The sequence below is a fragment of the Phoenix dactylifera genome, chromosome 2, assembly GCF_051530095.1.
Source record: "Phoenix dactylifera cultivar Ajwa chromosome 2, Ajwa_hap1_PhDact_Kaust_v1.1, whole genome shotgun sequence".
In the NCBI taxonomy this organism is placed as follows: Eukaryota; Viridiplantae; Streptophyta; class Magnoliopsida; order Arecales; family Arecaceae; genus Phoenix; species Phoenix dactylifera.
Window position 1 is genome coordinate 50,115,129 of NC_143191.1, and position 144,179 is coordinate 50,259,307.

Genomic DNA, 144,179 nt, shown 5'->3' on the forward strand with positions numbered 1-144,179 from the left:
ATGCCTGTGAAGAGAAAGGCGGACGGGGGAGGGCCCCCGGTTAAATAGGCGGAAAGGCGGGTGACGCCTCGGTGACGCCAGAGGACGCCTGGCTGCCGAAAGTTTGTTCGCGCCCCAAAGGCGAATCGACGCCATTAAGAAAGGATGTCCGCCGAAATCCGCAGACCGCCAGATCAGCGACAACTGCCATACGCCATAAAGAAGGCGGGAAGCTCGGAGCGCGCGCGCCTTTCCGAGGGATGGCGGCAATCTCGAAGCATCACTCCCTTCACCCGTTCCCCTCCTGGTTCCAGGCTCGGGAGTGGGGGGCTACTGTTACGGGGGAACTTAGCCACTATGCCCCACGTGACCGGCACGCGCGCCCAGGAAGACTACGGCTGCCCCTTGATCCAGCAATCTGACCTCGGGTCGGATATCTTCGGCTCCGCAGCCCGACCCCGAGTCGGCTGCCCCTTGATCCAGCAATCCGACCTCGGGTCGGATATCTTCGGCTCCGCAGCCCGACCCCGAGTCGGCTGCCCCTTGATCCAGCAATCCGACCCCGGGTCGGATATCTTCGGCTCCGCAGCCTGACCCCGAGTCGGCAATCTCTCGACAACAACAGACTGTTCCTCTGAGGCACGCCGCGGCCCCCTGCTCCACTACTCCCTGCAACGGCCGTATCCGGCGCTGCCCCACGATCCCCTGTAACAGCCGTACAAAGCGGAGCTCCACTATGCCCTGCCATGGCTGTACCCAGCGCTGCCCCACGACGCCCTGTAACGGCCATGTCAGTGGCAGCCCCATCGTGCCACACGATGACGAATCCCCGGAAAAACCCCCCAGCCTGATATATATGAGGCTGGGGGGGAAGGGGGAGGGTAAGATATATCTTCCAGAGTATCATCTCACCTGCTACCTTCTCGTTCTCCTTCTCCTTCGATCTCCTCTGACTTGATCGTCGGAGGGCCCCCACTACCCCGGTGGTGGTGCGAGGCTTGCTTGCAAGTTTCACGGCGGAGGGCGGAGCGCAACCAAAGCAACTCAAAGGGAACCCCGTTCACACCGCTGTGCCAATCGTTCTCGGTTTGGACCCCCAGCAACACTTGGCACTTATGTATTTAAAATTAGATTTTATAAAACAATAAACTCTTTGGGTAGAGATAGCAGTTTGTGGGTATCTGAGCCGGAAACCCTCACGAGACAAAACTCGTCCACTAGGGCCACCTAGGGGTTTAAAGCCTTATTGCATACGGTAAATGCAATCGCGATTCCTGCGAAAGTGAGTTAGTTTTTTATTTTGCTCGAGGACTAGCAAAATGTAGGTTGGGGGGTGTGATAAGTGCTAAATAATGCATAAACTAATATCTTATTCATATCACTTATCATTATTTTAATTCAAATATTTTGTAAATTCAACTAAGAAATTGTGTTACCTTCACCATTGCATTTTAATAAATTATTAAAGGTAATTCAAGTTTTACTTATTTACTGATTGAGTCTAATGTATGCAGGTTGAGTCAAGTTCATTAGGGATTATTCTTGGACCTAAACCACATGCACCCCGCAAATCAAGACCCTCTGATTCAGTCACCTAATTTTCTTTCCACATAATCCAATTCTCCTATTTTAATCTCAAAAACAATAAAATCCCTTCAATTATTTGTCTCTCAGATCTCAAAGCATATCATCATATTTGCACGAATCCCAAAGCTCCATCCACTCCTCCACTTTTCTCTACCAAGCAACCCGCTCTCATCCTAGCTTCGAACTTCATCCTCCCGAATCCCAAACTTCATCATCTCCCAACCGTATCACTCTTATCTTCTCAACATCCCATACGCCCAAATTCTCTTCTTCGCACATCCCGTTCGAAACAGCATCAACACCTAAAATCCCACCTTTCACGTGATTCTTCCCGAGCTTCCCAGCCACATGAACCTCTTCCCAGCCAAAGAAAATCACACGCTCATCCCCGGATCCCAGCATTCGGATTGATCCCAGCTCACGGTTCAAAGCAACCGTATCATTCTTCCTCTCAAACGCCAGCATCCGAGTATCTCAACAACCAACTCATCTTCATCTCCCCTTCATTCCGTTCAGCATCTATCAAATCCTAGCATTCGGATGAATCCCCTGCATCCCGGAACCAAGTTTTCTTTGCATTCAGCCGAGATCCCAACATCCCAGCTCCACATCACAACCATATCCCTCCTGCGAATCAAGCAAGTTTCTTCCGCTAGATCCCACGTTCATCCCGTTCGGATTGGAGATAAACTCAAATCACATCTTCTGGCTTGATTCCATGGAATCATCCTCATCCTGTAAACAACCAAACTATCCTCCCCTGCTTCGAAAACAGAACACAGATCTTCTCTCAGCCGTGCACATCCATTCTGGGTTCAACTCCATCCACGGATGAGTTCTCTCCCCTGTTTCAACTTCCACGTCCTCAACCGAACCCAACAATCTCCCAGCCATCTTCTAGATTAATCCCAGCCAACTGCAAATCAAAGTCATCCTTATCCCCTGCTTCTGAACAGAACCAAAATCGTTTCAATGTTCGTGATGAAGCTTTCCATGGATCACTTTCTTCCGCTAATCACGTCCACGTTTCAGCATCCAAGATATTCAGCCGCGTCGCCTCTACGTTGAATCCACATCACCACCATTTCGGATCACATCCATCCTCAACCGTGAGCACTGTTCCAGCAATCATCCAACGCCCGGATCAGCTCCCGTCTTCATCCTCATCGGAACAACTAGAGAGGAAGAGAGAGAGGGGATGCTGAGCCTATAAAAGGGAAGCAATGCATGAAGATGAGGGCATTCGGAAGGAGGGAGCCGGCTGGTCCCAAGCTCTCACAGGCCAAATCCCACGGGAAGAAAGAAACAAAGAAGGGAGAGAAGATTTTTGGTTATTTTGGGAATGACTTCCTATAAGAGTTAAAAAGGAGCCGTTCTCAAGGAAATCGCAAGAGGGAGAGATGGGAGCCCGCTGCTGTGCTGCTGCTGCCGTCTCCAACTCCATACAGGGCTGATCTTCTCACTAGGGCCGGATGCAACCCTAATAAAGGGCCAAGGGTTTTATATTTTGATTTCTATTCTTAGAGTTGTATAAACCTTATTTTGTTTCTAATGAATATTTTATTTCATCTCATATTTAATTTCTGTGATTTTAAATATGACGTTTATACAATTGTTCTTCATGATCACTAGGTAAATATAAGATAGTCCATGCTTAAGGAAGATGCGATGTGCTGCCACCTTAGATTAGGGTAGACATTTCATGCTAACTAAAGATGGATTATGCCTAAATTACTTTTGTGAATTTCTATTTAAATGCTTATTAGGCTTGTAGCCAATTTGCATGTTTATCCAAGAATAAATTAAAATATAATTAATCCTTGTTGCGATGTTAGTGGTGAATTCCTTGCCCTAGGTACTCCCAAACTGATATCATTTTAATTGCATTTCTTATTAAATTGCTTAGTTTAATAGTCTTCACAAATTCTCTTTCAAATATTTTTTATTTTTAAAGAAAAACAACTGTACCCCAATCCCTGTGGATCGATACCCGTAATCACTATCCTACCAGATACGTGCTATTGCGTGGTCTTTAAAGTTGACTATCAGCTGCTCCACGACATTCGTAGATAACTGGGGGAGTATGGCTCACACTAAGCCACGCACGTCTACAGCAAGGCAAACGATGTCGCGAACTGGGTTGCTTCCTTTGCGGCTCACCACTCTGAAAGGTTCATCTGGGTAGACTGCGGGTCAGTGTCAGAGCCCTTATGCAGTCTTTTATTTTTTGATTTTGCTGGCTGCATCCACATCCGTCGTATGTGAATTGTCGTTAAAAACAAAAAAAAAAAAAAAAAAAAAAAAAAAAAGAACAAAGAGAAATTATACCCATGGAGGGGGCCGAACGGCGTTGAAGGGCAGGAGAGAGCTGCGAGGAGTAAAATAAGGATGCTTTTGTCTACCAAGTATTGCACCCAATCGTATATGAGCGGTTCTCTCACTTGGTAAAAAGTATGTCCTGTTGAGAGGAAGATCTGCCCTTGAGAGTGGTATTAAAGTCATTGGGTCTCTTCAAAAGTAGCGACAGCTGAAAGCATAATTATTTTTGTTTGTGGTTTGACAATTTACATTGCTGCACTAGATGGCTTCTAAGGGTCGTACGCGGGCAGTATAAACAATTATATTTTAATACATTAATGGAAAGTAATTATATTTTTATTAAAATAATAATATTCGTAAAATTAATAATACTGATAAAATAATATATTTTGGTAATAATAATATTTTTTGTTAGTAATATTTTAGAATATTAATATTTTAATAATATAATAATATGTTAATAAAATTATATTTTGCAAAAAAATAAAAACTATTAATAAAATAAATGTTTTGTATATTAATAAAATATATATTATTTTTTAAAGAACCATGTGATTAATAAAGAATAATATTTTAGAGGCAACATAATATATTTTCTAAATAAAAAAAAAATCTTGTGCATCAAGTTATATGCTAGTTTATATAGTAAAATGGAGACTCAGCTTGTGCAGGGCTCTCGATTCACCATGTGGTTGTCTATATTAATGCTATCATTAATATAATCTTTATTTTGGATAATAAAAAACCTCTTAAATTCATTCTAATTAGTTATATAATTTATTATCTATTATCTGTTATATACATCTAATATATACTTACATAAAAGGTCCACTTTTTTAGATCTTATTATGTGGATGCCTTTGTCATTAATAGAGTTTTTATTTTGGGTAATAAATGAAGCTCTTGTATCAATTCTATTTGATTATATAATTTATTATGTATTGTATACATCTAAAGTATTAGCGTGTGTACATATATGTATATATGTATATATGTACACACATACTAAAATAGAGGCACTGCTTGTGCAGAGATCTCCATACTCTATTGGGACATCTACATTAATGATATCAGTAATATTATATTTATTTTGAATGATAAAAAAAACGTCTTATAACTATTCTATTCGATTATATAATTTATTATATATACACACACACTAAAATGGAGATTCTACTTGTACAGATGTCTCCATTAACCATGTGCATGCCCATATTATTGATATCATTAATATGGTCTTTATTTTGGATAATATATAATGCTCTTATGTCTATTCTAATTGATTATATAATTTATTATCTGTGGTATTATTATTAATTATATATAATTAAAATGGAGGCTTAATTTATGCTAAGCTCTTCGTTCAACATATAGACCTTAGTATTAACAATATTATTAATGCAATCCTTATTTTAAAAATATAATTAGACTCTTATATCTGTTATATTTATGTTATCTATTTTATTATATCTATTCTATATTATATTTTAAAAAATAATTTAGAAAAAAATAAGGAAAAAAAACTGTATCTGCGCAACGTGCAGATGTAGGTTATATAGGCTAGTTAGGATAAAAGTAAAACAGAACTCGGCAAAGTTACTGAGAATACCCAAGTTGAAAACTGCAAGTGCTGGACCCAAATCCAAATCCAAGATGATATCCTTGCTGCATTGGGCAATAAATATATCAGGTCTGGCCGGATTTGAACCAACCTGGATCTAATATCAATAAAATTTCGGACTTCGCAGGAGTGCAGGGAGAGGACAGGGACAAGACATGGATGGAGAGGGGAGAGAGGAGAAGTGGCAGCGTCCAACTGAGGTGGTAGTGTGGGGTGAGAGAGAGAGAGAGAGGAAGAGAGAGGAGGAGGTCAGGGTGGAGTCAATGGGTAGCAAGTGGCATCCATACCTAAGAGGAGGGGACGAGGGAGAGATAATATAGGATTAGGGCTCCAAATTCTCCCTCCTTTTCTATTCCAGGTTCCAAAATTCAAAAACAAATTTAAAAAATATAATAATAAATATTTTATAATATATAATAAATAAAATATATAATATAGTATCGAGATAAGGTTAAAAAAAAAATATCAAGCTCAAGCTCAATCTAAATTATGGTGGGTTTGAGAAATCGAACGATCCTATGAGCTGAAAATCAAAGCTTGAGTCTAATAAAAAAATACGTCAGAATGTTCTGATTTTGTATAGGTTTAATCCATATCCAAATGCATACTCCGAAATTATCAACCAAATCAAATAATGATTGGTAATCGAATATTTTTTAAAAAGTACCACTATATCGTATAAAAGTATCCAAGGCATAGGGAATTTAAGATCGACAGTTTTACTTCTCAAATTTTTTTCTCAGCTAATAGAGGAATACATATGTATGTATCTACGTGCATACATGCATATGAGCTTCAGATTGACATTATGGATCAATTTGCATTCAAATCTGATCAAACAGGTGAGTGGGCCCTTTTATAGATTCAATCTGAAAGTTTGAAGTCAAGTAAGGGTTAAATTAGTGGTTCAAAACTCCTATTCAGATTTTTCATGCTAACCCCTTGTTTAACAAGTTAATTGCCCCAGAAATCTTTGTTATAACAGAAATAGTTCATGTTATTTGCCCAATTTAGTACCAACACTAATTGTGTTAAAAACAAAATAACCGAATCCTGATTCTTTTGAGTCCTATGGTTGCAAACGAATAAGACACCGACCGCCATCACTATAAAAAAATTATGGATAATAATTGCAAAAAGACAAAGCTAATTGACTATCTGTCGCTATATCAAGAATATATGTCATTCTCTAAAGTGACTTGAAGGTTTAAATCTGAAAAAATACTCTTATTCAGATAATGGATTTAATTCTGCCAATATCTTTCAATATTATAATTGAATAACAGGACGTATGACAAAATGGAAATGTAATTTTTGACATACTTTATGTTTATATTATAATCTGGCATGAAACCATGCGATTAGGAAAGCTTTTAATACCGGTTCGCTTTTTACACACTTTACAACACTTGAAAAATCTTTGAAACGAAGTGTTATGCAAATCCTATCCTTTCTTACAAATAATGCGACAGTAAATACGCCGAGTGTTGCTTCAAATTGGTATGAAGTCGAAAGAGAATATTTGCTCAAATCATACCAAAACAAAATATGTTAGAACTAAAAGAAAAGTTGTTATTAGCTGTCATTAGCAGTAAAATAGGAAATGATTGGATAATAACAGCTAAACGGTAATGTGTTCGTTTCATTATTTATAGAATGTAATTATAGTTTCCGAACCAACTTGAAAATGTAAATTTTAGAATGATTTTTTTATTCAAATAATGACTGCTCCTGGCGTTATACCACAGTGATTATAGCAAAATAATACCTAAATAATTATTCAAATAGTGATTTTAGAACTGAAAACCATGACCAAAAAGTGGAAACAAACAACTGAAACATCAACATAAAAAAAAAAAAAAAAATTATTTGAGAACCCTAAAAAAACTATTTATTGATTGCCAAAATTGTTGGGTCCCTAAAATTCTATCATTCTTATTTCTTGTAGAGAGAGGGAAACAAAAATATTCAGTGCCCAGCTATCAATCCGACTTACGACCTCCAGCCTGGCAAAAAGGAGGTGACCACACCGCGAGCCTCGGACTTCACGCCGTCGTCATGAACCGGTGATTCCACCACGGCGGCACCACCTCGTAATCGCTCACCGACTCTTGGCACCGCCGCACCCCCTCTATTTCCCCCCTCCTCCACTCCCACCTCTCCACCCTCTCTCCCTCCTCCTCCTCCTCCTCCGCCGATGGCGCCGCCTCCGCCTCCGCCTCCACTTCCTCTTCCTTCTCCTCCTCCGTCCCGGGTTCGATCAGGTGCAATAAGAGCCGCCCGTTCTCGCGCGTCGCGGAGAAGATCTCCGGCCGATCGACGGTCTTCAACTTGATCACCAGCCGTCCGTCTTTCCTCTCCGGCACCAGATATTTGCTCCGCCGACCCCCATTCCCCGCCAGCCACCTCAGCGGCGGCGGGAACACCCTCTCCTCCCTCCGCCCCCCGGATGTCCCCCTCCTCGATCTCCGGCCCGCCTCCGCCTCACCGGCGCTCGAAGAGCTCTCCTCTAGCTCCACCGCCACCTCCACTTCCCCCGCCACCACGCTGCCGTCGCAGCAGCTCTCGGACCCGAGACTCTCGGTGCAGAGCGCGAGGCCGTCGTCGTAGCAGCACTCGTGGAGGCCCCGGGCGCCGGGATCGGGCTTCTCCGGCTGTCTTCCTGGGCCCGTCTTCTCCACCACGTTCGCCGGCTTCGACGTCTCCCCGGCGAGGATCCTCAGTCCCTCGCCGTCGCGCGATGAAATACTCCGGCACCGCGACAATGGCGGCGGCGGCGGAGCCACCGGCGTCTTCCGGCCTTCCTCAGGATCCGGAATCCCTAGCAAGGTATGTACGCTCTTACACAAACCTATCATCATCTCACCCTTTTCTTGGCAAAAAATAAAATAAATAAATAAAACGAAAGCAACTTCTAGCTCCGAATGTTGAAGCATTGGAATTTCTACGGGAAACAGGCACGGGGAGTAGGAATATATATAGTTCTCAGGGGTCATAATTAATTAATTTAATTGAGTATAAAAAGTTGGAGAGCGGTGGAATTTTACTAAACCGGGGGGAATAGGGAATAGGGACCGGGATAGGAATTTGGGGGGAGCGCATGAGTTGAAGATTGGAATACAGAGGTGTCCCAGCTGGCACTGGAATGGCGTGAGGGATGGTACGCGTGGATAGGACCACTGGTTTTATCTGGGTCCCATGGGAATAACCGATGGGCCCCCGTGGATGACACCTCACAGGAGATGGCACCGACCGTGTGTCGGGGGAATGTTTGGCGAGGGTATCGTAATCCGAGATCGGCTAATTACGGATAGTTAATGATATTTTGGGATTTGAATCGGTTTGGATTGTTTTGGCCACCTGTAATTTGGATTTAGAGAGGTAATATATGCAATGCTCTGTTGTTAAGGTGGATGGGAATGCCCGTAAATAAGGGGCCGATGAATGGATTCCTCCTGTTTTTGGCATTTATTATGAATCAAATGATTCTTAGTATTAAACTATTAATACAAAATTCTATACTTGTGATGGACATGAACAACCCATGGTTCATCACAAATAAGTCTTTAAGTACGATACAGCACAGGGCTCGTGCCATTTGTTAATTGGGAAGGGTTGGGATATCCTTGCCCTACTTGAGCACATAAATATATAAGTACAATATTATTAAATGGTTTCGCCGTTTGAGAACACCGGAGGTTCGAAGGATGGAGCCCCCTGACGTATTGGTTAAAATAAATATCCTAATCCTCTCCGAGGAGGGCTTTGTGGGGGTAACGTTCCATAATCAAAGAAAGAGAAGAGGGTTCGGAATTTCTACATTGTATAATTAGCCCTGAAACCCATGGAAAGGATGGTTTTGCATTTAAAACAAGATCAATGACACATCAGAAACCTTTTACTTGATCATCTTGGCACTCTGTAAGGCTCTCACGGTCCTTGCACTCCTTACTTGATCCTTCTCATCGCTTAACTCATCTCTCACGTGTCGTGTTGTATTACATCACATGTGCTATGCTATCGTTATTAGGATGGTCTTCTGCAACAATAATGACAAAATTATCTGGCATCAGCTTAAAAAATTTGTAAAAAAAAACAAGAATTCAATAATATGGGCTCAAAGGACGCGCAAACGATAAGCAGCGGGGCTCCCTGGTTTCATGTAACCCCGCAAGTGATGTACCAACTGACCCCTTTCCGTGGCTTTGAATTGACTAGGATTGCGGCTTTTCTTCAAATTCTGAATAAAAATAGAAAACTTTTTTTACTCGACAAAACAAAGCCTCCATTATGGAGTTGGCATTCATAGTTTTTAAAACGTAGCAGCTGTTATGATATTATAAGAACCATATGATGTTTTAAGAAAAATAATTCTAGGGGATGATCAATTTGTATCCACCACGATTCTCCAACCAGCTAGTGTAAGAAACCTGCTTAGATTGTCAAGTTTCACTAAAACAATTTCATAAAATCTAAAATAAATTAGTTTTAAGAATTTATTATTTTTTGTTAGATTCGACAAAAAACTGAAAAATAGTTTTTTATGAAAATAAACAGATTTTGTTCGCATCCATCCACAGATGGATTGACCACTGCTCGATTTGACATCCACGCAGGCGGATGAATGACGGTGTACGCAGCGCTTTGAGAGCTGTGCAATAGGTGATCCAACGGTGGTCAGCATGAATGAAAAAGAGATGGTGGCTACTGGTCCAGATTCGAAATACGTGGATGTCGATTAAATTTGGGGACCGAATGTCCCACGCTTGGATGTTTTCGGTGAAAGCGCTACTGATCCGCTGAAACTGAGGTGGCGCTGGGGGACGTACTCACACGTGGGTGAAGGACTCAATGGAGAGAATCTACGGATCGGAAAGGGTACGCGAAAACTTGCGGCCTGCATCGAACATTTTCTGGTGGAAGGAGGGCCCCGTGAAAACTGCTATGCGGATGATATTTTTTGTTAAATTCGACAAAAAAACTGAAAAATAGTTTTTTATGAAAATAAACAGATTTTGTTCGCGTCCATCCACAGATGGATCGACCACTGCTCGATTTGACATCCATGCAGGCAGATGAATGATGGTGTACACAGCGCTTTGAGAGCTATGCAATAGGTGATCCAACGGTGGTCAGCGCGAATGAAAAAGAGATGGTGGCTGCTGGTCCAGATTCGAAATGCGCGGATGTCGATTAAATTTGGGGACCGGATGTTCCACGCTTGGATGTTTTCGGTGAAAGCGCTGCTGATTCATTGAAACTGAGGTGGCGCTGGGGGACGTACTCACACGTGGGTGAAGAACTCAATGGAGAGAATCTACGGATCGGAAAAGGTATGCGGAAACTTACGGCCTATATCGAATATTCTCTGGTCGAAGGAGGGTTCCGTGAAAACTGCTATGCGGATGATATTGTTCTTCTTTCTCAAAAAAGAAAAAAAAAAAAAAGAGATGGCGGCTCGGATGGTGGGATCTAGTCCACTTTCAGATATTTTGAGATAATTTTGTAGGGGAGCCCCGCAGCGTGTTTCTTACCGTATCGATTCGTTGGCAAGGCGACAAACGTCTCCCTCAACTTTTCATGGACAGTGACGCTTCTCGTTTGGTCATCGTACAATTGGTCGATTAATTCAAATTTGGCCGGAAGTGATTTTGTCTTCTTAAGTGATTAGCTTTATTTCACGTGCTCTTTTTGGTAGGTTATGTCATGTGCTTTGCATTTCAATGACGCAAGGAAAAAATAATAATAATTTAAACTCTAAAAATTGCGAGAAATATAATAAAATATGTATAACCAAATAAACAAAATCGTATAAAAGTACCTCGGGTTGGATGGGTTTTACGCGTAGAAAGAGAAGCCGCCAGGAAAAGGGAAGGCAATATCGTCGAAGAAGTTGATGTAAGACTCATGGGTCAAGAAGACTTCTAGCTAGAGTTTTAGCGAAAAAAAGAAGACTTCTAGATGATAGAGGGGGTGTTGAAGATCAAATACAATCAGCAACGGGGTCATCTAGGAGAATAGTGGTGCTTGTGAAGGGAACGGTGGGAGTGGGGAAAATGGGGCAGCCCAATGCATTTAGAGGTAAAAGGGAACTCACTAAAGGAGTTTTTTTTTTGAAAAATGATGAAAAACTTTTAATAAGAGTAAAATACTTTAAAAATTTATTTAAAAATAATTTGTCTAGCCTTTTGAGATTCAAAATTACTAATCAAACTTTTGTACTCAAGAATCAATAAAATACTGTTTTCAATCAATAATATAGCTAATTAATTTAATTTTTTTCTAACATAGTTGACCGCAAATAAAATTTTATCAATTTTAATTTTGAAAAACTTATTTCAGCAGAAGCAACTATTACAGGTATTGTCAATAATATACTGTAAGCAATGCATGCATTTGGAAAAGAATCTATTTTTTTTATAAAACTTAAAGTATCAATAGGGGTACTAGTTTCTATTTGTAAAATTTCTTTTAAAACTTTTAACTCTGAAAATAGATCAAGATCATCAATATCAGAATATTCACCATACTTTAAAAAGTTTTCAAAATTAAAACAATATCTTTTTAAATCCTCTTTATTCAAAGATTTTAACTTTTTAAAATTAAACAAAAAACAAAAATATTTTCATATATGGTGAATTGTTCAAATCTATTTTGAATTAAAGAATAGTTTGATCTACTATATAAAAAAATAATCAATTCTAAAAAATTCTTCAGCCGATCCTGCTGCCTCATCATCACTATTTATAGATAAATTATTTTTTTTCGGATTATACGTTTTTCACGAAATGTAGGCTTTATTTTTATTTATTTACAATTTCTTTAGATAAAATCAAAGCAGTCATGAATCCATTTCTATAACATTTCAAATAAGAAAGAAGATTTTTTAATTGATTTATAGTAACATCAATATGCATGTCTTCAGATTGTAAGTTCTTACTAACTAAGTTAACAGCAAATAATATATCATACTAAATATTCATGCTCAATAAGAATTCAAAATTTTCAATCTCATATGTAGCTAAGCATGTGGCTTCACTCTTTATTTTAAAATCTTTACTAGTTTTCGCTAATTGAACTAAGGCATCTCTTATTTTAGGAGTTTGGTATTTAATTGCTTTGACACTTTCAATACGACTTTTTCAACGTGTCTGTAACAAGAATTTAAGAGTCAATGTGGATACATTATTTTGTAAATTTTTTCATCGTTTTGTAGAAAAAGAAAATAAGGTATAAATTCGTTGTATCACTCCAAAAAAAGATATATTCTTAGGATATGAGTTAGCAGTATTACATAATATTAAATTCAAGTTGACATCCACATGGTGTGTAAAACACTCTAAGATTTATATCCAATAATCTTCTTTGTACACCTTGATGTTTTTCTTTCATATTAGACCCGTTGTTATACCATTGTCCTCTTATATCATTAACCTCAAGTTTATATTTTTCTATTATATTTATAAGTTCTTCTATGTTGTTTTTCTATTAACCTTTCTCGGTAGTATCATCTTCTTCTAAAAATTTTAAAAAATATTCTTCTACTTTTACTGGACTTGTTGAAGTATCTACATATCTTAAAACTAAGATTATTTATTCTTGATGGCTTGCATCAAGAGTGCAATCAAGTATTACAGAGAAGTATTTTACTTTTTTAATATTTTTAATTATTATAGTTTTAATTTCATATGCTAACATTTGAATCAATTCATTTTAAATCTTATGACCTAAATAATGATTGTGAATTTTATAATGTTGAATGCGTAGAACATGTTCTTACATTATTGGATCAAATTCTGCAATCATTTTAATAAAATTTAGAAAATTTCCATTATAGTTTTGGTAAATCTTTTCATTCTTTTTTCGAAATGCTAAATTATTTTTTGCAAAATTTTTTACGACAGCAATAATTCTCAATAATACTTTTTTCCAATGATTCTTCTCTTGGTTTATTTATTCTTGAAGAATTTTGCCAATTGATTTGTTTTTCAACAATCTCACTTCTAAATCAATCCACTTATTAATGCTAATGTTTATTAGTTGTTTCATGACTCTTGAGCTTAATACCTAGATTTTTCCAATTCGTAGTTACTTCATTAACTAAGTGACTCGTGCTAAGCGTTGAATCAAATAATTTACAATAAAAATAATATACCATATCCAAATTCTTCAAATATACTAACCATCTTCTATCATGTTTTTCACTATTAGATAACTTATGAATGTAATGTATCGTAAAAAATGTCTATTATTTTCATCCCTAAAAAAATAAAAATCATAATCTCTAATTGGACCTCTTTCTACTAATAGATCTCTTAACTTTGTATCAATTTTTTTTCTTTGACCATGATTATAAGCTTTAGTTTCACTAAGCTCTACAATATCCTTGTTTTTCCTATCTCTATCTAATTTCTCATTGTATTCTTCACTAAAGATTATTTCAGTAGATGTTTGAATACTACTATGAATTTGGTTGTCTATCTCATTTTGTTTCGTTCTTTTCATGTCATCTTCTAACCCTATATCGGGTGCTTGTTCTGTTGCTAATTATTGAGTTGAACTTAATGTGGTGTTTTATTTGTTTATGATAACAAATCTATCTAAAGTTTCTTTTTGAGATTGAATGAGTTTTTCGATTTTCTTTTTCTTTTTAAGTTTTTCATACCTACATTCATATTTTCTATTAGACATTTAAATCTAAAAATAATATTATTAAATAAAGCAATTAAGACAATCGCCACAAACAAATCAAAATATAAAAGAGTTGAAAAGTAATAAAACTTGATCATGTCAAGAAAAATGAATTCAAGTTCCGACAAGTGGTGCTGAACTCGATGACGAGAAGCGGTGCCAGAGACTAACGGATGGAGTTGGAGAAGAGGCCGAAGTCGCAACAGTCGATATTCGAGAATTATAAAATTACTCAAACTATTCCTGAAAATTAAATTAATCAAGAGATAAGCTCACCTCAATCCAGGTTTTGTATAATATTGCTTTATAAAAGAATTCTTATTAAGGATGTCATAACTTAAAATACTTGTTTATCTGACCTATCAGGGCAAGCCTAACACATGATTTCCTAATTCTATGCCAACTCCAAGTAAAGTTAGGACTTTTTGTATCCGATTTTAAACTAAAGAGTCTCAAAGAATCACAAAAAAAAAAAATCTTCTACCTTAGCAACTTCATTTAAGACTTTGTGGTACAGTGATAGTGCATGCCTGTATTCAGAGAGAACATGGAAATTGACCTATGGTGCAAACTAATATTTGCAATGCTTTTCCAACTTGCAATGAAATACCGGAAGGCACCTATCTTAGATAATCTAAATCATCCTCCATGAAACAGAACAGAAGCTGGCAGAACTGCATCAACTTATCAGCTCTCTCTTTTATGATAAGTAAAAAATATTTTAACAATATATACAATGGAAAACAAAATAAATGTCACCTGAAAAAAAAAGAAAGCATTGCATCACAGAGCTGAAAAATATATCAAAACCAACCCATATTTCAATTGAAGAGTGAAGAGAAAGAAATCATATTCTAGATGGATAGAAATTACATCAATAAACACATGCTGTTTTCACAATGATTTTGCAAATCATATATTTTCTGCATAAACAGATACACAATCGCAATCAACAAGTTTAACTCACACGAATGACAGAAAAATTACTTGAATTCTAGAGTTATGCATCAAACAGATTCACAAACAGATACATCGAACTCCACAGTTATGCTTCTCCATACAACATAACTATTAAACAGATTGGCAAATATTAAATATAAACCCTGTTCTTTCCTTTGAAAAAAGGAACTGATAACCTAAGAAAGAACATGATATACATTTTTAAAGTATGGGATGCCTCTAGTAATGCATATTGAATTTTAGCATCTGGTTCCAACCGAAAGAACTAATGAAAGAACAGGGTTTTCTGCCAACCGAAAGAACTAGCCAAACCCACCTTCAAGAAGATTGAATTTTGATTTTTGGAATAGGGCTTTGCTTCCCAAGAGAGATAACAGCCAGATGATGCAATCAAAGTATCAAACCTCTAGTCTCCAGAATACGCAGAATCACAAAGAAATCAGCTCAAACAACGACAAAAAATCCGAAGGCAGAACGGGGTTACGGGGGGACTCGCCGCCTCGCGCCCTCGCCGAGGAGATTGTCGCCGAGAAGAGAAGCAATGCGGAACAGGGGAAGACGGGGTTTGGGACCGGCTTTGGGAAGTGGGAACGGCTGCGGGCTGCTGCGTGGGAACTCAATGCGAAGGAAGGAAGAAGAAGAAGAACAGGGTGCTGATAAGTTGATGAAGTAAAAAAGTGATAAGACAACACTTTATCAGCTAATAGCCATACGTGATAGATTAGGTTATTAGGTTATACCAGGCTTACGGCTCACTAGCTTTACAACGATGGATTTCTTTCCCAATTCCCACGTCTCGTCGTCTTGAAGCCTGAAGGACAAGGAGCTAGCTTTCAACCTTCCACATTTTGTAGGTGTAGTCCTCCCAGCCATGAGAATACATTTTTTCCGTCTCTCTTCTTTGAAAACTTCAACTAAATAAGAGGTATCTCATTACTTTTCCGTTGATCACACTTTTTTTTCTTCTTTTCCCGCGAACCGAACGAACCCTGAGTTCTTTCCCATAGCAATTTTCCTTCCAGGTCCAGTAGCCCGTAGCGACCGGGGGCCTTCCTTTGGGCTGTAGCCTTTGGTGACCGCCTCAGTTACCTAAGAATTGGGTCGGCCTGCAGGTGAGAATAGGGAATAGAAGCAGGGCATTGGTAAACTTGAAGAAGGTGGAGCAAATATTAAGACTGATGAAGGAGGACAGTGATGCCAACAAAAGGACTTATGTTAGCATAGTTAGGGTAGGAGAAGGAGAAGCATGAAGGTGATGGTGATTTTTCATGGATAAATTATTTGCGTGATACATGCATGAAAGATATATCATTTACATGATACATATATGCATAGGCTGAAATGTATATATTATAGAAAAAAAAGACCATTTCCGATGCTTTTTAATGAATATACCGATGCTTATAAGCGTCGGTATTTTTATTGCTGACGCTTTCTAAAGCGTCACAAAAACGTCGAGAATGTTAGAGTGGAAATTTTATTTGCCGATGCTTTTTAGACACTTTGTCTAAAAAGCATCGGCAAAATTAGACACTTTGTCGAAGCTTATTAGCATCGGCCTATCTCGGGCCTTTGCCGACGCTTATTAGCATCGGTCCTTCTCAGGCCTCTGCCGACGCTTAAAAGCGTCGGCCTTTGCCAATCCCTGCCATGCCATGTGTCGTGCTATTTGGGTATTGCCGAGGTGTGTAATGTATAGATTTCTCAACATATATAGAATCAGTAATTGTATGCTCATCATCTATTGCAACTGCTTCTTATCCTCCACTAAAATCTGTTAAATTTCTAATACTATGTCCAAAAGCATCTCTGAGTAAGCCTGTTATATCATCTTCTTCTACAGAATTTTTTTCGGTGTTACTGGATCCAAAATAAGAGATGTGTTCTATATACGAGGGTTGGTTACATAGAGACGACAATATGGACTCTCCATGAAATACCCATTCAGTATAACCCTTCAGAAAACCATTCTACACCAAATGGTCTTCAATAATTTTTAGAGCGAGAGAAGAATAATTTACACATTTTTGATATGGATATAAAATTTTTCTATTCATATTTGATTTCTTAAAAGCAAATTTAATAAAATCTTGAACTCAATTCAAATATTCTTTGCTGGATCTCGACTTATTGAACCAACTTTTGTCCATTATATTAGAATGATGATTGAATCGCAACTTATCTACAAAAAATAAATAAAATTAGATACTAACTGAACAATTGTGTAAAGCAATCTAGCATAATCAACATATAGTTTAGAGCTTTTTATGATCATTTTTTATTTTTTTAAACAGTAGCTAGGCCTTTATTTTGGCACTTCACTTGGAGTGTGTTGATGCATATGTAGGAACAATCATGCTGGAGAACTAAAAGGCCTTAGCTAAGCAATAAATTGAGATCAGTTGAGATCATCAATAAATTGGAAATATGAAAAAAATCACCTGGAGCAGGATTCCATTCCATTTAAATCTAAATCCAGATTTACATTCGAACCAACTCATTTACAAATCGAATTAGGTTGGGTTATATTGACAATTAAATGTTTTAGATACAGTAAGAATGGGTGTGGGGTGGTTTAGGCCCAAATATAATACTAAATTTTCAGATTTGTACCTGCTGATAAATTTTGCAGCAAAATGAGATAAAAATTCAGTAAAGCTTGATCATAGAGAATGGAGTCCGACGACTTCTATAAACATTGTCGGATTTTGGTTTCAGCCAACACTTATAAGTATCGGTAATTAACTATTCTGACGCTTATAAGTATAGGTAATTAACTATTCTGACGCTTATAAGTATCGGTAATGGGCAGCTTCTAGCAACGCTAAAGTTAGCGTCGGCGGAGCTCATTATTCGCCGATGCTTCTAAAAAGTGTCGGCATGGTTTGTTGCTGGAAAAAAATTGCCGACGCTTCCATCGAGCGTCGGCAATACAAAGTCGGAAATAAACTTATATATATATATATATATATATATATATATATATATATATATATATATATATATATATATATTGCAAGTAATACACGCATAACATTGATGCACATCTTTGCAAGCAATATGCATAACATTTAGTGATATAAATGTATTTTTTTGGGTTGTACCATTTCGTTTTACCCATCCTCCACCTACCAAAAGACTGATACGAATACCCTTGTTCATGCGCGATGCATGCATCACCAAATTTGATACATTAATAATATTTATTACTAGATATTTTATTTGTCAAGACTAGGTACAATACTTTAATGCACATTTACTCGATATCTGATATACATATATAATATGCTATTTAGTATTTTTGGGTCACTTTTTCTCTTGGCCTTGATTGCACACTTACTATTGCTTCGTACATGCATACTGTTTCTTGATATATAATTATATTTGATGTCTAGCCATCTATTGCACGCTTAACCAGTATGGAATACACGCACAGTACGTAGATCCACAGCTCCTGTACGTGAATAGTAGTCATTTCCATTGATATTAAGGTGCCATCTTAGATTTGCCAATTGCTACCAGGAAGAAGAGGTCTTCTACCAAAGTCCACTACTAGTCTCAATGAATCCAAAAAAGCTTCAGTCATGCAGTCCTCCGCATCTTCTTCTTTCCTGACTTCGACTGCAGCCACATGCACCATGCATGTAGACATATATATATAGCCACTCTCTTTGCCAGCCACGACATCCATTCTCCTCCCTGTCCTTGTTTGCTCACATTGTCTTCCTCCTCCTCCTTTCCTCTCCTAGACTGGGAGGCAGACAGGGTGAAGGACAATGTATATCGCCCAAAAATAAGGCCATAGATGCTAGTATCGATCTCTTGATGTGTGTGTGTAACGTTGGTGGGGAAGAGCAGAGCATATATATATGTGTGTGTGTGTGTAGCTATATATCATGCGTGTAACGTCTATTAAAAGGTATATATAAATACAGATGGTGTATGTATATAAGGTGTACCAATGCAAATTGTATGTCCTCCATCACCACTACCTCCACATCTTCTTCCCCCGCCATCCCATCCACCTCTTCCCTCCACCAAGGTTGGCCATCCACCAAGTTGAAAGAACACCACCTCTCTCTCCCCTACCCTCACTAGCTCCCACCACTTCAGCAACTCATGAATATTGCCACCCTTCTTTGCAACTCCTTTTCTTGGCAGCACTTCATCTTCAATCCATCTTCCTTTTCTCTACCATGATCTAGGATGCCATCCTTACCATGAGCTCTGCCTCAACTTCACTGATGATATTGCAGCTCCTTTCCTCAATGGCCTTCATTTCTCCAACAACCTTCCACACCTTATTCAGTTGATCCTAATTTTTGTCTCTCCTATATCTTTTAAGTATTACGCCAGGGGGTTCCACCCCCCGAACCCCCCGGTGTTCTCAAACGGCGAAGTCTTACCTACCCGGTATTGAATCCCATCCCTTACCCCAGAGATGGCATCCAATACCTGACCTCCATAACCAAACCAAACACCTGACGGAATAAACAGCCCTGACTCTTAGACCAATTCAGGATATAGAGGAAATATATTATTAGATATATGGAATTGGATATTTTGGCCTGAAAAAAAGTTAAATATAAACAAAAGGGCAAAATGAAATAAAGAATATTTTTATTGTAAAATTGATATTTAGGAGATTTTTTTTACATATGACGTTCACTTTCATGAAGAATTCCCCCATCTAAGAGAATCCAAAGTTTTCTCATTCGGTTTTCGCTCCTTCACATGCAATAGCTTATTTAATTGGAAACTTTTGAGGGTTAATTATGTTGCAAAAATGCAATCAAGAAATAATAATGCCATAAACTTTTTTATGTGCAATTAAATGGAATATCAGTCATCAAGTAACAATAAACTCTACAATCTACTCAAGCAATTACTAAGCAAAATAATCAAACAATCCACAGACAAGAGGCAATACAATTTTTTTATCGTAAAAAATCATTCGATGTAAAGAAAAAAAACTACAGGACCTAGTCTAGCCAAAAACTTCTACTATTTAGAATAAAAAGATTACAATAGATTCTTTGTAGTTCAACTAAAGGCTGCACAAACATCAACAAAATTTAATCTTAGCTTCCACAACAATGACATTCATCGTCAAATTTCAACAATAAAAAGCAAAATAGGGGATAGATTTCTTCGAGTATTGATGCTTGACATAATCAATATAAAAAGCTTTTTAAAATCTAAACTGTCCAATCTGTAGTCCTCAATGTTGGAAATAACATATTAAAATTTTAGTCAAATATGGATAAAATCAACCATCCGATTATCGTTCCGACAAAGCTGCATCTTTTCTTTTTTTTTCTTCTTCTTAATTTTTTTTCCTCTTTCGGTTTTCCGTAGAGCCCGTATATCATGGTTCCTTTGCAATTAACTCACGCTAGCCAGCGGTTTTCTTCTTATCCATTTTTTTTAATTTTAAATTTCAAATGAGGTGGTCCCACATGAGGAGAGACCATACCAACAAATTGGAAACTTGAGTCCAAAATTTAGGCTCCAAACAAATAGTTGAAATTGCTTGTTTTTGAGTTGACTCGAGATCAAGCCTGTCTTTTTCTTTTTCTTTTTTTGTGATGCATGACTGACCAATCTTGCTAAGTAAGAAAAAAAATTCACGTCAAGAAGCTATTGGATATTATACCCATTTAAAGCACAAATACTTGTTGATACAGTCCTCCTAGAAGAAATATATAGGATATCTTAATGTTAATCCTTTACGTTTCACATCTATTAGAAGAAGAATCCGAACATGATAACCAAAACAGCTTACTCTGAATGAGGCGCCATATCCGAATATCCAATTCCCTTCCGAGGGGTTGGAAAGATCAAAAACACCATGCTCGACAAGAACCCGGCCCCAAGCGGCAAATTCTCGAGGATCTGCTTCGAGTTTGGCCCAGAATCCGGAAAGAAGCAGTTCTGTATATTGGTATTACTAAAGGTTAGAGCCAAGAGCACCAGCACCGAGAAGAAGGTATGGACGTAGTCCAACCACCGTATCCGAAACCTCGACAAGTCCTCCAACACCTTGCTTCGATCCCCATCAGAATGCTCGTAATTGAAAACAATGAAGCTTTTGAACGTGGCCATGCCATAGTACAACTTTCCGTTGGTCCCTTTGAAACTATCGGTGAAGGAGAAGAAGATACAAGAGATGGTGCAAAGGAGAACTAACGACAAGGTGATGCACTTGTTGGAAGTGTAGCAGATGCCATGGTTGGAGAAGGAAGGGGAGAGAGCATGAAAGGCGAAGACGGTGCTGGTCGGCAGGAGCTGCGCGAGGTTCGCCGCAGTCGACAGGGTCTTATCGATCACCAATGGCCTCTGGCTGGGAGTAGTGCCCCTTAATGGGGTCAACCTATCCAATTTTCTCAGTTCTGAATCCTGGCCATTTGCAATTTGGATCACAGATGATGGCTCTGCCATTGAGGATAAGAAGAGAGAGAGAGAGAGAGAGAGAGTTTGTGGTTTTCTTGAGCTGAAGTATATTATTCAACAGAAGCTTGGCAGTGGCTTTCTTTGGCCTTCTTCACGTGTGTTCAGAAGGCTAGAGACTTCGGTGATTTTATGTGGTGCCTATAGGAGTAGTGGGATATTTATAAACCAAATGTCATCTGACGGAGAAATTGCTGACCGTTAAATTATATGGTTGATTAGGATCATATTTGATTGTGCCGAACTTAGTCGGCCTTACCAAATTTCATCTTGATTGATTTATGATTGATTGTGTCAAACTTAATCGGCCTTACTAAATTTCATCTTAATTGATTTATGATTGATTGTGCTAAACTTAGCCGACCTTACTAAATTTCATCTTTATTGATTTATAATTGATTGCGCCAAACTTAGTCAGCCTCCTAGTATATATAAAGGCTGCTCTTGTACATTGCAACGGACAGACGGAAATACAGCTCTCTTCTATCATTCTTCTTTTTGAACATGGTATTAAAGCCACCGATCACATAATCTGCTGCCGTCTTCTCTTCTACTTTTTTTGTGGTCGTTGCTTGTAGATTCTCTGTTTCTTCTGTCTCGTTTGAAAGGTGGCCGGATCTTCAGCCTCGGCACTTTTTTTGTAATCTTTTTTTTTAATTATTTGTTAAAAAATAAAAAACAAAAAAAAAAAATCCGTGGGAGGTTGTTTGCTTCACGTGGAGGGCTCAGGCTTTTGGGTTGTGTATCCTCTCTTCCAAGGCACTCTTCCCAAGCGGAAAACAAAAGAAGAAAGGCTTCACGTGGGGCTCATGTGGGTGTCTCTCTTCCCAACCGAGAACAAAACTCTCTTTTTCTTCCCGCGGCCCTCCTGTTCCTGTGTGGGTTTTCTCTGTTTCCGGCGGCTCCCGAGACGAAGGAAGGGGAAAGCCCGGTCTCGCGACCCGCTCGGCTCCGCTTGCGTACTCACCGCCGATCGTGCCCCGAGCAAGGAGGAGAGGAGGACGCGCTCGGCTCCCCATTGCCGGCCGCCGCGCCTGCCGGTTACGGAGGAGAAGAATCCTCCTGTCGCGAGCCACCGCTCGGTCCCGAGCGCCCCGTCGCCGCTCCGCCGTCCTGCGCCGCCGCGTGCTCCCACTTCGTCGAGGACGTTGTCTTCTCCTCCGACGGCCGCTCGCCCTCTCCGAATCCTGGGACGGCGAGCTCCACCTCTGGGACCTCTCCACCAGCGCCACCACCCGCCGCTTCTTCGGCCACAGCAAGGACGTCCTCTCGGCCGCTTCCCCCAGGGTTTCCGTCGGCGCCCCTCTCTCCTCGCCCAGTTCCACGGCTCCAACCGGGACAACCACCAGCACCTTCAGCCAGGGGCGGCCCGATGCATTTAGGGCCTAAAGTGAACTCACTAATTAAGGTTTTTTATTAAATAAAAAATAATAATAGAAATAAAATATTTTAAAAACTCATGAGTTGGGCTTTATATGTAGAACATCAGATCTAATATTTGTCTTGACAGCTTTACATCATCAAGCAGAATCTGGAAGATCAAATGTTAGAAGCTAGGCATCTTTCTTTTTTTCTTTTGTTTTTTTTGGTAAAAGCGGCTATTTATTTCGTATAACTCTAATATGAGTACAACCTGTCAGATCACGAAAAAGTAAAAAATACAAAAGAGGAGGAACGTCTGATGCGGACGTCCAAAAAAAATTTTCGGAGTGCCGGACGACAAAGGAGGCAACCCAGTCTACTGCCCTGTTTGCTTCCCTGAATGCGTGTACTGTCTAAAAGTCGTCCATCAACTGAGCCATCCTGCGAGTTTCCGGATAAGGGGATGACCATCACCATACCGATCCGCCCTCTGGATCCAATCGATCACCACAGATGAATCTCCCTTGAGGTACACTCGCTCGGCATCAAGTATTTGCATTGCATAGGATATACCGTCCTGCTGCTATCATCCTACCAAAGTGGACCTCAGGAATACCACTGGGATGATGGCGTTGGAGAGTAGGTAGATAGGAACCGAGGTAAGAACTGATCGAACCAGAGTGATCCTACCCATCATAGAAAGTGTATGCATCTGCCAGCCCTCTAATCTACGCCTGATGCTGAGCTCAAGGGAAGTACAGTCCCTACTCCGTAGCCACCGACCGAAGAGTGGGATCCCCTGATAAGTGCTAAATAATGCATAAAATAACCCCTTTCTCATAGCACTTATCATTATTATTATGCACATATTTCGTAAAGTTAACTATAAAAAAAATATATTTCCCTTCAACATTGCATTCTAACAATTTATCAAAAGTAATTCAGGTTTGTTTAATTTTGGGTCGAATTCAACGTATGCAGGTCGGGTCGAACCCATCATTTATCTGGCTCATAACCATGAAGACTGATCATACTAGAGCACACATGGCAGCTATCCCGAGTGACACATGCCTATATACCAAAGTACATGGGATTTCAAAAGGAGGATCATGAACACTTGGATGGCAGGATTACTTTGCAAATAAATTATCCATCTAATCCTTCCGCGTATTAGAGTTCCCTCAAGTTCCTTTCTCAGGCGGGATAAGACTCTCACACACCCACATCCAAGTTCCAGGCGTCCATTCTCTTCGTCACAGACATAACCCCAACATCCCGACATCTCCCAGCTCAGCTGAGATTTCCAAACATCCATCCGAGATCTCCCCAACTTGCATCTTTATCACCTTTCAGCCGCGAATCGGATCAAGCAGCATCTCCGTGAGCATCCCGAGCTTCACGATGAGTTCCCTTTCTTCTAGATAATCTCCCAGCCATCCAGCAACCGTATGCTCTCTTCCCAGCAAATCTAAGCATCCCAGTTTCATGGCTTTCGATCTTCTTCCCAAACTTCATGGAAACAAAACACAGCAGCTAATGGATTAGAACCTCCCACCTGCGTTCATCTTCCACGTCATCTGCATCATCCGAACCTTCTCTGGATCCCATGTTGTTCTTCACGATTCGACTTCATTCCTTCCAAAGCTTCCACGGATCAACCCCATTCAACTATGTCCGAATATCCCATGAGCATCACATCTTCTCAGATTTTCTCCCATTCGGTACATCCTTATCCCCTGCTTTGGATAAGTCCCAAACTCCCTCCCATTCTTAATTCTCCAGCAAATCCTTGCCATCCGAGCCCCAAGGATCATCATCCAAGCCTTATCCGAATCCTCTGTTCCCTGCTAATTCTAGAACTCATCCTTCTTCTCTCAGATCTCCCACGAACAGAACCAAGCCATTCCGCGATTCAGCCTCATCCTCTTCTCCGAATCACATCCAACATCTTCCCCTGCTTCAGCCGTGGATTAGATTAAGCAGCATTTTCATGTGCATCCCAAGTTTCACGGCATTCCTGCCGTCCGGATAGATTTCATCGCCCATGAAATCCAACCCGTCCCAGCTCCCCTGTTCCGACTTCACCCTTATCCTGTGATCCTCTTCTTTCGACTTCTTCTCAGCTCATGAATCCAGCCTTGATCCTGAAAACACCTCCCAGATCTCCTCTTCCAAATGAAGCCAGCCTCCCACTCGATCGCGTCCAGCTACCCATCCTCCACGTTGAAGAAATCCCAGCTCATCTTCCCAATGGCGGATCAGCTCAATCAACTTTATCCTCCCACCCAGGTGAAGGCTATAAAAGGAGGGGGCTTCACCGGGAGAGATCAAGCTGGGGTTTGGTTCCACATCTCCTCACAGGCAAGTTCCCACGGGAAGAAGAAGAAATAAAAGGAGGGAGGGAAGTTTGGGTGTTTTGGGAATATTTTCCAAAGGAAGAAATAATGAAGGAAGGAATGGGAGCCCGCTGCTGTGCTGCTGCTGCCGTCCACCATTGTATGGAAAGCTAATTTTCTCTCCAGGGCTGGATGCAGCCCTAGCAAAAGGATAAGGATTTTGTATTTTTTTATTTCTATTCTTGGGGTTGTATGAACTTATTGTTTTTAATGAATATCTTCTTTTATTTCATGTTTAATTTCTGTGATTTTAAATGTGGAGTTTATACAACTGTTCTTCATGATCACTAAGTAATATAAGATAGTCCATGCTTAAGGAAGATACGATGTGCTGCCACCTTAGATTAGGGTAGACATTTCATGCTAACTGAAGATGGATTATTCCCAAATTGCTTTTGTGAAATTTTATTCGAATGCTTATTAGGCTTGTAGCCAATTTGCATGTTAATCCAAGAATAAATTAAAAATACAATTAGTCCTTGTTCTGATGTTAGTGGTGAATTTCTTGCCCTAGGTTCTCCCAACTGATATCATTTTAATTGCATTTCTTTTAAAATTTGTTTGTTTAATTTTCTTCACAAACTCTTCCTTTTAAATATTTTTATTTTTAAGAAAACAACTGTATCCCAATCCATGTGGATCGATAACCGTAATCACTATTCTACCAGATACGTGCTATTGCGTGGTCTTTAAAGTTGACTATCATCCCCAAGTATGTCATCGTACCCTCCTGCTCTCCCACCCCAAAAATCTCCAGTATAAAGTACTTCATCGCCAATCTAATCTTCGGGCTGAAACTAATAGCTGACTTGGTGAAATTGACCCGTTGTCCCGACGTTGCACAATAATTCCGAAGAATCTGACCTATAACCCGAGCCGCCTGTTGCAACGATCTGGCTAGAAGCAAACAATCATCAACGAAAAGCAAGTGAGAGATCGGAGAAGCCCCTGCCACCGGTCTGTAGACCTCCAACTCCTGAGTGGCCACTATCTGTCGTAGGGATCTAGACAGTGCATCTGCACAAATAATGAACAATAGTGGAGAAAGGGGGTATCCCTAGCGCAATCCTCTAACGACACAAAGAACTGGGATGGCGTGCCATTCACCAAAATAGCAAAGAAAGGAGCACGAATGCAGCCTATGACCCATCTGATCCACATCTCATGACAGCCGAACCCCCGCAAAGACTGCTGCAAAAAATCCCATCTCACCCTGTCGTAGGCCCTCTCCATATCATGCTTGATCCTAGGCCTGTTAACGAGCCGAGCCGAGCCCGAGCCTGGGAAGTTCGGGCTCGGCTCGTTGCACAGAATTTTGGGCTCGGGCTTGGGCTTGGGCTCTGTACCGAGCTTTGTATTGGGCTCGAGCTTGGGCTCGCCCGGCAAAACAAAGGCTCGGCCCGGGCTCGTAAAGCTCTTTTTTTTTTTTTGCTTAGGTGAAGCTCGTTTCAATCACGAGCTAAAGGAAGAGGGCGACAGCCGGCAAGCATGTTGAAGACGACGTAAACGGAGAGGGCGGCGATGGTGACCCAGCCGAGGATGATGCCGAAGTAGAACTTGCCGGCGAGGAGCGGGAAGAGGCAGAAGGCCATGAGGAAGAGGAAGGGGTCGGAAATGTCGGCATCCTCGTGGAGGTCAGGGTTAACACAGAAGGGGTTGAGGATGGAGGTGGTCATGCGCCAGATCTGGTGGGTGTTGATGTCGAGCTCCTCGAGGAGAGGGGTCTCGTCGTCGAAGGAGACAGCGCCGGCGGAGAGGGGGCCGCCGACAGTAGAGGCGAAGATGGGGGCGGAAAGGGTGAACTGGAGGGGGCGGAGCCGATGTCGAAGGACAAGAAGGGGAGGCTGGGGTTGGAGGGGCTGCCGGTGAAGGAGGCAGCGGTCGGGCAGGAGGGCGGCAAGGGCGGCACTGCCGGGGCTCGGCACTGGCGGGGCTCGGCACTGGTGGGGGACGTTGGGGTCGCCGGCAGAGGAGGGGAAGACCACCGAGTGTTGATACCACTGTACCAGCCGATGAACCTTTTAATTTCTTAAAGCCTAGGCTGGGAACAATGGACCAATGGTTAGGGTTTTGGAGTATGGGTGCGGGTCGCGGGCTGCGGGCTCTGTTAAGTCACGAGCTTGTTTGGGCTAGTGAGCTGCTCAGGCTCAGGCTCGGATTTAAACGAGCCTCACTTTAGGCTCGGGCTCGAGCTCATTTGACTAACGAGCCGAGCTCGAGCCGAGCTTTGAGTAGCTCGGCTCGTTAACAGGCCTACTTGATCCCCATCAAGCTTCTCCTCATCGGAGCCCTACCGAGATCAAACATAAACTTCTGGCAATAAGCACATTGTTAGATATACTCCGCCCCTCCAAAAAAGCCCCCTGCGCTGGACTAATAAGCCTAGGAAGAACATCCCTCAACCTGATGGCAAGGATCCTCGTTGTAGCCTTGTACAAAGTCGTACATAGGCTAATCGGACGATAATGACTCAGCTCTGTGGCGTCCTGCCGCTTTGGTATCAAAGTGATGAAAGTCCTCTGCCAATCTGTCGCCATCACTGCCGTACTGAAAAACTAATGTATGGCCACCGTCACATCTCATCCAACTATCATCCAATATCTCTAGAAGAACAAAGGTAGGAAGCCATCCGGCCCTGGAGCCTTGTCCCCCTCTAGGGGCCACACCGCCTCTCTAATCTCTTTCTCCGATACTGGCCTGATCAATGCTGCAGTCTCCTTCTCTAAGACCCAAGCCAAAGGCGATGGTTTATCTGCTAGGCTCCCATCCGTAGTCTGCTCTGTCCACCTGGCCTTGAAGAAACTCTCCATAGTCCTCTGAATCATATCCGGATCCTCTGATAACTGCCCATCCTCACCCCTGATAACTCTGATCCTGTTCTGGTGCCTCCTGATCACTATTGCCTAGTGGAAAAATCTGGTGTTTCTATCCTCCTCCACAATCTACTGTACCCTTGATTTCTATCTCTAGAATATCTCTTGCTGCCTAAAGAGGCGGTCATGCAGTGCCAATAGTGATCTAAGCTCCCCCACCTCCTCATCCCCTAGATCTCCCCTCTGAGCCTCTGGAACCTGTAACCTGGCAATAGCCTCCTCTGACTCCTCAATCCTCCTGAAAATGTCCTCACCTTCTCACGATTCCACTTTCTCAGCCGTCTCCTCATCAACTCCAATCTGCGGGATACCCGGTACATAGCATCTCCCCTGACTGGTGCACTCCATGCCTCTCTCACCATCTCCCATAATCGTGGATAATACGGCCACACCTTCTCAAATCCAAAGGGGGGGCGAACTGGGATATATGCATCTGTACTCACCAATAAAGGGCTGTGATCGGATGCAATCATGGGCAGGTGTCTCACACGATGATTCGAAAAACACTGGACCCACCCAGCAGTCACACAAACTCGGTCAAGTCTCTCCCAAACTCTAGCCCAACCCTGTTGATTGTTGCACCATATAAACCTAGGGCCCGAGAACCCCAGGTCTATCAGTCCATTCGATATCAAAAAGTCCTAAAACTTTTTAATCTTTCTCTCATAAGAGAAGAGCCTCCCCCCATCTTCTCTTGAGGATCAACAATGCAATTAAGATCACCAGCCAGCATCATAGGATAGCCCTGACTAATCAACTGAGAAGCCTCCTCCCACAATATCCGTCTCTCTCTGAAGTCAATACTAGCATACACCGCAGCAAGGACCCAAGAATCTCTACTGCCCTCTGAGATCACTATAATCACCTCTTGGTTACAAACATGGAAGATGTCTAGTCTACATGATCCCTGCACCCAAGTAACAATAATGCCTCCAGACAGCCCTTGAGACTCCACTGCATAGAATCCCCACGACCTAGGTACCACTCTCCTAGCCTTCTGTTGGCTCCTCCTCAATAACTGGGTCTCAAACAGCACACAAATATCCGGATTGTGCTATTGCATAATTCTACGAAAAGCCGGGGCAAAAGAGGACTTCCCCGTGCCATGGCAGTTCCATAAAAGAACCTTCATTGATCACCCATGGAAGCGTCACAACCCACTACCCCAGGGTTGCAATCATGAAACACCGCCTCTTTCAAAGCCCCTCTGCTCGCCAAGTCTGCTGGATTTGAAGGGAATTCGAGCATCGTATGCGCCGAGGATTCACCGATTAAGGTGAAAGTATGCAATTTGAAAACAATTTTCAGCGGAATAAAACAGGGCTGTTCAAAACAGCCCATTGCAAGCTTTAGATCTGATCCAATCCTACTAAATTCCCAGATGAATCCGCAGGATATGTGATAGAAATATTCATGCATGGATCACATCATATGTGATCTTGAATTGAGATCAAATCTCAACTCCAAAAACTGAAAACAGAACACTAACCTTTCAGCAGGTTGGTTCTAGCTTGCTGCTCCACAACCGCACAAGCGTCCAGCCTCTACAAGTAATCCACGCGAGGCCTTTGGATCAACCGGCGTTCCGGAGAGTGCTAGCTCGCAGGGATGTAGCATGTGGCCGAGAGAGAGGGAGAGAACTAGGAGGAAGAGGACTAGCTACCCTTTCCTTCAATCTTTTCTTTTCTCTTTCTTTTTCTTACAACATGAACTCTCAAAGCTCACTTCACTCTTTCCCAACTGGTGTCAAAACACCAAATACTCTAAGCCAGATCTTTTTTTTTCTCTACAAAGATGGCAGCCATCTGCCCTATTTATAGAGGAAGAGGAAGTCCAACAAAGAAGCTCACTTGCCACATGTCAAACATGCATGATGCCACGTGTCCTGGTGCTCATGATGGCCTATAAAGCTCTCATGAAGTGTGATTGGATGGCTATGAGAAAGAATTTCAGTCTAGGGAGTGAGGTGCCCTGGAGGGTGGAGGTGGCACACATGCATTATGCCACATGTCCAGGACGCAGGCCCCGCAAGCTGGATGGATAAGCCAATCCAAGGTGTGAGGTGTCCTGTATGGTGGAGGTGGCACACATGCACTGTGCCACAAGTCCAGGACGCGGGCCCTGCAGGCTGGATGGATAAGCTCAAAGCCAATCCAAGGTGTGAGGTGTCCTGTAGGGTGGAGGTGGCACACATGCACTGTGCCACATGTCCAGGATGCGGGCCTCGCAGGCTGGATGGATAAGCTCAAAACCAATCCAAAGTGTGAGGTGTCCTGTAAAGAGTATAAATCTAATTTGAACTCTACCACAGGGCTAGGATGCATCCAGTATGCAGTCCTCACACGAATCACGAGGTGTGGGTCCCACTCAAGCAAGATGTGGGGCCCACAAGGACATAAGGTGGGTCCTACGCAAAGGGCAAAAAGGAAAAAGAAGATGGTCCCAACCCTATATAAAGGAAAAGGGTTCTAATCAACCTTTTAGCTAGTCAAATCTGATTTGACTCGAACCCAAGAAAATTGAACACCGAATCACATTCAATGTCAATTGTGGTTTGACCTAACTTCCTCCACTCAATCTAATTGAGTCTAATTGGTGATCCAATCACCAATTGGTCTCTCCAATATGAGCAACAATTTGCCCAGGGTATAACGGTTAATCACATTGATCATTTTACCTTTTCATGATTCTTAGCCAGAAATAATCGATCCAGAAAAAGCCTCAAAGTCTGTGACCTCACACGTTCGAACTTAAGCTGGTAGCATAGGAATACTTTCTGTACCAATCGATGTAAGCATCTAGCAATAGGATCCGACGTCCAGATAAGCCAAAATAGATGCAGAGCAACATTCTAGAATCTATGGACTATGGTTAGCGCATAATTCATCATCTTGACCAGAAAATGCCCAGGATGGGTTCAAAGTCTGTCTACCCTGAAACAATCAATCCAAAAATATATTTCAATTCAATAAGTCAAGTGATAGAGATTTGACTTTTTCTGGCCAGGGTACTACTTAATTGAAAACCCAAGGCATTCATCCTTATTTCTAAGGGAGGTCAATCCCATCTTGATCTCCAACTGACTATCACAAGTACTTGACTGGATCCAGAAACCTTCCGTCGCTGGATTAGAAATTCAGGTAGTCCGGCACCAAAGTACAGTGAGTTGCTTGCAAGCCACCGGTTGCAATCTCAGGTCTAAAGGATACATATATCCATATCCACTCGGAACAACTCTTGACAAGAGAGAGTCCGTCAATTGGTCACGTTCAGTGAACGTACACTACCATTCACCTGTATAGCATACTAATATCTCTATACTCTTTGGTTTGGAAGACAACCAACAAATATGATACACAATGACCTACACCCGATAATACTATCGTCCTATTAATAGTATATCATACGGTCATGAACATTTAAGGACCTGTGTGACAAAATCATATTTCATTACACAAAGCAGTCCTAAGGACTTCATCACATCGGAGTTTGTGAAGATGTTCTGGTGATGAATAAATACCATATTATTTATAATTGATTCAAATACATTTACAATCAACAATTGATTGGATTTAGGACACAATTCCCAACAGGATTCACCCCCTTCGCTGCTGCCATCATTTGAACCAGGATACGGTGATGATCCCCTCCACAATCAGTCTGTGCCATATGGCATGTAGAATCCTCTAGATCTTCAGCTGCTGCCACAGGACCCCCCATCCCACCATTTGGCTCCATCTTGATGCCACCAGCTCTTCCACAGTTGCTTGATTCCCCAACGAAATGGTTCTCCGAACCCAGCTCTATCACAAGGCCGGTGCCACTATTCTCCTGTGCCATATGGCACGGTAATTCCTATGAAGAAGTCTTCAGTGTGCCAGACGGAACAACCTGCACGTTTCTGGTACCGGATGGAGCCACCCCAGACCCGTCGAGCCGTTCCATCCTCCCCTCCATGCCGGACACCCTGACCGGAGCCGCCACCCCCAATTTCGAGAGGTTCGCCACCGCTGAGATGGCCCTTGTCAGCTTCCTCCCTGGAGCCTCCGCCGCTCCACACCGTGAGGTATCGCCAGCGCCCCTAATCTCTCACGCTGCTCGAGGAGGTCGATTGCGCATTGCCGTGAGGGGGAGGGGAACTCCTGCTCCTCTGATGGGCGCCTACCTCCGACCGCCCCTTCACCACTGGCTGAGGAAGTGTCACCCTAGGAAGAGGAGTCGGACCCTTCTCAGCCCAGCCCCTGGTCCAAAATGCCCTCCAAGGGCTTCTGGATCGCTTCCTCGGGCTCGGGCCCAATCCACCAGGGAGCTGCACTTCTATGGGCTCGGGCCTATCACCAGCCCAACCCGGTCCACCGTCTGGCCCACGCTCACCCAGGCCCGCATCCTGGCCCAAAACCAGGTTGAGCCACCCTGAGCCCGGCCCGTGGCTTGACTCAGCTTCTGCTCCGGCTCCCTGGATGGGTTGACTCTGTCCAGCCTTGTCCATGCCCACATCGGCTTCTGAGACATCTTTCTCCAGACTCTTACACTGGCCAACCTTGGAAGGCTTCTGCCACACTTCAAGGTCGATCGGAGAGGCATCAGTTCCCGACCTATCCCTAGTTGAGTCCTTGCCAGACCGAGGAGGTGTGGGCACCGAGTTCGACCTTGTCCCGGACTCGATCGTCTCCTTCCTCTATGTCGTCTTTTTGGCCGCCCGTTGATGCCAAATATGGCTCGTAACCATCCACGGACCAAACGCCGACAGCTCCTCCAATGCAACGCCTTCCCCATTCATTTGCACCCCATCCTCCAAGAGATCCATCCCTGTCGTTGCCTTCCCTTTCCCCCAGGTCTTTGCCGTCTCCGCTACACCAGTCATCGAAGAGGAGCAGACACATTCCGACGCCGAGTGCCCTATCTGACCACACTTGGAGCATGGAGCAGGCAGGTTTTCGTAGATGAAACCCTGCCAGAAAGTCTCCTCGACACCCCCCGATCTCCCCCTCACAAGAGTACCCGGCTTGAGAGGGCCTGAGCAATCCAACTCTATCTTCACCCTGGAGAAGCCATACCGCCGCCCTTGCTTCGTAAATCCATCCAAGGCCAAGGGATTATCAGCTCTTGCAGCTATTTTGAGAATGGTCTCCTTCTTCCAGTAGTCCAAGGGCAACTGTGGCAAGCGAAGCCAAACAACCACCCTGCCAAAACCCCCTACACCAGGAACAAAATTAGGCCATCACTGATCTATTGCAAGAAGCTGTCCGGCCACCATCCATGCGCCGTTCATCAGTACGGCCTCGCGATCTTCCTCCTTGGCAAACCGGACAGCAATGAAGCCATCCATCAACAAGAAACACTCCACATTATAATCCAAACGTCCCACCCACTTGATTTTCTTTGCCACCCAGTCTATCGGAACAATCCTCCCCAAGCTCCTCACGATGACCGTGGTGCTCCGCCATTCCGCTCGAGTCTCCTCCAACTCTTTCTCTGGGACGTCCACCACCTCGGAGAACCTACTCTGCAGCATCTTCAGCTCCCGAGGGGACATCCGATGGCACGTCCAAGCCAGCTGCCGAGTTACTCCCTTCGCTACCTCCGCCTAAGAGCGGCCCTTCGCTGCACCTCTAGGATCAGGGGCAGCAGGTCCATCAGCCTTCCCCACCTCCGGCAGTGTTGGACCCCCTTCACGGACGGCCATGTATCACACCACTCTACTTTTCGACGAAACTCCCCAGTGACTCCCCAGGGTGCACGAAATTTGATGCACCCCCTCACCCGCTCAACCGCTCATTTTCCGCATCATTATTTTTCAAAAAATTTTATTCAAGCATATCAAAATAAATTAAAGGAAATTAACACAATAACACCTACACAAGTTGATTGCAAAGCATTTAGTAGCCACACTCACCAGGTGCAGGAACCCACTAGATTGCTGTAGAATATCCTAATATTGTTAAAGTAAAAAAAAAAAGCTTCTAATCTTGACCTGTATTTACTGATAAACATGGAGGTTATGCAGCAGCTATAAAAACTTAAGTTCTAGTGAGATATCTCAGTCAAATAATTAATGGGCACTACTATGGCCCACCACTTGCAGAATCAAACGAAAATGCCTGAGAGCTGACGAGACCTTCTATTCAACTAATATTAATGGAAAGCATTTTAGAAGTGGGGAGGTGGTCGAAGGGGAAGACCTGAAGAGGGGGGTCGTAGAGGACGGTGAGGGTGGCGGGGCCTTCGCCGTCCTCGCGGCGGGGCATGTGGTGCCAGGCATGGTCGATGATGGAGACGACGAAGGTGTCGGAGGAGTAGAAGATGAGGTGGGGGACTGCGAGGTCGGCGGCGAGGCGCACTACCAGAAAACACGCGTATAGTGACGGAGATTCCCATCGCTATACCGCGTTTCCGGTTACTAATATGAGATTTGGGACCAGAGCTTCCATCACTGAATTGGTTACAAAAACACGCGTCACTACTGAACATGCTCCGATAACTCTCCACCCCCTCGGGTGGGCTCAAAGATGTTGGTTGTGCGTTCGGGCCATGTTTGGGCCAGGCCTGGAATCTTCGTAATAAATTTGAGCCGGGCAAAAACTGGCCCAAAATATTACCATCGCTCACGCGTTTCTTATTCGTTTCCGAGCTCCCTCCAGCCACAAAACCCCTCGGAGGAGCTTCTTGAAACTCCCGTCGGTCCCGCCCGTGCTTCGATCTGTCCGTTGGCGCTCCGATTTCGAACCCGGTCGGTGCGAAACCGCGATTTTTAGGGTTTAAGCCTCGTCGTCGCGCTGTGTTCCCAATGCTCCTCCCAAGATTTCAAATCTTTTTGTTTCCATCGGAATTTTAGGGTTTAAGGATCGAGATGGAAGCGGATGAGATGGATGATTCGCCGAGCTACTTCAATCCGGAAGATCTCAGCAGCAGGGAGCAATTTCGCCGCTATAGGTAGTCCCTTCCCTTCTCTTTTTTCCTCATTAGTTGGGTTTCAGATCGGACTCTTCGCTTGGATTTCACTTGGATCTTTAGGGTTTCAGGAATCACTTCTTGGCCGGGAGAACCCTCTCTCACCGAATCGCTTAACTTATAGAACGATAGATGACCGTATCTTTTGCCTTTAGGGTTTTAGGAAGCACTTCTAGACATGGAGAATCCTCTCTCAACGAATCGCTTGGCTTATAAAACGATAGATGACCGTGTCATTTGCCTTTAGGGTTTTAGGAATCACTTCTTGACAGGGAGAACCTTCTCCCAACGAATCGCTTAACTTATAGAACGATAGATGACCATGTCTTTTGCCTTTAGGGTTTTAGGAACCACTTCTTGTCAGGGAGAACCCTCTCTCAACGAATCGCTTAACTTATAGAACGATAGATGGCCATATCTTTTGCTTTTGGCAGATGAAATTTTTCCCTTTTGTGGTCAAAACCCAGCCAATGGTAGCATTGCTAGGCCATTAACAACTACTTCCTGGAGTGAAAATCCCGAGTATCGCCAATTATACATAGAAATCACAGTTTTTCTCGTCTTTTCCATGTTATTCTTTCCTTTTATATTTTTTCTTGACCATGTAGTTTCTCTTCATCTGTTTCTAACTTCAGCATTTCTAGATTATTGATTTTCCAATGCCAAAAAAATTATTTTCTTTTTCGTTTGCATTCCCTTCTAGAAATTCCAATTAAATACGATTATATGCAGACAACGTGTTTTTTCCGTATTCTTGGCATTATATCAATTTACTTAATCTATTTTCATCTTTATGAGATCTGGCAGGATGATCATCCTTTTTTTTTTTGTTTTTTTTTTGATACACTTGTGAATAACACACATGAATAATTGATTAGACTTGGAAATCTGATGCATAAGTTAAATAAGTTTCTATCATAGACTAGGTATGCTACTTTGGTCCAAATATATGGGCTGCATTTTTAGGAATAATCAACTTGAAGAAGAGGAGAGAATTTAAAGGAAAACTAAGGAATTGGAAGACCACATGATAGAAGAAGAGGAAGACATTACATCCAATGGCGAGGATCCCCAAGTTATATGATTTTTTGATAGTTTAGAGATGTAGGCCACATCCAACGACTCAAATTATCGGTGTTGCCCCGCGCCCTGTTCATCTGGTAAGAGTCGACCTTATTTGGGCTGTTGCATGGGCACCCACATTATTAGCTCTACTCATATAGATATTTGATCAACGTTGTATATATATCCACTGACATAATTCACTTGGTTATTTATTCCATTTTAGTTCCACTTTTATATAATTCATCTAGTTCTTTATACCATCTGAGTTCTTTGAAAGTTCTATTCAGCTATTTATCTTAGTGAGACAACTTTCCTTCTGCGATGTCCACTTATTTCTTATGTTCCACCATACAGGAAGAGGCAGTCGACCTCAAATATTTCACCACTCCTAGGAAATTCGGTGTCGAAATTTTCTGATGCAAGACTCTTGTTAGATGGTAATAACATTCAAAGGCGACCCAATACTGCACTCTTGCTTGAAGAAATTAAACGGGAAGCGGATAGTATTGACACTGATGGCTTGGATAAAGTATTAAATTCATCGAAAAGACGGGCATCCATTGATAGTCATGCAGTCTCTGAGCTGAATGCTGGTTTCGATTCAATTCGACAAGTGGCAAGCCAATCACTAAAATCTTGCAAGAATGAAGATGAGGTCTTGGCAGATGGAGAGACGACTTTTACATTATTTGCTTCTCTTCTTGATTCTGCACTTCAAGGTTATTAGCATGATATATCACAATTTTTAGTCTCATAATTACAATGATATGCATGCTACACTCTGCAAGGATAAAGCAACAATATTGCTTTTTGTAATGTATTAGCATTCAGACAGAGGTAGCTCCTTGTTCTAGAGAAAGTTGACAACAGCAATGTTTAATCGACATGAGTGTTCAAACTTGATGAGAACCAAATCTTGAACTCTTAGCTTGTAATATACCATATTCTAAAAATTTGTTGCATCACTGATAATTTGGCTTGGCCATCACTTTCACCTACAAAACACTTGCTTCATAATATTTTTGTCTTCTCTTACATGCACCTGCTTCAAAGTGCTTCCTTACCTTGATAATTTTATCTCTCCCGTCTTGCTCTTGCAACCTAAGTTGCTTAGATACCCACCCTGAATCTAGTTTGCTAAGGGCTCAGTGCAAGAGAGTGCTGTTGGTATTTATTATTTCTCAGTGTGGCTAACTAAGGGCTCAGTGCAAGGGAGTGCTGTTGGTACTTATTGTTTCTCAGAGTGTAGCATATTCTGCTGCAATACAGAATGGCACAAACAGATATTTTGTTGCTTAGGCTGTCTTCATATAAAACATAGGTTGTTCTTGACAATGTCATTTTTAGTTTGCTATGGGTTGTGATAGCATTTTTATGATTTATAATAACTTTGGTTTTCTTGTTTTTGAAGGTCTGGTTTACTTTTGCAGGTGATAATGGTTTGAATTTGACAACTTGTTTTGGAAAATAAATTTGAGCAGATCCAATAGTGACAAAGTTCTTATTCTCTTTATTTTAAAAATTAAAATAATTTTCTTGAGCCTCATGCATATATTTTTGTAGTAGATCACATATTTCTACGAAAGTTCGAAGTGTTTTTGCATTGATTGCTCCAATTTTAGAAGAACTTGAAACTAATGCAATGATATTTCATTCTTTTTTTTTTCCTTTTAAATGCTTGCAGTTGGGCTGATGTATACTCCATTTTTCACTCGTGTCTTCATCCAATTTGTGTTGGTTATTATTATGTGTATGATATACCTTGTGTATGTGCTCGATACCTCTAATATGTATCTCATTGCTTGAAAGTCTAAAAGGCCTAGATACTTATATAATATGTTGATACTTTCTGGATGCTCTTGAGATAGGTGTTTATTTTCTTCCTCAATGAATTTTAATCATAGAATTTATGATTTTGAATGTCATTATATGAAGCATAGACTATATTGTGATAATTAGTTATGCTTTTTGGATGTTTTTTACATGTATGTTACGAAAACATACGTATGCATGTCGTGTCCTTGCCTTATCATATCACCTTTTTTTATTAATATTTGCTGTGTCAACTTTTCGTATCGTGTCATATCCATATCCGATATGGTTGTATCCCTATCTGTGTTTCATATCTATTTGCCTGTCCCTCAAAAAAAAAAAAAAAACCTTGGCTTTACATTAATCCTAGCATTGTTGTGAATAGAAAAAAAAGAAAAAAAAGTTTTGTAAAATGATTTCTTGCACTAGTTATAATTTTCATTATTAGGCAAATTAAAGATTTTATTGATATTTTTTTACATTTATATTTTCAAATTCCATTATTTGGTGTGTAATTGTTGAGTAAGAAACATTTAGGTCCATTTGGCTTGCAACACACGTTAGACAATTAATGTTCTCTTTGCTCGTATATGACATTATTTATACCCATATGATAGTTATGCTAACCATTAATGTACTCTTCAGCAACCTGGTTCAAGACCAGTATGCCAGGTTGGGGTTAATAATTGGACTTATCTTGAAAACTTGGTTGGGTCTAGGTTTTGTAATTTGGGACATGACCTAACTCAGGCCATAATTTATTTGGATCTAATTGAGTTAATATAAAGTATACCTGACTTGACTTGAACGAGATGTCACCTAATTCGAAAACCTAAATCATGTAAAACAAGCCTCAACCTAGACCCAAATATTTTGGGTTGGGTTCGGATTATGCTTGGGCTCGACTCAATCCGGATGGCCCATTGGTCTATTTTTTTTCATGAATTCGATCTAATATGTCCTGATTAGCGAATGGATTGGGTTTGAGTCCAAAATCAACACCTGAAATGTAGCCCAGGTCAGGTGAAACATGCCCTGGTTTGATCCTACTTGTTTGCAGCCCTGAAGATCTCCACCAATTTGCTATTTGAAAACATTCCCCTCGCCAACCCACCTGCTCACTTACCAACCCACATACACACATACAGAGAGGGAGAGATTTATGGTTTAATTATAATATGAAGAATTTTGCTTGATGAGAACTTTAGCTTTATCCATTGCTGAAGGTGCTGCCAAAAATTCCTCATAGTAAATGGGAATACTATGAATTAAAAAGAACAGACATCTACAAAACCGTGAGGAAGTGTCTTTTGATGCTAAAGTCAATCTAAATGGTAGGAGCTTCAAACATTCTAGTGTCCCTAAAACTTATAGTTGTATCCCATCTCAGAAAATAGTTCATGTTATTTTGTCTATACTTGGCATGATCCACAACTCTTATACCATGTTTGCTAAAACTGCCCTTAGCCAAATAAAGAGAAAGAAAGCACCTATTTAAGCTCGATGCTGAGATGGGGTATAAGCTACATTACTAACCCTTCTACAAATTGTGGTAGTGGCTACGAATCATTCATATTTTTTATTATGTCATTTATGTTTGCCTTTATTAATGTGAGAAATCAAATTTAAAAATGCTTGGTTTTTACATATTGCAGGGTTGATGCCTTTCTCTGATCTTATTTTGCGGTTTGAAAAGTCATGCCGGAATGTCTCCGAGGCAATAAGGTTTGCTTTCTATAGGAGCTTGTACTTTAGAGTTTTGCACCACTTGTATGATCCCTCATTGGAGGATGTAAATAGAAAATACTGCAAAATGTTCGGTGAGATGATTTCGTTGTCCCTGAAATATAATGAAAAGAGAGCAGATAAAAATAGCAATTTCTCCTTTCCACGACTTGGGGCAATAATGAAGGTGATATTATTAGAGAAGTAGAATTCCAATACAGGAAAAAAAAGCAATTTCTTGTTTGATTTGGGCCAATAATGAAGGTGATATTATTAGAGAAGTAGAATTCTTTGATGGCAAACTCCACCTTTTTTGTGACATTTTTTTAAATAGTCTTGTATGCTCAGATTCTGAACTCATGTTTGATAGGAACAGCCTTGATAAGGTAATGAAAACTTGCTAAGAAGTAGTAACAGAAATACAGTTTTGGGCTGCATGAAGAAATAGTCAATCTGCAAGCTATCTGTTGGAGATTCCCAAACCTTCAATTAGGTACTGGAAGGAAAATATTCTGACTGTTCAAATTACTTAAATCATTTGAATCATTTTATAGAGAAATATAACTACTTTTGACATATGATGGGAAATGTCGATTTGGGTACTCCTTCAAGTGGCATGAAATGAACATAAAAACCTGATCTTTGAAACTTCTCAATTACTGGTTTTCAGGCTTAAATTTACTTGGCGAAACTAAAGATCTGGGATGTAATTTGAGTCAAGTTAAATCGTAGACTTTTCTCCCCTCATGGATTTTCTACTTTTTCAATGCCCTAATTTACGTCTATCAGATTTTAACTAAAGTCAAAGCATATAACTTAAGTGGTGTGGATGGGTTAAGCAATATACACAATTGAAAATAGAAAGGTAAGGTGTTACTTGGCATCACCTTTATTTTTCTATGTTTAAAAACAGAAAAATAGATCTTTTTTTTTAAAATTTTTAAAAAATATAAACATGTTTGGCACAATCAATTATATTTAAAAATATGAACCTGGCGATGGTGGTGGAGATGGTAGTGGCGACATAGGTAATAGAGGTGTCGATGGTGTTGGTGGTTGGGGTGGCGAAAGTGGTAAGGAGTGTGGTGGTTGGTTGGGGGGGGGGCATTAGCGATTTTGCAAAGGTTACCATGATGTTGATGGCAGTGAGATGGAGGCGGTGGTGCGCGATTGCAGTAGTGAGGGTGTTAGTTATATGATGAATGCAGCAATGATGTTGGCGGTGGTGTGGTGACTGCTGCAATGATGATGGTGTGGGTGCTAATGATATGGTGGAAGTGATGATGATGGTGGCCGTGGTGTGGTGAAGGCCGTGATAGTGGTGGCGGCGGCAATTGCAGCAGCGGAGGCGACGACTGTAGTGGTGGAGACAATGGTAGCGGTAGAAGTGGTGTTGGTGGTAGTGTTAAAAACATGTGTTTCTTGTTTTTGAAAATATTGAAGTTAAGAATATTTTACTTTTATTTTTTAAGAAATAATGAAAGTGACTTTTGAAAAATATAAAAAAAAACAATAACACTAAATATGCCTTTTTTTTTGATTTTTGTGATTTTATTTTAAAAATAAAAAATTATAAATTAAAGTAATGTCAAATAGGCCCTTTGTTAACATGCAGGGTAACTTACAAATTCATCACAACCAAAGGAATGCTCCAAGAGATGGGAGAATCTGTGGTAGCTGATTATACTTCATTACCGTGTAATGGTATTTCAAATAGGCTGCCAATAATGTAATATGTTCAGAGGACAGAAATGTCACGCAACCAGAAATGTCCTTAGGTATAGTGCTGCCATAAATTAACCAGCTAACGCTCTTTTAGTAAGTTTCAACTACTTACATGTGGATGGATATATGCAGATAGTTTATGTCCATAGTCATCATTAGCAAAACATGACCAGTTATTTGATCAGACAATCTTTGCTGGGAAATGATAAAGTGGATACAACATAGAAGATTATTTTTGCATTCACGTGCTAGCTGTTGCGGAAGCAGAGGATGCAGAACGTGAAGTTAATATGGCATGTGTATTGGACTACTGCCCAGAGTACCCATACAAATAATTTATAAGTTGCTTAAATCTCGGTATTGAGGCTTGTCCTGGTATCAGGCTGGTTAGATACAGTATTGAGATGGACCATAACAACCATAATCAGAAGAGTGAAGAAAAATAATAAATATAAAAAATTAAAAAGTTGGTGTCCTTTATTGCTGGTTCATCCCAATCCATCCCAAGTGTTGAGATGTGCAACTGTCCCATTTTATCCTGGTTGAGACGGACTGGGATGAACTTGCTTGGAGAGACCTGGGTCCCTGGATTCATCCCAGGACCCAATCTCTCTGTGGTCTGGTATGTTACTGCCAGGATGGACTGGGTCTTTAAACTTTTGTTGTAAGGGAGGGATTTTGGATCTGATAGAAAGCCATCATTAGGCATCCTTCCGTTGGGCTACTGCTCCGTATGAAATATGATTGTTTAACTAAGAGATTTGGCATGCCTAGTATTAGTTGCATTGTAAGTGATTTTCAAGGGAATCTAGCGCTAACCAGATGAAAATCACCGAGGCAAGTCTGTTCGAAGCTGAAGCTAGAAGTCCTCTGGGGAATCAATTTCTGGATGAGATAGGAATCAAGAGAATAAGAATCGAGATGAACCTGTATATAGTTTTGGAGGAAACAAGGTGACCCTGTAGCGCCAATTGAAGCATCATTTTGAAACTAGGATCTATATGACTGTTCCTGAAGGATGGTTGCATACACATTGCAAGAAAACCAATTAACTATTTTGTTAGCAAAGCAAACAGATAGGAGTATAGATAGCTTAGAGACGTCTATTGGAGCTTGTTAGTCTGGATGTATTCTGTGAGGTTCTAAAATCTAAATAAATTCCTAATGGAAGTTGTAAACCTGGAACCCAAGAAATGGATTATCTTTTATCCAATTTGCCAAAAAAACTTATTTAATGATGACTGTGTTGGCCTTGATGCCTTATTTGAATTAAATATTGAGCTGATCGGTTTAAGCATTTAACTTTTAACATGATGATGATTATTTAGTAAATAGAATTGTATGCATTTTTGCTTAAGAAGAGTGAAACTTTTTCTGTAATGTAAGATGTTTGGCATGAGTAAATCTTGTGTTCTGGTGATTTGAGATGGTTTCTTTTTCTTGAATTTTGAGTTCTTGCTATTATGCATAACTTTTGGGCTACTAGTACAAGGTTAGTAAGTTTTGTAACAGTTCAACATGATCTCATGTTTCGTTTGTCAGGTATGGTAGTACAGGGAGGCACCGGGTGGTGGAGGACAAATTCATACAGCAAAAAGCTCGACTCTTGCTTGAGGAGGCAGCTTCTTGGTCACTTCTTTGGTTTCTCTTTGGCAAAGGTAATCGCTCTGCAACTATTTAGGCAATCTACTTTTGAGCTTTTAACTGTATAAGCAATCTTATTTTTAATCTCCTCATCCTACTCCTTCTCAATTTATTTGTTATGTCTTAAAGTTATTTTGTTGGAACTGATGGTGGATTTGGACGGTGGCTTTCAGTCTCTTTTTCTTTTTTACTGTTGCTTGAGGTGACAGTTGTAAGTATAAAATTATATGATGAATTCTTCTTTTTTTGATAAAGAAAAAAAAGTCATGATATATTTTTATATCATCATCCTTCCAAAGATAACGCACCAAGATTATGGAGGTATATATAGATGGTGTATTTGCTCTATGGTTACTGAATTAAACTTAAGGCCTTCTCGAAAGTCTAGCTTGTTCTTTAGTTTGCATGAGAAAATATTTCCTCTGGTACAGTGATATAACATAAGAAACCGTAGTAAGTGCTGACACTTGTAAATGCATTACTATTTCTAATTTCTTAATGCATTTTGTTTTAGTATAGTTCTGCTGTCACCTCAGGTTTTTATATGGAATTTTGAACACCTGTTTTGTCCTAATTATATTTTCATTACTCAGAAATACATTTTGGATGGCCAAAAAATGCAAAATTTTAGACAGCGACCAGGTTTGGTTATGAAAACATGTCCTATTAACACCTCTGTTCTGATCAAGAGTAAAAATGTATGCAACGACATCCTTAAATTGCTTCATTACAACTAGTTTTTGACATAATCACTGTATATGTGTATTTAGATGTCATCTTATCTTGTACCGTACTCATAAGCTAACATTACTGATGCTTGTCCCAAGTCTGGTCGGAAAGGCTACCCCAAATAGATAGGACAGCACTTACTGACTATGGTTACTGCTATATGCTTTACGTGATGTTCATAGCATTCTAGTTGTAAGCTTTGTCATGTTGCGTACCATGTTTCTATAATTCTCAGTTAGATAAAGAACTTGTTGGATTTCTTTTTTCTAAATCAATATTACAGCCTTCTTGGTTTGATTTTCTTTTTCTTTTTAAATACAAGGTTTGAATTCTTTTTTCATCATATTGCAGGAAATGAAGAACTTCCTGAAGACCTATTTGTGGTATTGCCTGATGAAGTCTTCATCTTCCTTATAACTTTCCATGAAATGTTGCACTTTTACTCTCCTTTAGATGTATAAAGATCTGCTCTCAATTCCATTAATTATTACTATACAGTTGCCAACAACATCACATCAGGAGGCGTGCCAGTTTGTTATGACGGATCATACTGCACAATTATGTCTTCGGATAATCCTTTGGCTAGAAGGGCTAGCTTCAGAAGCCCTTGATTTGGAGAAAAAGGTGTTGAGCTTTTCCTTCGATTTACATAGCTTGCTTTTATGAAGTGCTGAGAATTCTTATTTATTTGACTAGATGCCTGATGATTGATACATATATACTTCTTTTATGATGCCTTTTTTTTCACCTGAAATAGGCAATCACTAGATGAAACTTGGAAATTATACACCTTAAAATGTTTAGATTTTTTTTTTGCCATTATCACAATGCATTCTGGGGATCACACTAGGGAATATGTGTATATAAGTGTGTATGTATATACATGGGTGGAAATATTGCTAGAGGTGTTTTCGTTGTTTGCAGAGCAATAAATTCTAAATTACAGATTATTCTGCTCTTCAGAAATGTATAGCATTCGAAAAATGTAGTAGAGAGCATAATAGTCAATCAGTAATTTATTGCTCTGCAAGCAAGAAAATCCGCTTGTGAATATCAGCAATATTATATTTTGTCATATTTGTATTTTTCGTATAAAGTTTTTCAAAGAGTGAAAACATCTAAGATTACAGATAAACAAGCCAGTTCAGAAGATGTTTTAAAATAAAAAATATTCGACGGAAAAGTAAGCTCGATCATTAAAACAAAGAGTTCAGCTTCTTGAGTTACATGGAGTTGAACAACGTAAAACAATAGAAGGCAATGGTGCGAAAGGGTTTAATATTTCATAAGATAAAGGAATAGGAACACAATAGAGGAAGAAGATCAATCCATTATTAGCGCTATCGTATCTACTGATGCAGCCTCTTAGGGCTAAGTGCTACAAATAATATAGATATGGGCAGAAACAAATTTAATATACTCAACCTACTCTTTAAGACTCAATAAAACTAGTAAATTAACTAAATGTAATTTAGACCTAGTGTACATCATTCGATATCATATCTAGTACTGTTGCCAGTAAGAAAAATCTAGTCAGTCTAGCTATATTGAGTGTGTATCTTCATATATTGCTTGGAGGGGTTTCTCTTCATCTGTGAACATCTGCTATTATAACCTCTGTATTTGCTCTATATTGATCTGTGTACGCATATCTATGCACGAACCTACTTATATATATACATATACATATATATATATATATGTATATACATATATATATATATATATATGTATATATGTATATATGTATATGTGTATATATGTATATATCTATGTGTATATATGTATATATATATGTACTATTTAAATTGTGATGCCTACATACATATACAATAGTGTATTACTTTTGTTATCTTTCTATACCATGATAGAGGAGATTGATTGTTTCACTAATTCTGATTGGTAAAAATGGTAGAAGATATATATGAGGATATATATTTAATGGAATTACAACAGTGTCGAAAAATTGGATAGTGTTTTGAATTGTGTAAACACTGTGTTACTCCAATGTGGAAATTTATGAACAAGCAGGGTGGACCCACCCATAAGGAGGTTTTTTGACCATTTCCATAATGGAGGTAATTGAGATCTTATGGTCACATACAAGGAATATGCTAGGATCACATGAGATAGTCTGAGGCTGTGTAAAAGTGTCCAAATGAGCAAGGGAAACCTTCATATAACTTGTATTTATGTTTAGAAAGGATTTAAACAAGCTGATGTTTACAGAGGACATGACCATTTCTAAGGGTTTGACAAAAGCAACAACTTTTGTTAATAGGGTTTTTGGGATGGCTAGGTCATGATTCCCCCATACTGTAATTTTGTTTGGTTATGATGGAGGAATTCTGAGGTTTATGATATGGTGGATGAGGAATAGGATAGTATCTTGGAGTTTGGCCACAGTTTGAGGTCCTGTTACACTTACAGATCATGCTGTATTGCTTTGTGTTTTCCTGTATTGGAAAACCTCCATGGTATAGATGGAACACTGTTTTGGTGAATCGATTTTGGAATCTGTAATTCTCTCTATTGACACATTTGATTACATATGGCAAAGCATGAAATGGGGGAAATGTATTTTGGTCAACTTCACGTTTATGAAGTATACAGAAAATATATAATTGTAGTTTTGAATAGTCAACTCCAAAATTAGTGAATTAGTTAAATACATTTTAAGTTTTCAAGTACAGAATCCGTTACTTTCTCATACATTGTCTTCATAATCATAATATCTTAATTGATATACACACACTTTGTATGTAAGCATGTATATGTTTGTACCAAGGATTTGTAAATCCGGGTACGGACCTATGCTAGTCCCTGGCTAATATTGTGTGCCTCAATGTAGAAATGGTATGGGATTAGCTACCAAAGATTTGCTCACTGTGCTAGTCAGGGCCTGTTTGGTATCACAGAGGGTTGGTTAGGGGTCCCAGAAGGTGAGGCATCTGCACCCTTGAATTATTGTAAAGTTAGAGGAATTAGTGTGATAGGCTTAACTTTTTTTTTTTTTGGATTTTATTTGCATGCTCTGAAGCATCTGTTTTGATAGGCATAACTTTTTCTTTATCAAGTATAACTTGCAGAACCTTGTCATGAAGCACTGTAACAAGCAGCTATAAACCTGTTTTGCTGTTAACCATTAGTAAGTGGAATAGTAATTGTTTTTGTAGGTGAGAGGGTCTCATGTTGGTTCCTATCTTCCAAGCTCTGGAGTTTGGCATCATACACAGAGGTTCTTAAAGAAGAAGAATGATGATCCAGCTATAATCCAGCACATGGATTTTGATGCTCCAACACGTGAAGTAGCACGACCACTTTCTGATGACAAAGTATGTGTATCTATTTATTGCATTTTCTTTATACTGATTCTGTATGTTTATCAGTAAGATTTAATTGCTCCGAAGCATCTAGAACCTTCAAAAGTTGTCCAATCAAATTCCCTAGATTATAAGTTCTAATTGATGAATGCAAATTGTGGCACCATTTGGTGAATGCACCAAACATGCTGGGTTTCCCTTGGTTTATTAGTAACTAGCACTTGGCACATGTGATGCATGTATGGTTTTAAGAGCAAGGAATATTTGTCGGATCATTATGGGATTTATTCATGAGTTGATCTATAAAGCCAGAATAAAATGTGTGTTTTTCTTGGTTTTCTTTGTAAAGTAATATGCAAGTCATAAATGGGTGAGTTTACTAAACAAGGCTGTATGTTCAAGGAATGGGTGGGCATCCTAATGTCTTATGCAAAAAATAAGTGTTGCATCCTAGAACCCAGCTCTACTAAGTATTGAGTGTGATTACAATGACGGCCAATCAATGGCCTGAATTCAGTCCAATTAATTGTTGCGGAAGCATATCATTCTAAATTTAAACTTCAATTCATGGAATCACAGTATAAGGGGCCATTAATCTTTAGTGAAATTAAACTTTTACAACTCATGGCCTTTTGAATTAAACAAGGCTCGCTTCTTTTGCTTAAAAGAAGCAAACTATCTCACAAGAATGCACTTATATTTTTCAACATGAATACATTCCAATATTCCTTCAACACCCAGTACATATCTATAAAGACAACCTACCTTGTGATACACCTAAATAGCATGAGTTTCTTTCTAATGTAGACTCTCACTTTGATATGCACAACAAAAATACTTCAAACCTTCTACTAGACTAATCCAACAAGTTTTTCGCTTTGAAATATAATACATTGGGTGAGTGAGGTACATATAATTTTGTTCGTGTTCACCCTATTGTTACCTTATTGTCATGTTTTGCATTCTTGAGTGCTGATAGATGGGACTGAGAAGGTAACACAACATTCAACTAAGAAGAATTTGTAACATAGAACTTATCGTGATAACAATCGGTTATAAACTTAAACCATGTGTGCTTGCTAGCCAATCCGTGCCGCCCAAATTTGGGTGGTACCATGGCCTTGCATGAGAAAAGGGCCTCTCAATTATGTATCGGTGCTAGGGTTGTATCATATTGTACTGGACGTACCCTACTGTATCTGTAAGGCACCAGTATGATACTCGATACTGGTTTGCAAACCTTGATTGTGATTGATTCTAATTTGTGTCCTTAACTTTTTCTGTAAGTATATTGACCTATGACAATGGAATGTCTTATTGTTTGAGGTAATAGAGTCATAGTAGCTGAATATCAATCTTCATCAATGGTTGTGATTGTATATTAAGGAGCAAGGAAGATAGAGATACCTTGAGACAGAAGAACAAGTTGAGCTAGCCACTATATGCAAGATGTTCTCTAATAAGGGATTCTATTAATTGTGGAAGATGATGCGTGTACACAATTAAGGATTCTAACAATATGGATGATAAGTGTGAACTCCAGTGAAACATGCTACCTTGCACAAATATGAAATATTCAGAGAATCGTGCCCCTCTAGATTCTGCACAGACTATACCTTCGTTTCTCTTTTTTTCTTTATTTAGTTTTCTGTTTTACTTGTATGTTTCCCTTTTAGATGGGATGCACATGTTAAAAATCAAAATATGCGTGGAAGTTCAGATCATTGACTGATGAATGAATAAAAGCATTCTTGCTGCATCAGTTTCTTGGTGGTATAAGGCTGTTGAGTTCCTCTGGAGCAGGTCTGGAGGACTTGAATGAGGTCAACTCTTACCTCTTATTTCCAGCTTCTCCTGTCAACCCCATACTATCCTGTCATTTTTTTTTCATTCCATTTGGAATCTGAAATCCATCACAAAATCGAATTACATCCCCCTATATATCATCATCTGACTTTGAAATCATCATTTACTGATCATGTGCTGATCTTCTTACTGTTCATCGTTAGATCTCCACTGTACCGCACCACATCAGCCACCAACAACTGTTTCTCAGTTCCTAAATGCGAGAAAACTGTTGACATGGGAACAAGGATGGTTGCTACCTGAACTAAGATCAAGCCTAGATTGACATCAACATGCAATTGGCGGTGCAATGCAGCAGACATTTGCAAGTCAACGATCTTTCCTCGATTCCTTTTCAACTCTGGAATTCCATAAGAAAAAAGGACAAAATTTTAACTTTTCTATTAAAAAAATGCAGTGATTTTCTTTGGAGAAATTTAGATTAAATAGATGTCTGAGTCATGCATTCGTAGCATGACTATATCAAGTATTTTGAACAATAAGTCTTAATAGAATGACATTCCATAAAGCTAGGTATGCCCAGGGAGTACTCTTACAAACCTGAGCTCCAGTTTGTAAAAATGCAACCATTCGTTCCCTTTTAAAATGATGTATTGCCTGTCTCTGTCTTTCCCTTGTTGCCACTAAAAAAAATTTGATGTCAAGCATTTTATTTTTTTAAAGGCTTTTGGGGTTTCATTTTGTTTTTTGTTTTTAAAGAATAGAGACTTCTCAACCAATTTTAATCAATGATTTACCTGTAAACCACACTGGATATAATATTGTCATATATTTCATTTCATTTTCTTCTTGTTACTTTAAAAACGCTTCTACTAGCTGCTATCTTTTGTCAGCAAATGTACATAGTGCAGTTGGAACACACTATAAAGTTTTGTGGGACCTTTGTTTTGTTATGTTTTCCTTATAAATTTAGTTTTCTGTTATTTATAGTACTATTAGTCATGGTTTTAAGAACTGCTGAAATGTGACGATATGACCTGTACCGTAACGTTTCAATGTGAAACTGGCATGCCGAAACGGCTATACTGGCACCATACTGGCTGTACTAGTCCTTATCATTGTGTACGAGCGGCACCATATCAGCCATACCCATCGATATCAATGGTTTTTCGATTGTTTAGAATATGTTACTTATTGTATGTACTGCCATACTGGTACTGTACCGATACCAACTGTTCAGATGGATAAAAAGTAGGGGTTTGGTATCAGTATTTAAAACCTTGATATTAGTGGTTATTCTGCATAATCCTTGAAGCTGTCCTATTGTCTTTATCGGAAATTGACTCACAATCATTTGTCCAGTGTTAGCATTTTTCAGTTTGCATTCCATACGTGATGATTCAGAAATCTACTTTAGCTTGCCTTGAACAGGATGATTTGCATCAAGATGGAACAATTAAAAACTCATAGGAATTCTCTCTATTTGAAATTGTTAGGAGGTTGGAATTAAACCTCAAAAGTCAAACATCTTCTCATGATGCCTAGGAGTCTTTAGTATTCCAAGTAATGTTTAACTGCCATGTACCACCAGGCTCTTGAAATGAACCAATGGCTCTAGTGATCTATCAGCAAAATGCCGAACAAACTAGAAAATGAAGCTGTGGGCATGTGAAAATTTCTGTTTTTTGAATGCATACCTAGACTTGATTTCAATTTCTTTACTTTTTCTGGCATGTGTGCTATATTAACTATATATAATTACATGAGTGGCTTATAAATGCTAAACAGAAGCAAGATGAGTTACTTCTTGAAGATATTTGGACTCTACTGAGGGCTGGAAGACTAGAAGAGGCATGTGAGCTATGCCGTTCTGCTGGGCAGGTGTGTCAACATTTCACCAACTTTGGTCCTTTTTTTAGCCAATTGGTTTCTTTGCAAAACTATTAATTTTACTAATTTATATCTGCAACTATAATGTTTAGCCATGGAGGGCTGCAAGTCTGTGCCCTTTTGGAGGGTTAGATCAGTTTCCTTCTCTTGAAGCTTTAATCAAGAACGGAAAGACAAGAACATTGCAAGCCATTGAATTGGAGAGTGGGATTGCACACCAATGGCGTCTTTGGAGATGGGCCTCATATTGTGCATCAGAGGTGAAATATGACTGTATTTTCAGCCGTTCTAATCTGCAATTGCTGTTCATTTTTTTCTTTGTTTACCTATTTTAAAGCTAATGTCATTGTCTGCATTCCGTTGATACGACCTCATGCTGCTCTTGGTCCTTTACTTTGTGTCATCGAAGCAAGAAGATCTTGATCCAAGTGCTTGTTTTAGTCATGGAGGACTGAAGGAGTTGTTTTTGATTTAAACAACTGTGGTTTTGGGCTGGAATTTTGAAAAACGCAAAAATCTACAAAAATTAAAATATACAAAACTTCCATGTTGTCAAAATATGCAAAAATTTTGTGGGGTTAGCGTATAAAATTTAGTACAATTTCACAATGTTTCTCCAGGTTTGTTGTAAACTTGTAGCATAAAAATTGATAAATTTTTTTGCTTAAGTCGGTATATGAAAACAATCACAAAGAAAGCACATGGTCTAGGCTGAGATTTAGTTGTTGTAATGTACCACTTGTGGATATACATATGTATGCACATTGTGCGCATGCATTTGTGTTTCAGGCCAGAAACCTTTTTTGTATTAAAACCATGTCTATTTACTAATCATGATATCTTAACAAAAGTTAAGCATTTGGCTTACTATTTCCATTGCAATTCTTTGCGAAGTGTGATGGAGTGCATTTTTGAGGCATATGAGGCTAGAAGAGGGCTACTCATGATGCCTGGTCAAAAACTAAACATTCAAAGCTGGCAAACTTTGTACAGTTGCTTTAGGCAAGGTTGGAGTTTCGTTTTTACCCTGCATCGTGCTTACCTGCATCTAGAATACTTTCGATAGATTTTTTTTTAATAAAGTGGATCTAGTTTTGTAAGAGATGTTAAGGTAGTGGTCCGGTTGTTTGTCCTTGATGTAATATTAACTATTCTATAGTCCCTTCAGTAACTAGTTTTAGTATTGTATGATATTGTGGAAGTACCTGGATACAGGCTGTCATTAACTTGGAAGTACCTTTGGTGAGCTTGGTTTCTGTTATCAGATTCAAGACAATGGGTGTTCTGTGTTTAGATATGGGGGAGGAGATTGCAATATCATGGTCTAAAATTTTGGAAGTATTAAAATTTTAAATGCTAAAAATCAAGGATTCAAATTGAGGTACAGGGGTGGTAAGCCTTGGTATGAATGAGCCAAAAAAAATTGAAAAAGGTGGCAAGCAAAATTTGAAAAAAAATTGATATACATTTGGTACACCTCAATATAGGTTGACATGCCTCAGGCATGATAAGAGGTGGTTCGGTGTTGTTTTGCCAAAATTGGATCATTTTGACTTTTGAGCCTGTCTGAATTGGTCCTTGACTGGTAAGAGCCAGTACACATCTTTTCAATTCTTGGTTAATATGATAAGATATTTAACTTGGTTTAAAGGGATGACGTCTTTGGTGTTTATTAGTACAATCTGTATTTTGTTCTGGATCCACTAATATACATAAATATAATGCAACTCCAACATATTTATAAGTTTTGGAGAGTGGAAGTTGGGTATACTATAACTGTAATATTTGGGCTTCTCTTTAGGGGAAAAATTTATTTTGATGATGTGTTTTTAAATTGGTCCTCAAGATACTAGACGCCTAATTAGTAGTCTTCTGGTGTGCATCAATCCATTTAAAATTGCCTTTGAAGAACATGTTTTGTGCCTTATGATTATTGAAAGTTTTTACAAGTCATTTTTGTGCATGTTTTTCCAGTTTATTATATATATTATTTGAGGGCAGAAGGGCAGTAGTTTAGCCAACACCTCAAGCATGTAAGAAATTTTCTTGTGTACAAGCAGTATGTACAAGCAGTACTCCATTAGTCTGTCCGTGAATGACATGCAGACTCACTAGTTCAGTCTCTAAGAGTTGTTTCAATCCTATAAGTTGAGCTAGGTCATAAGCTAGTGATGATCATACTGTCCCAAGCACGAAGTTGGTAAATCTGTATGTTAACAACTTTGGACAGCACATGAATAATTATAGCCATATTTTCCAAATCCAAGCTGCATCCTATCAATATACAGGGTGAAATTTTTCTCTTGCACTGGGAGAGACATCAACTTCCTCTTCATGATGATATTTTATGATGGTCGACGATCTTTTCCTAAAATGTTCTGGTCTGGGTGCTCCATTTCCCTGGTAGCATAATTAGTAAGTGCTTCATGGGTAGGGTTTATAATATACTTAACAAGGATAATTCCAAATACTGCGAATAACTTACCAACACATTTTCAAGGGACACGAACTCTACCGGAAGACTTCTTATCATTTGGCTAATAGGTTGCAAGCTATAAATTAGATTTAGTCGGCACCAAGGTTAAGGTGCACTGACTGATTTTCATCTAATAGTAAAGAGATCAGTTGAAGAGCTTCACGTATTGATCTTTAAGCTGATTCTCATTTAAGCCATTGAATGGATCAGACTCTTACTGGATTATGGTTGACTTTAGTGTGATCTGCAAACTAAAACTGCTGATTCAGTCTATATGATCATTTCTGATAACTGAAATAAAGCAAAATCTGGACCTACTTATAGTTGGATTTCTGATTATCTGATCTATTCTAGTTGTCAGGTTAGGTTAATGCCAAGCGATGGAGGTGGCAGCCAAAAGGTGCTTGACAGCATAGGGGTATGCGTATGTTGGTGCATGAGGGGGGGGGGATTGTCGAGGGTGGAGTAGTGGACTGGAGGAAGGCCAAGGAAGCTTAGTGGTAGTCCAGGAAGATGGGCATGGGCATGAGAGGAGGGGGAGGGGGGTGTTGAGCAGAATAGTGCTATTAAGTAATATTGCAACTGTTTAAGCATTGTTCTAGATAGTTGGATTGGTTCAGGTTAAGTCTAGGTTCGGATGTGCCTTGTGAATCATCTTATATCTATTGTTCATTTTTTGCTACAAATGTCACATGGTTGTTTAGATCATGTTATTTTTCTCTAAAGTAAATATAGGTTTAGTTGCTACGCACGATTGGACATTGATTTAGGTAATAATTGTGAACTTGGACAAGATATGGGAATCCAAATGTGATTTGCACATTGTAGCTTTTCCATGAGTAACACAGTGAATCTTCAATCTCTCTTCTAGGTGGTTTTCAACTCTTTTGGGTGCTTGCTTTCTTAAGGTGGAATCCAGACTTTTCTCCAAATTTGGCAAGTATTTTCTGTTGCAAAGATTTAAATCTTTTATATCAGTACCGAATTGATTGACAACCGATGTGGTTTGTGCCATACTGCACTAGGATATAAGCAAATATGCTTTGTTATGGTCGTTAAACCATTGGTATGATTTATTTTGGCCTCCAATTTGTTTTGCATTTTTCTATGTTTTATTGTTTTAGTACTTTTTTTGGAAAAAAAGATAGCAAGGGTATTGATTTAGGTGTCCTAGTCATCCTATTTGATGTGTGCTGTATTTTTATATTTGCTAGTACATTACATGTAATAGCATGATTTGCAAATTCAAACCCATTGAAAACATTTGTGCGCATTGACAACTGAAATTCAATTAGGTTATTGGAATGATTGAATTAATTAATGATATCGAGGATTATCATGATTCAACATAAAATAGTCTAATACTAGCATGATTTGACAAGCAGAAAAAAGAAATAACACATTTTTAATATTCTTGAAAAGCATTGGTCATGTTTTGTCATAGATATGAAGTCCTTTGCCTCAATGACAGGGTGAGATGTGCATTATTAATTGATTATAATAATCTCTCATATACATAGAGAAATAGATGTCTTTGTTTAATATTATTAGCATGAGTATTTCTATTGAAGCATTAGGTGCTATTTAGGTGAATGCTTTGGAGCAAGGTCTCTTGGATTGGTACTAGGGCTTGTATTTACCGATGCCCGTTTGGTACGTACTGAAACTGGTAGAGGGCGTCACAGAGGGAGGAGAGGGCGGGGGAAGAGAGAGAGGGGGGGGGGAGAAAGGGAGAGAAACCCCTAACCCTAACCCTAGAAGAATTGAGGGTAGGGAGAGAAGGAAGAAAAAGGGATGGAGAGAGGGGGTAGAGGGAGGAAGAAAGAGAGAGAGAGAGGCGTTTCTGGAATTTCAAAGCTCTGACATGACACAACTGAGGGGTGTAGAGGATATCATGGAGAGAAGGATGCATCACCGATGGAGCCCTCATCGTGTAATGTGGAGTTGGTTGAACATGGCGGAACCCAGGGGAGGGGGGCATGTGGAGAGAGAGAGGGAGGGAGCATAGTCAAAACCTCAAAGCCTTCGAAGGGTTGCGCGCGCGCGCGGGGGGGGGGGGGGGGGGGGCGATGAAGAGAGGGCATCAGGATTTATTTAAAGCACTAATTTGTCCTGCTTCTTGACTGGTTCGGTTCATACGACCCGAATTGCCTAGTTCAAGGTGGTTTGGCTAACCTTGATTTGAAGACTAAGATGCAAGACTTTTTTCTTACCGCTCTTTTGGGTTTTAGCAATTTTTCATAAAATAAAAGTTTATGGGTCATTAATATTTGAGAAATACTAGAGCATTTAAAAGTTGGCATTTTTGAGCCAACCCTAAAAATTTGGAATTTGATTTAGTACTTTTGTTTTAGAGGAACTTGGTTTTTGGGACTGTTGAAGTCAGATAGTTTTTCTTTTTAATTTTTTTACTTGCAATATCTCAAGTAAATTTTACTTAACTATTTTTTTTATAAATAAGTGTAATAGTTTATCTGTTTGTTAGAAGTCCACTCTCACTGGTTGTTCCCAGCTTAAATGGTGGAGAACCAAAAGAAATTTAAGGCCATCTAGAGCGGCATCGGGTGGTGGTATTGCTCATTCTGTGTGAGTTGGGGCTTGTTCAGCCTTGATCAGCCTCAATACTGCCTGATTCAGCCATTTGCATGGCATTCCGGTTGCTATTCTACCAGCTCTTGGCCAATATGGGGCTGGTAGGCTTGAGATTTAATTCCTTGATCTCTTGTATTTAACATTTTTTCCTTTTGTTGATTAACACAGGATCATTTGTGTATAACTTTTGGTACCGGTACTGATATCCAACTAGTACAATGTTGGTGTGGTCCGATTTTGGTACCAGCACTTCCTATGGGGGGCATACTGACTATTGATTTGTTATTCTTATGAATCGCTACTCTGAGTATGGACCATTCAGTCCGGTACTGCAAATCATGCTTCCAATCAACTACTGTGTTTGCACTTATATGACTTGCTATCCAAGCTTCTGTTAGCTGTTTTGAATATTTGGAGATCTAGTTAAAACGATATATAATTTTTTTAATGTCAGCCATTCTGGCAACCTCGAAGAGAAATGAATGTGAGGAACACATGTTAAAACTGGTTTACTATATATTCTAAACCTACTGGTTAAGAAACTTATCTGGGCCGTCTTTCTTTATTTCTTGAGGTAAAGCTCTTAAAAAAGGCTCGGCACATGGTTGAGCCTTTATAAGACAAGGTGTATTTTTTATGTAAACTTCTTGTTATGTGCACACCTTGTGCCTTACAGTTTTTATGCGCAGGCATGTACCATGAGTTGGTATTTCTGTGACTTTTGGGATGTTTTTGCTTTTCTTTTTGCTTTTTGTTTGAAGATAGTGTTGTTGCATTTGAGTTTAAATGCCAGACCAAAATATTCTGAACTAAAATGCCGAACCAAAATATGGTTGAAGTTTACACTATCATTATCATTTCTGTACATATGATGTACGATGTGTGTGATCCTGAATCCCTGATGGATGAGGAAGCTTGCGGCTTACCTCATTGAGTGTTTAAGTGCTTAAACATCTGCCTCTGCCTTCTATGCAGTGCCTCGTATTGTGATTTTCTTCACTTCTAAAGTTTGAATTTGCATTTAACCTTTGAAAAGGTTTCTTAGTGGCACAAAGAATTGCTAATATCATGATACACACTGACACTCTCTTGTGTGTTTTTATCACTAATTTGTTGCACATGGATGCCTTAACTTCTGAGACCTAACTGCTCCTTTGATTAATCTTTATGTGAAGAAAATTGCAGAGCAAGATGGTGGGAAATATGAGATGGCTGTGTATGCTGCACAGTGCAGTAACTTGAAACGCCTGTTGCCTGTCTGTACTGACTGGGAGGTAGTTTCTAATCCTTGACCAATTTCTGTGTTTTAACAACAATCTTATAATATATACTCTTCTATTAAATGTTTATGTTTTAGAACCTTCTCATCTATAATTCTAGTTTTACCTCATTATTTAACCCCTTTCCTTGTGATAACTGCTTATATATGCTAATATATTTTTTCATGTTTTATATATGTTGCAATGTGTAGTAACTTGAAATGCTCGTTACCTGTCTGTCCTGACTTATATGTAGTTTTTAATCCTAGACCAATTTCTGTATTTTAACAAACGTTGTACTAGATATATATTAAATGTTAAAATTTTAGAACCTTATCATTTACAATATTCTTCTGGAGTTCAAATCAGCACTCTATTCTGGTTTATTTCATTATGTAACTCTGTGTCTTGCAATAACTATTTATATAAGTTTGCATTAAGTCTTTTCATGTTGTTGACAAGTTATCTTTCTTCCTGTCTTCTTTTCAGGCCATGTGTAAGTTCTACTTTCTGGTCCACCAAAATAAATTACTTCCAGCCTAGTTTTAAGAGTTTTGTCATTTCATCTAATGTATTTCCCATCAGCCTCTCCCATAACTTGATATGGCCTACGCAGGGCTCTTAAGTTTAAACATGAGATGACAGTATGGTGTATCCCTTTGTTTTGAAAAGGCTTACCATTTTACTTATCATCCGAAATATTTGGTCTCTTTGTAATGCTTAAGATCTTTTTTGGTTAGTGGCTAAAATTGTCCCTACTTTTAATCTCGACAAACTTTCTTCAGATTTTAATGGCTTCACCTTTTTGCATTGTTTTCGAATTTTCCTTGATTTAATTTTCAGAATTAAATGGTGAGACACAAGCATCTTCTTGGTTGTGTTTCCCTTACAGTCTACTTCTTAAGTATGTGCGCATTGGATACATTTTGGATATGATCATTCCATATAGTATAACCATCTTTTGCAGATCTCTATTGGTGTATTTAATCAACCTGTAGCTTTACTCTTCCTAGGCTAATATTTGGATTTTTTTTCTCTTTCTTGCAAGCCCAACTAGATGAATAGATCATTATAGATTGTATATTTTTTTTCTTAACTCCATCTTTTTGGTATCTTGTGAACTGATTTAGGTCATATTTTATTTCTTTGTCATTACTGGAACTAGGGATTTCCTAGATCAACATTTGCCTCTCAACATTTCGTCGAGTTTCTTTATATGAATTTTGGATGATATATTCTCAAATGACTACTATAACACGTCCTTGCTTTATTCTCATATTTCTTCATGTTTGCTGCGGCTTGAAGTTCCAGCATACCTCTTTCAATAATTTACCTTGACATGAAGTTACACCTTCTCCTTTTGATTTCTTCCCCTTTGTTCATGGGCCTTCTATAGTTCGATCTGTTGACTCTTTGCTTATGATGTTAACATGTGAAAATTCCCCATGTAAAATTTGAATATCAGTTTTACTTTTCTTGATAGAGAAACAACCAATTCATGACACATATAGTCTGCTCTCTAGGGCCCAATTTGCATACAACCATCATGATGCGGGATACGCCCAATTTGCATAAAATCAGCATGATGCAGGATACTATCCCCCCCCCCCCCCCCCCCCCCCCCCCCCCCCCCCTAGCTATTCTTGAAATGTAATATAGCAAAGTGACAAATTATAATAAATATAAGGCTTCAATGGCCAAATTTTTGTTGCATATTAAGCAATAAACTTAATGGATGACCGAGTAGAAATTCCTGTCATTAATACCAGCATCATTAATATCGGTGTCCATATAGTGAACGGAGAACTTTGCACAAGTCGAGTCTCTGTGAAGAAACTCTCCTCATTAATACTGATCTTGCACAATTTGCTGGTATGATTTTTTCTCCTTTTTCCAACTATTCTCGAAATGCAATATAACAATGTAAAAAAGCTATAGTAAATAGAAGGCTTCAATGGCCAAATTTTTGTTGCATATTAAGCAATGAACTTTAATAATTGCCGAGGAGGAAACCCCATCATTAATCTCGACACAATAACATTGGCTCCACACGATGTGTGGGGTATGGTTTTTTTTCTCCTTTTTCCATCTATTCTTGAAATGCAATATAAGAATGTAAGAAATTATAATAAATAGCGGGCTTCAATAGCCAAATTTCTACTAGCCGAGCACATCAAGATCATGCCATTAATATATGTTGCATGTTAAGCAATGAATTTTAATAATGCCAGGCACATTAAATATCAGCATCATTTATACGAGCGTCCACATGGCGAATGGATAACTCTGCTCAAGCTAAGCCTCCATTTTTGATATATAGAATGGATGTTGTTGAAGGTTCAATGCGTGCTACAACACCCAAAGTCTCTTGGAGAGTGCAACGTGCAAAGCGAGGCATATGCCTTAGTGAAGTAAGGTGTATGCCTGGATATAATGCACATATGTTGCATTCATGTTTTTGCATGTGTTTGTGCACACACATGTATGCATATATGAATTTGCATGCAAATATACTCACACATATGTACGTACATACGTGCATATTTGTATGTATGTATATAATGATCATTATGCTAGATATATTTGACAAGAACCTCACCAGTTCCAGCCGCGCCTACAAATATACATGTGTGCATATTTCAGCACACGCACAAAAAACTAAGAAACACAAACAATTGCCATACACAACACCCAACTAATACATTTGCAATCAACCATGGTAACATACCCATGCATATTACATAAACAGGCGCACGTAAAGCACACTTTTTGATGGACAAGGTACTAACTACTAAGGTTCTTTATAGCAGTTTCTTGTGCCTTAGGTGCACCTTTAACAACACTGCTGGAGCCCATTTGTGCTTCCACTGTGTCCTAATTCTGTATCTCCCATTTTGCACTCTCTTATGCCTTATGTGACTTTTCCCTACTTGATTAATATAAATATAATCCTTTTATCCAAAATTCCATGTAGAAGTCCATCCATTCTCTTGAATCATGATTCATCTAGTAGTTTGGGACTCATGATTGTAATTGGATATTAACCACATATGACATTGAACCATCTTCATTTGTTCTTTGGGCTTGAAACAGTTGTTTGTGTGTAACTTCGATTGACCATTAGTTTCTTATTTATAGGGAGCAATATATCTATTACTGAAATTAAACACCTGGTGGACAGCTTGTTAGTATGACAACTTTGTGGGTTAAAATGTGATCAAATTATCCTTGCTTTAATATGGTATTTACATAGTTGTTTCCCACTAAGTTCTAAAATGGTGGTCTTAAGAAATTTGTGGCATCGTTAACAAATTAATGAATCTTGATTCTCCACTCTTTCCTATCTAGAACACTCTTCACTGTAACAGACAGGATTGAGTCCCATGTCACATTGATGCTGCTCTAATCTTCATTTTTCTCTTTTTTAATAATCCCTTGCAGAGAAACTTGTTTGCTTTTATTGTTTGGATCTGCCTTTTCTTGCTTAGTCACTTTATTTTTTGTTGGTTGCATTCATAAGCTCTTACTATTGCACCTTTCAACTATTATAACCTTTGAAATTAAGAACTTAAAAACATCACCAAACATTTTGATCCTTACAAGTCTAATTGCATTGGGATATTTTTTCACATGTTACTTCCTAAGCGCATTGCAGTTATTACAACTCTGTGTCTGCTAAAACATCCTTGATTTTCCCAACTTTTTGTGTATTAGAGCCTAAATATCAATACTAAGGTTGAATTATCGAGGATTGAAACCATTTCGACCAAAGGTGGGTTCGATATGCACCGAACTAGGATGTATCAATAAAAGGTATCAATATGTACCACTGATGCACCCCAAATACTTTAGGTATAGTGTTTTTTGTGGTCCCCAAAGTTTGGTTTTGGGTTTCTTATCATGTTTTTTATCTAAATACTATGTTTTGCAAGGAAGGTACGAGTAACAAGTTAGCTACCATATTTATGATTTTTTATGCATTGAGAAATCAAAAACTATTGAGAAATTAAAAAAAAAACCAGTTTGTTGTTTGCTATACTTACCGAATGTATCTCCTAACACATTTTTGTGTCTTTTCTCGAGTCTGTGATATTAAGACAAGTACTATAATCTCTGGGACATTGCTCCATGACAGCATTTTTCATGTTTGGATGATCTAATGCAGACAAACCATATGTGGAATCTTCCCGGTCCCCTTCCTTTAGGGTGTTGGGTGGGATGCTCAGCACTTACCACCTCCTGTGTCCTCTCCCTGAATAACCGACCACGACAATCCTCCACGTTCATCCCCTTCACAGTAGAAGCAAATCTGGAAGTCTCCCACTTATTAAAAATGAACATGCATATCAGCCCATTCTTTCTGTCAAGCAGGTTCTTCAGGGTTGTGTAATTGGTAGCATAGTGAATCACCAATGGCCTTAGTATCTCCCTACCACAATACCTCCTCGTAAGTGATAGGATGCATTTACGGTTGTAGATGAACTTCAAGATGGTCTGACCCTTCTCCACCACTGCCTTTACATGCCCGAGGTCCTTGATGCTCTTGAATATCAGATCTAGGTAGTGTGCTGCACATGGAGTCCAATACAAATGTGGCTCCTGTCTAGCCAATTCCTCTCCTACCTTTTTGTAGGCTGACCTATTATATGTTTCAACTTGCACAAGAAATTTCTCGTCCACATCAGTTACCACCTTCTCCATAAACTCCAAGATGTACTAGTGGTCCAGGTTATGCTGAGAAGCATCCACTAACTTGTGGAAGAAGACCCTGCCATTACATTAAGGAAGTTGATCAGGTTCATCCTCGTTGGACTAGTCTATCCATCATATGTTATTGTGACCCATGTCTTCCAGAAGTACTTAAATGATTCGACCCAATTGTTTATATCCTTCACACTTCCTTTGCAATGCTTGTAGCAGATGTTCTAGGGTCCAGGAGGTGGCACGCTAGACTCTTTTGAATCGTGCTGACTCTGGTCGGGCAATAAATATCCTTCCTACAAACAGGGGATGTGGCTGAAATAAGACCACCTGGATTTGGCATGTTAGCAACATTCAGTTGCTTCGCTAGCCATTCTAGGTAAGCATGTGGATTCATATCTGCAATCATTGACAGGCTACTAGTGTTTCATCCCCTTTCCTTTCCCTTATTGAAGGAAGCATATATATATATTTGATCGCATTGCAACTCTTGTTGACTGACTCTTGGACAAGCTTCCCACACTTGTGCCGAAGTCCCTGGCTATCCAGGATTTGGAGCCACCCTCATGCTCAACTGACCAAACTGAGCCTTAGGCCTCTGCATCTACTCATGCTCCCACTGTGCTGTACTGGATAATTCTCTAGCTTTTCTTGTCTCAATCACCTTCATATTATCAAGATCAGTCTCCTCATCATCGTAACTACATGTCTTACATTGCTGCTCATAAAACTGTTGGCACTTCTGCTCCTTATACTGTTCTTGCCGATATGTGCCCATCGAGTACTGGGTTTCCACCTAGCCACGTCTGACTTCATGTGCTTCATCTTCTTACTCTCTTGCACACTGTGTGCAATAGACGATTTTTATTCCAACCTCCTTCAATACCTTGTTACATTTTGTTACTTCTGAGTTCCTCCTGCAAGGTGCTTCTTCAACCTATCGTCCCCACCGCCATCACATGTTATATCTGCATTGCCACATGCGCCACTGGCCAAACATCTGCCCATGCAGCCACCCAATATTTATTTGTCTGTGGCTGACTACCCTTGATGGCCATTACAAATCTTAAAATGTACATCATTCAAATGATAAACAAACGAGGCTATGGTGAAGTGCGGGTAATAACTTATAATATCTGTCCATTTTTCAAAATATTGGAGATACTTTGCAGATGGTGTGGAAGTGTGAGTTCACTGCATGCACTTTGACTGTGCACCCACATTATGTGCACAGATGCATCAATTCCCCTTCCCGTTTTTGGATATTTAATTCTTAATAATTCATATGCATATGTTATTAACTAAATATAGAAAGTAATAAAACAATAGGTTTATTTCAAAAAGGCACCACCTGTCTCAAAAATTGACATATTATTATCTAACACTTCATGTATATATATTTTAAAATTTACAAAATTTTAACATATTTATGCATAATTAATTCAAAATTTGCTATTAAAAATTCAAAAAATAACAGAAAAAATTATTAGAAACAAAATATACTATCTAACTTAGAAAACATGTGGCTTGCTAGCTCATCATATATAATTTTTTAAAAAAATATAACATTTCTAACATTTTATATATAATTATTTCAGTAGTTAATTTTTAAAATTTAATAATCATGAAATACTTTTAATTGATGGCTTTTATGGATCTGCCCTGTACATATGTCATACAAAGAATGAACCTGAACAGAAGTATTTTAGCTGGGTCAATTATTAATTTATTTAATTTCTATGTCTAGGTTTTGGTGGAAACCAAGGACACCTAAATTGACCCTATTATTTGTGAAAATTTGGTAGCATGTGCAATCATAAGCGCAAATATGTTATCATTTTTTCCTAATTTTACATATTAATCGTTTTTAAAATTATTTTTAGTTACATTAACATTTTGAAATAAATAAAAGAAGAAGAAATAATTTGGCATGCTTGTAGAATTACCTATTGCCTACATCATAGCCAAAAATTAAGTTGAACAAACCCCATTTGATTGGATTAATTTCGGATTCAATGGATTTTTGGGTGTAGCTTTCGGTTAGCATTTTTTTGGTATTTTGGCCTTGTTTTCTGAAAATATGAAGGAAAAGGGACGGAAGAACTTATATGCCTTGAATGTCTCGATTTGGTGAGGCCAAAATCTGTGGTTTATAGTGAAAAGTAGCTAGTCCCAAGCCTCTTGTGTTGCTCTCTGATCATTGCTTCTGTAGAAACCCAAAGAAGAGGAGAACGAAGGAGAAGGGGGGCTTAGATGGGGTCCCGAGTGGTACTGCATGGTCCTGCCTTTGAGCTGGCAGGTTCGGGCACAAACCAAGGCTTGTGCATCTGAATGACTCGCTCTTGGAGCGGTTTGGTTAGTTTGGGGTGCAGTTCGCTCAGTTTGCCCCTGACCAAGTCTTAGCAAACTGGGTAGCCCTTGGTTCAATATGGGCCAAGCGGTTCATCAGAACTGTGTGGTGCTTGAAGTGCTGATCAATATATACCATGTCAAGCATCACACTTTTTGACCCATTTGGACCGTACTCTCATTTCTGTTCATATGTATACTTCTTTGTTTTTTGTATTTATTGATGCTACTTACATATTATGAGGATTTCAAGATGTTTATAGGCATCTTATCATGGCTGTAAACTTAGTATTTGATGCGAAGTCACGTTAGTTGATTTACTCTGTTTAAAAAACATTTAGATCTGTATGGTTATGAACTTATGCCCGGACTTAGTTTTCATATGCATCTCATTTGTATGATTATTTTTTTTGTTTCAGTCAGCATGTTGGGCTATGGCAAAGTCCTGGCTTGATGTTCAAGTGGACTTAGAATTATCTCACTTTCAACAAGGTAGACTGGAAGAAAAACAATATGGAGATGACATTAGTGGTTCTTCAATTCAAGGAAGCCAGTCATTATTACCTTCAGTTGGTCCAGAAGGTTGGCCATGTCATGTTCTTGATCAACAAGCACGGGATCTTCCTTCCCTTCTTCAGAAACTTCATTCAAGGTATAAAATACTGCAGTATGTGTTGTTGCCCCCACATTTTGTCCACTTACATAAATTTTCTTTCTGGTTCAGTGAAATTGTACATGTAGCAGTCTCACGAGCTTGCAAAGAGCAGCATCGACAAATTGAGGTAAGGGATATAGGTGATTATGTAATTAAATATCTTTTGATATATCAATGTCAATTTGATTGTCTAGCTATACCAACTTAAGCATAAATATCTTTTGCAAATTGCTTGAAATATGTGGACCTTGCGCCGTATCCTCCGAGTTTAAGAATATGACGTGGAAACACAATTATAACCAATTCTCCCCCTTAGAAATGCTTGATGCTAGACAGCATGTCTCCACAATAGAGTATATACGCAGTTGGAAGCAATTTTCTATATTACTTTTACAATAAAGTACGAGTTGCCATATAGCATCCAGATAATCACCTCAACATGATCTGTAAGTTAGCCTAAAGGTCCTCTGATCTCATTCTGAAGCACGCATCACATATGTGTTCATTAAGAAGTGCTGAGCAGTCTGGTTATCATGGAGAAGTCTACATGTAGCTTGGTGTAGAGGCAAGGCAGTGAGAACACTGAAGGTGTAATTTTGACAATTCTAGAGGGTATGTGTGACAATGTGCCCATTCAGTTGTTTTAGAAAAAAACTGATAAAGTAATGAGGAACAGATTAAGTTGATAGCGAATAGCAGTCTGTTGGGTAATATTGTGGCTTTGATTAATAGGTGATTTTGAATACCTTATTTTGTACATTAGTATGATATCATGGACGAGCATGGATTATTTTTCTTTGGTGTGCAATGAAGGTAAATGATGCACAGGATAGCTGGTAAAGACGGCACTAGGTGCAAATCAGCACGTATTGTAATAGATGGCACCCGATATTGGCAATAATTTGGTATCTGCTTGTCCTTCTGATAATTGGCTACAAGTCAGATGTCTAATGTACTGCCTGCGGGACATTATATCCAAATCTAATTGGCTGAACAACCAGAAAAAAAGCACATGTAGTTTAGCAGAGGTAATTTGAAGACTTCTTTTTATTTATTTTCTAAAAGTTGGATCCACAAAGCCTTCCTAACAAAGGAGGCGAGGCTTGTTATATTTTTTTGCTAGCATTTAGCAGATTTAGTTCATGTGCTAAGAAGCATGGATGGCTGTGATTTGATTCTCCTCTTTTTTTTTTTTTAATTACGTAACTAAATAAATATGCATCCTCTTTTGGCATGTGCACTTCTATCTTCTTAAAAGGGGATCTGACAACTGTTCTTTTGTGAAACAGAAGAGTATGTAGAGAAGTCAGTGGATATGGGATTTTCTAAAACAAGAGTTAGACATAGAGAATTGGTGTCTGCAAGGGTTTTCTCCATGATTTTTTTTTTCTCGTTTTTCTGATGAACTGAGTGGAGATGGGATACATAAAGGGTGGACACAGTCCTGGTAAGTTAAAGTCAGGCCATTTCAAAGTTTTGGAAAGGGAAAAGCCCAGGTTTTGCTTCTGGAAGTGGTGAAAGAGAAATTAGAGATGCTTTCGTAGAAACATGAGTTGGATGGAAAGAAATTGCAAGTGAAATATTTAAGGTTAATTATGTAGGGAGGAGATAAGCCTGTTGGCTTTTGTGGCGTCACAACTTCTGCTCCTGGCTATTAGTGCTATATATGTCTATGCAGTTATTGACCTTGCAGTTTTGAACGAACAATAACAAACTGAGGAACAAAAAAATGGTTGTATTGTCGTAATGCAGAATAAACTGAAGCATGTTATGTCACAAGCAGGACCCAAACTTGTGTCTAGAAATTGACCATCATAGCGAATTAGAATTACTAATAATTTATATCCATTCTTGATAGAAAACATATGATCGAACACAGCATAGCAAAAGAAGTACTTAGCCTACTTGTTCTTAAATATGCATTCTCTTTTGGCTTCTATCTTCTTAAAAGGGGATTTGACAACTGTTCTTTTGTGAAAGACGAGCATGTAGAGAAGTTGGTGGATATGGGATATCTAAAACAAGAGGTAGACAGAGCGAATTAGTGTCTGCATGGGTTTTCACCATGATTTTTTTCTCGTTTTTCGGATGAACAGAGTGGAGATGGGATGCATAAAGGATGGACATTCCATCATAAAAGCTAAAGTTGCTTTGTTATAAAAGCTAGACATAATCCTGGTGAGGTAAAGTCGGGCCATTTGAAAGTTTTAAAAAGGGAAAAGCCCAGGTTTTGCTTCTGGAAGTGGTGTAAGAAATTAGAGATGCTTTCTTAGAAACATGAGTTGGAAGGAAATAAATTGCAAGTGAAATATTTAAGATTAATCATATATGGAGGATATAAGCCTGTTGGTTTTTGCGGAGTCACAACTTCTGATCTTGGCTATTAGTGCTATGTATGTCTATGCAGTTATAGACCTTGCAGTTTTGACAAACAGTAACAAACTATGGAACGAAAAATTGGCCGTATTATCGTAATGCAGAATAAACTGAAGCATGTTATGTTACAAGCAAGACCCAAACTTGTGTCTAGAAGTTGACCATCATAGCCAATTAGAAGTGCCAATAATTTTTATCCATCCGTCAAAGAAAACATATGATCGAACATAGCATAACAAAAGAAGTACTTAGCCTACTTGTTCTAACCTTTAGTTTTCTAGATGGAACTATGTGTAATACTTTTATTATTTTATATATTTTATTCATTGTATTTTTTTTTTTACTTTTTGTATGTTTTGCCTGGTCATTCTTACATCAATTTGGTGGCAGATGAACCTCATGGTAGGAGACATAGCACATCTCCTGGACCTATTATGGTCATGGATTTCACCTTCAGAAGATGATCAGAATATTTTGAGGTATCATTGTATGCTTATTTTCACCTAATATAACTATTATTATCATAAACATTTTTCTCTGTTAAAATTCTACTCTTTATTCAATATTGCGCATTCAGGCCTCATGGTGATCCTCAGATGATCCGCTTTGGAGCACATGTAGTTCTTATTCTTAGATATTTACTTGAAGATGAAGTAAAGGATGCTTTTAAGGAGAAGCTTATGACTATTGGTGATCTCATTCTTCACATGTGAGTGGTCTATATTAGTTTATTATTCTAATGCATATGATTATTTTCATGAAAGTGATCCAGAAGAAAATAAGTTTTCCATGATGAAAAAGAACACCTATCGGGGAATCCTTAATTCATTAGAAATTTCTTTTTGATAGAGTTGTTTATTTCTTCTCTTATTTTGTATATGCGGACATGACTTTGCTTATGACATCTTAACTGTATGTACCCTTAAGATGGCATCACCCTTGCCAATCGAACAAAGGGTGGGGGTTCGATTCCAGTTGGGGTGCCTCGCCCCCTATAGGATGGGAAAGGTATAGGGTAGAAAAATGTGGAGTAGCCCAAGGTCCGTCGAACCGGTGCCAAGACCCATACTCATCGGCAATCGCTTCGATACGGTACTGTACCGATGCACAGTACGGGTGGCGTGTCGATTTCGAAATGGCACACCATTTTTTCAATATTTTTTTAAATTTGAATTAATGGTAATCCATTTTTTTATTTTGTTAAATAATTTTAAGTATAATTTATGATGTTTTTGATGTTTCTATCATTCCAATACATCCTAAATGATGTCTCTTGATTTTTTTTTAAGCTATGCAAAACATAAAATGATTTTAAGTGTAATTTTTGTTTTTAGAATGCTTTGCATGCTAGAAGAAGCAACATGAAATATGATAAAATCAATTAGTGAGATACAAAACATAAAATAGTACAATCAATTATATATATTTGAAGTACAACTTATATGCCGAAATCTAGAATCTTGTAAATATCCGGATCATTAGCTTAATCAGAAGGTACATCAGTCCACCTCTTTAACTAGCGGCGTCAGCCTACCTCTTTAACTAAGCAGCATTGTAGTCTTGTATGTTCTTTCCATAAGGAACGCACTCCGGGCTATAACCGGTCTTATATTTCTCATTGAAGTTCTGGCTTTGAGAGGTGTTCTCTAGCTGATAATACAGCCGTGGAGGAACTTATCAGAATGTGCTGACAACAAAATTCGATCCGTAAGATGCTCCGGGCTGCATAGGGAGTAGCCACCAGAAGATGATGCCTCAGACGCACCATATCCATATTTGTATCTGTATAGGTCGTATGATGCATATAGCTATGGATCATAGGACTTGGACCTTGATATATTTATGGATCCTACTCTACGTGCGAGGTTATCTGTAACTGCATTGTATCCTGATCGTCCTTGAGGAGCCTGCCTCCTATAAGCAATCGTTTTCTTGTGAGCTTTAGCAGCTCGTGCATCATGGTCCTTATCCTTGTAGCATGCGTAAACTGGGACTTATCGATGAATCAAAGACCAACCTGCGATTGTTTCATAAATAGTGGTCTCATGTACTCCAATCTTTCCTAAGCATCATATCCATGATCACTAGAACTATTATTGCTGCTCTTTCTGATCTCTGAATCTGAGAGAACTGACTTCACACTATCCATCGGAGCTGCAATGCCTTTTTTTTTGCTGCGCTGAGCAACTGCTTGATTTTTCTTCGTGCCTCTCTTTGTCTGGTGATGCTGGAAGGATGGATCTCGCCCTTCTCACTGAGTCGACTGGATAGTATGGTGGCCTTGTCTAAGCATCTCTCGATCATATCTTTAGAAGGATGTTTGGGACAAGGAGTCATGTGATGATCGACTCTCCAGTGACTCTTATGGTTGTGGCTGATCAGCTGGAAGGATGCGTGGAATGTTGTGATCTGCCCATTGTCCTACATCCACACTAGTCTCGCTAGCTACAAAACTGGCCCGTCGTGGAATCATCCGATCATAGGATCATCCTCATTGTCAACAAAGGCATTGTGGATCGAATCCGTGTACTGCTCCACTTCCTCCAGATTGCACTTCGGCCCCAACCTCAGAATGTAGTGAATATGTAGGTGGTTGAGGTGTTTCCATGTCAGCCAATTTCTTTACTTGTTGTGGATGAGGACGAAGGTGAAGTAGTTGTGCTCACAATCACTCAAGGAGATTGCATGGAAGAGAATCTGGATATAGCTAGCTGCTTAAGACTTTTCGCCGACAAACCAAAATCAATTCATCATTTAGCTGCAAAAATATTGAAAAAAATACATACAATATAGTATCAGAGCTGACTTGCAGTGTGAGGGCCTAATCAAGCTCTATGCTTGGCCACCTCATCCTGCTGCCACTAATTATCCAGGTTCGTCTGAATGGTAGCCTAGATCTGTACCTCGTCATCTGGAGCGGATGCTGTTTCTGACTCTGAAGTGATAAGGTGGCTTTGTTGCTTGACAGTCTGCCTCCGCCTTCTTAGCAATTTTCTTCTTCGCTGCTCTGAAATCAGCAAAGTGCTTTTTCATCAGTTGTCGGATTTTCTGTAGATATTTCAAGCGTAGATACATTGGATAATCACCAGCAAGGATCTTCTCTCTTAAACTCTGTGTTGCATTAGTTGCACCTCTAGTGGTGCTGATCCGAGAGCATTTGTTCATGATTTCAATCAATGTCATGCTTTGGTTTTTTTTTCTTGATGGTTCTATTCCTGCAGTTTATCAGGCATGCCAGTTTATTAATTATTTAAAAATAGTAAAATCTTGTTATGATGAAAAAATGTTTTCTACTTCAAAAAATACTTCTGACTTGTCTAATATATAGTACTAATTTTTTTTCATATTTTTTAAGTTGTTTATATATATTTTTAATATTTTAAAATTTAAAAATATATTTAAATATCATAAATTCAAAAAAATATGTTTTCTACTTCAGAAAATACTTCTGAATTATGTAATATGTAGTACTACTTTTTCATAGTTTTTTATTAATTATTTATTTTTAATTAATTTTAAATTTAAAAATAATTTCTAAATACAAATATTTTATTAAATTAACTTAAGCTCAGATTCATGTAGAATCCTACCATGGGTGCTACATATATTTTTCTAAGCTCGTGGGCATGCATCAAAAGCTATTTATTTTTTAATTTTTTAAATTTTGGTGTACACCACCATGCATATGATTGCGTCACAACTTGAATAAATGGACACCAAATTTAGGTCGGAAATAGCTTGCATGCCCCTAAATAAGCTTCTAATTTTTTGTATTTTATTTAATTTTTTAGTTTTTAATCCAAAATATATTTTTTATTTTAAAAATTATATATTTAATAGAAATTAAAGATTTTAGTGGAATTGTTTAGATTATCCATAGTGTAGAACATATCATGAAATCATGCCAAAATCAAAAATTTTGGTATGACCTCTTATTTTGAAATTTTTTCGGCATTTTTTGGCGTTGGAAAAAAAGGAGGAAATGAGATAGGGGAGAGCAATCATACTTTGTTTTGGGTTGAATCCTCCTTGAATTGTTGATATTGGCATGTTTTTGGCAAATTAGGGAGGATTTGAGGAAAATGTGAAGGCTTGTAATGGCTCGGAAAGCCTTCTCATGGCCTTCCCATCACTTAAAAAAAGGAGGGGGGGAGGGAGGGAGGAACTGGTTCGACCCGTACGAATTGTCCATTTTGCACCGGTTTTATTCCGAACCGAAACGGCTCCGAACTGCCCGGTTCAGAGCGGTTTAGGGGTGGGTCCCATTTTTACAGTAAAACATACCCGGTTTCGCGCTGTTCTGCTCGATATGGCCTGAACAGGGCAGTTTGGGCCGGTTCAGTAGACCTTGGAGTAGCCTCTCCTAATATCAAAAAAGAAATATCATAACTGTAATGTACTTTGAAGACTTGGTTCCCTATAATCCTTGATTATACCTCCTATGCAAGACCTAGCCTCCAAATGAATCTCAGGTCTGTTGATCTAAATATTTTGCTAAGTTTTCAGCACAGATGCTGAAACTATTGCAGGACTTGTAGAAGAGCAGCGACTCTTCCTTACACTTTGGTAACATAAAGAGCAGCCACAAAAAAGCTTTCCTATTATGGTAAAACTGACCCACAAAAATGGTCATCAAAGTATAATTCCAATCTTAATGATTTAAAACTTTTCTAAATCAACCTGGACCTAAAATAAAACCTTTAGATGTTGTTCCTACTTAAAGTAAGACTCAAAGACTCACCACAAGAAATAACCCTGAAATTAAGTACGAAATTTCCTAGAAATTGAATGTAAAACCTTCTCCCAATGGATTTAAACAAAAGACCCTATTAACTGAAAATGAAGGGTCAATATAAAACTTCCCTTAGGCCCGAAGTCCCAATTCTGCTCCATAAAGCACCAATCTTCAATTTTGGTTTTATCAAAACGTGAATTACATTCCACTAATCTAATGACTCTAAATAAACAAAAGGTTATTTTCAGAGAACTGTCACATAGTTTATTTTGTCAAGCAGACAGAATATGCTTTTTTAACTGTTTGAAATTGAATATGGCTGGTATATATGCTTTTTGCTGGGGTTGCCTCTCATTTAGTGTTGGTTATAGATGATAATATTAATGTTGATCCCAAGTATAAATACCTTAGTCATTTAAAACCAACAGATTTTACCTTTAGAGATGTTGTATATTAATCTAACATGGCAAACATTTTATTTCATTCTGGATTATATTACTTGATTGTATAATAATTGATCTGCTACTTGATTATATAATTTTCAATCTACCACTTGATTATATTATTTTCAATCTAACTTGGCATTTAAAATTTTTATCATATATGCGCAAGATTTAAAGATCTGATCTGGTGCTGGTATTTGATGGGGTCTGAGTAGTATGATGCCAGGATACCATCATACTGATGCACTGTATACTGTGGCATGGTAGTACCATCCCAGGGTCCTTTTTTTCTTTTTAGTTTCCCCCCATGTTTTAAGGTTGTCTAGGGTTGCTAATTCTTGTTTAGGTCCCATATTAGGGTTTGGTGAGATTTTAGGGTCCATAATTTGGTTGATAATGCCAATATCAGTACGGCTGCAGTTTTGTTGTCATTTTTCAATTTCTATTAGATGTTCTTGTTTAATGGTTCTTCAATTTCAACTATGCTACTCTACGAGAGCAAATTCTTAATTTGTATGGGATAATAAATGTGCAAAACTATACAACTAAGTAGGATGACAAGGTAACATGGCAAACATGTGCTAAATGTTAAAGCTACACTGATAGGTTTGGCGAGTTTTTGGGTGCTTTTTTTAGGCACTCAAAAAAGATGCCATTTCACAATAATACGATACCATGTGCATTCTATAGTGCAAGATGCTATCATATTTTGCAACATTAGTATCTTTTTGAATTTAAAAATTCTTTTATCCCAAAGTTAACATAATTGCATAAAATTACAATAGTTGAGAAAACATGGTATCGTTGGCTAATTTTCGACCTACAGAATATCAAATTTTCATGCCAAATGGAGAAATGGCATGATTTTCCCTTCTGAATTTTGGCCATTTTTGGTGGCAAGAAAAGGTGGGAGAGCATACTAGCTTGATTTGGGAAGGACTTGAACCTGAGGGAGGCTGGGTCTGAGGTCTCTTGGCTAAATCTGAGCCCTACTCTTCTCTCTCTTTCTCCCTTCCTCTTTCCTTGCCCTATTTGAGGAACAACAGCATTAAAGGAGAAACTTGTGTCTTTTTGATCATGTCCTGGTTGGTACCGGGCAGTCCAGCTGGTGCTGATCATTTCCTACTAGGTACCCATCCGGTACAGCCCCCCTTCTAAGCGGATTGTGTCCCAGGTATGTCTCAGGACAGTTGGTGTGGGCTTGATAAGTGGGATCCTCAATCCATGTATGTTTATCTGCATGGATGTCGATATTGTACATATGTTTCAAGGTGCTCCGGAAAATTTGCATTTTTCAGTTGGGCGCTCCTTGCTCCAACTCTTGCATTTGCACCCACTTGGTGCAACCTATGAAAAATCCTACTATTCCTAAAAACCATTTATTTAGATAATCACTCTCAATTAACTTGGAATATATGGCTTATAATCAATATATTTATATCTGAAATATTGGCTTCTGTTGATTAATGTAATTTCAGGTATGCAATGTTTTTATTTTCAAAGCAGCACGAGGAGTTGGTTGGTATTTATGCCTCTCAGCTTGCACGTCACCTTTGCATTGATCTCTTCGTTCATATGATGGAACTAAGATTAAATAGCAGGTAAGGTTGACATTTTAGTAACCATTAATTATCCAATGTTTCTGATTACTGTGATTGCCATCATTGGAGTGCAAATCTTTCTCGATCAATTGCTCTTTAGGCTTTTAATGAATTTTGTATTCCTAAGTATAGTCAAATATAAAATGATTGCATGGATGCTCTGCAGTCTAATATGCTGTTAAATTGTCGTGATTCTTTATGGAGATACCTTTTTGTCAGTTATTTAGCTATAGTAATTACATAGCTAATGTAGCGCTATCAGTTGAGTATTGGTTTAGTTCATAGAAATTTGATCATGATGATCTGGGGTGGTCTTGAAGATGATGACAACCATCATGATTAGGGGTGCAAATGGGTCGGGTCGGGTCGGCTCAGGTCATGAGTGACCCCGACCCAATTTGGTTTCTTGTTCGGGTCTTAATTTTGGACCTAGACTTGACCTGATAGAAGATCGGGTCGGGCCAGGTCGGGCCACCGCTATAATTTTTAGGGTCCGGTTCGGGTCCAGGTCGGGTCCGGTTCGGGTCCAGGTCGGGTCCGATTCCGGCCAACTCATACATGGCTTCAGAACTTGTGTTTGTACCCTCGTGGGCTGCAGCGCGCGGGCCCAAATAATGTTATAAGTTTGGGTCGGGTTGGGTCGTAGGATTGAAAATCTAAAATTACCCAAAATTCAAATGGGTCGGGTCGGGTCGGGTCTGAATTCAGTAAACCCAGACCCGATCTGAAAAACGGAACGGTCCAATTTAAGGACCCGACCCGGCCCCATGGGTCCTCCAAAACGGGTCGAGTCGGGTCAGATCATGGGTCAACCCAACCCATTTGCAGCATTAATCACAACATGGAAGATCATGTCATTGTGCATTCAGAGGCTGCAACTTAGAGTTTCCTTTTTATATCGATGATTTTTTAGCTGTTAATTTGTTGTTTTTTCCTTCTATTTCTCTTTTTTCCGTTTTAGTTGGTTAGGTTCGAATCAAGGGCGGAGATTTAAAGTCCTTCGATTTTTTTTTGACAGCTTTATGGGCCTGATTAGTAATGATTAGTGTTCACAGCATTATTCTTGCGACAGTAACTATGAACAGTAACACTGTGTTAGGAGGGGTATTTAGAGAGTCCAAAAACCTTGCTAGTGTTTTCTTTCTCTGTGGGAATTGACTTACCTAATTCGCTTGGAATGCAAAATCATTGAATGGAAATTCAGAGTTTTCTTTCTCTTAATGTGTGATGCCATAGAACAAGCATAAGGCTTGCAGCACTAGGTGTGATTCCTAGGGCTTGCAGCACTAGGTGTACTTCCTAGGTTTCTGCAGTGAGTATGGTTCTATCCTTTCTTTTCCTTTGAGTTTTTCCCGTGCCTTTTTGTGTTTTCTTCTTATTGTTATTTATTTTTCTACATAAGATTCATCTTCTTTTGCTGTACTTCCCATTTGCAGCCAATAGCACCCGACCAAAACTGATAAGAACCAATCAGGCTCGCGTAAACCTTTTTTTCCCACAATTCCTGTCTGCTGCAGGCTTTATGCCACATATTGTTGTTATAGTTCCAATAAAAAATTTCAATAAAATTTCTGTATAGCCTACCTGTGAACATCTAAGCATATTAATTAAGTTTTATCTGTTGGAATAACATTATATTTACAATATTTGAAACATATCAGTTATTTTTGTGATCTTGAAGTTCATCCTTTGGCTTTCTAAAGCACCCGTCCTCATTCCTTATCAATATAAGTCCATATTTGTCTTCCATCTACCTTCCAGAACCCTAGTTTGTTCATTTACATAGCCTATCCTACATCAATATACGTATTATGCTATAGGAAGGGAGTTTGCAATTGAGGATATCCCCTTTTGCTTCTGTCTGTTATTTTTCTCCTCAAAATGTCATCCATCTAACTCTCCCAAGATATTTACCATGCTGCCCTTCCTTTTATGGGAACACATCAATAAATTAGTTTTAGTAAGATGATGTCGAGAAATTTGCTTTCTATGCATTAAAGGATCGACATCTATAACTCTTCTTTTCTTCTCTTGTCAAATTAAAATTGAATATTTAGAATCTTAATTGAAAGTGTGATTGCAAAAATGCAAATTTATTTAGGATTTTCGGAGATATCTTCCATGTTTATCAAATATTTTGTCTAGCAACAGTCAATCTAAAATAAAGTTGAATATTTATTACCTTGCAACTTTTGATTTAAAACTTTCAGGAGAAGATTTTTTCTTGCTAAGTTAGTTTTTTCTTATTTTCTTTTTTATTTTTATTTTCTGTCATCTATTTTTCCACTGTGACTGAACATTCAAGTTTGCTAGTAATCTTTATCCAGTGGTTCTAGGTAAAACTTAAGTTATACTGTTTCAAATGTATTTGATGTGTACAATGCTCTTAATTCCAAAGTCAGCACATCATGTTGGTTTCAAATCACAAACAAGCATGGGGAGGATAATGCCTTATTCTTATATCTACCTCATAAGTACGCGTATTCGCATCTATGCACTAATATGTCTCCTGTATCTCTGTATTTTCAATTTTAGAAATTTGGCATCAATCATACATATTTATCTCTCCATGTGCCAGATTGATCAAACATTGACCATTTTTATACATCTAACATATTATATTTCAGACAAATGCATATCAAATTTGTCATGAATGACTTCATGATAAGATTTTCCATTATTTTCACCACCAAATTTTCTTTTTCTGTGCTTGACTCTTGTTTCTATAAATATGCCTCTTTGACAGTTCTTATCTTTTTTCTTTGTCTGGATAATAGCATGCATGTTAAATACAAGCTCTTCCTTTCGGCTATGGAGTACTTGCCTTTCTCTTCCGGAGATGACACTAAAGCAAGTTTCGAAGATATTATGGAAAGGTTTGTTCATATGCAAGATGGATTATGAACATAGAAAATTGTTGAATTATTTCTGTGGGTTTGACAGTGAGCTTTGCTGCAAGTCATTTACATGTCAAAATTACTTAAACAGGGTACTCTCAAGGTCTAGAGAAACCAAAATCAGCAAATATGATGGGAAATTATCTGATGTTGCAGAGCAGCATCGATTGCAATCTCTTCAAAAGGCTATGGTTATCCAGTGGCTTTGTTTCACACCACCTTCTACTATAAATGATTTTGAGATTATCAGTGCTAAGCTTCTCATGAGGGCATTGGTTCATAGGTAATCAACTTTCTGTTTCATTCTTTGGTAATTTGTAGCAGTCTTGACTGATCTCTTTTACATTATGTTGTATAGTATTAAGTGTTTGAAAATGTCTTCAGTGGCGGCTGTTTGCCAAGTAATGGAGTTGATTTGTACTCACCATACTCCCCTAACTTCTTTTCATCATTTTTATAATGGTACAGCAACACACTCTTCAGGGAGTTTGCTTTAATATCTATGTGGAGAGTTCCTAAAATGCCAATAGGAGCACACATGTTACTCAGTTTCCTTGCAGAACATTTAAAACAGCCTAAGGACACTCTTCTTTCTTTTGAGGACCTTGATGTTTCTGAGAATCTACATGAGTTTGAAGACTGGGTATGCTTCTCTTGTTGCTATCTTCTTCTTTTGGCTGTTAGGATTGGGTACTTTTAGATATTTGCTACTATGCAAGTGTATTCTGGTTCATTTTGTTGTTTCGTATCGTACAGCAAGAATATTACTCGTGCGATGCGACGTATCGAAACTGGCTTAAAATTGAGCTGGAGAATGCGGCTGTTCCTCCTGCTGAGCTTTCTTCAGAGGAAAAAGAGAGAGCTATTGCTGCGGCAAGAGAAACCTTGAAGTCTTCATTGTTACTACTACTGAGTAAGTTCACTTCTTAGCATGCATGCAACTGGGTTGTGGGCTGCATGGTGTACTTAATCTCTCTGTTTCACAGACGGATAGGAATCTCACCTCTCTATCACTAAGTAAGATCCTCGCATGTATTCTACACTATCACATTGTTGTGTATTCATATAAGAATCCGATGATGTATGAACTATGTATTTTACACCATCAGCTCGTGACCTGACCCGTTTAACCCATTGGACATGTTTAGCTATTTTGAAACTTACTTAACCTGTTTCAAACCTGTTTAACCCATAATCCTATTTAACCCATAAAAAATTCAACTAACCTGTTTAACCTGTTTAACCTAATTTGACTCATTTAATAAACATGTTATGCAGGACAGGTTGGGTTGGGCTACCTGTTCGATAAAAAGGTCGGGTTTGGATTTAGATTTTTGACCTATTTAATCAATAGGTTGGGTTTGAGTTGACAATTTTTGATTCGATCCATACCCGACCCGACCTGACCCGACCCAATTGCCATCCCTAGTTTAAAATCGAATCTTGATGCGTGAAGAATGTGCCATTGTACTTTAAGGTTTAACAATCATATCTTTTCTTAGGAGAAGGAAGTCCATGGCTGGATTCAGTTCAAAGTAGTCTATATGACTCGACAGAGCATATGTATCTTGAATTGCATGCCACTGCAATGCTCTGTCTACCTTCTGGTGAATGCATGTGCCCAGATGCAACCTCATGTACTACTTTGACAAGTGCACTCTACTCCTCAGTCAGTGAAGAAGATGTGTTAAAACGCCAGTTGATGGTAAGTTCCTTTTTACTTGCCTTTATATACCTTTCTGCTATTGTATCATCAGAAGCTTGCATATTTTGAACTGCAAGTGCAGCCGATTACTCTTGATTAGGTAACAGCATTTACAATCCCATGTTGCTTAGAATATTCAATGCAAACTTTCAGAAGAATTTGTGTTAAGCCAAATCATAATGGTGTTAAACATGTCTATAGTTTGCGCTGGTATATAAATTTTTCATTTTCATGTTTTGCAATATCAAAGTTCACCAGGTACCATATTCTTGTGATTTTTGATTTGTGAGGCTGGTAAACATCTGGTAAAGACTTCCAAATATTCCATATGAATGTGCAGCAGGTTATCTATTAATTAGTCAGACATCATAGCATTAGCAAGTTTTTTTGCGTCCTTCGATCATCAGTGAAATTTGAGTGTTGTTCTAATTTTATAAATCATGCCGGACTGTTTTAAGTACTTTACCTGCAAATTGTAGGTCTATTATATAATTTTAACAATGTCACTCTGAGGTTTAATTAACTCATCTGCAAAAAAGAAAAGGGAAATTCATATTTCAAACTCAATGCTAAACATCTGGCAACCTTCCATCACCATGATACTTGCATCATTAGAATCCTTAAGTTTCTAACCTCACAACTGACATAATGCATTTTTTTATTTTAGTTTCTCAAATTTCATTAGCTTGGCATTGGGAACAATTTTTCTTAGTAATAGGTGAGACGTGAGAGTATAATTTCTTTTTTTGGACAATTATATCATTGAATATGTATATAGTGCCATGTCAAATCGAAAATAAATATCCGATAGCAAGTTGATCAGTTAATTCAATAAGAAAAAAATGGGAGTTAGTACTCGATTTAGTTGGTACCACCCAACCTCATACCTCCTTCCTTCCCATATTTGTAAACTGGTACCTCAGAGAATCTTGGGTCAATTCTCAAGTCGTACCCCCATCACCGTCTATCGAGCAATTGAAAATGAAATTACTCGGTGCCAGAGCCAGAGATAGTGATTTTCTTGGGCTGGAGGCCCAGACACCATAGATCCGTCAGTGGGTATTGCATCCATGCCTAAAATCATCCCAAGCGCTGCTAATGTGGCTACTAAGGATCATTTTTATAAAATGGGTGGAGAAAAATGAGCAACTACCATTTGCATAGACCAATCCTTGACCTCGATCGAATCCCCCAAGCTCACTCGAAATAGTGGGATGTAGGCTTCAGTTGTTTTGGTACTTTTCACGTCTTATTATTTATTTAGTTACCGGCTGTTCACCGGCAGGTCAGTAGGCCTTTTAGAAGGCAACTAGCACTTTTGCCGGAAATCTTCTCTTCTCCATTGGATGACGACCCTTTGACCTCAACCTGACAAAAACTCCTTTCCCCGTTATCCCAACTCATGTCGACAAAAAAGGAAAAAAGAGCAAGAAGGTGGGGACCCTCAAGTCTTCTCCATCTTTCTATGACAACCTAGCTTCCGGACTTCGGAGATCAAGGCAGTCAAGTAGTAAGATCTAGACCTTCGTTCAGAGATTGATGACTCCCTACCTATCACCATCTAGTGCCGTGTTCAGTCAGGAGTCATCTTCTTATCAGAGCGTAGACTAGCTATGGAGCTAGTAAAAAAAAAAGGGATCAGAGTCAATTGCGGTCGCCCTCAGTCAAGATCATGTCGAGGTCTGGTTAGGAAAGAACAAAGGTTGACGCCGAAAAACAAGGGGAAGCTCTTCTCCTTTATGGAAAGAGAGATCGGAGGGTCGAATCGGATCGGGGAAGGAAAAGAGGAAAAACTCCAGGGGCTTCAGCCGCACTCATTACCATTAGCTGGATCAAAAGCAAGAGAGGGGGCAGTTGGTCGCATATGTCGAATGAAATCTACTCTAAGTCTAGCAGAAGGAAAGTTCGGCTAATCAAAAAGGGGGATTCTGTGGCAATGAAAGGTTGTTTTGCTTTGGCTTTATGAGAGCCAAGTGCAGATTCAATTCCTGCTCCAGCGTGCCATGTTGAGGTCCCCTCTCTTCTTCTTATTCCTCTCCTCAAACTTTCCCTTCTTCACAATTCTTCTTGGAGGAAGGTTGGTTTGCCCAGCTGCTGCTGAGCTCGTAGAGATTGGAGCCAAGCCTGGCAGGGCGCACCAAGGAACTTAGACTGAGGAGGTATACTGGCAGAGCAGGAAGATAGGCAAAGGGGGAAGTGGCTAGAACTTCTCCAACGTAGCTAGTAAGGCAGATTGGTATCTTTCCCGGGATAACTAAAGCCACCTCCATCTATTAACGACCACTTTGGAATCGCTAGTTCGCATATGCTGGTTCGCTCGTACGCCCTACTCGAAAGTCGTCTTTCGTATCTCGAAATGACATAGATAGAGATGGAATGGAATCTCCATAGTAGCAGCTGCCCTTTTGAAAGCAACGGTGATTGATTCTGGTCGAACGACTCTGAAGAACGAAACTATCTTTCCTTTTCAAATTGAAATTGTGTCAATTCAAAAGAAATATCTAGTTACCGGCGCATCAAAGTCAAGGAAGAAGGGAAGGTAATAGAGTTCCGAAAGACACTAATTACTGGTTGAGCTGATACGAGTAGAAACTAAACCTAGCCTGGCCCCTACCAACCCCCAACCGTAGATGCTAGAGTAGAAGAAAACGGGCGGAACGTATCTCCCTTCCTTCTACTAGACTGAATATGTTGATCAAATTCAGACTCTTGGTTTGGGCTTGGGAGCTCCTTAGCTTAGCTTTGATAGTAGTTTCCATCCCCTTCAACAAAAGTTATTGTAGTTCGCTTTAGGAGTGAAAAGCTTTCTAAGATGACTTATCTCTCCGGGGCCTTACAATAGATTGCGGCTACCTTTAGTCTGTTGCAGCAGCCCCGGTCAATCACCTTGCCAAAAGCCAAAAACAGAAACGGCCCCAAAGCTTAAAATGCGATATAAGGAGCTGTTTGACACATCAATCCATAGATCGTCTGATTCTGCACAGATTATTAGAATGAAAAAATCAGTTTTTATATTTCAAGTACTTTTTCCTTTATTTTTTTATGTATTGCTTGCATCTATGAGCCTTCACAGCCTCTTGCTTTTAGATTACTGGAGATTGCGCTTTCTGAGTGTTTTAATTCATCTGACCTTTTATTGTCAGTTACCAGGAAATTGAATTTCTCTTTTCTTGTGAACTATCATGACTTATAAATGAGCAGGTCAATGTCTCCATTTCTTCAAGAGATAACTACTGTATTGAAGTGGCACTTCGCTGCTTAGCAGTGAATGGAGATGGGTTAGGACTTCATGAAGCGAATGATGGAGGTCTTCTTGCTACTGTTGTCGCAGCTGGCTTTAAAGGTATTATCACGAACTGCCAGCTTAAGCTCGGTTTATTCTTTTCTTTGCATAGGATTGGTATTGAACCTTTGAAGCAGGGGAGCTTAATCGGTTTCAAGCTGGAGTCACAATGGAAATATCCAGGCTAGATGCTTGGTATTCAGATGTGGATGGTACACTGAGAGGTCCTGCAAATTATGTTGTCAGAGGTCTCTGCCGTAGGTGCTGCCTGCCAGAAATCGTTCTTCGATGCATGCAGGCGAGCTTAATGATGAAGCAAATTTGTCAATTTGGCTGAGAGTTTTGCTCTTAGTTTTATGCTGTAAAAATAAAATATTCTGCATGTGGCTGGCTTTTCTTGAAATTGTTTTTGGTATGTTGGTAGGTATCTGTTTCTCTTGCTGAATCAGGCGATTCGCAAGGCTATCGCAATGAGCTAATTGAATTAGTTGCATCTTCGCAATCAGGAATGTTGAATTTGTTTAGTCAGCACCAATTACAGGTATGCAGTTCATAAATACAAGTTTTGTGGACATATGCTTACTCATTCTTTTGCACATCGTCAATACCAGTTTCTCACATTGGTGTGCTTGATGTGCCTTTTTCATCATTTTGTTTTTACTCAAAAAAATAACTGGATGAAAATGCTTTTCCTTCAGGAATTTTTATTGTTTGAGAGGGAATGTTCATTGTATAAAATGGAGTTCGAGGAAGAACTCTCCATTGTTGATTCCTGACTAGTACCACCAGGGTTCGTTAGGTAACATACATGGGTTTCCTAACTGCATTTTATTTTCTTTATTCAAACTATTATATAGATTTCAGTTGATTTTAATGGCTCACTTGTTTGATGTTTGCTTTTGTGGAGGTTTATATTTTTGTAATTCCTTGGTTTATATTTTTGCAGTTCCTTTATTTGTATTCCTCCTTGCATATATTAGGTGTCTCCCATTTTTATGTAATATAAAGTGCATGGTTCGTTGCACCAAATTTGGGTTATGTTGTTTCATTTTTCTAGGCCTTTTCCCTTCAAGTAAATGATAATTTGGCATGTCCACCATGCACTAGCAGTTGGAGTCTTGCTAGAAACTTTTCAATGGAGGGACCAGATGCCCCTAATTCCGATAAAAGATTGCCAAAGTGTTTTATGTAGGTTTCAGTTGCAGGACTAAATTGAAACATTTTAAGTGTTGACAATGAATAAAAAATGATTGCCGAGTATATTCTAGCTGAGCTTATCCTGAATACTTAAATTGGCTTTTCTTCTGCAGATATGAGCAATATTAAAACATGCATCCACATTGCTATGATCAACATTGATGAAACATAGAAATTAGTACTATCCATGTTCATTTTTAAGCATATATAAATAAAAATCAGAAAAGAGTAACATCCATAATTGCTTTAAGGTATGTAGATAGGAATCATATGAAATATCCTTTTAGTTTTTTTCAAAAAATATGGATCAGTGGGTGCAGTTTAAATAATTTCAAACAAATACATAAATAAGTAACATGCAAAAAAATAGAAAGGGATAAATTGTAAAATAGAGTTATGTCCAAATAGTTAGCCTTTAGAATAAATTATATAAAAGTATTACAAAACTACAACATGGCCATCAGTTCTTGTCCAACAATATATTTCGCAGTGCTCCATTGATTCTCATTTTCCAATAATTCCTATTGTCTAGTGAAATTGTAAAAAAATAAATCTAGAATTTATGTGATAGTTTGACATGCTTTTCACAACTAGATGTCCACCTGACATCTACCCCTACCCATTTCACCTGGGCCCTGTATTGATATTGGCTGTGTCAAATAAATCCCCATGCATCAGTAAGTGTAGAAAAGTACTACAATTAGAATAGACATATATTTGTCTGTATTTGAATTTGTGTATATGATATCAGGAACAATTGTATCCAGATAACATATTAATATCTTTTATTGTCAAACTATAGGAATTAATATTGCGATTAATATGTGCATCCCCATGTTTGTGTCTGAGATCTATATACCTATACACATTGATGCTCATTTCTGGATATTATGGAAACAGATGAGGTCAGGTTTTTGTACGTATTCCATTAGGTTTAAATAAACAATACCTTTTAATTATGCTTATAGAGAGCTGAATGCCTATAGATGGTAGGTCAAGAACCAAATTATTAACGTTATATCTTTCCAAATCTCTCCTTATCCTTGTAGATATTTTTTCTTCTTCGTGCTTGTTCTTGATGATTGCGAGATAATCAAGACATATTGCTATATATCATATAGAATATCTTACCATCCAGTGGTGTATATGTATATGTTTTTGTTCTTACCAACAAAATAGTTTGTAAATCAATTATCTATGCTTTAAAGTTATTCATTGTCTTGGATCTTATGCATGTATATTATTGGAATTTGATTACTTGTCCTCTATGAATCACAAGGCTTCAAGTTGGGTCAGGTTTGATCATGGCACATGCCTAATTCATTCCACATTAGAATCGGGTTTTAAAAAAATTGAATATACGCCTAATCAAATCGATGTAGCAAAAAAGAAATAGGATCAGGACAAACAAGGGGAGAGAATATAATCATTCAATGCTTTAAATTATGTTTATTATCCAAGTCATAGATGGAAGCAATGATTATGTTTAGAGATTTTAATAAGAACGGGACATGCTAGAAATCCCTAGACCTTTTACCCTACAGGAGAACATGTAGATAACTGTATATGGGAGTGTGTTTTCGTTCTTCTATTAAAAGCATCATTTCTATCATCAAACTTTATGCTAGGCATCTTGAATTCAGGGCGAAAGAGGGGAAAGCCATGATTATCGTAAAAGTACTTGTTGCAGATGGTTAAAAGTTTGCCAACAAATTTTCACTGAAGCTTGCAAATAACTATCGCGATTCAGGTAATCTTTCAGTTCCTGGATCCCTCCATTTCACAAGTTGAAAGTTGCTGAAAAATACTTTGTTCATTATCTGACTGTTTTCTGCTGCAAGAAAATATGGTTTTTTAACTTGCTATTACAGAAGTGATTGGAACAAGTGGTCTTTCCATTGCCTGACTTTGGTTATTAGCTCTTCATGTTAATGCTGGATAAAACCATTGACACATGTCAATTGGGGCTATCAGAAAATATTCATTTTGGTATGAGGGTTTGGGAGCACCATAAAGCACTTTTGCTTTTTGCCTGCTTTTGCTTTCCTCTTATCAATATACTTTTTATGCCCCAAACTATTTGATTTGGTCATGCTTAATTAAAATAAAGCAATATGCATCAGGTTTCAGATTCATCTTTTTTTTTTCTACTAGGAACTGATGCCCACATCTAACAATTCTCAGACTCCTGCAGTAGGATTCATTAATTTGTATACTTCAAGATGATTGATTCCTGCATGTGGTTTTTTAAAATTATGATCAGAATTAATTGAGTTATTGATAGTTCTATCAGACTATAATAAGGAGATTAATAGCATCAAAATGCATGAAACATGTATTGCATTTGTGCCCAAAAAATGAAATGGAAATGAAAATGAACTGATACAAGAAGCAATACTGATAACCATGCATTTAGCCCATATAGATCTATATCTTGTTAAGTACTTGAATCAACCAGCAAAGAAACTCCATGAAGTTTCAACGCTTCCAATGTTTCTTTTGACATTCTTATTGTTTCTAAATGCAACTCATGTTTCGTAAAGTAATTTTTATAATCTAGTAGGTCTAAGGTAGCAAAAGAATATATGACAGCAGACTCTTCAGGCTCAGGTTGGTCTAATTTTAGGCTCTTTCCATAAATACATAAGGTGATAATATTGGGCAACTAATACCTGTTGAAAAAGTGATCCACTAGTGACGACTCATGTTTATAGTCAACCTGAGTTTGCAATGGTTTGAACTGGCATTTTTTTGGATTATTTTCTTCTTTGGGCGTGTATTTTTTAAACAGCATTGCTAGTCAAATATCATTAATTGGGAAAGAGTTTATTTTGGGATCATGTTCAGATAATGTCTGAGTAATCTGATTCTCATTCACTGTTAACCTAGAATGTGCTGCTGTTCTTGCAAGCCAATCTTCTGCAGCTTTAGCTGGGTTGCCTGGCATGGCTCACTGGCAGTCAGTTTGCAGCATTACAGAGGGTTACCTTCATGTTTTTAGGAAGCATTTTGCTGTCCTATTTGTCAGCAGAAATTTCTCTTAAAGGTCATAGATCCTTGCAAAAGACACTTGCATTGGAAAATGTATAAATTGCCAGTGCTTCTATTTCTTTATGTCACAATATAAAGAGGGTATCTCTTGTTTACTGACCGACAAAATCTTGGTTTGGTTACGGGCTTGATAACATGTTTTATTGACATATACTTGGTAGACAATTTCATATTGATTTCAACTTCATTAGGAGGTACAAAGTGTATGTTTTCACATTTCTGAACTGTCAATTTATATTTTCAGGAGATGCCTTATATCAAATTTTAAATGGTGTTTTATGTTCTGTAAACAAGCTGGTGATAGTTAACTGCTATGGTAATTGATGAGAGCACCAACATTATGTTAGCAATTGGGATTTGCTACTAACGGATTTAAGGTCCTGTACATCTTTCTACAAATCATGCTTCAAGTAGTCTTTATCTCCAATTATTGTTACCTTTCATGTAACAGTTATATTGTGTGGTCCTGAGGACAATGATTATTAAGTCTTCTTGTTTTACGTGTACCTCCAATGATCCTCAGGTATTTCCTTTAGCCATTTGCAGCTGTGTGAACTAGATGCAGGAAAGTGACCTTCAAATAAGATCTTAGACATTACATTATAACCTCTAGTAACTAATTTCCTACTTACTAGTACTTTTCGACGTCTGCTTTTTTTGAGGTTCCAAGGCCTACTGTTAGTGACAAATCTCATATACCAACTAATTATTTATTTGTGTGCATGTCTTAGCAAGATTGGCAATTACTATGTATAATTTTGTGTCGCTTTGGATGTACAATTTTATTTATGTAATGTTATGTGACCTGTCATGAGCTTCAGATCAAGCATAGGGCCCTATGCCCCGACCATTTAAATTATTTTGGGGATTCATAAAAGTGTTGTCGATTGTTTTGTGATGCTCCAGACCAATTATTACTAAAACATTATTTTGGACCATCAAAGCAGTGTAATATCAAAAACAGGTAAATTATAAAATTTCTTTTTTTTTTCGGGGGGGAAGAGAGAGATGAAACATATTGATTAAGTAGCTTGGCAAACTAAGAAGATTACAAGTATTGCAGTGCTGAGCTTTAAAGATTAAATTTTATGTTTTAAACTCATTGTTATATTAAGCCATTGGCTTCGAAGTTACTCCTGAATGTGCTTCAAATCTGAATGAAGTTGCGGAGGAACATACAAGGTCAGCCAACTGTGCCTAAGTTGGAGGTTGGGTTGGCTCTTTGGAACGAAATTCTATCTGACACGATCACTGCTAAATGTTTGAATCAGCTTCTGCATTATTGATTTCTTTTATGTTCGAAGACTAAATGAGAAACTTGTGGAAGATCTTAAAAATATGCGCGTATATATATATATATATATAATATTAAATGTAATATGATTGTTTAAATGATCGGAAATAAATTGATTGAAAATAAACTGATCTAGGGATCCTGTTGATTACCGGGCTTTCCGACAAACACCTTGAGGCTTTGTGCTTTACGATGAGGGGTGATAAGAAAGGCTTCTGTGATGGGCGTTTGTGCCTCGCAACTAATCTGTTGATTAGTGTGGTTTTAATTAGTGAAGTACCTGATAGAAAGCAAGAGACGAATTACTTTTCTACAATTTGGAAGCAAGAGACGGATTGCTTTTTTTTTTTTTTCTCTTTAAGATTGTGACTGAAGCTTTTTATTATTATTATTTTTGTGTACTTGAGACGGGGTGGGTTTCTTTTAGATACAAGACGTTACACCATCAAGTTGAAGGGCCTATTATTACGAGATTGGAAGCTTTGGACTGGCAATGTTTCTAGATCAATCTTGGTGAGAACAAAGGCATCTCAGTGGCAAAAGAACTATATGAGCAAAAGAACTATATGAGTATGATTTGAAAAAGCTTGAGCGAACAATGGGCTTATCCGATGTAGCTTGGAGCCGTTGAGTGGGGGACCAAATCAAAGCATGAAACGAGCTCAGTCTAGAATGGATCAAATTCAGATGCTCTTAGTTAAGCCTTTAGATTGATTTCGGTGGCCGATAGAGTCAAAGTCTGCTTGGAATGAAGTCAATTTCAAGACAAAAGGCTGAAAACAAGGACAGCTCATTTACCTTCAATTCAAGGATTCGCAAGCTTAGGATCAAGAAACAAGCCACCACTTACCGGTGGCTTAATTCCTTCGCCAGTTCTAATTGGTGGTTCTTAGAAGCATGAAATGATGCTGTGCTGACGATCAAACCTCCTGCTCAGGTTATTAGGTGATGCGAGAAGACAAATGAAGGAGTTCTTTGTGAAATTTGATGATGATGAATTGCCTTGAATTCCAAACAGACTCCACCCTGACTTCCTAATGGCTAATGAATAGAAATTCGGTCTAACTTCCATATTTATTTATATTTGTTACTTCCATCTTTATCTTCATTTTTGTATTCATATTCATATTCTTATGTATATTTATTCATTTATGTTTATATTTTTCAAACTTTTGGTGCTTGCTTCATAACCCTCGTCCAACGATGCCTGAATGGATAACTGAGAAAACATCCCCACAACCTCATTTTTCCACCAATTAAACTCGATCCATTCCCACGCCCTATTCGTGTTTTCTGCGTTTTCACAGGACTCGCAAATTCAAGCTTCTAATAGGTCGCGTGTAATGCACCTTTTACTCATGAATCCCGAAGCAAGGTAGCGACATTTTTTGTTTCCTTTTTTTTATCTTCCTGTGAGTTAAGATTGAGCCATTCCATTGTGTAGCCCAGAGAAGAGTATCCTTAAGCTCATCAGGACATCGGTGGCCAGAGAGAACCGGGTGTGCATGGTCAGCCACAACATTTTTCTACCTAGCCTGCTGGTAGACGTGAGTAGCTTGTGAAAGGAACGTGAGGCTCTGCGCCATCAGAAGGATATCAATGCAGTGGATGTGAGTCAGAAATCGCTCTGGCGTGCCCAAATCCCTCCCTAGCTGCTCCGTCGTGAATGACAAAACCGGACCACCCAAACATTCCTCGTACGTGTGATCACACATGACAAAAGCTGATCCACATACATGGCTACTAGGGCTCTTTACTGAGCTATCAAATGAAACCTTGAATTACCATTATAAAACCCAGCAAACTTGGCCGTTGGTGACATAGAGAGTCCCAACCCTTTCGCCACTAGCCACCGTCAACGAGCCTCTCGAGATCTTCCACTGGTCATCTGCAAAAGTTGTCCTGTACCCATCGCTCGCTAACTGTCCAACAGAAATCAAATTTTTGTAGCCGAGGTACGTGCCTCACGTCCTTCAACTTTAGTGAAGTACCACCATTGATCTTCACTTCTGTGCAATCCTTTCCTTCTATATTGCAAGGCTCTCCATCCCCTATGTAGATTGTGCTGAAGTCACTAATCTGATATCCTCTAAAAAATTTTCTTTGGGATGTAGCATGAAAAGATGCGCCCGAGTCTATCACCCAAGACTCATCATCGGTAAACAAAGATAGAACTAAGGTATCAGAATCACTGCCTTCAGTGAGATTGGTCGAATCTTCGCTGATTTCTTCAGTGTGGTCGCCTTGCTTTCTTTTAAGAGCTTTGCAATCCCTCTTGAAGTGCCCTTTCTTATCGTAGTTCCAGCACACTGCCTCCTTATTCTGAGGTGGTCTAGATCTGCCTTTTCTCGACTTCGAGCCACTTCGATGTTGACCGTCCTTCTTTTGTGATCTACCGTGCTCATATGTGTTCAATGCGCTCCCTGAAGATTCTGCAGCACCTGTAGACTTTCTTCTTGCTTCTTCACTCAAAAGCACTCCGATTACGTCATCAAACTGCAGCTTACCCGTCGGCGATGAGTTGCTCACTGCCATCACCAGGCCTTCCCAACTATCTGGTAATCTAGACAGAATCAGCAACGCCCGAATCTCATTGTCAAAACTAATCTCTACTGATTCCAACTGAGCCGTGAGTGCGTTGAAGTCGTTGAGGTACTCCGCCACACTGCTGCCATTTTTCATGCGCAGATTAAACAGCCTCTTCATGAGGAAGACCTTATTTGATGCCGATGGTTTCTCGTACATCTTTGACAATGTTGCCATCAAATCTATCGCCGATTTTTTGATCTTTATGTTGAACGTAACCTGTGGAGAGAGAGTTAACCTGATTGTGCCGAGTGCCTTCCGATCTTGGACTTCCCAATCCGTGTCGGATATGTTTTTTGATTTCGGTGCTTTCCCACCGAGACGTAAATAGAGGTCCTTCTGGTAAAGGTAATCCTCTATTTGCATCTTCTAGAATCCGAAGTTCGCACCGTTGAACTTCTCAATCTGCATCTTGCCTTCGCTCGCCATGTGTAACGAATCTTGCACTCTGATACTAATTGTTGGGAGAAGAGAATCTAGGAGAGCTCTGAACCGCAGGATTTTACACCGATGTACGAGTCGAAAACAATACAAAGCAAATAACTATAGAAGACAATTAACAAGACACACCAGAATTTACCGAGGTTCGGCAAATGTTTGCCTACATCCTCACAAAACTATCCGAATCTATTGTAGTAGAACAATTACAATAGAGAATACAATCTTGAGTCAATCACAAACCGATTGCTCGAATAAAGGGGAAACAACCTTCTTCCTTTTACAAGAGAACACTCTTCCTCTCTATCTCTCATGTCTTTTTGTCTTTCTCTCTCTATTCTTCTTAAAGCCCAGAGTCCTTGGCTATGAATTTATAGCCTTGAGATCCCAAAATAGAGTCCTATTAGAACACCATCACCTTTGCATGTCATCGACTTAATCTAGCACTCCTTTTGCATGTCAAACTGGGAAGACTTCCTCTGGAATGTCTTGGACTTATCCTCTAGCTTGGAGATGTCCCAATCAAAGACAAACTTTGACTTTTCCTTCCATTTCAACAAGTTTCCGAACTTCCAGTTCGAACTGGAGTCGACTCAAGCACTACAAGAGTCGACTCATCACCCAAGACTCATTGCAAGGCTCAAGCACTACAAGAGTCGACTCCCCGATATTGAGTCAACTTCATTGCAGCGGAAATCGGCTCTCTTAGACGAAAACAAAAATATCTGAAATCTGGGCAGATCTCAAGTCGACTCCAGCATAGCACGAGTCGACTCTGGTACAGCGCGAGTCGACTCCATTGTTGAAAGAGTCGGCTCTCTCAGATGTCACAGAAACATCAGAAATCTGGACAAAGCTCGAGTCGACTCTGGCATAGTGTGAGTCGACTCCGGCACAGTGCGAGTCCACTTCTGAACTGCTGGAGTCGACTCCACTGCTGCTGAAACCTGTAGAAGCTTTCTTCCATGCAAAATTTCGATTTGGAATGCATCAACGTGCAATCTAAAATACCTTGGGTCTCCACACACTCCAACACTTTTGTCGCCACTCCGTAGTAAACCTTCCCATCGCTCCCGACGTACCTGTCGGGGAAGGAAGCAAAGCAGCAAGAGAAGCCGCATATGCTCAGGAGGGCACCAGTGATTTACAGTGTGGCAGCTACCTTTGTTGGTGAGAAGAGAATCGAGGAATTGGAAGAGGAAGACAGTTCCACTAGGGAGGACCTTGATAAGGTTACCAATCCCTTGGAAAGTCTTGTCTCCAACGGTTTTCTTTCTTGTGGTTTTGGAAGAACTGGTTAGGGGCTGGTTCTCTCCTGCCATGTTGTTGCAGTTTATTCTTGCTGAATCAGAAGTTGTAGAAAAGTTATACTGGTGTCCCTATTTATAAGGAGGCTAAGCAAAGTAGTGGGTCATGGGAGAGGGTATCATTCTTTCCGAGCTTGATTGGCTTGCATTCATTCTTGGGTAAGTGTTCTCCATTTGGCTAAGGGTCAATGGTGGCTTCTTGTTCATCCTTCAAAGTAATGTGTGCTGAATTTTGGTTGCTGATAAGCTTGAATGTTAGTTATGTATCATATTCTGTCTGTTTATTGTTGGAAAAATTTAAATGTGCACGCGGCCTGAGATTCGACCGCGTGCGCATTTGAGTTTCGTGAAACGCATTCGCGAAATAACTGTGGGCGCATCCGCAGAAGGTACGGACGCATCCGCAAAAAGACTAGAAAGCTCCTCTAAACACCCCTATAAATATCCCTTGATTTCATCTCTTTCGGGACACGAAAAAATTAGAGAAAAATATCAGAAAAATTCTGAAGAAAAGTTCTTCCTCTTAGCCACTTCTAATTTTTATTTTTGCAACTATATTCAGTTTATTTTATTCTTTTTATTTCGTTCTTCGCTGGATCTGCAAGTCCGATCGGATTCGATTTGGCTTCTTCTGAGACGTACCGAAGAAGAAGTTTAGGATCATTGTATCTCTGAGGAGAATTGCCGGGAGACTCGTACGTGGGGGCAAACACTTTTTTGGGACAGCGTCTACGCGCTTCGACCTGCCTTCAATCAGGTTATTTTCACTAACTTTTATTTTTAATTTAATATTAGTAGATCGGTAGGATTTGCAATTTTGTGATTTAAATTTATTAAATAAATAGATTTATTTTGTGCTAGAATAGATTTTTTGTACTATAATAGATTTATTTTGATGCCAAATAATATACATAAATATATTATTCCTTTTAAGAATTTCTATTAATTGCAATTATTAGATTTATTTGCTTATTTAGGTGATATATTGTTAACAATCCAAAGAAGTGTGTCTTTCTCTTTTTTTTGTTAATAATATATAATTCAGTAAATCATTCTAAAAAGATAATAATTTGTTTAACCTCCAAGAAGTTTGTCATACCTCCATTTGGACTCCTCAAGGAGTAATTTCCAAATCCAATTCAAATGAAAAATTTGAAATTGGTTAATCCATAATAACTAATTCATTGAATTGAAAAATTAGATCTCAATTACAATAATTGTTTTGCTAGCATAAAATTAGTAATCAAGTATTCTAATAAGATAATAAATTTTTATAATTTCTTGAATTGACAATTTAGATCTCAATTAAAATAATTAATTTGCTAGCACAAAATTAGTAATCAATTATTCTAATAAGGTAATAAATTATATAATTTATTGAATTGATATTTTAGATCTCAATTATAATAATTGATTTTCTAGCACAAAATTAGTAATCAATTATTCTAATAAGATAATAAATTATATAATTCATTGAATTGACATTTTAGATCTTTATTATAATAATTAATTTGCTAGCACAAAATTAGTAATCAAGTATTCTAATATGGTAATAAATTATATAATTCATTGAATTGACAGTTTAGATCTCAATTACAATAATTGATTTACTAGCACAAAATTAATAATCATATTTTCTAATAAGATAATAAATTATATAATTCATTGAATTGATATTTTAGATCTCAATTACAATAATCGATTTGCTAGCAATAAATTAGTAATTAATTATTACTAATTCGAAAAATTCAAACTAAAAATTTGAAAATTGATTGATACATAATAACCAATTTAAATTTGCACTTGGACTTTTCTAAAAATTAAATTTGTGTAATCTCTAATGATTATATCAACTAACTAATAGTGTCAAAAAAAAGCTTGTCAAAAAAGCATATATGCGGCGTGCCTAAGAAAGGATGGTACTTAAGTGAGCCAAATGTTCCACCACCAATTTGGAGCTGATCTGATAATTATTTTTTAGATATATTAACTAGACATCTAAAGTTCAATATAAATATTAGTACAATCTTTTGACATAAACTTTTTGCCTTCATTTAGGTTTCTGTCTCTTTTCCATAACCTTGAACTTATGGCCTCTAACACTAGTGATCACCTTAGTGCCAAATCTGAAAAATTTGATGACCATAACTTTAGGAGGTGGCAGAACCAAATACGATTCTGGCTTACCACATTAGAGTCGATCTCAGTCATAGGTAAGAGCACTACTGAAGTTGATAATGGGTCCTGTTGGGAATTGTATCCTAAATGTCAATCGTCAGCATATTGATGATTGAATTTTGTAAATGATTGACAAATTAATAAAGTATTATTTGGCATTATTCATCATTTCATCTTCAAATGAACTCTTATATGATGAAGTCCTTAGGACTTATGTTATGATAAAGGAGGATTTATCTTTGAGTCCTTAAACTTGTTCGCGACCAAATGATATGTTGTTACTAGGACGACAACATTATCGAGATTAGGTCGTTGTGTGACATATACGTTGGTTGTCCTCTTAACCAAGGAGTGTGGAGACACTGGTATGCCATACAGGTGAAGTGTAGGAGTACATTTCACTGAACGTGACCAATTCCGGAACGCTCTACTGTCGAGAGATGTTCCGAGTGGATATGGGTATAAGTTTGGCCCTCTGACCTGAGATCGCAACCTGTGACTAGCAAGCAACTCACTGTACTTTGGTACCGGACTACCTGAATTTCTAATTCAGTGACGGAAGGTCACTGGGTGCAATCAAGTACTTGCGTAGTCAGTTGTGAGTCGAGATGGAATTGACCCCTCCTGCAAACAGGAGATAATGTCTTGTGATTAATTTAGCAAAACCTTGGCCAGGGTAATCTCAGTGAGGAGTCACGGGATATCTAAAGTTAATCACATAATGGATGTACTAATTATAGGGTTGACAGTGAGCTCTAAGTCATCCTGGCATTAGGAGTCAAAAGGATTGAATTATACAGTAACCATAGTTCAGGGTTCCAGAATATTTGCTTCGCATATATTCGGCCTATTCGGACGTCGGGTACCATTGCTAGATGGTCACATCGATTAGTGTAGGAAGTCGTTCCTATACTACCGGCTTAGGTTCGAATCTATGAGGTCACACGCATAGAAGATTCCTGATTGATCAAGAAGGCTGATGAATGATTAAGAATCATTCAGGGGTAATTTGGTCAATTCGATTGGCAAATTATCTTATAAAATAATTAAAGTAATTATCGGAGGATTAATTAGTAATTAGATTGCTAATGAACTCAATTGGATTGAGTAATTAGACTAAGGATGAGCCAAATTGAATTAGATTCAATTCTGGGCTCAATCAGGGTTTTTGACCTGATTGGATTAGGTCTGAATCAAGAGGACTTAGGTTGACCAAATTAAATTAGATTAAATTTGTGCTTAATTAGGGATTGACCTAATTGGATTAGGTTCAACCCATGGTAATTGAATCATTCTAATTGTTAGGATTTAATTAAATTAAATGGGTTTGATCTGAAACTATTCGGATCTTGAAATCCACTTGTCACATATCCATGCATGGCGCCATAAATTGATTTTTAATATGATTAAAAATTAATTTAATTTATTTAATGGTGCCATGGGACACTTGGCAACATCAGGGACCTCTTTCATCATTAGATGGGTCGAAATGGAGAGATAAATTCATGAAAAGAATTGGATAAGATCAAATTCTCTCTCTTCATGACATATGTCATCCTTATCTTTATCTCACTTCTAATTAAGGTTGAATTTCGAATTTAATCACCACAAAATCACCACGTGACCCTCTAATCTGATTAGGGGCATGGGAATTTCGAAATTGAAAGAGGGAAGTAGCAACATGATGAATGGTTTAGATTAGATCAAGCTTCATCATGTAATGGCACATGAACTTGAATTTTGAATTCAAAATTCAAAACCCCACAAAATCCTCCACAAATATGGGATGGTTGGCATGAAGTTAGGTAGGAGAGCAACATTAAAAGGACCTCCATCATCTGGTGGTCGAATAAAAGGAAAAAAGAGAGAAAAAGAAGAAGAAAAAAGGGAAAAGAAAAGAGAGGAACCCTAGTTCATGCATGGAAAAATTCTGCATTCAATCTAGCTGACTTCTTCCTCCTCTAAGTCCATCGCGCCATTAGTGTTAGGGGTCCCTGATAAGAGTCTTTAGATCAGATCTAAGTCCTCTTCAATCCCTTTAAACCTTTCCTCCAAGTTCTTCCAAGAAGGCGGATCAAAAGTTGATAGTGTTTGGAAGATCAAATTTCAGCCTCAAGAAATTCTGCGCAAGCTAGCACTTCCGCAGGATTGGATCTCTTCAGGAACTTCGCGTGGACTTCTCGTAGAGGCCATTCGTGTGCGTGGCTGCGAAATCGAGGATCAGATCCACAAGTTTCATCCATCATAAAAGGTATTAATCCTACATTAATCTTTTATTATGGTGTCAAGATCTAGGTCTGATTCCCCGAGGTTTTACCCTCTTTTGGGGCTCCTCACGGAGATATCTCCAGAATCCATTCAATGGATATTCGGAGATTAATCGGAATAGAGTTCTTAAGTTTCAGATCTGATAGTTAATCATGCATGAAAGTTTTAGCATAATTGTTTAAACGATTCCGGCATAATCCTATGTGTTCTTAAGGTGCTGATTTCTAGATTTGATCTTGTAAGCATGCATGAATTAAATTGTTTGGTTCGATTTTTCCGCTGCGTTTTAAAACTTAAAAAGAACTACGTATGGCTTGATCCCCCTTATGAAGGGGTACGTAGGCAACCCGATCAGGTTCAGCCATGGTTTTAAAAAAAAAAAAAAATCCGCATGCTTAACACCGAAGAACCTAGGATTCACTTTCAGTGGTATCAGAGCAAAGGTCCAAGAGTTGTGACCGATCTCCGGAAACTCTCACGCGTGATCGTGTGACGAAGCGTGGCTCTCCGTCCGGAGGCGTATAGAGATGCGTGCTCTGATAGGTATACATGGGTGTCACCCTATTTTTAATAGGACCGAACCCATGTAGGAGTGGAGACTCCCCCCAACAGTAGTATCAGAGCCAGGTTCATGTTTAAACTTTTATGTTTTAATTCTTGTAATTAAATCTGAAATCATGAGCATGCTTAGATTAGATCTAAAGTATTTTTATGATTGATTTAATTGCTGATTATGCATGATTAACTAGATCTGAAATTTTGAATGCATATGATGCATGTTTGTGTTAAGATTTGTAACATAAATAAATCTGAAATCATAATATTGTTTAGATTAGATCTAAATAAAATTTATGATTCATATGATCTCTGATTTTAATGAACAAATCAGATCTGAAAATAAAAGTGAAAAAACAAATACATAAGATGTATGTTGTTTGTATTAATTCATGTTGTTATGTATATGTGATGCATGAACATTAAATATAATGACTTAAACATGAATTTAATCTGATTACATGTGATTAATTACAAAAACTCAGATCTGAAAATATGTTTTAAGAACTGAAAGATTGTAATTAATATGTAATTAAAAAGAAATATGCAATGATCAAAACTTTCATAAGTCTAAACTTAATTGAGAATTAAGTGTTATGAAATAGAATTGTAACTCAATTAATTGACATTGCATAATTCTTTGGGCATATGGGTTAGCTTGAATCAAGTTCCTAGGATTGGGTTAGACCTAAGGTTAGAATCATACATGGACAAATAGAATTAATTGATCAAATCTAATTAAGTAGTAACTAGATTAGGTCAAGAAAATTCTAGATCAATTTACAATAGTTGTAGATGGATCAAGTCCATGTCTTTGATTAGACCAAGATGGAACTTGATTTAGGCTCAGAGGTGTAGCCCGAGTCATTTGAGTAATCAAATCGAAATTGATTAACCAGTCGGTGTCTAAGGTAAGTTTGGCAGTTTTGACCAGTGGTTTTTAATTGGGAGCTACTCGCACTGATTCGTCTTTGCCGAGTTAATGGCATATCCCTTCCACCGATCTCACTTACCTGGCCGACATGGTCAATCACATTTTGATTGGATCACTTAATGATTCGAGTTAGCCCATGCCTATAAGAAAAATCAGTTTGACTGATTTAGGTGTCTTCTTAACCGGTTTGAGTCTAATCTGATTTGGTGAAGTCAGTGGGAGAAATTAGACTAACCGGATCTTCTCATCTATCCTAATTATGAAATCCTCTAAAATTATTAGGTCCTTAAAATGAAATGGTTATGGGGATAACTAGGTCATAGCCTCCCATTAAGTTGGGTGATAATGGGTCCAATGTTTTGATAATTATTGGAGGCGCGACACGCCTGGTACTTATCAAGCATTGGAATTGTCATTCAATATATGATGAGTTAAGTGTACCTTCAATAGGCGGTCAGGTGAGCCGAGCCACACTCGGGCTTGGTCGTCTATTAGTTGATTAGACTTAACCCTATCATTTAATGGTTGGACCTGACTAGGATATTCGGTGGAGGCGCCATACGCCTGCCGAAGAACCTAGGGCAAAATTATCACTAGAAGTTGCTTGGTGAAGCAACTGGTTTAGAACCTACCAATAGGTGCATATGGGTTAGCCGAGCCACACTCGGGCCTATATGCGATCTATTGGGTTCTAGTGCCCACTAAAGAATTAGGAGTAATTTTTCGAATTGGAGGTAGAGGCTACCAATTTGTATAAAATAGTGGGAGTATCTTTAGACTAAAGTCCAAGTCTACTGTGTTTAGTCAATTCATATACTAATAGCCAAATTTTCTTTTATGTAGAAATGGCCACAAGTTTGTCACTTCGCTCATTATTGGATAATGACAAGTTGACTAGTCCCAACTTCAATAATTGGTATAGAAAGCTGAAAACTCAGCATAGTCAGACCAAAAGGATTAAGGATGACCAAAGTCAGGCAGAATGCTTCTATTGTAAGAAGCAGGGGCATTGGAAGAGGAATTGTCCTCAGTACCTTACCTCACTTGACCCGAACAGGCTAAGCAAGAGAAAAGGGCAATCAGTTGCTGATCAAGGTATTTATATGATAACACCTTATAATTTCTCTATATGTGATAATTCAACCTGGGTATTAGATACTGGAAGTCCGTTTAATATATGCAATTCATTGCAAGGACTTCAGGTCAATGAGAGATTTGAAAACAGCGAGAGATTCCTGAATGTTGGAGATGGAAGATCTGTTCCAGTTCTAGCTTTAGGAAATCTCAAACTTGTTTTCAATTCTCATGTAGTTGTCTTGAGTGATTGTCACTATTGTCCTGCATTCTTATTGAATGTAATTTCCGTAGGCCTTTTGGCCATGAACGGTTATGAAATTTCAATAAAGAAATATTCTTGTGATATCATTATGAATGGTGTTACTGTAATGAATGGACAATTGAGCAATGGCATCTACTTGTTATCACAACCTGTTAATGTAATGTACACGTCAAGTAAGCGTCCTAGAATAGATAATGTCACGGATGTCTACTTTTGGCATCATAGGCTAGGTCATATTAACAAGAACAGGATGAACAGGTTAAGTAAAGAGGGAATCCTCAATGTTAATGATTGTGAATCATTGACAACCTGTGAGTCATGTCTTCTTGGTAAGATGACCAAATCACCTTTTACCGGAAAAGGTGAACGAGCCAGTGATTTATTGACCCTTGTACATTCTGATGTATGTGGGCCAATAAGCACAGATGCTAGAGGTGGGTATTCATATTTCATTACGTTTACAGACGACCTTTCTAGGTATGGTTATGTCTATTTAATGAGACATAAATCTGAAGCATTTGAAATGTTCAAATTGTATCGTAATGAAGTAGAAAAACAAACTGGAAAGAGTATTAAAACTCTTCGATCAGATCGAGGAGGCGAATACCTTTCCAATGAGTTTTTGACATATTTAGGAGAGAATGGGATTCTCTCCCAATGGACTCCTCCTGGTACACCACAGTATAACGGTGTATCAGAAAGAAGAAATCGAACTCTGTTAGACATGGTTCGATCCATGATGGGGTTTGCAAGTCTGCCCATATCCTTTTGGAGATATGCACTTGAGTCAGCCTGCTACATTCTAAATAAGGTTCCAAGTAAGTCTGTAAATAAAACACCACATGAGATGTGGACTGGACGTAAGCCAATGCTGTCTCACCTTAGGGTTTGGGGGTGTCCAGCATATGTCAAACGTTTGAAGACAGACAAACTTGAACCCAAGTCTGACAAATGTTTCTTTGTTGGTTATCCTAAAGAAACTAAAGAATATTACTTCTACTTTGCTGAAGAACAAAAGTTATTCGTAAGCAATAGAGCTGTTTTCTTAGAGAAAGAATTCCTTAGTGAAGGAACTAAAAGCTCTAATGTTGAGCTTAGGGAAGTTCAACATGTAGAAGATCCGACACCATCTACTGAACTAGTTGAGTCAGATTTGATTAGATCAGATCCAGAACCCATCTTAGATGCACCATTAAGGCGATCAGGTAGAGTACCACGTCAGCCGGACAGATACTACGGTTTCTTGGTCCAGGACGGGGATCCTGTCGAACTTGATGAAAACAATGAGGATCCGATCACCTATATGGATGCTATGCAGAGGCATGACTCTGATGCATGGCTTGGAGCCATGCAATCCGAAATGGAATCCATGAAGGTCAATGATGTATGGACATTAGTTGACCCACCCGAAGGGATTAAACCCATAGGGTGTAAGTGGATTTTCAAAAGAAAACGGGGCGCAGACGGAAAAGTAGAGACCTATAAAGCCCGTCTGGTTGCCAAGGGATATCGTCAACGTTATGGTATTGACTATGACGAGACGTTTTCTCCTGTGGCAATGCTCAAATCCATTCGGATTATGCTTGCGATAGCAGCACACTTAGATTATGAAATCTGGCAGATGGATGTTAAAACCGCTTTTCTAAATGGAGATTTAGAAGAAGAGGTGTATATGATGCAACCTGAAGATTTTATATCTGCAGATGAGTCTAAAGTGTGCAAGCTTCAAAAATCCATTTATGGATTAAAGCAAGCTTCACGGAGTTGGAACATACGATTTGATAAGGTGATCAAATCATATGGCTTCATTAAGAATGAAGAGGAACCTTGCATTTATAAATGGGCAAATGGTTCAGTTATTATATTTCTTGTTTTGTATGTGGATGACATTCTTTTAATCGGGAATGACATTCCTGCATTACAAGGAATAAAGGTTTGGCTATCATCTCAATTTGCCATGAAGGATTTGGGAGAAGCATCTTACATCCTAGGGATGAAGATCTATAGAGATAGATCTAGAAGATTGCTTGGATTATCCCAATCCACATACATTGATACTATACTGAAAAGGTTCAGTATGATTAATTCCAAGAAAGGCTATCTTCCAATGGGCCATGGAATTAACCTCTCTAAAAGGGATTGTCCGACAACCTCTCAAGAAAGAGAGACTATGGATAGAATTCCATATGCTTCGGCAGTGGGATCTATAATGTATGCCATGACATGTACTAGACCAGACGTGGCATACTCACTAGGAGTAGTGAGTAGATACCAGTCTGATCCAGGTAGCAACCACTGGAAGGTTGTCAAAACCATCCTTAAGTATTTGAGAAATACTAAAGATCAGTGGCTTGTCTACGGTGATTCTGACTTAAAACTTGAGGGATATACCGATTCAAGTTTTCAGTCAGATCAAGATGATAGCAAGAGCGTGTCGGGATATATCTTCACTCTTAAGGGTGGGGCCATCTGCTGGAAGAGTTCCAAGCAGCATACAGTGGCAGATTCTACATGTGAAGCAGAATACATTGCAGCATCTGATGCAGCCAAGGAAGCCGTATGGTTGCGCAAGTTCATCACCGAGCTGGGAGTGGCACCTTCCATTGATGGTCCAGTTCCTATATTTTGTGATAACACTGGAGCCATAGCTCAGGCAAAGGAACCTAAAGCACATCAGCGGACCAAGCATATTCTGCGACGTTATCACCTGGTTCGAGAGATTATAGAACGAGGTGATATTGATCTTCAGAAGATTGACACAAAAGAAAATCTGGCTGACCCATTTACCAAAGTCCTCGGCATCAAAGAGTTCAACGAACACAAGTCGAAGATGGGTATTAGATACTGTGCCGATTGGCTTTAGGCTAAGTGGGAGTTGTTGGGAATTGTATCCTAAATGTCAATCGTCAGCATATTGATGATTGAATTTTGTAAATGAATTGACAAATTAATAAAGTATTATTTGGCATTATTCATCATTTCATCTTCAAATGAACTCTTATATGATGAAGTCCTTAGGACTTATGTTATGATAAAGGAGGATTTATCTTTGAGTCCTTAAACTTGTTCGCGACCAAATGATATGTTGTTACTAGGACGACAACATTATCGAGATTAGGTCGTTGTGTGACATATACGTTGGTTGTCCTCTTAACCAAGGAGTGTGGAGACACTGGTATGCCATACAGGTGAAGTGTAGGAGTACATTTCACTGAACGTGACCAATTCCGGAACGCTCTACTGTCGAGAGATGTTCCGAGTGGATATGGGTATAAGTTTGGCCCTCTGACCTGAGATCGCAACCTGTGACTAGCAAGCAACTCACTGTACTTTGGTACCGGACTACCTGAATTTCTAATTCAGTGACGGAAGGTCACTGGGTGCAATCAAGTACTTGCGTAGTCAGTTGTGAGTCGAGATGGAATTGACCCCTCCTGCAAACAGGAGATAATGTCTTGTGATTAATTTAGCAAAACCTTGGCCAGGGTAATCTCAGTGAGGAGTCACGGGATATCTAAAGTTAATCACATAATGGATGTACTAATTATAGGGTTGACAGTGAGCTCTAAGTCATCCTGGCATTAGGAGTCAAAGGGATTGAATTATACAGTAACCATAGTTCAGGGTTCCAGAATATTTGCTTCGCATATATTCGGCCTATTCGGACGTCGGGTACCATTGCGAGATGGTCACATCGATTAGTGTAGGAAGTCGTTCCTATACTACCGGCTTAGGTTCGAACCTATGAGGTCACACGCATAGAAGATTCCTGATTGATCAAGAAGGCTGATGAATGATTAAGAATCATTCAGGGGTAATTTGGTCAATTCGATTGGCAAATTATCTTATAAAATAATTAAAGTAATTATCGGAGGATTAATTAGTAATTAGATTGCTAATGAACTCAATTGGATTGAGTAATTAGACTAAGGATGAGCCAAATTGAATTAGATTCAATTCTGGGCTCAATCAGGGTTTTTGACCTGATTGGATTAGGTCTGAATCAAGAGGACTTAGGTTGACCAAATTAAATTAGATTAAATTTGTGCTTAATTAGGGATTGACCTAATTGGATTAGGTTCAACCCATGGTAATTGAATCATTCTAATTGTTAGGATTTAATTAAATTAAATGGGTTTGATCTGAAACTATTCGGATCTTGAAATCCACTTGTCACATATCCATGCATGGCGCCATAAATTGATTTTTAATATGATTAAAAATTAATTTAATTTATTTAATGGTGCCATGGGACACTTGGCAACATCAGGGACCTCTTTCATCATTAGATGGGTCGAAATGGAGAGATAAATTCATGAAAAGAATTGGATAAGATCAAATTCTCTCTCTTCATGACATATGCCATCCTTATCTTTATCTCACTTCTAATTAAGGTTGAATTTCGAATTTAATCACCACAAAATCACCACGTGACCCTCTAATCTGATTAGGGGCATGGGAATTTCGAAATTGAAAGAGGGAAGTGGCAACATGATGAATGGTTTAGATTAGATCAAGCTTCATCATGTAATGGCACATGAACTTGAATTTTGAATTCAAAATTCAAAACCCCACAAAATCCTCCACAAATATGGGATGGTTGGCATGAAGTTAGGTAGGAGAGCAACATTAAAAGGACCTCCATCATCTGGTGGTCGAATAAAAGGAAAAAAGAGAGAAAAAGAAGAAGAAAAAAGGGAAAAGAAAAGAGAGGAACCCTAGTTCATGCATGGAAAAATTCTGCATTCAATCTAGCTGACTTCTTCCTCCTCTAAGTCCATCGCGCCATTAGTGTTAGGGGTCCCTGATAAGAGTCTTTAGATCAGATCTAAGTCCTCTTCAATCCCTTTAAACCTTTCCTCCAAGTTCTTCCAAGAAGGTGGATCAAAAGTTGATAGTGTTTGGAAGATCAAATTTCAGCCTCAAGAAATTCTGCGCAAGCTAGCACTTCCGCAGGATTGGATCTCTTCAGGAACTTCGCGTGGACTTCTCGTAGAGGCCATTCGTGTGCGTGGCTGCGAAATCGAGGATCAGATCCACAAGTTTCATCCATCATAAAAGGTATTAATCCTACATTAATCTTTTATTATGGTGTCAAGATCTAGGTCTGATTCCCCGAGGTTTTACCCTCTTTTGGGGCTCCTCACGGAGATATCTCCAGAATCCATTCAATGGATATTCGGAGATTAATCGGAATAGAGTTCTTAAGTTTCAGATCTGATAGTTAATCATGCATGAAAGTTTTAGCATAATTGTTTAAACGATTCCGGCATAATCCTATGTGTTCTTAAGGTGCTGATTTCTAGATTTGATCTTGTAAGCATGCATGAATTAAATTGTTTGATTCGATTTTTCCGCTGCGTTTTAAAACTTAAAAAGAACTACGTATGGCTTGATCCCCCTTATGAAGGGGTACGTAGGCAACCCGATCAGGTTCAGCCATGGTTTTAAAAAAAAAAAAAAAAATCCGCATGCTTAACACCGAAGAACCTAGGATTCACGACCTGTTACTCGCCAAAACACAAACCTAAACCGGAGTTCATCCTCCTCCCACATTGAACCTCCTTCTATTTGGCATGGTAGATTAAGTCATGTAAAGTATAATACAATTAAGCAACTTATGAACCTAAATTTAATACCAAAAAGTGATCTTAAGAACCATGAAAAATGTGAAACTTGTACAGAAGCCAAACTCCGTAGGAAGCCTTTTAAATCAGTTAATAGGGATTTGGATCTATTAGAGTTGATCCATAGTGATGTTTGTGGCTCTGGTAGAACCTCTAGGAGAGGTAACAGATACTTTGTAACCTTCATAGATGATCTATCCAAGTTCTGTTACATCTACCTAATTAAAATCAAGAATGAGGTGCTCAACAAATTTATGTTTTTTAAGATCGAAGCTGAGAAGCAACAAGAAAAGAAAATTAAAATTTTTAGATCAGATCGCAGAGGTGAATATACATCTAATGATATAACTCAATTTTGTAAAGATCATGGAATCATTCATGAAGTGACTGCTCCCTATTCTCCTCAATCTAATGGAGCAGCAGAAAGAAAGAATAGGACTTTAATGGATATGGTTACTCCATGCTTATAAGCTCAGGAGTACTAGAGAATTTATGGGGGGAAGCTCTAGTTTCAGCCTGTTATATTTTTAATAGGATTCCCTCTAAAAATAATGATCTAACCCTATATAAAGTTTGAAAATATAGAAAACCTAATCTTAGCTATTTGAAAGTGTGGGGGTGCTTGGCAAAAGTGAAAAAATCTGATTTTAAGAGAGAAAAAATAGGGCCTAAAATAGTGGATGCCATATTTATAGGATATGCAGCCAATAATAATGCCAATAGATTTCTGTGATTAATTCAGAAGAAAGTGATATTAGTAACAATACTATCATAGAAGCCAGAGAAATATTGAGATGACTTTTATACTTTTTTTATAGAGGACTCTCTTACTACTTTTGAGGACGCAATAAAATCCTTGGGCTCATCATTTTGGAGAGAAGCTGTGAAAAATGAGATACAGTCAATTATCCAAAATCATACTTGGGAACTGACTGATCTTCCTTCTGGTTGTAAAACTATAGGGTGTAAATGGATCTTTAAGAAGAAACTTAGGCCTAATGGGTCTGTAGATAAATTTAAAGCTAGATTAGTTGCCAAGAGTTTTACGCAGAGACCTGGAATAGATTTCTTTGATGTTTATGCACTTATAGCTAGGATTACTACTATTAGGATCCTGATAGCATTAGCCTTCATCCATAGATTAATAATTCATTAGATGGATGTGAAAACAGTTTTTTTCTAAATGGAGACTTAAATGAAGAAATTTATATGGATCAGCTAGAGGGATTTATAATTCCAGGCCAATAAAACAAAGTTTGTACATTAATCAGATCTCTCTATGGTCTTAAACAAGCACCCAAGCAATGGCACTTGAAATTTAATGAAACCATACTAACATTTGGATTTGAAATCAATAGTACAAACGAATGTGTATATCATAAGAGAGTTGGAAATAAATTTGTGATCTTATACCTCTATGTAGATGACATACTGATCTTTGGGACAGATCTTCAGATAGTTGATAAAGTAAAGTGATTCTTAAGTCATAAGTTTGATATGAAAGACTTGGGACAAGCTGACTTAATTTTAAATACCAAAATAATTAGAAGTGCAAATAGTATTAAGTTATCCCAAAATCATTACATTGACAAGATTCTTAATAAATTTAATTATACCGATTGTCAGCCTGTCTCTACTTCTTTTAATCCCTCTACACACCTTAAGAAGAATTTAGGAACTCCTATCCTTCAAGGCCTATATGATCAAATTATAGGCTTAATAGGATTTTTAGCAAACTACACCAGGCTAGACATAGCATATGCTGTGAATAGACTTAACAGATATATTATTAATCCAAATAGAGATCATTGGACAGCATTAGAGAGAATCCTTAGGTATCTTAAGGGTACCAAATTCTATAGTTTGCACTTTAGTAAGTTTCCTGTTGTTCTAGAAGGCTATAATAATGCCAATTGGATCAACGATACTTTAGATGTTAAATCCACCACAGGATATGTCTTTCTCCTACGAGGTGCTGCTGTGTCTTGGAAATCTATCAAACAAATCTTGATATCTAGGAGTACCATGGAGTCTGAACTGATAGCTTTAGACACCACTAGCACTGATGCTGAGTGGCTCAAAGATCTACTTATAGACCTTCTTGTAGATGAGTCATCTTTACCACCTGTTTCCTTACATTGTGACTGTAAATCTGCAATAGATAAGTGCAACCAAGAAAATGCCAATGTAAAAATGAACAGGCACTTAAAAGTGCATCATAAATTATTAAAATATAAATTAAAAAATAACGTTATCGTTTTGAATTTTATAAACTAGAAACTAATTTGGCTGATCAACTTACAAAAGGTTTGTCTAGAACAGTGGTTCTAGAGTCATCGAGGGGGATGGGGCTTAGCCCATAAAGATATATCACCACGGTGGGAACCCAACCTTAAAAGGTTCAATGGGTAGAAACAAACCAGAGTGCGACTAAAAGGAGCACTGTTTTATGTTTTCCTCATCCCTATAGTGCTAGGGTTTATAAAAGCAAGCGGTAGGATGAGTTTGTTTGTATAACTCTTAATAAGTCCGAAACCTAAGAGGTAGGAGCTTTCTTACTAGTTTTCTTATTAGGACTCACCTATATGTGCAGTCGTGAGGCCGCGATTATGAAAAATGGATGATTTTCTAAAAAGCATATGAAAGATACCTGCGCATGACCATATTAGGGCAACTCGCTTAGAACCCAGATCGGGCTATATTATGCGTGCTGTTGATTAATCTAGGCCATGGACCGAGGTTCAAGGTTAAGACCACCTTGGCTCCATAGATGTAATCAATTGTCACTAAGTGAAGGTTCAAACCTAAAGGTACCTACATGTATTACATAATATAAGATATCCAGCATTTTATTTTAATTTTAAAATTATTTAATTTTTTGTGGGGGATTGTTGGAAAAATTTAAATGCGCACACGGCCCGAGATTCAGCCTTGTGCGCATTTGAATTTCGCGAAACGCGTTCGCGAAATCACTGCGGGCGCGTCCGAAAAAAGACCAAAAAGCCCATCTAAATACCCCTATAAATACCCCTTGATTTCATCTCTTTCGGGACACGAAAAAATTAGAAAAAAATATCAAAAAATATCTGAAGAAAATTTCTTCCTCTTAGCCACTTCTGATTTTTATTTTTGCAACTATATTCAGTTTATTTTATTCTTTTTATTTCGTTCTTCACTAGATCTGCAAGTCCGATCTGGTTCGATTTGGCTTCTTCCGAGATGTACCGAAGAAGAAGTTTAGGATCATCGTATCTCTAAGAAGGATTGCTGGGATATCTGTATGTTAAGGCAAACACTTCTTTAGGATAGCATCTACGCACTTCGACCTGCCTTCAATTATGCTATTTCCTCTAACTTTTATTTATAATTTAATATTAGTAGATCTATAGGATTTGCAATTTTGTGATTTAAATTTATTAAATGAATAGATTTATTTTGTGCTAGAATAGATTTCTTTTGTGCTATAATAGATTTATTTTGATGCCGAATAATATACATAAATATATTATTTCTTTTAAGATTTTTTATTAATTGCAATTATTAGATTTATTTGCTTATTTAGGTGATATATTGCTAACAATTATTATATCAATGGTCTAGGACAATCAAACCTACTACTATCGTTTAGTTTCTGAAAACATCAAAGTACCTTGTAGGAGAATCAGATATTGAAGCTTTTTACTGATCCAAAAGGATCACCGGACTCGATATGGACCAATTTGGCCACTACAAGTATTCAAAAGGATTACTAAACTCAATGTGGAATACTTTGGCCATTGCGAGTATGTAGGAGGATCACTAGACGCGATGTAAAATACTTTGGCCACTACGAGTATTCAGGAGGATCATCAGAATCAATATCGAATACTTTGACTACTGCGGAAAGGACTGAACAGGGTTCAAAAGCGAGATCCGCAGCATCAGAAAGTCAAGTCGCACGCCAAACTTTCGGAGACCATAACTTGATCGCACGATGTCTGATTGAAATGATCTTTTTTTTAAAAAAAAATGGATATCTTTTCGAGATTACAACTTTGGGCCGATTTTGAATCGGGCCAAAATTCCATCATTTAGGCCTCGAAACAGACTGGTCAAACCAAAAGTTTTATTTTCAGGTAAGAATTTGACCAGATGTAACTCTCTATCTGAAAAGAATCAGGTGGAATGACAGGAGGCAGAGTTGATGTAAAAGTCGAGATTTTTCTCCTCAAAAAATTTTAGTTTTTTCTAGAATATTTTTATTAATCATATGTATTTTAGGATATCTAGTCTTATTCAAACCAGGAGAGGAATCCAACCCAAATTGTGAAAAGAAAAATCTCACTAGTATTATAAATAGGGTCTATCTACCTCAGTTTAAGAGGTGTGTGAATCAACAATGAAAGAAAAGGACACTAAAGTTCTACTTTTGAGATTCATCATCTTCTTCTAATTTTCTTTTGAGAGATTCGAGTAGAGCGGATTGAAGAAAATCTTCCTTCTCGCCGATCGGATTATCTACAACAGCCATATTCCTTTCTCCAACTAGCAAAGGAACCTAAGATAACCTACATGCCCAGGACCAAACACTATCAAGAGAGCATGCTCACAACAAAAAATCAAACAAAGCCATAATAACAACAAGAAACGTAGAGCCCAACATGAGTTTCATGCACTATTAATCACCACTAACCAATACAGGCTTGAAAGAAACGATTGCAAAAGGAAAGCTTACATGAGAAGAAGAAAGCCAAGCTACCAACTTTCCCCACTAAAAAAATTATAAGAGACCTTCTATGATGGCACCTTCTTTTTGTCCTCTCTTCTCTCCTCATATGAATGGACTCTCTCATGCGACTTCCATGGCTTCAGATAAGTATTTACAGTAAGGTAGACTCCTAGCACAACGTAACTAGTTAGTGCCTATCAACAAGACAAAAATTACTTGCTATTTCCTAATGCCCCCATGAGTCTAGAACCTCAAGTATATCCTTGTAGCTACACACCCATTGCATATGTAAAATAGCATATCCGAAGAAAGCAAGGATAGCACTAATTTTTCATACTCTCCCTTGCTGCAAAGTCGTGATCCACCAAACAGAGCTTTGCTTGAAGACCTTGGAGCCATGTTTTTGGAAGAGCCTTATTGAAGATATCCACCAAGTTGTCATGAGACTGCACCTCCACGAGCTTGATTTCATCCCCAAGAATCTTGTCACGAATAAGTGATGCTCCACCTCAATATGCTTTGTTCTAGCATGAAAAATAGGATTTAAAGCTAACTTGGTTGTGCTTTGGCCGTCGCAACCAATGTCCACTAGGTAGTCAATTTCTTGAAGAAGATCACCAACCAATCTTCGCAACCAAGAACACCTTGACCCGCCAAAGTTGCTGCCTTACACTCCACCTCTAGAAAGTGCAATGATATCTTGTTTCTTGCTATACCATGAAGCATAAGTAAAACCCAAGCCAAAAATTTAGCCCCAAGTAGACTTCATCTCATCTAAAATCATCTAACCAATCAATATTCATGGATCCAAGAAGTTCCAATCTCGAACTTTCTCATAAAAAGAACCAAAATCAAGAAAGGAATTTGACATATTTGAGAATCCTTTTCGCCGCATCCAAATAATACTTTCTTGGCACTTGCATATGCCGGCTCGCTACTCCAACCACAAGAGCAATGTTCGTTGATAAGGTACCAAAAACTTCCAATAAAATTGAAAAGTTTTACAATCACCTTTCTTATTTTGAAATTTGAATCCATTGGAGTAAAACAAGCCTTCTTGATTCTAAATATTGGTATCTTTATTTCATCGAACTTGACTCTGACCTAACCTGGTCCATTGTCCTTTAGCTGGACATAAACAACATTCGTTGATGCATGCCCTAAGATCCACCTACACATCCAAAAAAAATTATATCCTATACTAGGTGCACCATATGATCATACACGCTATCAATTACATCCACTTATTTTTATAGACTCTATTTATAAAGTGCTCACCTTGATGCACCGCTATATGACCAATAGCATGCAATTGGTGCATATCAATGTAAGGTATAATTTCTCACACAACCATCTCAACCAAGTATGAGCGCATAAGCTTCCCTGCTGTATGGGACCGGAGAGCTAATCTCTTAACCAGAATCCAGAAACCAGAATCCAAAAAGAAACCATCTAACGGAAATGACGATAACACCACAATACAACCCAAGAATCACAAAAAATCGAACGCGTCCTGCCAAATCAATGTAAGGGCATTCTCGTCCATCTAATGTCACAATCTTAGCTTCGGACACGCGAGCCGAACCTCTGCGACGACCGCGATGGCGGAGAGCGAAATCCTTCGACAGCTGGACGAGTCCACCGGCGACGCCCGGCATCTCCAGCTCGAGACCCTCCGGTCGATCCTCGAGGCCAACACCGGCACCTCCTATCTGCGCCGCCACCTCGCCGGCTACGTCCCGGACGCCCTCGACGCCGCCACCTTCCGCCGCCTCGTCCCCCTCTCCTCCTACGACGACTACGCCGACCTCATCGCCCGCATCGCGGAGGGCGTCGAGCCCCCCACCGCCCTCTCCCTCGATCCCCTCCTCTGCTTCTTCAACAGGTTCTCTTCAATTCCCTCTCGGACAAAAGCCATCTTTTCCTCCTGATTTGCTGATTTCTACCTTTTTTTTATTGACTTGTTTCTGAAATTTTTGCGGTCTCCAGTTCGGGAACCAGCAATTTGAGGCCAAAGCTGATACCTTTCTTCGATTCCAGCCACGCCAAATCCGCCTCCAATATAGCCCACCAAGCCAGCTCCGCCTTTCTTCGGAGGTGATCTGCTTTTATTACCAAATTTCATCTCATGTAAAGCTTCTAATTTTCTTCATTTAATTGATGTTCTTCTCCATGAATTAAGATTATTTCCCCCAAGACAATCAGTAAATAAGATTCTATGGTTCTTGTACGCCGGAAATGTCACCGAGACCAAAGGTGGATTCAAGGTAATGGCGGCCTCGGCTTACCCCTTTCACCGCAAGGGCCCGAACCCGCTGCTGTCGATGCTCGTCAGCCCGCCAGAAGTCCTTCTCGGGTCCGACAATCATCAGCAAACGTACTGCCACCTTCTCAGCGGCCTCCGGAAGTCGGCATCCATAGACTGCATTCGAGCACCATATGCGGCAGGTCTGGCTCGAGCAGTTCGTCTCTTGGAGTCCAAATGGAAGCAGCTCTGCGATGACATAGAATCTGGATCGGTTAACCCGGAGATCACGGACGCCGCGATGCGAGACGCGGTGCAGGAGTTGCTCGGTGGGCCGCAGCCGGAGATGGCGAGGAGGCTTCGAGGAGTTTGTGGGAAGCTGAATTGGGGTGGAATCCTTGGCGAGTTGTGGCCGGAAGTGCGGTACGTTGCTTGTGTTACTACCGGCAGCATGGAGCAATACTATCCGATGCTCAAGTACTATGCCGGCGAGAATGTGCCATTGCTGTGTGGAGACTACTTCGCTTCTGAGTGTCCTGTAGGTATGAACATGGACAGGATGCGGCCGCCGGAGGAGACGAGCTTTGTGATTCTCCCGAACGCGGCTTACTTCGAGTTCCTTCCTTTCGACATGGGAGCTTCCTCCGAGGCGAAGGAGACCGTGGATATCAGTGGGGTGGAGGTTGGGAAGATGTATGAGGTGGTGGCGACTACTTACAGGGGGTTGTACCGGTACCGTTTGGGCGATGTTGTTAAGGTGGTAGGATTTTATAATTCATCTCCTCAAGTTCAGTTCATTACAAGAGCCCCAAAGGAGGCTTCAGAAATCTTTACTGAGAGAGAATTGATATGTGGAATGGAAAACTTTCAGCGGATGCTTAGAGATGGGCACAAAGGGGAGGTTGTAGAGTTTGCTGGATTTTTGGATTCCGGTTCAGGCCTGAAACATGTCATCATTTTTGTGGAAGCGAGCAAAGATTGCATGTTTCTGCAGAGGGAGAATTTGGAGGAGTCCATTGCTTATCTCAGAAGGTGCTGCTCATCCATTGAAGGTTGTTTGGGGAGTGTTTATAGGGAGAAGAGAGCTGATGGAGATCTTGGTCCTCTGCAGATATCTATAGTAGAGCCTGGTAGTTTTGATGGTCTAGCAAAATTGGCCATGGAGAGTGGAGCACCAGCCAACCAATATAAGCCTCCAAAGGTCATCCGGAACCGTGGCCTTGTTGATCTGTTGAAAGCATCTATTGTGGTAACAGCAAGCCTGGAAGCTAATTGAACGTAAAATTCCCATTTACCACTGAAAATAAGAAGGAATTCTTGTACATCTTTTGGTTGAGGGAGAAACCTCACCCCTGTGGGCTGTCTTCTTCTCCTCGAAATGCACCATACCTTATAATATTTCTTGTTTTTGTTGATTATGTGATAATAATAGCTTCCAGAGGCACTAAATGGAAATTCTCTATGCTGCCCATCACTTTAGAGAAATTCTCTAGACTCAATAGACTGATATTCCTTCACTGTTGATTTGTCTTCTTTCTCTTAATTCTGCTGGCTGTGCTCACGTGAGATTAGTGTGAGTAATCAACGTACAAAAAAAAAAAAAAAAAAATCTAGTGCATAGAGACTTTTCTATTGTGAGTATCAGTCTGTTGAATTATGCACAGATGAATACTAATCACCTTCATTATTAAATATAATCTTCATGGATAAAATAGTGGAAGCATGACAACGCTTTTTCCATGTCCGGTTGTCCGCAATTTGTGGCCCTAGGAATTCAAATGGAGTCCATCCCATTTAAATATATAATGGCAGTTTGTGAAAAATTATGGAATAGTTTTCTTATGTATCTGTTCTTAACTATGCTCTCTAGCCTGTCTGATCATAACTTATTATATGTGATTGAGTTTTTTGGTTAAATAGAAGATCAGAACTCATGAACTTGTTTCTATCTAAAATATATAACCTAGCTCACGCTGGCTTTTATGCTATTTCTATTGAGTTCACCAATCATAAATATGTGGAAAATTGTTTTACAATTCAAAATAGCTTTTATTTCACATATGATATGGAAGAAAGTAGAACTGAGATAAGTAAACATATTAGGTCTAAAGTTTTTTTTTTTTATTAAGTACAATGGCTTCTCACACAGCTTTAGTGTGAGTAAAGCCAGAAGAGTTTAGAGAGAGAATGTTGAGCAATGATAGAGGGGCAATAATATAATGTCCATAGGATCTCTACCAAGTGTTGAGCAGCAAAGAAGGCGATCCAGTTCGTAGCCCTATTCGCCTTTCTGAATACATGCACGGCTGGTATTTTTGAGACAAATATGGAAATAAAAAGCTATCCAATAATGTTAGGGATATATTCTCATATATGTTAGTCAGGATGTTACCTAGGAATCATTATCCCAGGGCAACATTCACTTAACAGTATATTAGCTTCACAAGATCCAAGAAACTCAAATATAGCTGGAAATATGGACAAAGTCTTCACCAAATGTTAAATTAGAAGATTTCAAAACTAAATATCCAACAACTATGTACCTCTTAGGTATAAGTGGTTATTTTATTACTTATCATATTAGTATGGGTTTATACCAATCCAACAATGGGCAAGAATAGAGTTTTCCATATTCTTGGTTACAAAAAAAAACATAGTGATTTTTTCTCCAATTTTCATTTTACTATATATCATATCACTTTAAATCCATCCATGTGGTAAAAGAAGTTTAGAAGTCTCATCTCAATTTTCAACAATTTTATCTCCATACCTATACCATAAGCTACAAACTATCAACTTGTATAGTTGAGTCATGACCTCCACCATTTTGAAGAATCCGTGACATTATATTAAATACTCTAAAAAAAAATAATAAAAGGAGTTAAAAGCATTGGAAAAAATATTATTTAGGCTAGAATAAAGATATAATTCACAAACCTTCATTCAAAATATTCCCATATCCCAAAAATATAAGAATATAAATCTAAAAAGTTACCTCAAAATAAATAAAATTGTTTATGTTAAATGGCCCAACTAGTCATTCAACACTTACGTGTACCAACAAGTCATGCAAATGCTAGATTGAGACCTTATATTTCCTCTATTTTCGTTATTAATGGACATGGATGTAAATCGCCGTGCTCCTTTCCTTTTGATCTTGTTGTTGTTAAATATAATTGTGATTTTTATTATTCTATTTCCGATCAATTTTGTTGTTGTTAAGTATAATTGTGATTTTTATTATTCTGTTTCCAATCAGTTATAAGCTGATTAAAGATAAGCTCAAGCATGCCACCTCCAATAAAATCATGTGGCTAGTGTTGACACGGTAGATGATTGCCAAAAAATCTGGCGACCAAACTCCAATTGAAGTTAACTTCTTGGTGGAGGAGAGGAGGGACTTTCCAATGGGGGAGGACCGAGAAGAGCTTACATAGAATCACCAGAGTCCAAAAAAGACGAGCTCTACCCTAGTCCTGATTTCGACGGACTTTCAAACTACATTTGGATGCTGAGCCAAACCAACAGACCGGCCAATAAAACTAGGGGCTCGTTTGGTTCGCGGAAAAAGAAGGAGAAAAAATATGGTCAACGAGAAAGTAATGAGATACCGCTTGTTTGATTTGAGTTTTCAAAGAAGAGAGATGAAAAAATTATATTCCCATAAAGTATTTTCTATGAGAAACATGAAAAAGTTACTTTCTCGTGAGCCGAAAATCACTCTATTTTTATTTTTTTCTCCAAAAAACTTTTCAGCATTAAAAATTGCACATAACTTTTTCAAAAAAATGGATGGTTGGTGTAGAACCAAATTCCAGAAGGAATCTTCAGTGGGATTTTAAATTAGAACAGAAGAAGAGGGAGAAGAGAAGGAGGAAGAAGAGGAGGAGAAGGAGAAGGGAAGAAGAAAGGAGGAGAAGACGTGGGGGAAAAATTTCTTAAACTTTCATTAAAACCCTAATCATGAAAAGAGGTCCCTATATATAGGGCCAAACTACAAAATTTGCATAAATCTCCTTACACAGAAATAAATCCTAATAAACCCACAAATACCACAAATAAGCCCTAAAATGCAAATAAGCCCAGAAACAAATAAATATGCAAATAAAATGGGGACCTAGCTGATGTCCCCATCAACTCCTTCCGGGTGGGAAAAACTCGACACCGTCGAGTATAGATCTGGCCGGCTGTCGTAATGCTCCAGAAGATCCGGGTCAAGGCGCTGCAACTCGGCTCGCGAAATCCACGTCACATCTGATTCGGGTCGACCTTTCCACCAAACAAGGTAACGTTAGTAGCTTCCTCTTCTGGTAGATATAACCTGCTCATCTAATATATGTTCTATGTGTTCTCTGCGTGCATGAAACTGTGGAGGTGGAGGCTCAATAGTAGGTGCTGGATCAGGGTGATCAACAACAGTGGATGTATCAACAAAAGGGTCAGAAGGAATGAATGTTGATTTCTTGTATGGAACTAAATCTTCAATATTAAATGTCGCACTAATCCCATAGTCTTCAGGAAGATCTACAACATAAGCATTCGAACTGATTTTCTTTAGGACTTTGAACGGTCCCGCACTACGAGATTGCAACTTTTTGAACGTCCCCGAAGGAAGTCGTTCAGGTCTAATTCTTATCATGACAGAATCGCCTACATTCAATTCTTTATAACGTCTGTGCAAATCAGCAAAGGATTTATATTTTAAGTTATTAGAGTGAATATGTTTGCTGATCTCCTGATGCAATGAATGCAGGTGTGAAGCAAATGATTGTGCAGACTCAGAAACTCTATGTTGATGAGACATGGGAATCAAGTCTATGGGTTGCCTAGGTTTATATCCATTCACCACTTCAAAAGGACTCATGCCTAAGGTCCTATTGACCGAACTATTATATGCAAACTCGGCAGTTGGTAACACGAGATCCCAAGTCCTAGCATGCTCACCTACCAGACATCGTAAAAGATTCCCTAGACTTCGGTTGACAACTTCGATAGGCAGAGAAAAATTTTAATTTGGTACCCATCATGTGCCAAAGAGTTTTCCAAAAATAGCTCATAAATTTAACATCCCTATCGGACACAATAGATTTCGGTAGGCCATGGAGTCTAACGACTTCGTCAAAATAGAGTTTCGCAATCCTAGAAGCATCGGAAGTCTTAGAACATGGGAGAAAATGAGCCATTTTAGAGAACTGGTCCACCACTACAAAAATAGAATCATGTTTGGTCGAGGTACGTGGAAGCCCTAACACAAAATCCATGCTAACATCTTGCCACGGACAATCAGGAACAGGTAGTGGAGTGTAAAGCCCAGTGTTCTGTTTACGTTGTTTGGCTAGTTGACATGTGCGACACTGAGCGACAATTTTGGCCACGTCTCTCTTGAGACTCGGCCAGAAGAAACGTCTTTCCACCATTTCAATGGTTTTGTCTCTCCCGAAATGCCCAGACAGCCCTCCAGCGTGTACTTCCCATACTAGAAAATCTCTCAAGGAGGTTCGAGGAATACACAGTCGGTCGGAGCGAAAGAGATAATCATCTTGTAAAAAGAAATCATCTTGCTCTCTCTCTACTCCATCTCTGTTGCCCAAGGTGACAACCCAAGAGGGGGGGTGAATTGGGTTTTCTAAAAATTATGTTCCCTAATTTTTACTTTGAATAGAATGCAGCGGAATAATAAGATGTTATTTACTTAAGCTCTAGGCAATTACAAGTAAAGCAGTGGAAAATTAAGCTAGAGCAATTATACTATGGCTTTAGGGTGCAATTGATCTAAAATTAACTTATAGTTGTATGATCAATTTTAATCTATGTGTATGGTAAGAATGGAGTGGAAGCTAAGCAAACTCTAAACAATCACTTATAACTCTATAGAAAACAAAGCTAGAGATATTACACAATCAAGCATGAATGTAAGGCATGAAATACAAGAGATAAGGCATCATAAACACAAAGATGTATAGTGGTTCGGTGCACCCCAGCACCTACATCCACTCCCCAAGACCTCTTGGGAATTTCACTATAATCCCTCAGATTACAGTCGGTTATTTTACAAGCTCACAACCCAACTTGTTGTTTTGCGAGATCACAACGAACTCGGTCGGTTTTCACAGGCTCACCGACTAGAACCAACCGATTGTTTTCACGGGCTCACAATCCAACCCAGTTGGTTTTTCCAAAGGCTCACCAACCACAACCTTACAACGATTGTTTTCCGGGTTCACAATCAACCCAGTTGGTTTTCCCAAAGGCTCACCAACCACAACCTTACAAAGTTGGTTTTTCCTTTGGCTCACCAACAAACCTTAACCCCTTGATTCAATTCCTTGATTGAATCAAGTTACAAGATAATAGAGCAAGAGTTTAAATCAAATACAAGCTTCTCAAATAAGCAAATATAGCAAATATAAATAAGTAAAGTAAAGAGATGAAGCCCTCAAACAAATTTGTAGATGGAGGAACTCGGCTTCTTCTTTACTTGACCCTCTTCTGATTTTGCACGAAGTAGAGGATCACCGAGGCAGCACACGGATGGAGAGGAAGCTTTGGGATTCACTTGGATGCTCTTCTTCTCTCTATTTTGCTTTGAATGGCCCTTTTGTGCTTTTGGAAGATTTTCCTTGTAATCTCTTTGAAATCTCTTCCCTAAATGTTCTCCCCCACTTCCATACCCTCTTCCCTAGCTCTCCTCTTGATTTTATAGCTTTAGAGGGAGTGAAAACAAAAATCTAGCCGTTAGAGACAAAAATAAAGCCGTTGGAATCAAGAAAAAACTAGCCGTTATGCCTCCCAGCGTGCTAGAGTCGACTCGGCTGAAGCAGGAGTCGACTCGGCTGAAGCAGGAGTCGACTCGTGAATAGTAGTCTGCCGGCACTGTAGCTAGGAGTCGACTCCGCACTGTAGCACTGAAGTTGGAGTCGACTCGAGATCACTGTAGCGCTGAAAATCAACTCTCTGTCTTTTTGTTTGTTCTCAGTCGGAGTCGACTCGTAGAGTATCGGAGTCGACTCGAGCACTGTTTCTTGAAACTCTAGAGTGCCAGAGTCGACTCTAAATTTTCCGGAGTCGACTCGAGGACTATTCTTTTGAATTTTTCTTTAAATTTGCTCCTCCAACTTGAATTCTTTAAACTTGAAGTTGGGCCATAAATTGTAGCTTTCTTCCAACTTTTCTTGAGAGCTTTGGAGGCCTTCTTGTATTCTTCCAATCTTGCTATGTTCCTTGCAAAATAAATTCTTTCTCCTTGCAACACAAACATTAGTATTTATACTTCAAGGTTTTATGATCATCAAAATCAATCTTTAAATCAATCTTTGGGTCATCAGTCTCCCCCTTTTTGATGATGACAAAACTTGGAGTATATGCAATATATTGTGTTCTAGAAGTAATGCATAGCTAAGTTGCATGAAGTAGAAATTATATATCTTTAAAATATACTTCATGATAATGCTTTAGATTTAATCTTAACATAATCAACACATAAAGCATTATGAGCATATACTCAGATATTTCTCCCCCTTTTTGACAACATCAAAAAGGTTGTAAGATAATGAAACATTAAGCACAAAGATAATGGTACTCAAATATATTTTTTTTATAGTACTCTGATTTTCAGTTAATGCATGTCAAATTATTGCAAGAATATGAATCATATAACTCAAGGCAATAATGTCAGAACAAGATTAATTAGCATAGATCAGAGCCAATTAAGATGATTTCAGAGCAAATTATGATGAGAGCACATCGAATGTGATTCCAAGGATAGTTTTCAAATCAAGTGTAGGTGGAATCTTTTTCAAGTTAGTTCAAGGAGTATCAAGACTGATATTCAAAGAAGGCACGAATGGAAATCTAACCTCTCTTCAATAATAAGTATGAAAGCTTGTTCATTTAAGATCTTTTGCCCAATATATAAAGCTTGTTTATCAACATGAGAGCAATTTAATTAATTTTCAGAGTATAAGATCAAAACTTATATACTTGAAAAACATACCATCATGTTGGATCATTAATTCTTAATGACTTCAAAGTTCTTTTATGATAATAAGAGCATTGAGGCACAAATACCAAAATATGGATTCAACACATTATTCTCCCCCTTTTTCATTAAGTTAGAGGCTCTTAAGATCAACTGTTTGAATTGCAATTTGGTTCATGATTTATGCATAAGATATATTAACCAAATAACAAGCCTCAAGGTGTATCATAAATTCTTTCTCTCTCCTTTAGTTATAGATTTATGCGATTAAGTTCCATAAAATTTCTTCTTCTGAAATTTTCTTTCTCCCCCTCAATTGATCATTCCATTTAAGAGTTTAGAATTTGAAGATAATGTTCAATAAAATTGTCAATCTCGAAAATATATTTTCTATAAGTTTCAGCTTATTTTCATAAGACTCAAGGTTTGAGATAAGACAATCTTTATAGAACTCATCTCAAAGTATAAACTTATTATATAATTAAAGCAAGTCTTGCAATATAAGGAGGTTCATCAAAATCAATCCATAAAATTCAAGGTATGCATCAAATTAAAATAACTTTAGGATAAGATATTGAATATCTAAAGCTCCCCCTCAAAAGATGTATTCTTCTTTAATCATTCTTTTCTTTTGTTGAATTTCAGATTTTAATGATAAACGTGAATAAAACTGAAACTTTATGATATCAAGAATGTAGAGTGATCTAGAATTATTCAAAATTTATAGCAATCACTCTTTTTAATCCTTCAAGAACAAGTTATGCTTCCTCTTAATTTTTGAGAAAATGTACTGAAATATTAATCAGAAAATGATTCATTTGAAGCTCAAATTCTTTCAAAAGCATTTACATTTTCTTTCTTTTAAGAATCATTTGAGTGAGCTGAAATGTTTCTAGACTTAAGATCATTCACTCTCTTAATAATATATATATATATATATATATATTGATGGAAGTATTTAATAATGTAGGAGAGAAAAACATATAGATGATCATTGAAGTATATATATTTATAGAACTCAATTTCTTAATCAAAGTTTTTCAGCAATGTATACATGAAGCACAATAAATTTTTAATATCAAAATAAAATCATATATTTAAAAATATTTGTTTGCAATTAAGATCATTGAAAGACACATCATTTAGACCAATATTAGTACACTTTAAGGATAAGAAAAGATATGTTTCGGATGCGTATCGAGACAATCAACCAAGGCGTCAAAATTAATTCTGTTTTTCTTATATTAAAATTTTCATTTAGAAATCATATTGAGTTATTCTCCTGAATGACGTGATCATTGAAGCATATAACTAAGGTTACAAATATGTAATGATATAAGCATTTTTAAGTTAAGTTTAAGCTTTTATATAAAATCAGATTCTGAATTTTCATAAGAATTTCCAAGAAGGCTTTCACAATTATAATTTGAGATATGTATCTTCTACATTGTAGCTCATCTTAAATCACTAAGATTGAAAACACATATTTCAATAACATTCGAGCACTTTCAGAATCTTTGTATTTAATATTGAGTTTCGATACAAAATAAAGGATATTTTAACAAGTATTAGGACATTATGTATCAAAGTTAGGCAAGTAGAAAGATAGATCAAGATCAATTCATTTTGCCTAAATAGAAATATCCTTCTCTTCTTCTTTTTGTAAATCTATTTAACTTTCAAAGATAATCGTGAATGATAAAACTGAAATTTCTTTTTAATATTACTTAAAAAAAACTTTATGTAGTATTTTAAACATTCAAGCATTGGAACACAAGTTAGTTTGAGGCAAGGGTGAAGCAAGGACTTGTGAGCAAAGTTAAGACATATTCCAAGTTAAGACATATTTCAATCAACTTATCCAAGCATGGAGCATTACAAAATATTGAGAACCCATAATTCAAAACATCATGCCACATGCGAACTATATTATGTGTTAAGTCATACATTAAAATATTAAGAACAAGCATGTCAAGAATCAAAATCAATTCTTTTCGAATTAACTCCCCCTATTTAAATACAATCTTCCACTAATTTCATCCTTAAAGTGTGTTTCCAAGTGATTAATACTTGACTTGATTCTTCTTATATACTTTTGTTACGGGGGAAATAAGCCGCCATGCCCCACGTGACCGGCACGCGCGCCCAGGAAGACTACGGCTGCCCTTTGATCCAGCAATCCGACCCCGAGGCGGATATCCTCGGCTCCGCAGCCCGACCCCGAGTCGGCTGCCCTTTGATCCAGCAATCCGACCCCGAGTCGGATATCCTCGGCTCCGCAGCCCGACCCCGAGTCAGCTGCCCCTTGATCCAGCGCTCCGACCCCGAGTCGGAGATCTCTTGATAACGACAGGCTATTCCCCAGAGGCACGCCGCGGCCTCCTGCTCCACTACTCCCTGCAACGGCTGTATCCGATGCTGCTCCACGATCTCCTGCATCAGCCGTACAAAGCGGAGCCCCACTATGCCCTGACGTGGCCGTACCCGGTGCTGCTCCACGACGCCCTGTAACGGCCATGTCAGTGGCCACACCATCGTGCCCCATGATAACGAACCCCCCTGAGAGACCCCCCAGCCAGGTATATATGCGGCTGGGGGGAGAAAGGGGGGAGGTGAGCAATATCTCCCAGAGCACTCTCTTACTTACGATTATCACCACTCCTCCTCCTCCAATCTCCTCTGACTTGACCGTCGGAGGGCCATCACCACCCTGGTGGTGGTGCAAGGCTTGTTTGCAGGTTTCTTGGCGGAAGGTGGAGCGCAACCAACACCAACCAAGACAACTCAGACGGAACCCCGTTCACACCGCAGTGCCAATCGTTCACGGTTTGGACCACCAGCAACAGTTGGCGCTAGAAGGAGGGCCCGAATCTTAGAACGATCGTAATGGCACGGCGAGGTGGTCGTGGAGCTTCCAATGCTTCCGGTCGCGGAGCCTCTCGCGCCTCCGGCCGAGAGGCTGCTGCGTCCCCAACGCACTCTCAGCAGCACTCCACCGCCCCTTCTCCCATTCAGACGGTCGAAGCTGTTCAGTTCGACCAGCTAGCCCAGCAGGTTCGCACCCTCGCGGAGGCAGTGCAGAATCTACAGGGTGTGATCTCTCGGGTGCCGCAACGGGCTCAGGAGCCGCTGCCCCCCGAGCACTCGCCTCTTCCTCACAACCCGCGCTCCTTCCTCTCCCATGGAGAGGAGCGCCGGCGCGAGGAGGATTCTCGAGTGCGGTCCATTCTGCCAGGACCTTCTCATCGGAGCTGTGCGGGGTACGAGAGGCGGACCCGGGCGCGTTCTCAGACACCCCAGTCCTCGAGGGGCCCGCACTCCAGTCAGTCCCCCTCGCGCCGCTCCTTGTCCCCCACCCACCGGTCGCGCTCCCTGGACCGGCGGGTGGACGATCTCCACAGACAACTCCAGGTCCTGAAGGGCCACTCCAAAGATCCCTTCGCTGACTTGGAGATCTCCTCCCAGCCGGCGCTTGCCTCGAGGATCCTGCGGACCCCGAACCCGCCGGGGTTCAAAATGCCGGCGATCGAACCCTACGACGGGGCGGCGGACCCGCGGGACCACGTGGAGAGTTTCGGGACTCTTATGCTCCTCCATGGAGCATCGGATCCGCTCCTCTGCAAGGCCTTCCCGGCGACCCTCCGTGGCCCGGCAAGGGCATGGTTCGCCGGCCTGGAGGCTAACTCCATCCAGTCCTTCGACCAGTTCACCCGCTTCTTCATCAGCCATTTCGCCGTCAGTAGCAGGCGGCGACTGGTCTCCGACTCCCTCTTTGATGTCCGGCAAAACGAGGGAGAAAGCCTGCGGGATTATCTCACCCGCTTCAACAAGGCTACACTGGAGGTCCGGAACCTGAGCCAGGAAGTGGCTCTCTCAGCCCTGAAGCGTGGCTTCCGGAAGGTGCAAGCACTCATTCCCGACCTCGGCAGTATTGACATTCAGCAGGTCCCAAGGAGCGAAAATGCTAGGGCCGACAGGTTGTCCCGCTTGGTGGGCGCTGAGGCACACAACTTGTCAAGGGCGATATACCTGGAGACCCTAGATGCCCCGAGCATCGGCGAGGCTGAAGCGGTAATGGCAATTGATCCGGAACCATCTTGGATGGACCCGCTTGTAGCTTACCTCGCCGAAGGGATCCTCCCCGAAGATGAAGATCAAGCTCGGCGACTTGTTATGAAGTCCACCCACTACGTACTCTACGAAGGAAGGCTGTATCGGACCTCGTTCACCGCCCCCCTCTTAAGGTGCCTCCGCCCTTCGGAGGCGGCTTACGCCCTCAGCGAAGTCCACGAAGGCATCTGCGGATCGCACCTGGGGGCTAGGTCCCTGGCACATAAGATCATGAGGCAAGGCTACTATTGGCCGACCTTATTGGAAGACTCAAAGGATCACGTACGGAAATGCGACGCCTGCCAGCGCCACGCCAACATCCAGAGAGTCCCCTCTGTTCCCTTGGCGCCAATCACCGCCCCATGGCCCTTTGCACAGTGGGGAATGGATATCCTCGGACCATTCCCCATCGCTTCGGCCCAGCGGAAATTTTTGATTGTCGCCATCGACTACTTCACCAAGTGGGTGGAGGCAGAGCCACTGGCCACCATCACGGAGGCGCAAGTCCGGAAGTTCGTAAAGAAGAACATCATTGTCCGATTTGGGGTACCTCGGGTCCTCATCTCGGATAACGGTCGACAGTTTGATAACAAGCATTTCCGAGACTTCTGCGAGGAGTTCGGGATCGAACATCGGTTCACGTCCGTGTCGCATCCACAAACCAACGGCGAGGCCGAGGTCACAAATCGGACAATCCTCCAAGGTATCAAAGCGCGGATCGGACGGACGGGGCAAGCTTGGGTCGAGGAACTCGAGAATGTCCTTTGGGCGTATCGGACCACGCATCGGACTCCTACCGGGGAGACGCCTTTCAGCCTAACCTATGGCACGGAAGCCGTTGTCCCCGTAGAGCTCGGACTTCCCTCACCTCGGGTAGCCGCACACCGACCCGAGGCCAACTCGGAGCAACTCCGAGGGAACCTGGATCTCTTGGAAGAAGCAAGGGAAATGGCGCAGGTTCGGATGGCAATGTATCAGCGGAGGGTGGCCCGATATTACAACTCCAAAGTCCGACCGAAGCTTTTCAGAATTGGAGATCTGGTGCTGAGGCGAGCTAAGGCATCTCAACCTACGGAAGGTGGGAAGCTAGCGCCGAATTGGGAAGGCCCGTATAAAGTTCGTTGGGTAAACCGACCTGGCTCCTACCAGTTGGAAGCCCTAGATGGCCGAGAAATTCCAAGGGGCTGGAATTCCGCTAACCTGCGGATGTATTACCAGTAGAACAACAAGGCCAGAAAGACAATTTGAAAAGGTGCAACACTTTTCATTTCAATAATTTCTGGTTACAATGGCGTGCTCGTGTGATTACAAGGAATTCCCAGAGGGGAATTAGGGAGTAAAGAAAGCAAAGAAGAGGTGGAGAATCTGTGGAGCTGAGGACCGAGGATCCCAAACCCTCAATCCAAAGCAGCTGCAATCCCACCGGAAGTGGGTGCTTCTAACCGGAGGCGCCATCCAGCACCTCACCAAAAAGACGAGGAGCCGCCGCAGAAGAAGCTCCCGCTGCCCCCAGGGGAACGCCGCCTCCAAAGGATATTCCCATCCTCCCCAGTGGTAGGAAAGAGAAGGAATACGAGGGGGAAGAGCATATGGAGGCGCGGTCCCGGACTGAGCGTCTGGTGCAGAGCTCGATCGGGAGGCTGAACTTCAAGGAGGGGAGATGTGATCCCGGATGAAACGCCTAGAGCGGAGCTCCGCCGGGAAGACCCTCCTTGTTGATCCCAGATGAAACGGCTAGTTGGCTGAAGTCGCAAGGGGAGCGTCTCCCCTTTCCTTCAACAGGAGTCTCTCAGTCATATGCCAAGGAGGAGGTCCGCGATCCATGGCAACCTGAACAGCTCCGGCTTGGCAAACTCCATCGTACCTGCACCTGTATTTATAGCCAAACTGCGGCCCCCTGGTCGTTCCGATGCGGGTGGCTCCAATAAATGCAGGCGCATTGAAACCGGAGCCGTTCCGGCTCCCGAGGCGTATCTCCCCGCGATTTCCTAAGCGTCATTCTCCTTAAACCGCATTCTTTGTGCAGGACAATCCGGGTGTCATGTACCCCTAGGTCCACATATCTCCGCTCGCGCCCAGGCCGTATCCTCCTCGAAGAACCCGCGTATCGCGGCCGCTCAACTAACACTCCTCGCAAGCAGCAGCTGGTGATCCGATTTCCCAGGTAACGCATTAATTAGCGTTTAATGCCCTTCTCGTGTTCCCCCAGGCAACGCTTGAGAAAAGGAGAAACATGATCGCGGCTGGCCACGGAGAAACCCCGTCGGGCAGCGAGCGACAAGCGCACGACCAGCGAGCGGAATTCCCCGAGGCTCGGCCCTCGGATGCCTGGCTAGTCCGATGATCATCCCGGGAGCAGACTAGCCGGAAGCCCCGACCGGTCGCCTCGGCTTGCGCCAGCCTTGGCCGACCAACGAGTGGAATTTCCCGAGGCTCGGCCCTCGGATGCCTGGCTAGCCCGATGATCATCCCGGGAGCAGACTAGCCGGAAGCCCCGACCGGTCGCCTCGGCTTGCGCCAGCCTTGGCCGAACAACGAGCGGAATGTCCTGAGGCTCGGCCCTCGGATGCCAGGCTAACCCGATGATCATCCCGGGAGCAGACTAGCCTGAAGCCCCGACCGGTCGCCTCGGCTTGCGCCAGCCTTGGCCGACCAACGAGCGGAATTTCCCGAGGCTCGGCCCTCGGATGCCAGGCTAACCCGACGATCATCCCGAGAGCAGACTAGCCTGAAGCCCCGACCGGTCGCCTCGGCTTGCGCCAGCCTTGGCCGACCAACGAGCGGAATTTCCTGAGGCTTGACAACCCTCGGATGCCAGGCTAACCCGACGATCATCCCGGGAGCAGACTAGCCTGAAGCCCCGACCGGTCGCCTCGGCTTGCGCCAGCCTTGGCCGACCAACGAGCGGAATTTCCTGAGGCTTGACAACCCTCGGATGCCAGGCTAACCCGACGATCATCCCGGGAGCAGACTAGCCTGAAGCCCCGACCGGTCGCCTCGGCTTGCGCCAGCCTTGGCCGACCAACGAGCGGAATTTCCTGAGGCTTGACGGCCCTCGGATGCCTGGCTAGCCCGATGATCATCCCGGGAGCAGACTAGCCGGAAGCCCCGACCGGTCGCCTCGGCTTGCGCCAGCCTTGGCCGACCAACGAGTGGAAGGTCCCGAGGCTCGGCCCTCGGATGCCAGGCTAACCCGATGACCATCCCGGGAGCAGACTAGCCTGAAGTCCCGACCAGTTGCCTCGGCATGCGCCAGCCTTGGTCGACCAACGAGTGAAATTTCCTGAGGCCTAACCCTCGGATGCCTGGCTTAGCGCCGGAAGAATTTCCTGAGGCCTAACCCTCGGATGCCTGGCTTGGCGCCGGAAGAATTTCCTGAGGCCTAACCCTCGGATGCCTGGCTTAGCGCCGGAAGAATTTCCTGAGGCCTAACCCTCGGATGCCTGGCTTAGCGCCGGAAGAGTTTCCTGAGGCCTAACCCTCGGATGCCTGGCTTAGCGCCGGAAGAATTTCCTGAGGCCTAACCCTCGGATGCCTGGCTTAGCGCCGGAAGAATTTCCTGAGGCCTAACCCTCGGATGCCTGGCTTAGCGCCGGAAGAGTTTCCTGAGGCCTAACCCTCGGATGCCTGGCTTAGCGCCGGAAGAATTTCCTGAGGCCTAACCCTCGGATGCCTGGCTTAGCGCCGGAAGAATTTCCTGAGGCCTAACCCTCGGATGCCTGGCTTAGCGCCGGAAGAGTTTCCTGAGGCCTAACCCTCGGATGCCTGGCTTAGCGCCGGAAGAATTTTCCGAGGCCCAACCCTCGGATGCCTGGCTTAGCGCCGGAAGAGTTTCCTGAGGCCTAACCCTCGGATGCCTGGCCTAGCGCCGGAAGAATTTCGGGAGCCAGGAGTCAGCAAGACGCTACCGAGAGTTAAAAGAAAAAGAAGGACGAAGGCGAGATGAAGAAACATTCAACTAGCATTAATTTTCATTGTTTCAAGGCCGAGGCCCATACAATTTGGCAAAACCCCGGTATACAAAAAAAAAAAAGAGAAGACAACGAAAGGTACAAGAGGTCAGCTTGGAGGAACTCCCGGGTCGGGAACGTCGGGCTCGTCCGCAGGAGGTAGGGAAGCAGCAGGAGAACCAGCAGGCAATGGCGCCGGAGAGGAGTCGAGAAGGGAAATCTCGCTCAGGTCAACTTCGGGGTACTTAGCCGACACCCTTGCCAGGCCCTCCTCGAAGCCTAAGATAAAGGCTTCGGCCCCCGCGTCCGACGCGTCACGGACAAACTCGTCGGACTGACGATAGGTCTGTACTGCCTCTGACATATCATGAGCGAACTCGGCGGACTGGCGATAAGCCTCTACCGCCTGACGCCCGATTTCCGCACTCCTCTCGGCCAGCGCCGCCTCTGCCCGCTCCATAATCTGGGCTTTCGCCTCCAAGACCTTCGCCACAATCCGGCTTTCCGCCTCGGTGGAGACCCTCAGCAGCTCAGCCCGAGCCTCCTTGTGCTTCGCTTCGGCAGCAATGCGAGCAGCCTCAGCCTCCGTCAGGCGCGAATGAAGCTCCTGATCGCTCGCACGGAACTTCTCCAAGGCCGGCTCCAATTCGCCCAGCTTAGCTTCAAGAGACCGGATTCGGTTGCGGGCGTCGTCGGCTGACCGCTGGGCCTTCTCCCACCTCTCCCGGTAGTCGGCAGCCTTCCGGGACTGCTTCTCGGCCCGCTCATCCGCCTTCTTGACCTCGCCCTCGAGACCCGAGGCAACCTTGAGCTGCTCCTGAGCCTCCAACAGTTGCTTCTCGAGGGCAGCAAAGCCGAGTGCCCGCTCTTCGGCCTCCCGGAGCCTCGCCTCGAAGTCCCCGGTCGTCCTGCCTGCCACAGCCTGGCCTCCCTTTTCCACTGCTTTCAGCCGGTCCTCGGCCTTCGCCAGAAGCCCCGCCTGTTCCTTGTAGCACTCCTCCAGACGGATCATGTACTGGGCGAGCTAAGAAATAGGAAAAATAAGGGAGTCAGGCGGAGAACAACAGAGCCAATAAATGGTGAAAAGCGGCCAGAAGAACACTCACCGACATGAGACAGACACAGCTGGCAGCCCCAACGTCAGAGACCTCCAACTCCCGGACCCGCCGACGGTCCTTCTCCAGCAGCACTGTTTCGATGAGATTTCGGGCGCCATCGGTAGTGAAGGCAGACCCCGATTTCTCCCCAGAGCTGGACGGTGGTTCTGCAGCCTTACCCCTATCCATCGCCTGGGGAAGAGTCCGGCCGATCGCGCTCGGGGCGGGGGTCACCCCAGGAATTGATAGGGTCTCGCTCGGTCGGGGCCTCGGCGCGTCCCTCCTCGAGTCATCAGGAGCCGACCGAGTCGGAGGCCGGGTCGGGGACCGATCATGTCCGACCCGTCCGTCTCGGGCAGGCTCGGATGATACCTCCGGAGTAGCGGCAATCTTACCACCGGAGGGCTGATACAGCGTCAGCTGCCGGTCCGTGCCCACGACGTCTCCCTGATCGGTGGGCCCGGACTCGTCGGTCGGCGTCGGAGGCACCTCCTTACGGGACCTCTTCGCCGGTGGGGCCCCGCTCGGAAGAGCTCGTTTCCTCCTCTGGGCTGCTTCCAGCAGGGACGCCCTACCAACAGCCTTTGTCTTCACCGACCGCATGACGTCGTCGATCTCTGCAAAAAGGACGGGATAGTCGGAGACGGAGAAACCAAAGGAAAGAACGGGACGAAAGAAGGGAAAAAGTCAAGAAAGAATCGGTGGCGGACTCACGGTCGGTGGGGACCGAGCTCAGACCGACATTCACCAAAGTATCCTCGGAAATAAGGCGGGCCACCGGGGGGAGCTGGCCCTCGGCAACCAACCCCTTCAAGGCGGCCAAGCCATCGGACTCCTCCCTTGACAGTCTCGATAGGCCGATCGGAGACTTCATCGGAGTCTCCCAGGTCGCCCTGATTTCCCAAGAGGGATCTGCATCAACAAAAAAGAAGCGCTCCTTCCATTTGTGAATGGAGGTAGGAGCCTCCTTGACAAGGCCGCATCCTCGCCGCGCTGCGAAGCACCACCACCCTTTGTCCTGGGGGTGGCCGCTCAGGCTGTAGAACTCCCAAAAAACATTCAGGGTGGCGGGGATCTCGTGCATACGGCAGAGAACCTGGAAGACCGTCAGGGCCCGCCACGAGTTCGGCACCAGTTGCGTCGGTGCCACTCTTAAACCCCGTAGCACCTGCATGACCAAATCCGAAGGGGGGAAGCGGAACCCGGCCTGGAGAATGCCCTCATTGATGGCGATCTTCCCTGGAGGAGGATGGGACATCCTCTCCTCAGGCCCCGGGAGCGTGGCGTTGCAGGCCTCGGGAAGGTGGTACCGAGCCACAAGTCTGTCTAAGTCTGTGGCGACCAGCTCCGACTTAATTTGGTCTGCTCTCACTTCGCCCATTCCTAATGGCCAATAAACCTACGGTCAGGACGGGGACAGGAAGGGGGGAAAGACCGGAGCGACTGGAGTACACTAGTATAAGAGGGGAAAGTATGGAGAGCCCTAAGCAGAAGAATGGGGAAAACTCACCGGAAAAGAGGTAAGAACGGCTCCGAGAGCGCCAAAGGAGAAACGAGCGAACAGTCCGACGGCAGCAACAGCAGCGCAAAGGGGAAACTTGAAAATATCTGTAAAGAAGAAGACGGACGGGGAAAGGCCCCCGATTAAATAGGCGGAAAGGCAAGTGACGCCTCAATGACGCTAGAGGACGCCTGGCTGCCGAAGGGTCGCTCGCGCCCCAAAGGCGAATCGACACCATTAAGGAAGGATGTCCGCCGAAATCCTCAGACTGCCAGGTCAGCAATAACCGCCATACGCCATAAAAAGGGCGGGGAGCTCGAAGCGCGCGCGCCTCTCCGAGGAACGGCGGCAATCCCGAAACATCACTCCCTTCACCTGTTCCCCTTCTGGTTCCAGGCTCGGAAGTGGGGGGCTACTGTTACGGGGAAAATAAGCCGCCATGCCCCACGTGACCGGCACGCGCGCCCAGGAAGACTACGGCTGCCCTTTGATCCAGCAATCCGACCCCGAGGCGGATATCCTCGGCTCCGCAGCCCGACCCCGAGTCGGCTGCCCTTTGATCCAGCAATCCGACCCCGAGTCGGATATCCTCGGCTCCGCAGCCCGACCCCGAGTCAGCTGCCCCTTGATCCAGCGCTCCGACCCCGAGTCGGAGATCTCTTGATAACGACAGGCTATTCCCCAGAGGCACGCCGCGGCCTCCTGCTCCACTACTCCCTGCAACGGCTGTATCCGATGCTGCTCCACGATCTCCTGCATCAGCCGTACAAAGCGGAGCCCCACTATGCCCTGACGTGGCCGTACCCGGTGCTGCTCCACGACGCCCTGTAACGGCCATGTCAGTGGCCACACCATCGTGCCCCACGATAACGAACCCCCCTGAGAGACCCCCCAGCCAGGTATATATGCGGCTGGGGGGAGAAAGGGGGGAGGTGAGCAATATCTCCCAGAGCACTCTCTTACTTACGATTATCACCACTCCTCCTCCTCCAATCTCCTCTGACTTGACCGTCGGAGGGCCATCACCACCCTGGTGGTGGTGCAAGGCTTGTTTGCAGGTTTCTTGGCGGAAGGTGGAGCGCAACCAACACCAACCAAGACAACTCAGACGGAACCCCGTTCACACCGCAGTGCCAATCGTTCACGGTTTGGACCACCAGCAACAACTTTCATTTACTTTGTTATTCATTTCCTCCTTTTTTTTTGAATTTCTTTTCTTAACCGATTAACGAACATTTTGATATTGTTTTTCATTTTTACTTTCTTATGCTCTATACTCTATTTGCTCCCTATCCGGTGGAGTTGGAAGGGGCACGAGGTACTACCACTAGCCTCCCTCTTGTGCCGTCCCTAATATACCCTACACCGAATAGTTGGGTCAAATAGTGCCGGGTACTACCACTAGCCTCCCCATTGGCACCATCCCTATGATGAGCAATATAGAAAGGTTAAAATATTCACTTCAAATTCTCTCTATTTAAGTGTAATTCATTACGGATTTTATCCTTCCAAAAGAATGCTCACACAAGTCTCACAAATATGCCGAATATATTATGCTTGTTTTGTTTTTCCTTAAGATTGGAGTATTTGCCTTTACTTAGATTTTACTTCTCTTGAATAATATCCATTTTCTTTTCTTTATCTCTCTCTCTTTTTGTTATTCTCAAGTAATTTACATGAAAGAGCAGAATAAAGAAATAATCTTATGTATCATATAGATGTATATCATGCAAACAGCATTTTCATTATGCTCAAGAATTCATAGCTTCTCCCAAGTCATTTTAAATCAACATTTTAAGCATATACTTGTGTATTTCATGATATAGTTAAAGAAATATTTTAGTTTGAGCAAACCATGAAACAATTTCTAAAAGCATAAATCAATTAATACATATATGGACATGATATCAAAAGATTAATAATTAAAGATTTCAATCATGCCATAATAAGATTTAAGTTATTGACTTTGCTCAGCTAATTTATGAGAAAGGTATCTAAAATTACCGATACATTCTGCATTCTTCAAGTCAAATACCTACTAGATTTCTTATGTGTAAACTTTTGGCTGAAGAAGGTCCTCTCTCTTATTTGCATGTGAATGTATATTGTATCTTACGTGGATGTGTCCTTCAAGTTGAAATCTCTCATTTTCTTGCTCAAGGATCCTGCAAACTCCTTTTCTTTCTTGAAAGAAAGTCATTAGTTTCTTCAAGATACAAAACATTCATCCAACATATTTTTAACTAGATGACTCAATATAAGATATGACAATAGTTGAATGTTGAGTCACTTTACTCAAGAGATTGCCTAAATATAAGCAAGTACATATCACTTAAACTAAAGAGATAGTTTCATTAACCAAGATGGTTCAAGGACAAGCATGTGAGGCAATAGAAAGATTCATCAAGATCAAATCAATTTCTTATTTTCAAAATCAATTTAGCTTAGATTCTATTTGCTTAAGATAATTATCAATAAGGCATGCTAGCTAAGTTTTGATCAAATTGCCTTAAACAATTATTTCTCTCAAAATTCAGATTATGATTCATTTGTTATCAATAAAATATGATTCATTAGAGTTAGATAGAAGTCTTGCACAAGAGCACATAATGAGCATACAATCTGGTCTACTAGCTGTAAGATAATACAGTTATTCTATCATGCTTCAAAACAGCTTTAAAACAATAGATCTACATTGCTCATCCTTTTCAAATTCTACAAGATGGGGTCATAGACATACCTTCTTCATGCCAATCTTCTATAAGAGTTTTCTTGTGGACTAACTTTGGTCAATGACGATCCCCTTCCTTATTTATCTTAATTTGGAGTTCGAGAAAAAAATGTTAATTCATTCATTACACATATTTCAAACTCACTTTGCGTGAGCTTAGTAAAATCTCCATATAATTCTTCATTAGTAGAACCAAAGATGATGCCATCAATGTATGCTTTGAGCAAGCCAGATATCACAAATTCTTTCTTTTTAATGTATAGATTTATCATTATTACTTTTTATCAAAAGGTTACTCAAGCTTTTATATATCATGCTTTTGATGCTTGTTCCAAATCACATATTGCTTTATCATATTTGTAATGAGTGTTTTCAAATAAGGTGGTTATTTTACATAGATCTTTTTTAATAAAATAACCACATAGGAGTGCATTCTACACATTCATTTGATAGAATATAAAGCTCATAAAGCAAGCAAATGATAATGGTGATCTTTACTTCTAATCATGCAAGATTTCATCGAGATCTATTTCATCTTTTCTTGATTTAGTCTTTTAGTAGTTATCAATTTTTCTTCATTAAGTGCATTTCCCAAAAAAAAAAACTCAATTTGGTTCTAATTATTAACAAATTTTCAGATTGTTATATGTAAAAGATTAACCATATACATATATAATTTGATTTTAGTATCTTGATAATAAATCATTAGTCTCATAAAGAATAAAATGAATTGATATTTCTACAACTAGAATCTTTTCATTGAATGTTCTATATGCATTTCTTGATGAATGATATCCAAAGAAATATCTTTATCTGATTTGGCATTATTTTCAAAAGATTATATCAAGCATAGCATATACTACTGAAAAATATGAAAGATATGCAATAGATCATTTTTTATTTTTCAGAAGATCAAATGGAGTTTTCATCAAAAAATAGATCTAATAGAAACCATATATATGACAAGCAATGATGATAGCTTTTAAAAAAAAATCATTTAAGTAGATTACTATCATACAACATTGCCTTTTTCATTTCATCAAGGATTCTATTAATCCTATTTTACTTATGGTGTTCTTGGTGCAGAAACAATTGTATTCAATATTATTTTCTGTGCACAGCAAAATTGGTTTTCAAAACTATGCCATGATACTTCTTTATTTTTATAGTTTGCAAACCTTTTTCATCTGAACCCTTTTTGTGAGTTTGTGCCAATGTAGAAAATATTTCAATTTGAGTGCCAAGAATAAAACTAATGTAAGCTTTTGAAAATTTAGTAATGGAAACAACATCTTTAGATTTAGAAATCGATTTTTGTTTGTTTCCTTAGTTAACATGCATAGTAAACTTTGACCTTTCAGAAGATACTCTAAGTAAGCCAATGGCAAGGTCTTTTGAGATTAAATACATACTAGCATGAGTTGATTTTATATGCCAAAGATGGTTTCTTTAATCTTGGTATTCATAGTGCATATATTCAAAGGTATACCAAGTACACATTTTCATATCTATGATCGATAAACAATAATGCCATGGATAAAAACTCTCAATCAAGCATATAGAGAATTCATAGATTTGTTCTTAATAAATTGATTAATCATTTAGCAACTTATCCAATAGTGAGTAAAGTATACTATAAAATGAAGTGATTTGATTATATTCCCAAAAGTATTTTCTATATCACAAAATTGATCAATACTTGCAATTCATATTTTAATCAAATACCAAAGCAAAAATAATGATGAGATGCAAGGGTTACTGATTTTATTATTATTTTTTAATTACTTTTCATAAGTATATTTCAAGTTTCATTTTTTTTGACGTATGTCTAGAACACCCATTTGTATGAAAGTTCTATTTGTTCCATAGGTATCTTGGCACACCTACATCTACATCCTCATATTTTCATTTTGGGTACCCAAGCTTTCTTGGGTCCTTGAGAGTTAGGACATATGGTTCCTTTTGGAACCCAAATTTGTTTAATTGTAATAACTTTACCACTTGATTTAATTATGTTAGAACGATAGGTAAAGTTGTTATGCCCATTCTTTTCATGTTTGCAATAAGTTATCTTATTTAATGGTTTGCTTGGTGAATTGATAACCTTTTTCTCTAGAGATTTATTGTTAAGTAAAGGAGTCAAGCCAAGTTTTGATTTATCATAAGCAACATATTGGCTTTCAAACATCATTTTTAATCTTTCTGAACTTACAATGAATTTGTTAATAAAAGATTTTAATTGGTTAATTTCTTTACTTAAGTTTTGATTTTCTTTAATTAAACTCTGATTTTTTTGAATCAATTGTTCTAAATTTAACCTTAAGCTTTCATTTTCAGAATTTAGTTTATCTTGTATCTCATCACTAGAATTTCTTTCTTTTAAAATTTTCAGATTTAGTTTCTTAAGATTTTTATTCTTTATAGCTAATTTTCTACATTCACCATACAAATCCTGTCAAGCATTTAATAATTCATCATAAGGGAATTCTTCTTGAGAATCATTTGATGTAAAAGTAGATTCAGATTTTACCTTATCTTCTTGTGCCATAAAGCACAAGTTAGTTACCTTTTGTAGTTTTTTGGAGCTGAACTGCCTCGGAGTCGACTCGGATCGTTTTGGAGTCGACTCGGCTGACTTGGAAGTCGACTCTAGAGCGCTTGGAGTCGACTCGGCTCTCAGAGTCCCCGAAGTTGGTTCTTTGCCTTTTAGTCTTGCTTTCTTCTGAGAGTCGACTCGGACGTAACTAGGAGTCGACTCGCCAAACTTCGGAGTCGACTCGTAACCTTCTGGAGTCGACTCGGTTGCAGGGTCTGAAATACATCGTTCTGTCTTTCTTCTGTTACCCTTAGGAGTCGACTCGGAAATGTCGGGAGTCGACTCGGCAACCATCGGAGTCGACTCGAACCTTTCTGGAGTCGACTCGCTGACAGGGTCTGAAAATTTGAGTCTCTGCCTTTCAGACTGTTTTCCTCTAGGAGTCGACTCGGACAAACTGGGAGTCGACTCGGCTGATAAGGGAGATTCTGCAGTCTCACTATTAGTATGTAATTGAAGCACATGTGAGCTAATCTGAGATTTATCATAAATATTTTTTAAAGTATCCCAGATTTCTTTAGCAGATAAGCATGCAGAAATCTTATTAAATATAGTTTCATGGATAGCACAATATAGTATGTTCATAGCATTATCATTCAATTGTGCTAAGTCTTTTTCATTAACAGTTTGAGAGAGTGTGTGAAGGTCATTTATTATGATATTCCATAAATAATAGTTTTGTGATTAAATAAAAATGCGCATGCGTGCTTTCCAATATGTGTAGTCTATGCCATTAAATAGTGGAGGTCTATCAATTAATTGTCCCTCTTCTAGAAAACTATCTATTTGAGTTGTCATGATCTTTGGCTCTAGATCGTGAGATCAACAATTAACTTTAGAGCACCTGCTCTGATACCACTTGTTGCCCAAGGTGACAACCCAAGAGGGGGGGTGAATTGGGTTTTCTAAAAATTATGTTCCCTAATTTTTACTTTGAATAGAATGCAGCGGAATAATAAGATGTTATTTACTTAAGCTCTAGGCAATTACAAGTAAAGCAGTGGAAAATTAAGCTAGAGCAATTATACTATGGCTTTAGGGTGCAATTGATCTAAAATTAACTTATAGTTGTATGATCAATTTTAATCTATGTGTATGGTAAGAATGGAGTGGAAGCTAAGCAAACTCTAAACAATCACTTATAACTCTATAGAAAACAAAGCTAGAGATATTACACAATCAAGCATGAATGTAAGGCATGAAATACAAGAGATAAGGCATCACAAACACAAAGATATATAGTGGTTCGGTGCACCCCAGCACCTACATCCACTCCCCAAGACCTCTTGGGAATTTCACTATAATCCCTCAGATTACAGTCGGTTGTTTTACAAGCTCACAACCCAACTTGTTGTTTTGCGAGATCACAACGAACTCGGTCGGTTTTCACATGCTCACCGACTAGAACCAACCGATTGTTTTCACGGGCTCACAATCCAACCCAGTTGGTTTTTCCAAAGGTTCACCAACCACAACCTTACAACGATTATTTTTCGGGTTCACAATCAACCTAGTTGGTTTTTCCAAAGGCTCACCAACCACAACCTTACAAAGTTGGTTTTTCCTTTGGCTCACCAACAAACCTTAACCCCTTGATTCAATCCCTTGATTGAATCAAGTTACAAGATAATAGAGCAAGAGTTTAAATCAAATACAAGCTTCTCAAATAAGCAAATATAGCAAATATAAATAAGTAAAGTAAAGAGATGAAGCCCTCAAACAAATTTGTAGATGGAGGAACTCGGCTTCTTCTTTACTTGACCCTCTTCTGATTTTGCACGAAGTAGAGGATCACCGAGGCAGCACACGGATGGAGCGGAAGCTTTGGAATTCACTTGGATGCTCTTCTTCTCTCTATTTTGCTTTGAATGGCCCTTTTGTGCTTTTGGAAGATTTTTCTTGTAATCTCTTTGAAATCTCTTCCCTAAATGTTCTCCCCCACTTCCATACCCTCTTCCCTAGCTCTCCTCTTGATTTTATAGCTTTAGAGGGAGTGGAAACAAAAATCTAGCCGTTAGAGACAAAAATAGAGCCGTTGGAATCAAGAAAAAACTAGCTGTTATGCCTCCCAGCGTGCAGGAGTCGACTCGGCTGAAGCAGGAGTCAACTCGGCTGAAATAGGAGTCGACTCGTGAATACTAATCTGCCGGCACTGTAGCTGGGAGTCGACTCCGCACTGTAGCACTGAAGTTGGAGTCGACTCGAGATCACTGTAGCGCTGAAAATCAACTCTCTGTCTTTTTGTTTGTTCTCAGTCGGAGTCGACTCGTAGAGTATCGGAGTCGACTCGAGCACTGTTTCTTGAAACTCTAGAGTGCCAGAGTCGACTCTAAACTTTCCGGAGTCGACTCGAGGACTATTCTTTTGAATTTTTCTTTAAATTTGCTCCTCCAACTTGAATTCTTTAAACTTGAAGCTTGGGCCATAAATTGTAGCTTTCTTCCAACTTTTCTTGAGAGCTTTGGAGGCCTTCTTGTATTCTTCCAATCTTGCTATGTTCCTTGCAAAATAAATTCTTTCTCCTTGCCACACAAACATTAGTATTTATACTTCAAGGTTTTGTGATCATCAAAATCAATCTTTAAATCAATCTTTGGGTCATCAATCTCGTAAGGTCAAGTATACATCACTAAAATCGGGACAGGTGGTATATTGTTCCCTGATCCTTTCAAAACCAATTACTTCAGTGCTCATCACGGATAGGAGGAAGATCCGTCGACTGAGCGCATCAGCAGCCTTGTTCTCAACTCCAGCTTTATGTTTCAGCACAAAAGTATAGGCTTGTAGAAACTCAATCCATCGGCCGTGTCGAAGGTTTAGTTTCTTTTGAGAACTGAGATACTTTAAAGCCTCATGGTCTGAATACAGGACAAATTCTTGCGGTAGCAAATAGTGTCGCCAATGTCGCAAAGTTTGCACTACCGCATAGAATTTCTTATCGTAGGTGGAATAACGCAACCTGCCGTCACTTAACTTTTCGCTAAAGAACGCGACAGGGTGACCTTCTTCGCTTAACACACCACCTATGCCAACGCCAGAGGCATCACATGCGACCTCGAATACCTTAGTGAAATCGGGGAGGCGCAAGACAGGTGCTTCGGTCATCCTATGCTTAATATCTTTAAATGCTTGGGATGCCGACTTAGTCCAGATAAAGTCTCCTTTCTTCATGCAATCTGTAATGGGAGACATTATTGAACTAAAATTTCTAATGAAGCGACGATAGAAAGTAGCCAGACCATGAAAACTACGTACTTCTGCTAGGGTCTTGGGCTCAGGCCAATCGACTATCGCGCTTACTTTTTCTGGATCAGCGGAGACACCCTTGGAAGACACTATGAATCCTAAGAAAGTGACGTGATCAGTCAGGAAGGCACACTTCTTAGGGTTTGCAAAGAAGCTTTCTTTCCGCAGGACATCACAAACCTGCCTTAAGTGTGAGAGATGGAGCTCTTGAGTTTGACTATAGATGAGGATGTCATCAAAATATACAACGATAAATTTATTCAAGAAAGGTCGAAAGATCTGTGTCATCACCCTCATAAAAGTACTTGGAGCATTTGTTAATCCGAAAAGCATTACTAACCATTCGTAGAGTCCATCTTTGGTTTTGAATGCAGTTTTCCATTCATCCCCAGGATGAATCCGAATATGGTGATACCCACTCTTTAGGTCGATCTTGAAAAAAACTGTAGCACCAGACATATAGTCTAAAAGGTCGTCCAGCCTAGGAATGGGAAAACGATACTTAACCGTGATTTTATTGATAGCACGGCTATCGACGCACATTCTCCAAGAGCCATCTTTCTTGGGAGTGAGGAGTGCAGGTACAGCACAGGGACTCAGACTCTCACGAATATACCCTCGAGTGAAGAGTTCGTCAACTTGACGTTTCAGTTCAGTGTGCTCGTTTGGGTTGAGTCTATGGTGGGGAAGATTTGGCAATGACGCTCCAGAAATGAGATCAATTACATGCTGGATATCACGCATTGGAGGGAGTGCCTTTGGAAGATCAGTTGGGAAAACAGAGTGAAACTCCTCCAACAGAGGAACTCCGGCGGCCGGATGCTCGGCATTTGACTCCACATTGATAACTCTAGCCACAAAGGCGAACACAGGTGAATGGCTTTCGATATCTTTCATTACCTTTTTCGAAGTAATGATGTGAAGTGACTCATCTTTTCGTGGTGTAGCACCCTTCTTCTCAAGACCGGGCTCTCTAGGAGGCAATGAATTCAGTATAATTTTCCGACCCTGGAACATAAAGCTACACGAATTTGACCGACCATGAAGTGTGACATCCCTATCGTATAACCAAGGTCTTCCTAGAATGACTTGACCTACGTCCATTGGAAGGCAGTCGCACCAAATCTCGTCTTTAAAGATAGGAATTGAATCGGGACAAGGCATCTTTCTGATACCGAAATGGACGTCTTATCTACCCAGGCTACTTTATATGGATTAGGATGAGGGGTAGATTTCAGGCCAAGGCGAGAAACAACTCCAGATGCAATGGCGTTGATGCAACTCCCGCTATCAAATAAGATTTTGCATGTTTTACCATTGATCTTAATAAGTGTATAAAATAGGGAGGTTCTACGCCAGTCTTGTTCGGTCTTTGTTTGGGCTAGTGTGCACCTAACCACATGGAGCCTATAGTTTTGGTCATTCTGATCAGTGGGCTCATTTTGGTATTCAGTCTGAACAAACTCTAACCCGGTCTTTTCGTCTCCAAAGTCATCTACAAAATCCTCGATATTTGGTTCATAGACTTCTTCGACACATTCAGTCTCCTGGGTTCCTGCTTCCAGTTCAGTCATTAAATAGGTCTTGGCATTACATTGGGATGCAATATGGCCAAACTTTTGGCACCTGAAACACTGGGTTTGGCTTCTTAAGGGCGGGTTGGACCCTAATATGCCTTTTCCTTTATCAGTGGATGTACTTTGAGCAGGCACCGAGAACGTCCTAGTCGGCGTTTGGCTAGAACCGGGCTGGGAAGGATGGTTGGAGAGTGGTCTGGGTTGCGGGAGATAGCTTTGATTAGGTCGGGCTCCTGGGGGTAAGAACCGAGAGTCGGTACGTCTCACTACAGGGACTCGTAAAAAACTATCCACATCTTGAGCCAACTGGTATGCCTGGCCAAGGGTAGTAATCTCTCGGAGGATCAATTCTTTCTGGATCTCCTCGCGGAGTCCTGCCCGAAACCTAGAAAGAGTAACAGTCTCCTCTTCGATTACACCGCACCTCATGTGAAACTCCTCAAATCATGCAATGTAATCGGCAACAGTTGAAGTTTCTTGAGTTAGTTTCTGCCACCTATCCATAAGGCGTTGTCGGTAAGAGAATGGCAGATACTTCTCATTCAGTTTTTCTTTCATATCCTCCCAAGTGGTGATGCGTGGAAGCCTCTGGGTCTCACGCCGATGTTCAACGTTATGCCAGTACCAGTGAGCTTGCCCAATAAGATTCATTTTGGCAAACCGTATTTTTCTATCATCAGTCATATCGTACCACTCAAAATAATTATCCATGGCTGCTCTCCAATCAAGGTACACGCTCGGCTCTAATTGACCAGCAAATGTGGGGGCATCTACTCGTACGGTACGAAGTAGTCGCTCATCAAGATCGCGCTGGTGATCAGGAGGAAGTTGGTTCCTAGGAGGATGGGGAAAAGCTACCGGTGGTGTAGCTAAACCAAGCTCAGGGTAAGCTGCGATTGGGGTTGACGGTTCAGGATTCGTAGGATGTTGCACTAGAGCACGGATCTCTCGTTTGAATTCGTCTTGATCAGCTCGTAATGCAGCTAATTGTTCCAAAATATCTTGTAGAACTCTAGGATCCATGGTGGGTAAAGAAGCCTGAGAATCAGTGAGGAGGTACTCTCTACCACTACGGGTTGGCATGTAGGGACTACTCTAGTTGGTGATATCATATGCGATGCTACTATTGAACCCTAATCTACCAAATGCAATGCAAGACAACCTACTAATGCAATCTATTATGAATTCGGAAATCAGCAAATTTTTACAAAAGTAACTTAAAATTAAATGTTACTGATTTGTACTTTGGTTATTTCAGAATTAAAGTAGAAAATTAGTCACTATAAGAAATTAGGTTGCAAGCACGTTTTACGGTCATTCAAAGTCCGAAAGTAATCTGATCTATGGATGTTGAGAACTATCCTGTCGCTAAGGCGTGCTAATTTAATATTTAGATTTAAATGGTTGGTAGGATGGGTGTGGTGGAAAATATTCTAGGTTTTGCAGTTTGACAAGAAAATAAGTTTCAAAATAGGACTGTCATGCAAGAGAACTAGAACATAATTAGATAAACAAGTCCAGAAGAAGGGAGAACATGTTACCTGTGGTGGATGTAGTTGACCAGAAACGTCCATGGTAGAGCCTCGAACACGAAATCAGTACCAGGCGAAGTTAGCTGGAACCGTGGACCCGGGGCTGCAGCACAAAAGCCTTCTGAATTTCTGGAACGGGCTGAAGAAGATGCTGAATCGGGCCAGTAAAAGGATCCGCGGCCAATTGGGCTTGGACCGCGCTACAGTACAGCGCGCGGGCTGGGCTGGCGGCCTGCTGCAAGGAACTGGACCAGGCTGGTCGGGCTCGGATGTGGCCTGATGGGCAAGTGAAAACAGGGCCAGATCTGTTGGGCCCAACTGTACCTCGGGTGAATTTGGTGGGTGTAAGGCGGGTCTAATGAAGCCCACGATGGTGACCCGGCTGAGTGCAAGAAGGGGAAAGAGAGGTTGATGGTGCTCGGCGAGAGAAGGAAGCGGCCGAAGGGAGAAGTGCTCGGCTGAGGGGGCGCCGAAAACGGAACTGGCGGCGGTCTTCCAGCGGCGGGTGCGGTGGTGGGTGCTCGGAGAAATTGCAGCGAGAGGAGAAGAGAGGGTCGGGTGAAGTGTTGGGGAGGTGAAGCGGTTTGGGGAGAAATGGGAGAAAGTGACGGCGACGGCGAGAAGGCGGGCACTCGACAGCGGGGAGCTGGGGTGTCGGGCGATGGCGATGGAGAGAGAGAGGAAAAGAGGCGGAGGCGGAGGCGAGCGCGGGAGGCGGCGGCAGTGGAAATCGTCGGGGTTCGGCGACACAGCGGAGGCGATGGAGGTGGCAAAGGCGGAGCGGTCGGAGGCGGCGCTGCAGACTGAGTTCGGCGACGGCGGCGAAGGAAGCGGCGGTGGCGACAGCGGTGCGGCGGAAACCCTAGGATTTCCTTTCGGCAGAAACAAAGGTTAGCTTTTTTTTTTTTTTGAACCTTAACGGGTTCGGGTTATCGGGTTCGGGTTTGGAATGAGACCTGCTCCGATAACTGTGAAACTCAGCACGTGCAAATCACGTGCCAATTTTTTTTTTTTTTTGGGGGGGGGGACCCGGGTTACCGGGTTGTGGGTAACGGGTTTAGAACCTACCCGTTATCGTAACTTCTTCTTCAACCTCCCGATCGATTCGGGAGGGTGTTCCGGTCGCTTCGACAGTGGTTGCGGAGCGGCCGAACGGAATGGCGACGGAGCTCGCAGCCGTGGCTCCGTTGTCGGCGGCGACAGGCGGCGGTTGGTCGTGGTGGCGACCGGGATTCCCTTGTGCGCGGTGGTCGGCGGTGCGTCGACAGTGCCGAGGAACAAGGTTGAAAATAGGTCGGCGACGCTCTTCTTCTTTCCGGCAGCGGGAGTCACTCGTGGCCCTTCGACACGCTCCGGTGTTCGTGGTCGAGGTACGGCGTAGAGCTCGTGCGCCCACAGGAATCCGGGGATCCGGCGACACTCGGCCATACACCGGCTGACAGTGGTTGCAGGTGGTGGGGGCAGCGGCGATGACTGATGGCGGCAGCAGGATCAAGTGCGACGACGGGCAGGGAGAATCCGGCGCAGGGACTGTTGCTCTTTCTTCTCTCTCGGCTGCAAAATTTTTTTTTTTTTCTCTGATGAGAACCGAGAGGGAGGGAGGGACCTTCTCTCTTTTCCTTCTTTTTTTTTTTTAAGTGTGTGTGTGTTCTTCTGGTGAGCACCGAGGGGAAGAGACAGATGAAGTCTCGGGTGGGATTTTGGTGGAGTGGATGACTAGGGCGGTGGAAAGGGGTTTCCTTTTTCCTCTGGTTTGAACCGAGAGAGAGAGAGAGATTCTTTTTTTTTCTCTCGATTTGGAAGAAGTAGCCGGGAGATGGATCGGGGCTTTGGCAGCAGGGGCAAAACCCGCCAAAGCTCTGATACCAAGTTGGTGTAGAACCAAATTCCGGAAGGAATCTTCAGTGGGATTTTAAATTAGAACAGAAGAAGAGGGAGAAGAGAAGGAGGAAGAAGAGGAGGAGAAGGAGAAGAGAAGAAGAAAGGAGGAGAAGACGTGGGGGAAAAATGAGGATGATAGTGTTATTTTGATGATTAACAAGCAATTATCTAGAGTATGTTATAAGTTAAATCGATACTTCATTTATAAGTTTATTACTCTCAGTATATTTTATATTAATTGATATAGATACATTTCATTGTTCATTTGAATGA

General features: G+C 40.1%; 3 protein-coding genes and 1 pseudogene across 6 annotated transcripts; 2 read left to right on the forward strand and 2 right to left on the reverse strand.

Moving 5' to 3' along the window:
* Nucleotides 1–6,325: 6,325 nt before the first annotated feature.
* Nucleotides 6,326–8,577, reverse strand: LOC148714882 (uncharacterized). Its single transcript, XM_088714720.2, has one exon. It carries the CDS (start codon nucleotides 8,365–8,367, stop codon nucleotides 7,552–7,554), a length of 816 nt encoding a protein of 271 aa, XP_088570846.2. The 5' UTR covers nucleotides 8,368–8,577; the 3' UTR covers nucleotides 6,326–7,551.
* A 12,232-nt stretch (nucleotides 8,578–20,809) lies between these two features.
* Nucleotides 20,810–21,706, reverse strand: LOC103707561 (protein DMP3 pseudogene; annotated as a pseudogene).
* Nucleotides 21,707–34,830: 13,124 nt separating this feature from the next.
* LOC103697947 (nuclear pore complex protein) lies at nucleotides 34,831–87,054 on the forward strand. Of its 4 annotated transcripts, none has more exons than XM_088716789.2 (26): nucleotides 34,831–35,171; nucleotides 36,609–36,973; nucleotides 39,722–39,791; nucleotides 43,059–43,174; nucleotides 44,241–44,272; nucleotides 44,388–44,513; nucleotides 47,066–47,224; nucleotides 50,807–50,899; nucleotides 51,001–51,168; nucleotides 57,152–57,250; nucleotides 64,705–64,937; nucleotides 65,010–65,067; nucleotides 67,707–67,795; nucleotides 67,894–68,025; nucleotides 73,973–74,095; nucleotides 76,873–76,971; nucleotides 77,084–77,275; nucleotides 77,461–77,635; nucleotides 77,749–77,905; nucleotides 78,495–78,697; nucleotides 81,899–82,040; nucleotides 82,118–82,278; nucleotides 82,405–82,521; nucleotides 82,679–82,779; nucleotides 84,821–84,927; nucleotides 86,473–87,054. In XM_088716789.2, the coding sequence occupies exons 1-24, from the start codon at nucleotides 35,089–35,091 to the stop codon at nucleotides 82,754–82,756; spliced, it is 3,270 nt and encodes a 1,089-aa protein (XP_088572915.2). In that variant the 5' UTR covers nucleotides 34,831–35,088; the 3' UTR covers nucleotides 82,757–82,779; nucleotides 84,821–84,927; nucleotides 86,473–87,054. The 4 variants fall into 4 exon arrangements, with proteins under 4 accessions (XP_088572915.2, XP_088572914.2, XP_088572917.2 ...); XM_088716788.2 differs by lacking the exon at nucleotides 86,473–87,054 and adding an exon at nucleotides 86,067–86,415; XM_088716791.2 differs by having other exon boundaries at nucleotides 34,861–35,171; nucleotides 84,806–84,927.
* Nucleotides 87,055–110,758: 23,704 nt separating this feature from the next.
* On the forward strand, nucleotides 110,759–113,224 carry LOC103707540 (putative indole-3-acetic acid-amido synthetase GH3.6). Its single transcript, XM_008792070.6, has 3 exons — nucleotides 110,759–111,347; nucleotides 111,452–111,559; nucleotides 111,645–113,224. Exons 1-3 carry the CDS (start codon nucleotides 111,064–111,066, stop codon nucleotides 112,981–112,983), a joined length of 1,731 nt encoding a protein of 576 aa, XP_008790292.4. The 5' UTR covers nucleotides 110,759–111,063; the 3' UTR covers nucleotides 112,984–113,224.
* Nucleotides 113,225–144,179: the final 30,955 nt, after the last annotated feature.

Coding starts and splice junctions, on each gene's coding strand:
- LOC103707540 (XM_008792070.6), top strand. CDS start 111,064: ATGGCGGAGAGCGAAATCCTTCGACAGCTGGACGAGTCCACCGGCGAC. Junction 111,348..111,451: donor CTCCTCTGCTTCTTCAACAG/GTTCTCTTCAAT, acceptor TGCGGTCTCCAG/TTCGGGAACCAGCAATTTGA. Junction 111,560..111,644: donor AGCTCCGCCTTTCTTCGGAG/GTGATCTGCTTT, acceptor CCATGAATTAAG/ATTATTTCCCCCAAGACAAT.
- LOC148714882 (XM_088714720.2), bottom strand. CDS start 8,367: ATGATGATAGGTTTGTGTAAGAGCGTACATACCTTGCTAGGGATTCCG.
- LOC103697947 (XM_088716789.2), top strand. CDS start 35,089: ATGGAAGCGGATGAGATGGATGATTCGCCGAGCTACTTCAATCCGGAA. Junction 47,225..50,806: donor GACCACTTTCTGATGACAAA/GTATGTGTATCT, acceptor AATGCTAAACAG/AAGCAAGATGAGTTACTTCT. Junction 82,041..82,117: donor TGTCGCAGCTGGCTTTAAAG/GTATTATCACGA, acceptor CCTTTGAAGCAG/GGGAGCTTAATCGGTTTCAA.